Source organism: Eretmochelys imbricata, chromosome 18, assembly GCF_965152235.1.
Source record: "Eretmochelys imbricata isolate rEreImb1 chromosome 18, rEreImb1.hap1, whole genome shotgun sequence".
NCBI lineage: Eukaryota > Metazoa > Chordata > Testudines > Cheloniidae > Eretmochelys > Eretmochelys imbricata.
Genome location: NC_135589.1, coordinates 6,868,455 through 6,981,100, shown reverse-complemented (window position 1 = coordinate 6,981,100; position 112,646 = coordinate 6,868,455). Strand labels below are relative to the sequence as shown.

Sequence of the window (112,646 nt, the reverse complement as noted above, 5' to 3'; positions counted from 1 at the left end):
ACACACAGAGCCAAATTTCAAAACTTCACATACAATGATAGCACATACAATCCAATGAGATATTACTGTCTAGCAGATCAAGACATGATACCTCACAAGACATACGTTGTGCAAAATATATCCTAATTACATGATAGTGGTGAATATTGTGGTGCCACGGTGTCACACTCGCTGCCAGGAAGATTTTCCCCTATTGTCAGCCTAAATTTTCCCTTTCTTAACTTCATCCCCTCATTTCCAGTTATGCCTCTTTGCACACCTTAAATATTTTCTCTTTCAGGTATTTACATACCTCAGTTAGCTGAGATCGTTACGTTCATGCATTACCCAGTCTCTGCACATCTTTCCTCGTAAATCAATCAATCCCTGAACCTTTCTTCATCGTTTTGCTCTTTTTTATACTATCCCCAGCACATCTGTATCTGTTGGACCTGAGGTACAGAAAGGGACACAATATTAGAGGTATGGTCTCTCCAGAACTGTAGAGAGGGGTCCATCCTCTTGGCTGGATGGCATTCTGCCCCAAGTGGAAGGAAACTGGTCCTTTTTAAAGGAGACACTCTGGACAGTAAAGAAATGGTCCCAAATATGATGAACCAGAGCCTAGTCTGTCCAGCCTTTGATTTCCACTGAATCTCTTTGTATTATTTGTACTTAGTAAGAGAAGGCGCAGATTGATTTTCAGCCAAATCCCTCTTCCCTGAGAATCCTACATAGTAACCAGGACCCAGATCCTCCAAGGGAGTTAGATACCTAAATACTAGGTGTCCAGAGACAGCAATTACCACTCTTCATGGCAGTTCTAATGTATCCCTGGCTGGTTCTGTGCTAGTCAATTACAGTTTACTGGGCTTTTTTTGCCCAGCTCTGAACCTAGCCTCATGTGACCATGCAATAGACCATCAAAAATTGGTTGCTTAGTAGAGATGGGCATATAAATGAAGGAGAAATAAAACTGCTCTGGAAACCTTGATGACACTTTACATTGTTGCTTAAAAGAGAGGAGTGCCTAATGGCGATGCTCCTGTGTGCAAGTTTCACTGTGTATTGGGCGGGGGAGTGGGAAATGCAGCCCTGGGATATTCTGAGCGTATCTTGTATTGTACGTTAAATAACGCCTTTTCGTGCTTGAAATGTTACTTTTCTATGAGATTAGATTTCACTATGAAAACTCTTCATTTTCTCTCCCCGCTCCGTCCATCTCTTCAACCAGCATTTCTGTAGGTTTGAGTCCATTCTAACGTGTCTAAAATGCAGATTTATTTTCCACTGCCTTGCATCTCGGGCAGTCATCCACGTTGATCCAAAGTGGGTAGAAAACTCTACCTTTCTGATCTGGCAGCACTTCTCACTGGAGTAAATGATGCGTCGTGAAGAATCTGGACTCTATAAGAGAGGATGCATAACACATGCAAATTGACTTATCGACTGATTTCTCTGGCACAGTGCCCAAAATCAGACCTATGTCCTCTGAGGATCCCAGTGTCCAAAGGCAAACATTATCACTTCTAATATTTTATTGTGAATTCAGCAACCTGCAGCACAAAAAATAAAGCTGGAGATGAGCGCACGCCCTCCTCCAGTCTATGGGCAGGCTTCAGTTACATGCCAGTCAAGGCAGCAGAGTGGCCAGTGGAAGAGCGAGACAAGCAATGACCACACACAATACTATAGAAAGCAACACAGACTATTAGATGACACAGGGTTCCTTCAACGGGGGCAAAGGCCCAGAAAAGACCTCTTTTTTTAACAAGAGGCTGCTCACCCCGTTCCAGGCTAGTGCTCCGGAAAGCCAGAACAAGAGGACAGCAAAGGATGAAAGGGTAGAAGCGCCATGAAAAGAGTCAGACAGCTACTCCCTGCTCCCCTCCCCGCTGAAATCCCAGTCATTGGGAAATTGTTTGGGGATTAGAATGTAGACAGGAGACAGCGTTATAGGTCTGCCTGTGGGGATATTGTGAAAGCCAACCACACAGAACCAAATCCTTCCCATCTATTATATGGAGTGTAAATTAGCTGCTGTAGCCACAATGTCTTTGGCATGCATTTGATCGTCCAGTGTAGGTAGGGCCCCCTCCCATCAGCAACATGCAAGCTGATGCCTCAGTCAGACCCAAGCAGCTAGTTGTATACCATTTCTTACACACCATGAGACCCCAGACAAGTGCCTTCCCTGCTCTGTGCCTCAGTTTCCCCATTTGGAAATAAGGCACACCTAGGGGGTGTAGTGAGGCTTGCCTCGCCAGTGGTTGTGATGTGCTTTGAGATCCATGGATAGAAGGCAGAATGGACCCAATCCTGTGAAGGGCTGAGTGCCCCCAACTCCCCATGTTTTTAGTGGCTTGACATATTTCAGGAACAAGCCCCAATATTGCCAATTACATACTAACACTGAGCAGGAGGTTCTCCTACTAGCCACGGAAACCAGGAACCAGTCCTCTTTTTAGCACAATTGCTGGAGGCAACACAAGGGGGCAGTTACAATGGCACATGGCTTACCCGCCAGAGACAGCAACTGGAATTGGACTAGGCCTCCAACCAATCAAGCTGGTGATCCTTGAGTTGCTTGCTTGATAGGAGGAAGTTAAATTGATGGCTTTTAGCTGTGTTCCTATGGAAGATTTTTACAGCATTAATTTGTTGGGGGCAGATTGTTCCCTATGCAGAAATAATCTGAGTTGGGGCTGGAGACGCTGTGAGGTTCCCTGGCATCATAGAAAGAAGCTGCCCCCCTGTGGAACTAGAAGGGAATTTGATCTCCGGTAGACCAACAGCTTCACTAAAGTCCTTTGCTTTCACGTTGGCATCCAGCTCCTTCTGACGCCAGAATCCCCAGGCAAGGGGCCCAAATCATGAAAGCAGAGGGTGCCTAAGTTACTGCTGGCCCAGTTCTATGCCCTATTCTGCCATTGATTCCCTCTGTAACTTTGAGCAAAGCAAGCTGGGCCTCAGTTTCCCCAGCCAGGAGGCTAGCACTCACCAACGTGGAGAAGTGCCTTGAGAGGCTCAAGTGAAGGGCACTATTTGCATGTGCAAAGCATTCTCAGCCGTCTGGACTGAGCCCAAACCCTCCAGCAAGGAGATCAGGTTAGAAAAAGAGCCGGAACAAGGTGCTGTGTGACAGGAGACGGCTGCAGCCCCCATAAAGCCGGAGCATTCACTAAGACAGTGTCACCGCTGATGCTAATACCACCGCCACCCTGGCCCAAGATTAAATTTAGTCTCAAGTGGCTCAAAAGATACTAAATGGCTTGTAGGGGGTGAGACTCCCAGTAAGGACAGGCCAGTCAGCCGGCTGCCAGGGAGGGCCAACGGATGACATCGCTGTCTGTTCTGGGAATCTGCCCGCTGGAGGAATGGAGAGTGGAGGCTAGAGAAAGATAGACCACATAACTGGTGAGCTCCAAACCTGCCTGTCTTTGTTGTGATGCCAGATAGGGTTACCATCCTGCTAAAGTGTTCAGAACTTGCAGCAGCTGAAGTGCCTCCAACTATGTGAAATGCAACCCAAGCAAGGGGGTGCATGCCCTCTTGCTCCAAATGGGGCTGTGCCGTCACCCCGCTAGCGGGAGGTCCGGGTCGGGCATGCCTGTTGACCCTCGTCCACCTGTCCTGGAAGATGGAGTCCACAGCTGAAGGAAGCTTTAGTCAGACATTCTTTCTCTCCCAAATGAAGGGTCTAATTATGCTCCTCAATTTGTGTGGAATGTTTTCGGAGGTCTTCGGCCAAAGCAAACAGGAGAAATAGCTGACTTGTGAGGCAGTGGCCATGCTGATTAGATGAGGACATCCACTTAATGAGCCCAGATCAAATTTCCACTGTGTTTAGTAACAAGCGGCAGTAACATATACATCGACATTTTTAACACCCCGATTATTAGATTTTCCACCAGCAATGAATGCAGAGGAAGATCAGCTGCTAAGACTTCTCTCAGCCAAATAAACTCCTGAGTCTTTTGACGCTCTTCAGTGTCATCTCTGAGCAGAGAAATCAAAAGGATTCTTTCTATAAGTTCAAGTCTTGGCATTGTTCTCCAACGCGGAGTTTGCGCTGAGCATGCCAAAGGACTTCTCCGTTCTGCTTGTAAGCTACAGTGGGCATATGACACCCCAGCCCTGATTCTCTCCTCCTTTCCTCAGTGGTGTAAAGCAGGAGTAACTCCATTTTCTTCTGCGGTGTTGCACCAGTGTGAGGAATGATTATTTATTTGTATCACAGCAGCACCTAGGGGCCCCCATCCAAAATTGGGGGGCCCCATTATGCTAGGCACTGTTTGTGCCCATAGTAAAAGACAGTCCCTGCCCTGAAAGACAGACAGAAGATGGAAGAAAGGACGTGTTACCTCTCTTTTACCCAAGAGGTTAGCCAAAATTCAAGGGCTAGCGTGGTGTTTTGCTTAGGAGGGAAAAATGGATGAGGGAGTCAGGTATTTCTTTGATGCGTTCCTCTTTATTTACAAAGAACATCCAAAGCCCTGTTTCCCTGAACACAGGAGGACTCAAACAGTAGGTGACAGTTTCTTTGCTCACAATACTAAGCCACTTTATAGCCAGCATTTAACCCAAAAGCTCTCTTTCTAGGCTGTCCTCAGTGGCATGTTCCCAGGGCTTGTTCTAGCTGTGTCTCCTGCTTCTCTCACACACACAAAGGCACAAAGCTCTCCCGAAACTCCTTCACCCACAAAGCCGAGGTTCCCAAGAGGCTTTCATTGTTTCCGTGTTTTGGGTGGAGGTTCCTATTGTTCTACAAGGCGCTTAATTGTCTCTTACGTTTATCCCAAATGAAGGGCGGCTGTTACTCCCACCAGTTGCAACAAGATTTAACTCACCCCTAACCAAGGGCTTATTCTCCTCATTTTACAGATGGGAAGTGAATCTCGGAGATTAAATGACTTGCCCAAGGAAGAGTGGTGGAGTCAGGAACCGAAGTCAGCTCTACGGCATCCCCGTCTCAGGCCGTGGCCACAAAGCCACCCTTACTCAGAACCAGCGCCTGTATGCACCCCAGCACCTCCAGCTTCATCCACGTCATTGTTACCCCAGGTGCCTAGAGATGAATGAATCAGAAAAGACAATGGACTGTATGACACTCAATCAGGTTACTGATCCAATGGGAATGAATTAGATAAGACTGCCCAGGATTATAGCAGACGGACAGTGATTTAATGTGTCCCCACCAGAGCTTTATAGGGTCTGATGAGCCCATGGGAATTCCGATGTAGCCAGTCATGAGGGGAGCAGAGCTAGGGCCATGTGAACTGTGCCATCCCACATGGTGCCCTGCCCCAGAGGCTCCCTTGGCAGCAAAAGTCTGAGGGTAGGGAGCAGTGGCAAGAAAGAAAATGGTGGAAGAAGTGCTAAGCCACCTGCCCGTCCCCCTGAAGTCAATGGGCATTGTGAATCACCTGCCTGTCTCAGCGTCAGGCCCTAAGTCAGGAGATGGGAGGGGTGAGAATGGAGGTGAGCCACAGCTGATGAGCAACCAGAGCAACAGAAGATCATGGTGGGAGGGAAAACCAGGAGTTTCGTTGGCATGAACAAAATCAGTGACTCCCCTCAAACGATCCTCACACTGGTGACCCTCCGTAAGCCAGCGCTGGAGTGAAGGCAGCATTGCAGGGGACCAGCTCACATCTGTCATAACGAAAGGTCCATTGAATATCCAACAGTGGATCTGCAGTCTCTACTCTGGCCTTGTGAGACCTATCCTGCCCCATCTGTTCTCCTGCCGGACGAGGCGTGTTCCGTAGCATGATAACTAGTGACAATACTGGCCTAATTCGCAGCTAATGAGCAACCCCAGCTCCTAGGTAAGTCAATGTGACTGCAAATGCTCTGCATCTTTGAACACCAGGCCATAAGTGCCTGTACTGCTTTGAGATCAATTTAGTTAGACCTTCCGATTGCTTCCTAGTGCTCATTCTGCATCTGAGCTGCATGGTCTCTGCAGTTTAGATTGTAGGCTCCTCAGGGCAGGGACTGCCTCCTCTTCTCTGTTTCCTGTGACTCACATGGGATCAATAACTGATCATTTCAACAAGGTCTAGATGAAGAAGGCAAGAGATGAGGCAGCCCTGATGCCTATCATGACCTAGATCAATTAGCCTAGCAGACTTTTAGCAACCCCGGGGCGGGGTGATGTATTAAGGACAAATACTGTGGAAGAGGTTCTAAAAGTAACGGCTGCCAACACACAGGACAGAGCCCCATGGCCCCTTGGCATTGCTTTCTCTGCCCTGAAGGAAACAGGGCATGCCAACTCCTGGTCACTTCTCTGTTATGCAAAGGGCACCTTGGGTTACCAGCGACCCTGGCTTGGGAGTGGGTATGTTAGCAGGGGGAATGGAGTTCTGTAATCTGCAGGCAGGTCAAAGGGTTTGAAGTCGAGGGCTGGAGTTGGGGCACAGCTGTGGAATGGGATGCATCTTTGGGACGAGGGAAACATGATCCTGCTTGAAAAGGGAAAAGTGCCTGAAATGCCAGAGCTATGCACAGCACAGAGCAGCAGGTCTCCCTCATCTGCTGTCTTGTGACCTCTCCCACCATATCCTTTTACCAGTGGGACAGGTTCTAACACACCTGTCCACTGGGCCTGCAATAATGCCTTGAATTCTATCTGCCACTTAAAAGGGAGAACGCTCAAATTCAGCACCTCTAAGGATGGGGAAATTCTGTCACCCCCAGAAGATGCACTGTTTAAGTGTTAATGTAGCCACAGCTTCTCCAAGTTGGAAAGTGAAATATTAAGAAGCTAGGCAAAGTCATGGGGCCAGGTCTTTGCTTGGTGTAAATCAACATAGGGCTAGATCCTCAGCTGGTGTCAGTCAGCATAGCTTAAAAAGACAGGAGTTTGCTGATGCTTTAATAAACAGATCTAAAATTCTAATATAGAAATGGTCTTAAGGAAAACCTGATGTGCAAGAGAGTGGGTCAGAAGTAACCAAGAATTATAACCTGGCTAACATAGTTGAAGATACTGAATGCCTTAAACAGTGTTTCTTTCCTGTAACTAAAGTAAGAAACCTCTTGCAGGAATTTCCATACTAACCAATTCAGGCATGTAAAATTTAACAGAATATTTAATTTGCTGTTTTCTCGCCCGTAATCTTTACAATGAACATTGCTTTGATGTTACAGATATTAACTCAACTGTCAGCATTCCAGCCATTTGGGTTTATTATTTTTAAAGAGCATCAGTTTTCATTAAGATCACTGTGAAAAGCAGACCAGAAAATTTTGTGCCCGAGCAATTCTCCCTGATGCCTTTGCAAAGCTGTAATGGCAATTGCCACCCGGGTCACAGTTGGGAATATAGGACCTGAGCCAGTGCCCACTGAAACCCATTGAATGTTCCCCCCACCTTGATTTCATGGGCTTTGGATTGGGCCCATAGGGCCAAACGCTGCTTTCAGTTACGCTGATGCAATTGCACCCAGGTAACAGAGCAGAAAATGGTACCAGGTGATCCGGGCCTGCCATTACTAGTCTTCAATTCTGCAAATGGTCAATAGAAAAGAAAAAGGTATTTCTTGCATAGTTGCTGATCTGACAGTGAAGGGATCAGGGAGGAACGATGCTATAAAAACTGGCCTTGCCCAGCCTAGGGGAGTCCAGGCACCGAAAGGGACCCAGACCAAAAGCAAGCTAATGGCCCAATTCTTCTCCCACTGAAATCAATGACATAACTCCCATTGCCTTTAATAATGCAGGATAAGATCTTTAATACTTGACAAAGCTATTCTAATCTCTAGAGAAAAGGTGACTTTTACCTAATGTAACAACTGGTTTTAAAGATAACTGCAGAACAGAGAATGTTCTTTTCAACATCTAAGAGCCCTTTGTCTGGTCATTAGGTTGCTCAATGTTTAAAGCAGAGGCATTCAGCTCCAGTGACTTCAGTTCTGTTTTAGATCAGCTCATAAGTGAAAATGAGTCACGTGGTTTCATCTGAGTCTGCAGTGGACATCTGCCCAGCTCCTAACACAACCACACATTTTGGCACAATTGAGCATGATTTGGCAATGATTGAGCATGATGAGAGGCCCAGGCCTGAAATAGCAAGGGGTGCTCAGGTCGGGAGTGAGCTGCAGCTGCAGCACTGTGAAGGGCCCAGGACAAGAATAGCAAGGGTTGCTACAGGTCAGGATAGAAATTAATTGCTTGAAGATGTCATAAGGGTTTAAAAGGCCATTCCCCTCCCCGCTACACCTCCCAACACGGAGGGCAGGAATCTGCTCCTGTAGGTATGTGTTTGAAGTGAGGGAAGGACAATCGCTGACAAAGATTGACTTGCAAGCTGCAGGAGAGGGTCAGCTTGCTCAGCAGCCAAACAACAAAGTAATTCACCCATTGAGGTTTTAATCTGGTAGTCTTAAATACCATCTATCCTACCAAAAATACCCTGTGCTACCAACAGGTGTCAGCAAAGAGTGCAGCTGATCAGACTGCTCAGTGTAGGCAGATATTCAGCATTGTTAAAACTATGTACAGTAGAACCTCAGAGTTACAAACACCTCGGGAATGGAGGTTGTGCAAAACACTGAAATGTTCGTAACTCTGTTCAAAACGTTATGGGTGTTCTTTCTAAAGTTTACAACTGAACATTGACTTAATACAGTTTTGAAACTTTACTATGCAGAAGAAGAATGCTGCTTTTAATCAGCTTAATTCAAATGAAACAAGCACAGAAACAGTTTCCTTACCTTGTCAAATCTTTTTTAAAATGTTCCCTGTTATTATTTTAGTAGTTTATATTTAATGCAGTACCTTACTGTATTTGCCTTTTGTTTTGTTTTTTTTTTTGGTCTCTGCTGCTGCCTGATTGCATACTTCCGGTTCCAAATGAGGTGTGTGTTTGACTGGTCAGTTCGTAATCCTGGTCTCATACCTCTGAGGTTCTACTGTCATGCACAGGTTCAGCAGCGTCCTCTGTGCTGACACCTGTTGTTAGCAATGATTCTTTCTACAGTGCAGGCAAGCCTGCAGTGTGCCGAGTTATAAGCAAAGAAACACATGAGAAAAACCCACTTTGGGGTCTACGCCAGCTTTTTAGCAACTATGGGCTGAGTGAGTTCTACCTCTCTTTTGACTATTAGATGGTAGCTGTTGTAGTAGGGCTCATTTTATAGATGCTAAGCACCCTGACACAGCAGGTGTGTATCAATGGCAACTTTCTCCATCTCATCCCAGCGTCTCCCTCTGCTTGATCATGCAGCAGAGTCAGAATCCATCAGTATTTAGCACATCTCAGCTTGATGGCTGCAGAAATGACTGATGGGCAGGAAAGGTGTCCCTAGTCTCTGTTTGCCAGAAACTGGGAATGGATGACAGGGGATGGGTCACTTGATGATTCCCTGTTCTGTTCATTCCCTCGGGGGCACCTGGCATTGGCCACTGTCTGAAGACAGGATACTGGGCTAGATGGACCTTTGGTCTGACCCAGTAGGGCCATTCTTATGTTCTTACGTTCTTAAACTCAGTACTATGACGTTGCTGCTCCACTATGTGGACTAGATGCAATGGGGGGGAGAACATGCCCTTATGAGCATGTGAACAGAATTTAGCCTCAGCAACAAGTGCCAAGCAAAATTATAGAAAACATCCAAAACACAAAACACATCCAAGTTTAAATCTGACGTTGCTGAAAGTTTTTTCCAGTGCAAATCTCCTTTAAAGTATTAAAACAACCCCATAGTGTCCTAATCTTATCTTTTCTGTTCTATTCTATATAGGTTCTTATACCACACTCAACACCATGGCATTTGAGCACCTTCCAGCAGGGCATTAAGTAATCTGTCTGACATCTGTCACATTTGTTCTCTCTTTCTCTCCCCAGGGGGAGATGTGTGTACAGAGGAGTGTCTTGTTTTGGATTATTTTTTAATGTTGCTAAATATTTAAGTTAGAGAAGGCAGGTCAAAGACATGCCTCTGGCACATGGAGTGGGGAAGGTGATGGTTTTTAGTTCCTGGGGGGATTTTATTCTAATCTTGGACTAGCCCCGAAGAAAGTTCTGTCTCCCACACAGATGGGCTTTACCCTTATTGTAGATAGTTCCATTGTGCCAGAGAAGTGAAGTTCTCACCCACAGTCTTCATCCTGGAGCCCTTTCCCAGTCTTCTGGAATATCTCCCATCTTCCATGACTTTTCAAAGATAATTGCTAATGGCTCAGGTATCTCCTCAATCAGCTCCTTGAGTAGTCTAGGATGCATTTCATCAGGCCCTGGTGATTTGAAGACATCTAACTTGTCTAAGTAATATTTGACTTGTTCTTTCCCTGTTTTAGACTCTGATCCTACCTCATTTTCACTGGCATTCACTATGTTAGATGTCCAATCGCCACCACATGTCACCGCTGACCTCCAAGGGACGGAATGTCAGACTTTCTCATGTACTTGTGACCTTTTACGCTCTAGCGGTGGGAGGCCTAGAAGCCCTAATGCTACTGTAGTAAAAGGAGGTTCTGCTGTACCTCCTGGTAGAAGGACTGCACTTTGGGAAGAGTAGGGCCTGAGATAGGGTTGCTACCTGTCCACGCTTTCCCTAGATCATCCCCTTTTTGAAGTATCTGTCCCCAGAAATCTGTACGGGTGCTCAGTGCACACTGTCAGACCAGCTATCTGATTTTATGGGCTCAGGATTGTCCTGGATGTCGTGGTTATTTGTATCTCAAAGGTGACATCCCGAAACTGAGATCTGTCCCTGGTGATAACTGCACAGTCCCTGCTGCCATCACTGATTAAAGATGCCATCATTTTTCCAGTGTGTTAACAAAGTCTGAAGATGAGACTCAAAGGATCCTGTCACAGCCCCATGCCCTTGGTGCCATACCACTGTACTAAAGGCAGGTGGAATCTCCTTAATTTTACGCCAAGTAGGAGCAGTTGGTAGGCTCCTAGCAAGTCACCAATGTGTCCTTATATTGTGAGGCATGGATGCTCCAGGGTCTGCCTCCAGCACTCTCCAGAGCCACTCCCAAGTTGGCTTCTCAATGGCTCCATCTCTCCTCAGCCACTCCCAGTCTTCTTCTTGTTATGTGGCATCTCCATTACTGGTGGTTTGCAACCACGACAGACCATTCTGAATGATCCTCTGCTAATCTTTGTGGATGAACAATCCTTTTTAATCCACCCAGGATAGCACATTGCTCCTCCAAGATCTTTTTCTGCCTTGTGTTCTTCTGCCATCAACTTTCCCTTCTTGTGCCCGTAGATATGTATTATGCACTGAACCTCTTCAAATGTTCCCTGCAAATCGAATTTTTCTTTTCATCAAATCTCTGACTAGCATTTGCAGTTTTCCAGTCATGTCCAATACTTTTTAGTTGATTACTTGGTCTACCCAGGGTATTTTCAGAATTCTTCTATAGCACGACCGCTTGTGCCGTCTGTATTATCGACTGTTTGAAAGTCCTTGTTTCACAGCTGTAATTTAACACAGACCAAATGTACGTTTTTAAGAGTCTGATTCAGATTTATGTACCATCTCATCAGACGTTTATGCTTCCGGAATGTCTCTTTCGCTCTTGCTAGTCCAGTGCTGGCTTCAGGATCCCGATCTTCCATCGTCCACCGTGATGTGCCCTAAGCAGCAATAATTTCTCATTGCTGAACCGCCATGTTGATCACTGTGATCTTTCGTGGTTTCCCAGGATCCTTGCAAACCACCAGAGTTTTTGCCTGGGCCACATTCAGTTCTAGACCCTATTCTGCCATTCATAGTCTTCTCCACCAACTTCATCAGACCTTCTTCTGAATCAGCCAACCGCATAGTCATCAACCAATCACCCGCCACTCCCAATATGGCCGCCTGTTGGCGCTATCTCCTGAGCCTCTCCCAATCTGGCCTCCCAGTGGCTCTATCTGCACGGGGCCACTCCCAATCTGGCCTCCCATTGGCTCCATCTGCCGGCGGCCTCTCCCAATGTGGCCTCCCATTGGCTCTCTCTGCCCTCTTGCGCTCCCAATGTGGCTTCCCATTGGCTCCATCGCTCCTCAGCGGCTCAGCCCCTCCCCATAGGCCCTTCCATTGTCTCCCTACTTAGCCACTCCCAGTATGGCCGCCTAGTCGCGGCTCTGTGGTCTTTAGGGAAAGCAGCGTCCTTTCCTGTTCCGTCGCGGTGGCCTGTGGGATTGTGGCGGCCCGTTTCGCGGTTGGTGTCCGCGCCCAAGATGGCGGCGGCCGTAGTTGGCGTCTCCTTGAAGCGCCGCGTGCCCGCGGTGACCCTGTGGGCGGCCGCGCGGCAGGTGAGGGGGGCCCGGCGGGCGGATACGTCAGGGAGCGGGTCGGGGGTTGGGCCCAGAGGGGAGGAGGTGGGGAGCTGCCAGGGGGCTGTGAGGGGAAAGGGGGCGGAGGGAATCCAGGAGTGAAGAGTCTCCTGGTAGTGCCCTGCCTGGGTCTCCGGCCCCCAGTGCCTCAGTTTCTCTCTGTGTGAAATAGGGGCGGGCGCTGCGAGGCTGGATAGATTTGGGGCCACCAGGGACACGTCGGTGACTTTGGTGACAGCTGTTCTGTTTGGCTAAAAATGAGGTTTTTGAGAGGCACGTGAATCATTTTTAAAATCCTCTAGGTTGGTCATGGTGCTCTCTACCGATTTATGCCAAAAATATATGAGTAAGTAATAGACATCTAGATAGGCTACGCCCTGTAGACGTTATATGTGGTGGTTACGCTACCCAAAATTGGATCTGTAATTCTCCTCTGATGTTAGCAGTGTTGGAAACTGTAGCAGGTATGTGGGTAAGGGGTAAGTATTATCTCTGTCTGTTTAATTAGAAAATGAAAATGCTGAGGTGGACGCTTGTTGAAGGCAACACAGTAAGTCAGTGGTCGATCCTGGGCTCCTGACTACAGATATCTTTAATCGCTAGGCAGCAAAATAAATCTCTTCCCAACCCAGCATGTGTTGTCTAGAAAAATACACGAAGGAAATCTAAGGGGCTGTGTTGTCATTGTTTGAGCATAGGCCTGCCGTGGAGCACAGACAGCAGCTGCAGCAGCACCCGCTGTTCAGGCCGTAGCCCCACGTATCAAGACGTTTGCTATCTACAGATGGGATCCAGACAAGCCTGGGGACAAGCCGCACATGCAGACCTATGAAATTGATCTGAATAAGTGAGTATGCATGTCAAATTATATGGATGCTGACCCCAGAGTGCTGCTCCACAGAGATGCCTTTTCCTCTGTCAGCTTTGGAGTGGTGTAAATCCTTTGAGACTCTAGACGTGGGTTTAATTTAGTCACTCTGTAGCAGTTAATTAAAGGTCATAGCAGCTGTATTAGTTTTACATGATCATTCAAGCTATGTTAGGATGATCAGTTACCGCACAGACGTGTCTCAATCATGTTATAACAAGCTTGATTTTGCCAGTGTAGATGGGACCAGATAATGTTGTCACCAGGTAAAGGAAGTAAAGGTACAACCATGTAGTACAATTCCTTTAGCCTGATGGTAACACAGGGCCAGAACATGATAAGTAGAACTGTGTCCAGAGGAGTCCAACACAGGTGTCTCTCAAGATGATTAAAAGGATAGTTCAATTTCAGAATGTACATGAGACCCTCAAATGTCCCCAAGCCATACTAGAAACGCAAACACATCCAAGGTTTTAACATGTTTTGGAATACATGATAAAGTTTCCATGTATATTCCAAAGTGGAACCATGCTGCATGTACAGCTCATGCTGGTATATCAAGAGAAGGATCCAGCAGAAATTATGGAGGTTACATCAGCTCCTCTCAAAGTGAGCATGTGTGCCTGCCATTCATCACTTGGGTTTGCAGCTTGGGGTTGTATTAGAGATGCTCAAGTGGTAGCTGTGGCCAAGAACACTTTTTCCCTCTGCAGTTAGCAAGAAGTGTGCAGCCTTTTCTTTGGGATGTAGGAAGGAACCTTGGTACGAACACCTGTGCCTCTGTTTCCTCAGGATCCATTGCACACTACTTGGGGTCCATTTAAGTCTATTCTGAAATTCTAAACTAATGCAGAACGTAGCCACATGCTTATTAAAAAAAAATCTCGCGGAGAGAGCTGACTCTGTTGCTACTCTGTAGTCAGCATTGGCTTCTGACTAGTTTCTGGGTGGAATTTTGTTTCTTACCTATTACATAAACCTATTTATTACATACTTGAATGATTTTGAGACCTGGCTTTCCTTATGTATTATCGCCTCATTTATGCTTAATGAGGACACTGAAACTCATAATAATAAACTCATAATTGATTTAAAGGGGAGGAGCCTGTAGCAAGGTCATTTACAATGAAAGCCTCCCCACTGTCCAACCCAGCCAGAGTTATTGATCTTTGGGGCACAGTGCGAAGCTCATCTGGTTTTTTGGTGGCTTCGTACCCCCCCAGGAATTTTGGTGAGGGTGTGCATTAAAGCACATGGGGTAGTATCTGTGTTTTATTTGATTGGGTGATATATATTTTGTCACTTGGGATTGGTTTAAATGGGCAAGCTATTGTATTTAGAATTTTTATCCTTAGTATATTTGATAGGCACTTCCTAATAGAAATGCGAAGAATAAAAAATCCAGTTTTTGTAGGATCTGTGTTCTGTAACAACAGACATATAGGCCGATAGCTGGGGGGTGCAGATACTGCTCCTCAAATAAGGAAATGAATCTCTTCAGAATTTCATCAGGAGCAAAGAGGGAGTTGTTGCAAACAAGGTCAGACAAGTAACTTTGTTTCCAGAATCTAATGTGTGAAAAGAGTGGAAAGGAAATAGCTGGGCTGTGGGGAATATGCAAGTTTATTAAAGTGACTGGTTTCCATTATAGGTGTGGGCCTATGGTACTTGATGCGCTGATCAAGATAAAAAATGAGATGGACTCCACTCTGACCTTCCGCAGATCATGTAGGGAAGGTGAGGTGCTCTTTTTATAATTAATTATAAAATCAGTTATGTTGTGGATCATTTGACACACTGGGTTCTGAGAAGATACTCATCTAAACAAAAGTGGATGATGAGAGTGGATATCCTATGTCCAGAAGAACAACTCAGGATAGACCTTAGTATAGGGTGACCAGACAGCAAGTGTGAAAAATCGGGACGAGGGTGGGGGTAATAAGAGCCTATATAAGAAAAATACCCAAAAATCGGGACATCTGGTCACCCTACCTTCATATACTATACTGCCTGTGATGCTATTAAGTACAGGCACTTGACATCTGTCAGGTTCAAGTGCTAGGCTCATTCATAGAGGAAAGTTATCAAATAACTTTGTTTCAATCTCAGTACATCAGTTAAAATTATTGGTCCTGAGTTTTGTTTTGTTTGCTGGGAATGATTGAAGGATTTTTCACTCTTGCCTCTTGACCAGGTTAAATAATTAGCGTCGGGGGGAAAATCAACCTTGATGATTTTAAAAGCCACTTCTGTTGTGTACCTTTGTGTGTGCTAGAATGCAGGAGGGTAATTGGCCAAGAATTGTTTCTGGTTTTGCAAATATTTCATATACTATAAGTCCAGAAGGGACCACTGTGTTCATCTAGCCTGACCTCTTATAGAACACACGCTTCCCTGAATTAATTCCTGTTAGAATTAGAGCAGATCTTTTAGAAAAACATCCAATCCTGATTTTAAAATGTCCAGTGATGGAAAATCCACCATAATCCTTGGTAAATGGTTCCAGTGGCTAGTTGCCCTCGCTGTTCCATATTTGCAGATTATTTCTAGTCCGAATTGTCTAGCTTCAGCTTCCATCCATTACCTTTGTCTGCTAGATTGAAGAGCTATCCCTCTAATATCAAATTTCTGTTCCCCATGTAGGTAATTATACACTTTAATCAAGTCATCCCTTAGTCTATTCTCTTTGATAAATTAAGTATGTAGAAGTCTTTGAATCTCACTGTAAGGCTTTTTTCCCAATCTTTCAGTCATTTTTTCAGCTCTTCTCCAAACCCTCTCCAATTTTTCCAATGTTCTTCTTGAAATGTGGACACCAGCACTGGACAGAGTATTCCGGTAGCAGTCACCTGAGTGTAAAATACAGGGGTAATATAACCTCTCTACTTGTAGTTAATATTCTCCTGTTTATACATCCAAGGATTACATTAGCCCTTTTAGTCACAGTGTCGCACTAGGAGATGAGGTCCCTTCTAACCCTATGATTCTATGTAAGTATCATGTGCAGCTGATTATACATCATGACCCCTAGTCTTTTTCAAAGTCCCTGCTTCCCAGAGTAGCCCTTTATCCTTTAAATGTGGCCTAGGCTCTTCGTTCTTAGGTCTTTGATTTGACTGTCTTGAAACACACACATGCTGTTCTCTTGCGCCGAGCTTACTAAGTGATGCAGATTGCTCGGTATCATTTACCTATCTCGTCATTATTTACCATTCCACCAATCTTTGTGTAGTCTACAAACTTTATCAGTTATCTCTTTTTCTTCCTGGTCTTTGATAAAAATATTGAATAGTGTTGGGCCAAGAGCCAGTCTCCTGTGGGACCCTCTAGAAACACTCCCAGTTGATGGCAATTTCCCATTCACAATTACTTTTTGAGATCTATCAGCTAGCCAATTTTTTATCCATTTAATGAGTACCATGTTGATTTTGTAGCTTCTCTGTTATCCAGCCTAGCTTCTCTTGCTCAGTCCCAGGGTGAGACCATAATTCTGTTGGTAACGTCAGTGTGCTGACTTGGGAACAGTTGTGCTGTGATGGCATGGGACAGAAAGATGGGTTGAAAGGGGCAGAGTCCTCATTTTTAACTAATTATACAAGGTTGCAAATAAAAACCAGAAACAAATGGAAGGGGAATAGATTTCTGTTTAGTCTCAAGTACTACAGTCTTTTCCCCAGAACTGTCTAAAAGGCATCTGGTTTTAAATGTTGTTGCCCAGTGTTGACTCTGGATATCACAACGAGGAATTTCACACTGTGCAGTTGCTTTCAGAATCTAGTGTTGAGGAAACAAATACCTAAGAGGTGGTGCTTACTCTCAGTTCAGTTCCCTATGCATTTGGAAGTAGTTGCTTTGAATATTGTTCTTTAAAAGTTTAACAGTCCCATATCGTGTTGGGCTGACCTAATATATGTCCTCTTCTGCCACAGGCATTGTTTTGCTCTCTAGTCCCTATTGATAGCTTGCTGGGCTGTCAGAGGGTGCAGGAATTCCACACCAGATCCAACTAGTGGTCCAGCTAGTCCAGTACCCGTCTAAAAGTGGCCAGTATCACATGCTTCTGAGAACAGTTCAAGAATCCGCATAACAGAATAAACAAAGGAAGCTCCTTAACCTGTTAGTTACTGTTTGGCTTATCCGCTAAACCTGGGCTTTATGCCCCTTAAAATTTTTGTGTCCGTATAAAAAGTGAATCCCTCTTTGGAACACTAAATCTCTTCGTCTCGGTGATATTTGGGACAGGTTCCACAGAATCTATTACCAGTGCAAAAAAGTGTTTCCTTTTGTTAGGCTTAAAATGGTTGCTTTTCAGTTTCATTGGCTTTCCCGTTGTTCTTCAATTGTGGAAAGATAAATAGCAGCGTCCAATATACCTTCTGTATACCATTCATTATTTTATAATCTTCTGCCAATCTTCTGTTTTCTAAGCTACGCCATCCCAATTTGTTTCAGTCTTCCCCTGTATCGAAGTTCACTGTGCCTTCAGTCTTCTTTGGTTTTTGGGTCACCTGTGTTAGGCCCCCTTCTGTTTTTGCTACATCCCTTTAGGGATGGAGTGACCAGATCTGAACACAGTATTCCAGCTGCGGGGGTGTGATGGATTTTATATAAAGATACTATAATCTTAATAGTTTCCATTCCATTCTTTGTAGAGCCTCAAATATATTTTGCTTGCGTGTGTTTTTTGAACACTGCTCCACATTGCACAGAAACTTCCAGGGAGCTGTCCACAGTTACACCCAAATCTATTTCCTGCATGGCTATAGCTTGGTAATGTGTATGTGTAGTTCATATTACTCGTTCCAATGTGCATTACCTTACCTTTGTCAACCCTGAATTTGCCAGCTTCTGCTACAGACCCAACGTAGTCAACTCTTGATGGAAGTCTGATGGAGCCTGTTTCATTGTTAAACAGTGACACTTCTGGCTGGCACAAGAGTGGCTTTGAATGAGATCCCAAGAGAATTTTGATCTTTCTTCTGGTAGAAGAGTGACAACTACACTAGCTTTTAAGATGGCATAATGGCTGGGGGAAAGGGTAGTTTGGGGCAGGAAGGCCCCCCCAAGAGGGTGAAAGGATACAAGTCCGATGCTCCATTGTCTCTTCTCTCCCTCTCAGGCATTTGTGGCTCCTGCGCTATGAACATCAATGGTGGGAACACCCTGGCCTGTACCAAAAGAATTGACACCAACCTTAGCAAGGTCTCCAAAATCTACCCTCTCCCCCATATGTATGTGGTAAAGGATCTCGTTCCGGTGAGTTTCTGCCTCTGTTGTGATTTGTGGGACCACGGATGACAGTGTTTCAGGCTATACCATGGTTTTCAGGAATAGAGCGGCACGCTGCTGAGAGATCATTCCAAAATTCGTACCTTTATATAATGTCTTTCTAAAAAATTTTGTGACAGAACAATGAGAGCTGGGGCAGAGAGAGGTGAGTAACTGATTCCTTATTCCTGTAGCTTCATAGCCAGTGGTTACACCTGTTACTGTTAAATAGGAAGTGGGAAGTTAAAGGGGCAAATGCAACACTTATTTTGCTTGAATGTGCGTACAGAATGTCTGATCTCTTGCTAGTACAAATCATAGTAAATAGTCAGTAAAATAATTTTTGTCTTTTTGTTTAAACTCAGGACATGAGTAACTTCTATGCTCAGTACAAAACCATTGAGCCTTACCTGAAGAAGAGGGATGAATCGAATCAGGGCAAAGAACAGTATCTGCAGTCTATAGAAGATCGTCAGAAACTGGTTAATACTCATGTTTTATTCCCCCCCACCCCGGTGCTTTAATTTCTTCCATATAAGAATTAGGTTAGATATTTTAACAAGTCTATCGTCGTACATAAGTCAGGGCTGTTCCTTAGAGGTAGGTGCAGAGTGGAAGGTGCAATCATTTCACATCCCTGCTAGAATCCTTTCAGAGATTCCCTTATGTGGTGGGAATTGATTGGCTGGAATGTGGATTCTGTGGGTTTGTCTGCATGGAGAAACTAACTACATAGTGTTAGTTACCACAACTCCTATGGGTTGTAGTCTAACGTGATGGGAAAACAAGCAGTGTAGACACAGACTTAAACATCAGATCAGCTGTCTGCACTGAGGTTTTGTCTTTGCTGCCAAAGAAAAATGTTTTTGTGGTTTTTTGTTTCTGCTTTTTTTATATCAAGATAACATGCATTAGATCTCTGTGATTTTTACAGCGAGGTGAGACTAGGCTTTGTAGGTATTACCTTGACGTAGCTTGGTGTGGTCAACTCTATACCCCCTATCCAAGTTAGACCTCAGCTGACTACATCATGGTAAAAACGACAGTGCCTTGTTTCCACTAGGATTTTACAGGGAAACAGCTAATGCATGTTAGCTAGCTCAGTGTGAAAACACATGTTTTTGGCATTGTGAACATAGCCATGGTGTTAAGCCACAGTTAATATTGTATAAGGTACCATGAGTCTTTGTTGGTCATGTTTTAATACACTGTTGGTTTCCCAGGTAAGTAAGCCCTTTGGGGGCTTTACACTGTTGACAGCTAGGATTGAAGATGGGAGGGCCTTTAAAGAGATTTGCCCACTGGAAAAGTCTTGAAGGAAAAAAGAAAACATTTCGAGAGAAAACATTTTACATTGCCAGTAACTTTCTGTAGGTTTCCCCTTTTGCTACAGTTGGTGGAAAAATACAGGTTTTTTCTCTTCACACCCCAGCCTGTCTGGAAAGATCCTGCGATCAAGTTATAATTCTGTGCTAGGGACATTGGTTTGTTGCTATGGCCAATACCATGGTGTTGCATTTGCAATATCACTGCAGTATCAAGGAGGAGCAGATGGGCTAGGTTGTCCAAAGAAGTGAAAGAGGGCTTAGTTTGAACTGCAAATATTCCTTTTTTAAAAAACAAACAAACAAAACAACCCTAAGAAATTGTTTAAAAACATGTGAGAAATAACAGGATATCATTTCTAAAGGAATATCTGAAAATTTCCAGTGTTTCTAACATATTAAGCCATCATATGACTGCTAAAAATGTCAGTGGTACCATAAAATACCAGCACAGAAAAAGGTGTGTTTATCCAGCCTTGTACCAAATGGAAAGCTCTCTAAACCGGTGTTTCTAATCTTCATAAAAAGTCCAGTTTATAGTCCAGTTGGCGCGGGGCTGGCAGGCTCCCTACCTTGAGCTCCCCAGAAGCAGTGACATGTTCCTGCTGCTCCTAGGCGAAGGAACAGCCACGAGGGGTTTGGTGTGTGGGAGGGGATGCAGTTCCCGGTCAATGGGATCTGCAGAGCCAGCGTTCAGCACGGGGCAGCATGCAGAGCCGCCTGCCGCGCCTCCACCTAAGAGCAGCAGGGACAGTTCGCCACTTGTGGGGAGCCACCCAAGGTAAGCGCCCCCAGATCCAGCACCCCAAAGACCCTACTGTGCACTTGTCCCGAGCTGCCTCCCAAACTCCCTCCCGGAGCCCGTGTCCTGCATCCCCTCCCACGCCCCAACCCCATCCCACACCCAAACTCCCTCCCTCTTAGTTAACTGGAATTTTTCACTTACCGGCACCCCCCATTCCCCCAGCATGTCAGATAAAAAAGCTTTTACTGTACATTGTTTAACAAAACCCCAGAATTTCCTATCCAAAGGTCTGAAAGTCTGGATTAGGGTATGGAAAAGATGCCATGGTGCCATCTGTATATGGGATGATTAAATTAAAAGTCCTGTCAGCTTTCCTTTTATAAAGTGGCATCCATTTGAAATCTCATCAGTTTAAAAAAAATGAATTAAAAGTCTTTTCAGTTGCTATACAGTGCTGGAGTCTGATACTACCAATGTTTCGGGTTTTGCTGTTTTTTCTAAAAGAAATTCTTATCTTGCTTTGTGAAAACCTACACAAAGCAAAACTGACCAGGCACGATGTGGTGTCAAATGCACAAAGTAAACTGAAAAAACAAAACATTTTTCTCAAATCTTTTATTTCTTGTAATCTCGGGTATTACTACTAACTGGTAAAAGTTTTGAGAAAGAAGCTAATTTCAGTTTGACTTTGTCCTTTTAAGTCTTCCAAAAATACATTGAATCCTTTTCTCCAGTCATACAGCACTTTTGCCACAAACTCTGATTAGCTTCTTGAAACTTAAGCTTCAATTTTTTAGGAAAATATAGTTGAAGTATTGAAAATGAGTTTGATACTTCCTACATTTGGAAGGATTTCACTGCAGTACAACCCATCTCTTCTCCTGTAGACTTATTTTATTGTTCCTCTTCGCTGATAAATTTATTCTTGTATTTTTAATTCAAAACCTTCAGAATTTCAGTCCTGTGCAAATAGGGTTCATTCTTTAAAAGGGGAGCCCAGTTAGAGTGTATCCCCAAGAAGCAATACTCAGAAATGAAGTTTAAATCAGATCAAGCAACACCCTTTAATTTGAGGTGGGGGGAAGGACATAGAGGACCCTCTTACAAAAATGACCCTATTACTTTTATTTTTTCTTACTTATCAGAGGACGCTTCCTGACTTGTGTTCATCCATAGTCTATGCTTGGGAGTTCTACTATGAAATAATGGACTATTGTGTTCCTAGCTACAGGCGTTGTCTACACTGGCCTAGAGGTCCAGTGCCGTACTGTATAGTACATCTCCTTTTTTTCTTTTTTTTTTCCTCTCAGTGTCCCTAATAAATGGAACTCTGAACAGTCAGGATACGATAATTATCTGTTTTCATATAATGTGCCGGATCCTGTGATGCTCCAGCAAATAATTAAAGGAAAAACACAACTCCAGTGTTTTGTATATAGAAGTGGCTTCATGTTGTGGCTGGGAGAGCAGGGATGGTATGACTGCCCTAAGTTGTATTTGTGGATCTGTTCAAAACACATGGTAAAATGCCACTTCTGTTCTTTAGTGGTTTTGCCCTCCTTTTTTGGTAGCCTTCACTATTTCCTTCTCCTCCTGGGAATGTTGACTTGAGCTATGATCAGCTCTTGATGCTTCCATGCTTTTCCTTACAAGCCCAGTGGGGCCTGCTTGAAACAAGCTGTTGGAATGTAAGCATTGTTTTCTCTTCCACTTCTCCTACTCCCCCACTATTTTCATTGCCCCCTCCCTCCACAAAGAATCTTATTACAATACAGCCAGAAGTAAAGGATCCCTGGTTTCCTGTTTCGAAGCACCAACTGACAGGAATCTCTCTGCAAGTGCAGAAACTGGTCCTTTACCACACTTAGCATGTGAACATATGGAAGTAGGAAGTCACAAGGGGGAAGAGGGTGGCCAGGGAAGCACATGTCTGTGAAGATCACCTTTCAGAAGAATTGTTTCATAGATAATGTCTTGCATTGCTGGCTGTCCTTTCTCCCATTTGTATTCAGGACGGACTCTATGAGTGCATTCTATGTGCCTGCTGCAGTACGAGCTGCCCCAGTTACTGGTGGAATGGAGACAAATACCTGGGCCCTGCAGTGCTTATGCAGGTAAGAAGAAGGTAACTGCTGTGTCGTGGGGGAGGGGCGGGGGCAGGGCGGCATGATGGTGTTTGATAAAACAGGGTTGTTGAGTTACTTTCTGGCACTTCCCCTCTTTCTGAAGCCAGTGGAAATGTGCAATGTGGCACTGTAAATCCTTTTAAGGGGGTCTTGTTTACTCAGAGCTCAAGAGCAAGGGGATTTAGTAAATAACCTCAAATATATTAAAACACTATAAAATATATTTGACACTAAACTGGGAGGAGTGGTAGATACGCTGGAGGGTAGGGATAGGATACAGAGGGACCTAGACAAATTGGAGGATTGGGCCAAAAGAAATCTGATGAGGTCAACAAGGACAAGTACAGAGTCCTGCACTTAGGACGGAAGAATCCAATGCACCGCTACAGACTAGGGACCGAATGGCTCGGCAGCAGTTCTGCAGAAAAGGACCTAGGGGTTACAGTGGACGAGAAGCTGGATATGAGTCAACAGTGTGCCCTTGTTGCCAAGAAGGCCAATGGCATTTTGGGCTGTATAAGTAGGGGCATTGCCAGCAGATCGAGGGACGTGATCGTTCCCCTCTGTTTGACACTGGTGAGGCCTCATCTGGAGTACTGTGCCCAGTTTTGGGCCCCGCGCTACAAGAAGGATGTGGAAACATTGGAAAGAGTCCAGCAGAGGGCAACAAAAATGATTAGGGGACTGGAACACATGACTTATGAGGAGAGGCTGAGGCAACTGGGGATGTTTAGTCTACGGAAGAGAAGAATGAGGGGGGATTTGATAGCTGCTTTCAACTACCTGAAAGGGGGTTCCAAAGAGGATGGCTCCAGACTGTTCTCAGTGGTAGCAAATGACAGAACAAGGAGTAATGGTCTCAAGTTACAGTGGGGGAGATTTAGGTCGGATATTAGGAAAAACTTTTTCACTAGGAGGGTGGTGAAACACTGGAATGCGTTACCTAGGGAGGTGGTGGAATCTCCTTCCCTAGAAGTTTTTAAGGTCAGGCTTGACAAAGCCCTGGCTGGGATGATTTAGTCGGGGATCAGTCCTGCTTTGAGCAGGGGGTTGGACTAGATGACCTCCTGAGGTCCCTTCCAACCTTGATATTCTATGAAAATAAATTTTGAAAAGTCAGTAGCCCCACACGGGGATGCACCTCTCTCTAATCCTGTGTAATTCATCCCCAGTTAGTGTTGGTTATTCACTCTAAGCCCTGCTTGTTGTGAACAGTGTGGATGGGGCATGATACAGATGTTATGAAAGGCCTTGTGATATTACTTAAGGGTTAGGTAATAAGCGTTTTTCATTATCTAACAGCCTGAAGAGCAGTAAGGCACAAATAGAAGGTATCTTGTTTTTCCACTGCTTACCAGAGGCTGGCTTGCTCTTCTGGATGATACACATAGACTAACTGGGTCATGTTCTTTACTGTCCTTTAGAGATCCCCTTTTTTTTTTCCTCATTCCAAAGAAGGGTATTAAACCCACTTCCTGGCTTGTTCCAAAAGATCAGTGGGTCAGTACTGAATATAATACATTGTAGAGAGAGAGAGACTGAGCGCAAGATAGAAAGCCAGGAATTCCTGAGTTCAAATTCCAGCTCTGAGACTCTCTCTCTGTGACTATGATATTTTCTCTAATTTTTCTCCCTCCGTTTCCTTGCCTGTGGTGTTAAAATGATAGTAATACTTGCTTACCTCACATGGGTGTTCTGAGCAAATAACACTTTCTAAAGTGCCTTAAAGATGAAAACTACTTAGTAGTTTTCATCTTCATCTTACCTGTCATGCTAATGCACTGAGCATATTGCACTGGCAGAGGAAGCAAATTAATCACTGTTCCATTGATGAAAGATCACATTAGCTATTGCAACAATTTCCAGATATTTTAACTAATTACTTCCAATAACAATTGCACCCAAGATTTTAAAGAAGTAGTTGGATTTTTGCAGCATATTAAAGGAAATGATTTAGACTCCGCACTGAAAGCCTTAAGTTAAATCATGCTTTTGATATGTATCTTTAATCAAATGCTTTTTTCCAAGTATGGAAGGATACAGCATGCCCAGTAACGCTCTGCTTTTCAGGCATATCGCTGGATGATTGACTCCAGAGATGACTACACAGAAGAACGTCTGGCACAGCTTGAGGACCCATTTTCCCTCTACCGCTGTCATACCATCATGAACTGCACACAGACGTGCCCCAAGGTACGTATCCCTCTGACAGCATGTACCCCTATGTTCACCCCTTTTTCAACACTATGATAAATTTCGTACAAAGTATGCCTTGTGAGGTATCATTTGAAAACTCATAATTTACTGATCATTATTGTTCTGGTAAAATATGTGGTGGTGATGTATATAAAGTTATAGGATTCTGCTGTATGATATTAACACAGCAATGTTCCAAGTCTGGGGAAGAGTCAAACCAGTTCCCCAGAGACACAAGTTTAGCCGACACCTCAGCCAGATGTCAGCAAGATCAAATGGACTATCACCTGATTAAGTGGTCACCCTTTGGCAGGAAAGAGGATGTGGGCAAAAATCTACATCTTGACAAAAAGAAACAGCTGGGGGTTCTGTCCACACAGACTTTGTCTCCTGAACCTCAGCTGGAGATGATCCTCAAAGAGGAGAAAGAGTTCTAAAAAGAGATAGGAGATGCCCCAAATTATCTGTTCCTCCTTTCTACCCACGGTTTCCATAACACCTGAAGAACAAATTAAACAGCTCCGGACTGGGGGAGGGATCTTGGCTGAAAGATTCAGGCTTTGTCTACACAGGCAAGTGAAAGACACCACTTTTGTCGTTCAGAGATGTTTAAAAAAAAAAAAAAACCACTCCCGCCCCCGAAAGACAGAAGTTTTGTTGACAAGAAGTGCCGGTGTGAACAGCGCTTTGTAAAACGCTAATGCCACTCGTTTAAGATGGAAGTTTCTCTCAGCAGGAGAGCTGCCGACAAGCAGTGGCTAGGCTGCACGTCTTTTAACAGCACAGCTGTGTCGCTAAACACTGCATAGTGTAGATATAGCCTCAGTCATTACCTTCTTTCTACTGTTAATAAACTTGTCTTATTGTTTTATCTAGACCGGTGGTTCTCAACCTTTCCAAACTACTGTTCCTCCTTTCAGGAGTCTCAAGCTCGAGCCCTCTCCTTGGGGCTCAAGCGTGTATCTTAGCTTTGTGGAGCCCCAGGCAGTAGCCCTGCTTGGCACCCCTAATGTAGGCCCTGCACTTGCGACACCTCCCCCCTCCCCCCAAAAAACCTGTCCTGTGACCTCCAGGGTGAGAAACACTGATCTAAATTAATTGACATACGTTAGGGGGCTTATTCCTTCACCCACTTACTTCCCTGGTCCTTCTCACATGAACAGAGAGGAACAATACCCGAAGTCCAAAGGTGCAAACAATTCGATGTTTATTGGGTTGAACTTCCAGCAAGCATGATTTCTGTTTCCTTCCTTAGTATCCTCCTTCCCAGTTCTGACACCACAGAGCCTTACACCTGTGTCTCTGTTCCCATTCCTGCCCTTAGCAAAACATGATTCCAATTTCCCCCCTCCCACCCACCCAACCACCCACTTCCTGATTGACTGCAGACTATATAGTAAAACTTGAGTTCTGCTTAGCTATACCTTAACCAATCATTTTCCTGAAATTTAACTAGCCAATCCTAACATATTGTAACATGATTATGTAACCAATTATATCCCACCACCTTAATTAGTTTACACCCAGCAAAATTAATTATACAGCAGACAGAAACAATCACAGAACCAGACAGAGATTATACAGACAAACAATAGCAAAGTGGGAACTATAATGACAAAACAATACAGAAGTGAGGATTTCACATCCCAGCTATTGATAAGTGAGTTCTTGCCAGACAGGATGCTATCAAACTCTAAGTTTCCTTTTACATTTTCTAGGCACTTCCCTTTCTCTGGAGGTGATACGCACTATCAGGACAGGATTGTATTCCTAACAGCCCAATAACACCTTATTTCAATGTGACTAGTTTGGAATGTGAGAACGTGACCGTTCACTTCCCAGCTTATGGCTGCCTCTGTTGCTTAGCCAAAGGCCTTAGCCTAAGAACAGGGCCTCAGACTGTCACAGTAAGAGAAGGCCCTTACACTGGCAGACAGTGATTTTGATTCTTTCTTTTATACCTCTATAACTAGCCAAGTGATAAGAATACACCTAAATTCTTAGAGTGTAGGCCTTTACAGACAGACCTGAATATCTATATCCTAACAACATACCCCCTGGAAGACATCTGTATGCACCCAGGAGTACACATACTCCTGGTTGAGAACCACTGTGACTGGAGTCCCAGGGGAGCCAGCTGAGGTCGCTCGATTAGGGTGAACAGTAAAGAATGGGGCAGACAATCCCTGAAGCTGGTGGATATTCCAATACTTAGATTTACCAAGCCAGCACACAACAGCTTCTACAATACCTCACTGGTTACCCAGAAGCCAACAACACTGTTCCCTTAAAGCAACCCAGCCTCAGGCCTCCACCCAGACACCCAAGTCAAATATGATGAGGATTACTGAAAATCTTATTCATCATATAAAAAATTCTACCAATCCCAAAGGATCAGACACATTACCTCCCAGGTTAATGAATATTCCAGATCTTACCCAAATAGATGCTTTCAGCCAGTTCTTATTAACTAAACTTATGAGGTTCAATAAGGATAAGTGCAGGGTCCTGCACTTAGGACGGAAGAATCCAATGCGCCGCTACAGACTAGGGACCGAATGGCTAGGCAGCAGTTCTGCGGAAAAGGACCTAGGGGTGACAGTGGACGAGAAGCTGGATATGAGTCAGCAGTGTGCCCTTGTTGCCAAGAAGGCCAATGGCATTTTGGGATGTATAAGTAGGGGCATAGCGAGCAGATCGAGGGACGTGATCGTCCCCCTCTATTCGACATTGGTGAGGCCTCATCTGGAGTACTGTGTCCAGTTTTGGGCCCCACACCACAAGAAGGATGTGGATAAATTGGAGAGAGTCCAGCGAAGGGCAACAAAAATGATTAGGGGTCTAGAACACATGACTTATGAGGAGAGGCTGAGGGAGCTGGGATTGTTTAGCCTGCAGAAGAGAAGAATGAGGGGGGATTTGATAGCTGCTTTCAACTACCTGAAAGGGGGTTCCAAAGAGGATGGCTCTAGACTGTTCTCAATGGTAGCAGATGACAGAACGAGGAGTAATGGTCTCAAGTTGCAGTGGGGGAGGTTTAGATTGGATATTAGGAAAAACTTTTTCACTAAGAGGGTGGTGAAACACTGGAATGCGTTGCCTAGGGAGGTGGTGGAATCTCCTTCCTTGGAAGTTTTTAAGGTCAGGCTTGACAAAGCCCTGGCTGGGATGATTTAACTGGGAATTGGTCCTGCTTCGAGCAGGGGGTTGGACTAGATGACCTTCAGGGGTCCCTTCCAACCCTGATATTCTATGATTCTATGATTCTAAACTAAAATTTATTAAAAAATAAGAGTATATTGGTTAAAAGATCAGTATACATACAGACATGAGTACAATTCTTGAGATTCAGATTCATAGCAGAGATGGGAGCTTTGTAGTTGCAAAGAGCTCTTTCAGAATTAGTTCATAGCTTATATTCCGATATATATTCAGGGTGGTCCAGTCAGGAATCTCAGCCTTGTGGCTTAAGCTTCTCTTGCATGAAGTCTCAAGCAGAATCTGAGATATAATAAAAGGATTGGGACCCATAACATCTTTATATAGTTTCAGGCCTTCTTGTAACAGCTCGGAGTCCTTCAGTGAACAACAGGCAATTAAGGAGACTTTTGAAGTAGATCCATTTCCTAAGCATCACTGGTAATTATCTACACAGATTAACATAAGGCAATTGCCTGTTTTTCCACCATTCACAGATGATTTGCTATACATTCCAAGGAGAGATGAATATAGGCTATCCTATGTTTACAGTTCATTTAAATGTTAAGATGTCCTTTTGATCTCTGAATTAACAATACAGCATAGCCAGGGACTGTTTGATTACATTGTTAACCTCTACCAATATATATGTAAACACACACAAACACAAATGTTATCTACTAATGTGTCTTTAAGAGTTGGATTTGTATCATTTATCCTGCGGGATGTTTAACCCTTTCTGGTCATGCGTCACAAACCACTGATCTAGACCGGGGTGTTTGGATTGAAGTGTTTGGGAAGCTCCATTTAGGATAACAAGATCTGTGCATATCATTTTCTATTAATAACATGACAGACTTTATATGAGCTTGTGTTGCCCAGTAGAGGGCTGGGCAGTACAAGGTGTTCATTTCTTGGGGGAAAGTCCGGGACTGGGAATTTGCTGGTGTTGCTCTGCTGTGTAATTCAAAGGTGGCTGGCCATAGCACCCTTCACAGTATAACAGGGAGTAACTTACATGCCGGAGGCTGTGTGTGATCAAATCAGGAGTGGTAGCTCTCACAACAAAGCAGTGTAAAAAGCATCCCAGGTTGGAGAACTGAGGGGATACAGCTGATCACCGGGTCAGATTGTGCCCTGGGTAAGGTCACACCCTCCCTGATCTCACTGCTAGGATGTTTGCAAAGATGATGTGCGGTGGGAGCAGGTGAGTAGAGTCCCATGTAGGTTGTTAGACGATCAGGTTGAGGAATGAGAGCGCATCAGGCTGAACAAAACTTTAAACTTGCCCTCTGAAATGTGCTGTATGTTCTTGTGTGTGAACAATCAGCTGCTGCACTTGTATAGCAATAAGTGAAACCTATCATGGAATGGAACGGTGACTGAAGCCCATTGTTTGTATTACAAGCAATTGTGACATCTCTTCTCCCTCACCAGTGGAGGTCATAGGTGCAAGGGTACTTGCACTCAGTCTGTGGGCCCAATGACTGGGGTGCGAGCAAGAAAGTCTCTTGACTAACATGTTTGTGAAATGCTGGGATTTTTTCCTAGGAACATATGCACCCCCTTAGCAAGGGGCCTCATTACCTCCCACCCGCCCTAAAGAAAAAAATCCAGGAAAGAGTCTTATGAGCTCCAAGAAAAGGAGTACTAGTGGCACCTAAGAGACTAACCAATTTATTTGAGCATAAGCTTTCGTGAGCTACAGCTCACTTCATCGGATGCAAGACTCCAGAAAGTCTTGAAAGCTGCCTTCTTAGGGGATATTTGCCATGCACTTCAACTCAATTAGGCACAATTAGTAATCTCTGCTTCAGAGATTAGGGCTATAATAGCAGTGGGAGGTGCAGGTAATGACTGCAGTGCATTCACTGAGTTGTGGTAGGCGAGGGAAGTCTATCATGGTTCTAAATATTGGTGTTAGACCATCAAGAGCAGTACGTTTATCCTCTAAATAAGTATCTGTTCATATTCCTGCCATTCAGGGTATCATTGAAGTGCTATATAGTGTGTGAGTGTGTGAAGACGCTAAAGTGGGCTTCAGCTATGTCTGGGAATTGTAATGCAGTGGGAGCCGGTTACCAGGGCCAGTTTAGGTAGCTCCCAGTTTGCTTGTTAATAATGTGCAGATCGCTACATTCAGAACCACGGGAATGAATTTTTCAAATCAAATCTGTGCAGAAAGTAAAATCTCCATCATGCAGTGACCTAGTGAGTTGTCATGGCAGATAATCAAGTTTGAAGGGGTCTAGCTCTCCTGCAAATAGTAGTATTCTTTAACTCTACGTGGGTTGCATCTGGAAAGGTGTGAAATTCTTCCCTATAGCTTTTTGAAAACAGCAAAGAAATTGCTTCTAATCAGATTTACAACTGAAAGCCCACTACCTAGTAGGCAGGAGGCAAATGCCTGCTCCAGGACTACATAACTCTTGGAAGTAAGATTCTCAGGGATCATCCATCTCTACAAGTGCTGATCACTAAAACTCAGTGCTTCTGTGCGTATTAAATTGTGATTCCAGGTTACATTTATTGCTGACTTCTACAGAATGTAGGTAACCAGTTACATTTAGAGCTAGATCGTCAGTTGATGTGAACTGATGTAGTTCCCTTGAAGTCACTGTTCATCTATACTAACAGAAGATCCTGTGTGCGCGTGCACAGGTGAGAGAGAGAGACAATTGTGTGAGCATTATAATGAAGCAGCTAATCATGGGTTTTGCGTTTCTTACCGGTATCTGACTTATTAGTTAATAATCACCATGTTTCAACCTAGACACTGTAACCCTGGGTCTTCCCTTGGTCATATCTGAATTCTCCATGATTAGCGGTCTGGCAGGGTGCTTGTGATTTTTCCCTTTTATGTTGAGATTAAGCATACTCATTTAGTTAGGCAGCACTACAGGATTATATAAAGTCCTTTCACAGCATGAATGGTGGCTCTACAATACAACAACAACATCCTTTGGAAAACTGAACAACCAGAAGCACGATGGTGTGCTAGAATCATTTTTGTGTTGTAGCCTGAAGTGCTTTTGCTTTCTATCCCTCAGGTTCCATTTAAGATGCGGTTCTTTCTTTTCTCCTAGTTTTAAATAAAACATTAGGTTTTGTATCTTGACTCCAGTGAAACTTACACAGAAGACCATCTTGATTAGGCAAGCTCCTGCCTTCGGAGCCCATGTGAAAATACCTCCAAATGTATTGAGTACAACGCTGCTCCAACTTAATCAAGAGATTTTATCTCTCTGAGCCATTAGGTTTGTTGTCAGTTCCTTGAGTGGGTGCTTGTTAGGTCTTGCTGTATTCAGACCAAAAGATAACAAATATTTTTGTTTCTTAAAATGACATGGGCTGGTGCTAGCAAATATATATTGTGGCCCAGGAAGGGGCTGCAAACATTTGAACGAGGGCCTTTTTTGGAGATTTTATCGGTCAGAATTGGGCACCGTTGCAGAGAGGCAGCTACCTGCTGGATATGTCCCCACTCACCCCACCTGGCTTGCCTCTTCCTCTCCTCTCCTCCCCCCACCCCCAGACATCGCTCCACTCCTTCCCTGAAAAGTTGGAATTGGGAGTGCAGTGACTTTGCATCTTCTCACGTTATGGTATGCAGAGACATCCAGGATATTGCCTGTCTTGTCTGGGGTAGATCATAACTGAGTGGCTCCCCTGTGCACCATATCATGCGAACAACCAAAAGGAGACACCATACTGGGGCTTGCCATGGGAGCAGGTGGACTCTACTTTTATTTTTCAAAATGAGAAGGCGTGGATTTTGCAGCCCACACTCTGCCAGCTTGCCTCAGTGGGGCTGGCGTGGCTGTGAGCTTACAACACCAACCCACGTTGATGTAAAGGAAACTCTATTAAGCGTAGTGTTAATTTCTCTGTCTGCTAACTGTTACACTTTGTCTTTGTAGGGACTGAACCCTGGAAAAGCAATTGCCGAAATCAAGAAAATGATGTCAGCTTACAAAGAGAAGGCAGTCAGCGCATAATGCTGTTTCTTAATCATAGACGTAAAACGCACATACTGTAGCTGAAGGTAATTTATATCTGATTTAGAAAGAGGGTTCCAGCAGGGACTCATGTTTTCCAGAGATATGCATGTACAATAAATACTGTAAAGAACAAATAAGAGCTCCTACTATATTAATATAATTGAACCAACTTCTCTCTCTCCCCTGTGCCTCCTGGATGAATTTATAAAGTCCAGCTGAAGTCTGAAATTGGTTGACCTCTGGTGTGTGCAGGTTATGGGAGTGCTACACCTCAGGCTTCACTCTAAGATTCTGGATATGGGGAAGTCATCTGTTTCCACATTGGCACCACAGCAAAGTAGTAACCCGAAGACGATAATTCATCTAATAACGTTCATTCAAATATAGCCATCGCTGAGGTTAAAGGTATGGGAGAAGCTTTCAAGGAAGGTGTGTGGGTAGAAATTACATGTGATGTGGGAGTCATCAGCCTGAAAATTTGGGAGGTTTTATGGGAAGAACCTTGCCTGTCAATGAAACTGTAACTACCTAGGCAAGTGCTATGCTGCCTCAGACCAGTGGTCTCCCAGCCCGAGAACTTAATGATCCAACCAGCACAACAAATTCAGGGATGAATCCTGGTCAGGCACTGCATACATTGCGTACATGCTAAGAAGTTGTCCGCATCAGATGCTTCCGAGTGCAAGAAACCCTGTAATGCAAAACTGTGGAATAAGCTACCCATAGTGGAATGTTATTTATTCCCCTGTTAGTTACTGGTCTGCTCTGAAGCACGAGGAGTTACATCCCTCCTGAAGCATACTTCTATTTAATGGAACCCTGCGTGTTCTTATTCATATAACTATCTGCTCCTTTTTTGAGTACTTAGAACTCTGGGGTGCTCTCAGAACTTGTGGCAATGAGTTCCATAGGTTGGCTATGGATTGTGGTTAAATCAGTTTCCATTTGCTTCCTTTTCAGTCTCATTGAGTGCCCCGTGTGCTACATATTTCACTCAGTTGCAGCTGACCTGTGGCTGCACCAGTTAACATCCTAATTGGATACAGATCCACAAGATTCCATGTGCAAATATTTTAATGGCTTTCAGCTAACTGCAGGCACATGTCCCCTTTAACTTATTGATATGTCTGTATTCTATTACATCTTCCCTTCTGCAAAATCTGACAATCTCTTCCATCTATGGGAAGAATTTAGTTTCCATATGAATAATTTGTTACCTTATAAAAAATGTACTCTCCATGCTCCCTATTGCTAAGAGGCAAAGGAGCGTCTGAGTCGATGTTCATATCTTCATCACATATTGTTCCTGAGTCAAATGAATAATCTCTTGAATTCTGGTGAATTTTATCTGCTGACAGCTTAAATCAATTTGCTACTTATCTTTATGATGCCAGAGGCAAAATCATATATTGAGTGAAAGAAACCCTGTAGAAGACAAGGAAAGAATGAGAATAAAGTTTGTGGTGCACCATCAGCATTATCCGTGTAGAAGGTTTCCTCTGTGAAACAAAGTTTTGATGATTTCTTAAGACTGTCTCTTCACCTAAGAATAAATAAATCCCGGCCATGCAGAATTTTGTTTTAATGGGAAGGAAAGGGAATGTACCGGTTGGCATATTTTAGGGGAATGTCTGTTTTAATCAGTTTCTACTAGTTGAGGATTGAAGTCCATGGCCTATACAAAATTAAAGATTTACATTTTTTGAGCTCTTCATGTCAAAAGCATCCCAAATACAGTACAAGGGCTGGCCGCTGTGTCCATCACTAGGGTGGCTTTACCTGTTGCTGAAATGCAGCCACCTCTGCAGTAAAGAAGGTAGCAACAATTTACTCTCCATCCTCAACTCTTGTGGAGAACACTGTATGTAGCTGAAAGTGCAGGGAACCTCGGGTCTTTACCATGTAATTACCAGAGCTGGAATTTGCCTGGAGTGTAGGTTAACATCCTTCTTCTTCAGCTGCTATGGCTTCTTTTCAGATCAGGGAGGGTGCTGCTTACTGGTTAGCTCCAGTTCCGAATGGCTACAGCAATCCAGCATTTATGATAAGCGCACTCATCTCATCCTCTTTATTTATGGGTCGGGCTCTAAAATTCATAGGCCATTTTGGTCAATTTCACAGTTGTAGGATTTAAAAAATTGTAAATTTCATCATTACAGCTATTTAAATATGAAATTTCACAGTGTTGTAATTGTAGGGATCCTGATCCCAAAAAGGGGTTGGGGGGTTTGCAAGGTAATTGTACGGGGGGGTGGTTACGGTGCTGCTGCCCTTACTTCTGCGCTGCTGCTGGTGGCAGTGCTGCCTTCAGAGCTGGGCAGCTGGAGAGCGGCGGCTGCTGGCCGGGATTCCAGCTCTGAAGGCCGAGCTGCCGCCAGCAGCAGCGCAGAGGAAGGGTGGCCTGGTGTGATGTCGCCACCCTTATTTCTACGCTGCTGCCTGCACAGCTGGGCCTTCGGCCAGCAGCTGCCACCGTCCGGCCACCCAGTTCCGCAGGCTGCGGCAGCACAGAAGCAAGGGTGGCAATACCGCAACCCCCCTAAAATAACCTTGCAACACCCCCACACACACGCACACGCCCCCCGCAAGTCCCTTTTGGGTCCGGATCTCCAATTTGAGAAATGTTGGTCTCCCCTGTCAACTCTGTTTAGGGCGAAAGCACACAAAAGACCAGATTTCAAAGTCTGTGATGCATTTTTTATGGCCGTGAATTTGGTAGGGCCCTATTTATGGAGGCATGGGAAAGAGACAAGTGAATGCTGAGCCTTTGTTTCAGCTTACCTGGCCGAGCGGATGCTCAGTTGGAAAGCTTAAAAGTCAACGAGGCATAGCTTGGTTTAAACAACAAAGGGAAACTGTAGAGTCATAAAGTTTAAGGCCCAAAGGGAACACTAGATCATCTGTGCTGACCTCCTGTGTATCACGGTCCACCCACCCCACCCCACACTGAAACTAGACTGTTTTGTGCCACAGGCTGAAAATAGCGGGGACCAAGGTGCACCAAGTCCCCTGTAATGACGGGGAAAGAATTATGTAAGATACACCCAGGTAATCCTAGCAAGTGACCTGGATCCACAGGCTGCAGAGGAAGGTGAAAAATCGCCAAGGTCACTGGGGGAAATTCCTTCCTGACCCCACCTATGATGACTGATGAGATCCTGAACGCCTGAGCAAGAACCAGCCAAGCACCGGAGGAAGAAAATGCTGGGTGCCACCTCATAGCCCTGCCCCATGCCATCCAATGTCCCATTTAAAGTCATGGCCATCACTGATGCTTCAGAGGAAGGAGATTTTAAAAAATAACAGAATACTTGGGGGGAGTGCCCTTTCTGACCCCCGGAGGTGGCCAGTTTCAACCCTGAAGCATGAGCTTTGAGGATAATAAGGTAAACACTAGCAATGAGCCACCCCCTACTAGCAGATATAACTAGCAGATGAGAAATAAAATCCCAGGGAGGGAGAGGAATTGTTTATAGTGCCTATGAGGGTATAATTAGGATTAATTGCCCCACTGAGAAGGTCAGCTCACATGAGGAATAGTCTCCAAGGGGAGATGGTGGAAGCCTCAGTAAGTCATTTAAAACCAGGCTTCATGGCACACTGGGCAAACAGTGAACAGAACCATCCTGCACTGGCTGAGTAGAATGGACTAGATAATAACCTGCCTGGCCCCCAAGAGTGGCATGGTCAGCGTCAAGGGGACTAATTGGGCGGATCACAGAAGAGAGAGAGAGAGTGTTCCATAACTGTACATATGAAGTATAGATGGATGGACACACAGAGTTCTAGATAGTGTGTGTCAGTAGTTGGGCAGCTAAAGCAAAGGAGGGGAAGTCAGGAGTGGACTTTGTCTCTGCCACAGAAGTGGGTTACCCCCTGCGTAACCGTGGGCAAGCCCAGTCCTCTGCTTGTGCCTCAGTTTCTCATCTGTAAACCGGGGGCGCTGGAGTGTGTCTAATACCCTGGGGCGTCCTCCCAGCTCAGTCCTGCCGCAGGCGGGCTCTTACCAGGGCTCAGAATCGGTGCCGGGACCGGGAGACCCTCTGCGGGTCATGATCTGGGGGCGTCGTGGCAGCTGACCTGGCGTCCTGGGTAAAGACAGGACCCTGACCCGAGACGACGCCCGGGCAGAGAGAAACTACAACTCCCAGCCGCCCCTGCGCGGCCGAGCCCCGCCCCGCTGACCCGCCAGCTGCGGCTCCTTTGTGTCTCCGAAGCAGAGGGGCCGGGGCGGCGCGCGCGGGTTCGGCTCCCGGGGGGCGCCGGGTGCTGCTGATGCGCGCAGCCGAGGCCGCCATGAGCGAAGGTGAGTGGGGGCTCGGGTGTGGCTGCAAGCTCCGGGCCGTGCACAGGAGCCCCCGAGGCCAGGCGGGGCGGCTGCGGGCAGGGCGCTCTCCCGGGCGGGCTGGAGCCCTGCTCTTGCTGCGAGGGGGGAGCTGAGCCGCAGGGGAAGGAAGTTGCGTTGGCCCCAGCTAGGGTAAGAGCCGGCGCCCCGGGGGGGGCTGTTCTGTGCATCCCTCTCGCGCTGCTATTCCGGAGCAGGGCGCTACGGGCATCGCACGCCCCCAAAGCCTGGGCTCTGCAAAGCTGGGGACGCTGCTGCTGGGATTGACAAGGATGCTGGAGCCAGACGGATCTTGGGGCGCAGCTGGTGGGATGCTTCTGGGGAGCGGTGGGAGGCAGTGTGGAGAAAGTGGGGTAACCGCCTACTGTGAGCGTGGGGGCGGGGAGATGAATAACCTCCAAGCTATGTGAGTCCGTTCTGATTCTCTCCTCCCAGCCCATCCTGCCCCACTTACTGGGGCCTTGGCTGGCTTGGTTTGGGGTTGTTTGATGTGCAAACAGTTGTGAGCCGTTGGGAACAAGCTGTATCTGTCCCTGCCAAAGAGGAGAATCGGTTTCATTCACACACACCTGCCTCCACCCCTGGGGCTCTGGCAGTCTGCTCTTTGAATGATCTATTTGTCTCTTCCCACCCCCAAAGCTTTCTTAAGATGGGCAGTTTGGACCTGCCCCATGACACGGTCCCTCTCAGGGGAGCAGGCTGCTTTGGGGGGTAGCCGTTTGTGGGGGCAGGAGGACTCACGCCACAGCGTTACCCAGGTCACGGAGATGGCACGCACCTGTTTGGTGGTTTGTGTTTCTGGGGCTGCTCCACTCAACAGCCCTCCCTTGCCAAACTGGGGAGCAGGGAACATTCAGGTCCCTTGGGCTGCGCTGAGTCTCCAACACACCTCTGATCAGCAAACTTATTTCCCAGGTACTGTCTTGTCCCATCCCTTGCGTGTCTTAGACCAGGGGTTGTCCAGCTTATGGCTTAGAGGCTCCCTATCCCCTTTACAATCACCCATTGTCCTTGGGGCTGCTGTCGAAGTCGCTTAGGCACCAGACTGACATTAGGGAAGTCTTGATGTATCTTTAGCTGTGTTTGACTGTGCGTTCGCAGCCCCTGGAGGGAAAGGAGCCCGCCAGGGATCTAGAGAGCGTTCTGCAGCTAGTCTTCAGTTGATAACCTAGGATCTACCACCCTGGAGTCTCTCTTCTCGAGTTGTAAATTGCTCCTGAGAGCAAAAGGGGAGGTGGCAGCTGAGTCCTGGAGTTGAGAAGTGTGACCCTCGCTGGGCGGCTTAGCACTTACTCTTTAAAAAAGGGGGTCTAATAGCATGGAGGTGACCCCCAGCGCACTGTTTGTGATCAGGCGCAGCACTGCCGGTGAGCCACTACCTCAGTTTCCCCTCACCCAGGGTATAAACAAGTCCAAGCAGGCCTTTCAAGTAGTAAAGAGCACCCTCTTTGGAAGGTGTTGTTTATTTAACCAAAAAGGGCAACAGGAAAACAAACAGAAGCTTCCATCAGCTACCCCATCAGGAGTTCTCTGCCAGTGGTTTGATCAGTCTGATCTCCCCTCACTAGCCCTGGAGCCCTCTCACGCCGAATTCCCTGCCTGGAGCTTGGGCCTCTGTGCATTCGGCCGGATGCCAGTCTTGCCCAGACAGTGCGCCACTCTTTGCTGAGCCAGGACATCCCACACCCAGTTCATTCTCCTGGGCTCTCTAGTGCCTTGCCTGGCTGCAGTGTGTTCTGGGCCTGTTCCTCTGCCTGTGAGACTCGCTCTCCAGGGAGATGCCACTGGGAGCAGCATCCGCCTTCCAGCCTGAGCCCTGCTAAGCCTTTATTAGGCCCAGACGCTCGTTACCTAATTAACTGTCACCCAGCTATGTAGGCAAGTAGTCACAGGGGGATCTGGGTTGGCTCATTCTCCTTAGTGGAGACTGTCATTGGTAGGCTGACCCCCCCCCCCCCCGCCCCCATGACAGCGGGCAGTCTAGCTAGAAATGATCCAGGAAGGTGGCTTCTAACGCATGTACAGCTTAGTCTACAGTTAAGTGTGCCAGGTGCACTGAACACACTTTTGCTGGCGATACAGTATAGCTGTCCTGGCAAAGCCTTCCCAGTATAGCCCTGGTTTTATGCCAGTCTCCCAAACTGGCATAAGCTGTACCAGTATAAGCGCTCAGAACTATATAACCGCATCCTTGCTCGGAGGGGTTTGATGGTTCAACTATCAACTGTCCTGATCGAATCATACTGGGCAGAACCTACCTAGTGTGGACAGGGCTTACCCAGGTGAATACACTGCAGCTGCGGGCTTTAGGAATGCTGAAGAAAACCAGATTTGTTTGCTGCTTTCTGTTTTAAAGGGCCACTGCCAACTTTCTTTTTTTTCCCCCCACTGGGTTTTTTAAAAATTCCAGTATCTGACAGAGCCCTCCTATAAATAGCGAGTCCTGGAACTTTTTAAACATGCTCTCCAAAGAGAGAGCTAAGGCCCTGATCCCGCAAAGACTTGAACACCGGACCTCTCACTGCCCGAAGTGAAGCACCTGCATAAGGCTCTTGGGATGGTGGCCTGAGTAGACAGGAAGCAGCGAAACTGATGGTAAAGTTCTGTCAAATGCACTGAGGTAACAGCCTGGAAACAAATCATGTCAGTTTCATAGATTTCCCCCGCCTCCCCCAGGCCTGAGCGGTTCATTATGATCTTCTAGTCTGACTTCCTGCATAACATAGGCCAGAGAATTTACCCTGTGAAATTAAGGGTGCCCCCTTTAAATCTGAATTTTCTTATGCTGATCACGGAGGCATTGATAATATATGGTAAATGACCTCTGGATCAGCGAGCCCTTTCGCTTCTGTTGCACTGGAAGCATTCACTCCGTTTTACATAAAAGTACATAAAACAGGGTTCCTGCCCAAAGCGGAGCCGCTCCCCAGGGTCAGACTGAATGCACCATTCTGCAAAAACTCCTACCTGGCGGTCATGAACCTCAGTCAGAATTTCCTCTTTGCAAGAGGAATCAAAACCAATAATGAACGTAAAGTTCCCCTTAGAGAAGTTCCGTGTGCGGCAGAGTAAACAGCTGGTCAGGGTTATTCTGGGGTTCCGCCTGCCGCCCCACTCCCTATACCAACTGACTTTGGCAGAACTGAAATCTTGTAACGTACTACTTCTCGACTTCATAATGGGTTTCAGTTCTTAGTTTCCGCAGGGCACATCAGAACAGTGATGTGAGAAGGTAAATGATTTGCATAGATGCCTGTATGGTAATAGACTATGTGCATTAATATTGTTATAAGAAAGGGACACGGTGAGCGTGGATTTGTCTTTCTGTTGTTCTAAATGAGCCAGTCAAATGCACTGTGAGTGAATAAACTGCTACGTACTGGCGAGATCCTGAAAGTTCCCCACAATGACATTAATCCAGTCGAGACTCTGGTGAGTAAATGAATGTGCCTTGCAAGTGATTGGGATGAATTTGCTGCTCCTGGGAATGAGAGGAGCTGATAGCACTGGTAGGGACCAGCTGGTTACTCTGCCGCACACGGAACTTCTCTAAGGGGAACTTTACGTTCATTATTGGTTTTGATTCCTCTTGCAAAGAGGAAATTCTGACTGAGGTTCATGACCGCCAGGTAGGAGTTTTTGCAGAATGGTGCATTCAGTCTGACCCTGGGGAGCAGCTCCGCTTTGGGCAGGAACCCTGTTCTATGTACTTTTATGTAAAACGGAGTGAATGTTTCCAGTGCAACAGAAGCGAAAGGGCTCGCTGATCCAGAGGTCATTTACCATATATTATCAATGCCTCCGTGATCAGCATAAGAAAATTCAGATTTAAAGGGGCCACCCTTAATTTCACAGGGTGTTACTAATGACAGGTCCTGTATAAACTTCCCAGGTGGTGCTTGACCAGTGCATCTCAGTGCTCAGCTGCCGGGCCCATCCTGTGGGCGCTAGTGCTGCCAAACGGTGTGATGGCTTTTATGACGTGGGTAAAATCCGTGACACATTAGATAAATCTAAATTTGTGCCATTTCTAACTCAAGAGGGGCCAATAGCTAACAGCCAGCGTTCACTTCATGTTCTGTAAGCGGTACAGCTCTGACTCCTCCATGCTGAATCCAACTGCCTGACAGCACTTATCACAGACATATTGTCTTTACCAGCCTTAGCCGGTGACCCCAGCCCCCCGCCTTAGTTCAGCGGGCTAAGAACATCCATTTATTCCTTTAAGGAGACAAAACTTTAAGGAGATTGTCACACCAGCTGGAGCTGACATTCACTTGTTAACATGACATTATTAACAAAAGAAGATCGGACTTTGAGTTCACGGATAAGAGAGCAAGTTAGAAATGGTTACCGGCAAATAAAAGTGAAATCACACATCTAAAACTTCAGTCTAACAAGCTTTGGTTCAATGCTTTGTCCAAGATGACTTGTCTCACCCACGGTCTTCCTGCAAGACGGTGTGAATCCCTCCTTGGTCGGGATCTCTTCCAAAGGCCCAAAGATGCTGGTTCCTTTGGCTTCTTAGGTAAAAGAGAGAACTTGGCGTTCTCTGCCTCTTTCTTTTATAGGCCGTTGACTCTTTGAAATGGGTTTTTCTGAAAGATGCCCCCATGGTCAAATTCCTACCAGACTCCGTGTCGCCCCTCTCACGGCTTGAATGAAAGAAGGCTCCCTGCTCTCTTCCCCCACCTGTGTTTGCTGAAATGCAAATTCTTTGAAAGAAGGCTCCCTGCCATCTCCCCCGCACACACCCCCCCCCCCCCCCGCCCTCCTGCTGCCGTGATGGTAATGGCCCTGTTCTCTACATAGGTATAAACTGACGTAAACACTCATTCCTTTGTTCAGGCTGGGCATGTTTAACAACTTTGCCTAGACAGGGCTGCCTGGGTTTAGACAAGTAACATCCTACAGGGGGAATTTATAACTTCACATATAATGTTGCTACCTATGCATTTCACCGTGATCTCATTGACCAGGGTGGTGGTAGTTTTCAAATGAGACCTCACAAGGTATATTTTGTATGAAGACTATCACAATGGTGTGTAGGGTGTGGATACAGGGTGCTTTGGGGTGCAAGCAGGGATCAGCATGTTCTGAAAATCCAGGCCTCCTTCACAGTGTCTAAACTTGCGATCCAGAATTCTTAGTCTTGGAAATCTTGGCTGTAGCCTGGAGTTGAGCTGGTCCTCTTCTTGTGTGCCTGCCTGCATGTTACTCAGAACATCTGCAGTAGGGATCACGTGTTTCTACAGCACAATCTCTAGCCCCTGGTCCAGCGGTTAGGGTAGAATTTGGGAGACCTCGATTTGAGTCCCTGATCTGCCACAAACTCTCTCGGTGACCTTGGGCAAGTCACTTAGTCTCTTTGTGGCTCAGTTCCCCATCTGTGCAGTGGGAATAACTGTGCCTTGCCTCACCGGGTTGGTGTGAGAACAAATGTATTAAAGACCAAGGCACCCATATCCTATGGTGATGGGTGCCTTCTCCCTTACATAGCTAGAACATACTGTATCATTCTAATGGAAATAGGAAAGATCTTGTTTTAGCTGGTGAAACCGAGGGGGAGCCTAGGTTTCAGCTCAACCAGCCAAACTGAGGAATAACTCCAACTTGCCCTGTTTACACTAAGATTCTACAGCATGAGACCAATCATGGTGCAAACCCCCTCACTTTCCCTAGTGTAGACAAGGCCATTGAGTCGTCTGTTTTAGAGGGAGGAAGTGACCGGTTCCTGCATGGCTCAGATGCAGGATCACAGTCCTGGTCTTGACGTCCTTCTGTTTGAGCAGATGGCTGTGTGAAGTACGACAAGACCGGCAGGTGTCTTCTTTCAGCAGCAGATGCATGGGTGTAGCTGCGCCACGGGGATGAAAGGAAACTGCTCACATATCGTCGTTGTCCTTGTGTTCTTTCCAAAATAAACAGTGTGGTTAATTTTGACCTCCGGCTCAAGTGCTGTAGCTTTCTGTATCTAAGAGTGAAGCCTAATGGCCTGGGAAAAGCTTGAATTGCTACAAAGCTCAGCAGATCATCTGGTTAACGGTGCTGTGAATTCATTTTCCCCCACCCCCACCCCAAGTCAGGGTCTTTGTCCTAATAGCCAAAGCCCTCGCTTGGGTTTGGCCAATGCTTTCACTCTGGAACCAAGACGGCCACGTTCCACTGGAACAATGAAGCCGATTGTGGAGACGCACGGGGCAGGACATGCCTCTTGCCGCTGTTGTTTCAGGCTCTCTGCAAACTCTTGCGTCAGATCTGCTTGGTTCGTGTTCTCCAGGTTTTCTTCTCGCCATAAGGGTGAGAGGTGAGATTCTGGAGCACAGAGGAATGAAATACACATGGGTCCTGGCCTTGAGCCTGTGCAGTAGCCCCCAGATCTGTTGCAGAGGGGGAGGGTAACGTTCAGGCCTGCCCTGCAGGTAACGGTCGTGTTGATTCAGAAGGGGGCGCTCTTACCTCTGAATCAGTACAGAGCCAGTGGCTCAGCGCAGGGCTGGTGCGCTCTGCCGTAGGACCCATCTGTGGGATAATGCACAGACAAGGTCCCAACCACTTGTGTTTGTCTGAGATCCCACAGCCCTCTCCTCTCAAGAACTGGCTGAATTGCATCTCTGGTTACTGCATTCTGGGTGGTACCTAAACTTCCCCTTTACTTTTAGCTGGTTAAGATATTCCTCCCTTTCTCCCACAGTGTATGTTGCTGGTTAAAACCAGGCCATGTTCCAGCTGTGAGCTGACATGACAGAGCAGCATCTCGGGGTTTGGATCTTGCAAATAGACGACATTACCCGACTTGCCCAGCAGGAGAGAAATGTTCTTGAAGGCCGTGCCACCAGCCCCCTGTCTTGCTGTGCCACCTAACCCAGTACTTCTGTTTTGAACAACCCTTCCTGCATCTGAGGATCTCCAAGCACTTTGCAAACGTGCAAGAATTAAAGCCTCCCACCCCCAAGGCAATTATTACCCTCCCCCCTTCTGTGAAATAGGGATCTCTCTCTGTGCCTCGGTGTCATGAAAGATCAGGCAGCAAGCTTGTGTTTAGAGCTGGGAACAGAGCCCAGATCTCTTGATTTGCAGCCCTGGGGCTTTAAGCACGCAGGCGTTCTCCGTCCCCGCTCTGCCTATGAGAAGAGGCAGCCCTTTCTCGAGGCGGGTGCTCCATTGCCCTTGGAGAGCCCCTGGGCCGAGCCCAGCCCTAGGAGTGTGAGATGCCCTGGGCATGCTCTGTTGGGACTTCCCTTCCCCAGTGACACTGCAGGTCCCACCCTAAACATGACCCGAACTGCCTCTTGTGTGCCAGCCCTGCCTATTGCCCCTCCTCTAATGGGCAATCGTGCCCCCTCCCACTTCCCGCTAAACACCTCCCCTGTGCCTGACCCATCCAGCTGCCGCTTGACCCATCCGGCTGCCCTGCGCCCAGGTGCTGTACGTGGGCTGCGCACGACCGGAGCCCCTGCCCTCAGGCGGGACTCGGCCTGCCTTAGCCCCAGCCCGCCTTTGGGCACGTCGTGGAAGCACAAGAAAGAAGCCCGAGAACTAAGCTGCCCAGAAGTGGGTTCTCCGGACCCAGCACCCTGTGCGGCCCTGCAGTCACGCTCCCCTCTGTGGCAGCTGTTTTGCAGGCCGTGCTACGTGGAAACTGTGAGATCAGCAAACAAAGTGACCCCAGTTTATTTTTAAGGAAGGCTTTTTAAAAAAAAAAAAAAAAAAAAAAAGCCCAGCTTTGCAGCGTCCCGAGTTTCCAGCATTGACCAAGGCAGAACGGTTTCTCGGCCGCGCTCCATATGTTCTCCTGCTCAGTCCTTAATGCGAGAGCAAAAGGGAAGTAAGTTACAGGCAGAAGGTCACACGCGTACATAGCTGCCTAGGGTTTCCCGCAATACTGTGGGATGTTTGTGAAACATCCCTAAGTAACAGCAGCTGCTTCTGTTAAAGTGCCGGCTCCGTCCGCAGTTATTCTTGGGGCTGGCAGATGTGCGTTTCCTTGGGTCCGGGTCCAAGTGACGCCTAACCAGTTATTCCTTCCAAAGGATCTAATTATCCTCGGTGATCCTTGTCTGAGGCTCATTTGCTTGTGAAACATCTGTCGGGGAGCTTCCCGCAAAGTGCCTCTGGAGCCTTCGGAATCCTTGGCGAAGTGGAATCGGACCCTGGCCACGCCGCTGCTTCCCATCGTTACCTATGAGCCTTTGCTGTGATCAACTGACGCGAGTCTCCTTGTCTGGCCTGTACCTAACTGAGGCCCACAGCCAGAGGTTTGGGCGTGTTGATCTAGGTGGAGGGCTCTAGGTTCTGGTGGTGTTAATTCAACACTTCCCTTTGCCTAGCATTGGGCCGTCTGCTTTGAAGTGCCCCCTGCCCAGGAATCCGGAGTCCAGAACTTGCAGAGTTAAACCTTTCACACTTGTCTCATGCACTAATTAACTTGAGGGGAGTTTTTCTCTCACGCCAGGCCTGACCCTGGTTGGTGACGAGGTTATCTAAAGAGCCATCCAAGTGCAAGCAGTAATAAAGCCAAAAGTGCTCCAGCGGGTGTGAGTCTGGATGAGCCTGGCTCAGTAGAGTTAAGCTCCTGCAGTTATAACGAGTAGCAGCGTAGCGGGTGATGCTCTGATCCTTTCTAATCCAGTGGCATGAGGCTGGCAGTGCAACTACACCAAGTCTGGAGGCATCACGGGGCCTAGTCTCAAGACCGACATGCTGTCCTTTATTGTAAGGATCTGCACGACGATTGGGTGAGACAGTGTGGTCGTTTTATTGGTAGAGTTGGGGGCTGAACCAGGGCCGGGACAGCTGGGATTTCCAAAGGGATGTAGGGGAATTAGGCACCCAAGTCCCTTTGCTTTCTTATTCTGCCCAAGGCTTTGGCGCCGTTCAGGGACAGGGTTTAAAGTCGTGTCTGCGCAGTAAGGTGGAACTAACCAGCGTGGCTAAGGTGGTGTTTTAAGCCTTGTCTGCACTAGGGGATTCTTACAGAAATTCCCCACCGTCATTATCTCAGGAGCGGCCGCAACATAGGGAGCTCATTGAGTAATACACGGTGTGGGCTTTCTTCATAGACCAAGCTGCCCAGTAGAGGGCACCCTTCTGCTGAAACAGACAGGGAATTTTGGCTTCTCTGGCCCTTTAACTTCCACTTGTGGGAAGGGAGAGACCTTGGTTTTAAGTCTCTGCTGAACCTCAACAACTAGGTTGGAAGGACTTGTTTGTAATCAGAGGGCTTGTGCTATGTGACCCACGAAAAGGAATGGGAGGGGGGCGAAAGAACCTCTTTGCTCTCCATGCAGGCTGCCCACGCTGGGGGTTACGAAGTGGATAGGGAAAGTGGGCTACCCCCTGCACTGGAGCAATGAGTGGGTAAAGCCTTCGCTCCGCCTACTCCACATTGCAGTCCCTGCAGCAGAGCTGTTGTGGAGTGGGACGTGAGCAGTGCGGGGGGAAAGGAGGGACATGGCTTAGTATCCCCCACTCCAGAGCAAGTGGAAAGCAGACACCAAATGATTATTTGTATTGCAGTGGGGCCTAGGAGCACTAGCCATAGGGCAGGCCCCCATTGTGCTAGGCACTGTACGAGCACAGAACAAAACGCTGCCTGCCCCAAAGAGCTGAGAGTCACAATTTGGGCCTTGCTCCTGGGTCCGTCCAGCTGCATGCTGCCCCTTGCGCTGGGCAGATTGCACCATTACTATCCCCAAACGATTGTCAGTGGCGGACAGTTTATCCCTCCACCCACGGAGGACAGGAACACTAAATTCCATGTTAAGTCAGACAAACAGAGAAAGGGAGAGTTAAACATTTGCTGGGTGGCCTGTATCAGCCCCAGTTGTTCTCTTTGGACTGTTGCTTACCTGATAAGGAGAAGGGAATGTGCTGAAATAACTGAATTGCTTTTTATCTCTGCTCCTGCCTTGGTTAGGCTTTAAAACGAGTGAGTGTTTGGGTTTTATGAACTTCCTGCTAGCGCAAAGATCTGTTCACTAGCCCCACCTGGGAAGTAAACAGCCGTGTCTGTCAGATGTTCCCATACTATGATTTCAGACAAGGCGTACAAATGTAGCTAGGAAGAGCTAGGAACAAAGCTGAAATTGACACTCCTGTTGGTAGAGGAATAACTCTTCCCCCACCACCCCCCGAAGTACTGCTGGAAATTACAGGCCCCACATGAGTGTCTGAGCGCCTCGCCAGCTATGAAGTTTATTCTTTCACCGCCCCCTGCGTGAGATGGGAGTTTTATTATCCCATTTTAGAGGTGAAGCCAACTCACGGGGAGCGTAGGGGCCAGATTTTTAAAGGTATTTAGGTGCTTAATTCCCATTGATTTCCATGGGCATTAGGTGCCTCCGTATCTTCAAAAATTTGGCCCTCAGTGTCTTGCCGGAGATCACACGGGAACTCAGTGGCAGAGACAGGACCTGAAACCAGATCTTGCATCCCTCCCCACTCCAGGTCTGGTGCTGTAATCCCACAGCCCCCTTTCCTCCTTGTTCCTTTGACTCAGAAACAGAGGCCTTCCAGCTATGCTAAGGAAGAGTTTCTGGTAAGTTTCATTGCGTGTGAATGTGCCCCTGGAGGAGAGCCTGATCTCTCTCATGCATTCATGGATCTCTCCCCTTCTCCCCCCATTCCCACTGCACCCTGATTTTCCACCTCTCTCTCTGCACACAGGGCATGGGGCTACCGAACTGGGGACACCCGAGAATGCTTGCTTCACAAACAACCTGACCAGGCCTAACTTCTAGAACAACGAGCGTTTCTAACCTCCGGGGGTGGCTGCATACCCTCCAGCTGAAATTTGCGCTTGATTCATCCCGGTCGCTCTCGTACCCTGTGTTCCCTTTGTGCTGGGGTGCCGCTGGTCCTTCCGTCATCCCGACAATGCTGCGTTTTGTGTGGCCTCCCACAAACGAGGGCTGCTGATAGCAAGCCCAGCCCTTTACATTCTCTCTCAAAAAGCAAGCGCTGGGTGCATCTCGCGTCTCCTGCCTACCCCTGGCTCTCGCCATCTTCTCCAGCAACAAATGGAAACAGAGTCGTTCCCCTTGGGATACTTAAAATTCTAGGTGGTCACATGGCAGCAGGTGCAATCTCAGGTACTGGTGCTGCCCGAAGGACTTCCCGCTGAGCGAAGATCATCTGGCATGGATTGGGAGAGGAGAGGGAACTTGAGAGTTAATGTCTTAAAAAAAAAAAAAAAGGGGGGGGTGACTCTTATTTTAAATTAGGGTGCTTTAAAACCCATTTATCTGGAACGCCCACATATGGAGGAAGGGGATGCCAGAGCCTAAAGGCTAATCTTTTGTTTAGAGCCTGGCACTGGGAGTGGGGAGATCTGGATTCTGTTCCCAGCTGTGACCGTCCCTTCCCTCTCTGTGTCTTAATGTCCCTCTCTGTAAAATCTATTTTAGGTCCCATGCAGCCTCCATTGCCATAGAATCTGAGCATCTCATGATCTTGAATGGATTTATTCTCTCCAGCAGAGTCTTTGTAAAAGCGATGCTGTCATTTGACCGCTTGGGATACTTGCATTTCACTGTACTAAGCGACCAGAGTGCACCCAGATTTGTTCCCAGCTACAGCAGCAGCCGCCTCTCCTAGGGAAGTGCAAAATCAAGAGTCAGTGGATACAAACCCTGGGGCCAGCCCCTGCAAATGCTTCCTGGGTTTGGTGCCATCCACTGGGAATTTGCCCTACTGACTCATCCCTAGAAGTGTGCACAAAGCAGGGCCCACAGATTGGACACTGGCGACCTTGCACATGTAACAATTTGCATGGCGTGTGATCCATCTCTCCCTAGCAGTGGGCCCACATAGCGGATAACAGCCTACTTCTGCTACCAGCTCAGGTCTGTGCATTGGTTCTACAGGTGACAAAACCAGCTCTACTCAGGAAATCTGTTTTGCAGAAAGAATATCCTTATAACTGCAGAAAAGCAAGCCCACACAGAGGTCACAAGGCGTGGTCACTCCTGCACGCTATCAGGAAGAACTAGTTCAAGAGGGAATCTGATGCTTAGGGCAGTTAGTCACTTAATAAAGGCAGGGTTTTTAATGCATTTTCCCTGTATTCATAGAATCGTAGGACTGGAAGGGTCTTTGAGAGGTCTTCTAGTCCAGTCCCCTGCACTCATGACAGGACTAAGTATTCTACCATCCCTGGCAGGTGGTTGTCTGACCTGCTCTTAAAAATCTCCAATGATGGAGATTCCACAACCTCCCTAGGCAATTTATTCCAGTGCTTCACCACCCTGACAGGTAGGAAGTTTTTCCTAACGTCCAACCTAAACCGCCCTTGCTGCAATTTAAGCCTGTTGCATCTTGTCCTAGCCTCAGAGGTTAAGGAGAACAATTTTTCTCCCTCCTCCTTGTAACAACCTTTTATGTACTTGAAAACTGTTCTCCTGTCCCCTTTTTCTTCTCTTCTCCAGACTAAACAAACCCAATTTTTTCAATCGTTCCTCATAGCTCATGTTTTCTAGACTTTTAATCATTTTTGTTGCTCTTCTCTGGACTTTTTCCAGTTTGTCCACCTCTTTCCTGAAATGTGGCCCCCAGAACTGGACACAACACTCCAGCTGAGGCCTAATCAGTGCGGAGTAGAGCAGAAAATTTACTTCTCGTGTCTTGCTTACAACGCTCCTGCTCATAGGTGCCGACTCTGTGGGTGGTAGAGCACCCATGGAGAAAAATTAGGGGGTGCTTAGCACCCACCAGCAGCCAAGCTCCCCCCTTCTGCACCCCCACTAGTGCCTCTCCTCCCCCTGTGGCCCTACTGATCACTCCTCCCCCTCCCTCCCAGCGCCTCCAGTCTTCTGCAAACAGCTGTTTCACAGCCTGCGAGGGAGGAGCGGGAGGGGGTGGAAAGAGGCGGGGAGGGAGTGGAGCAGGGACCAGGGACGGGAAGAGGTGGGGGCTTGAAAGGGGTGAAGTGGGGGTGGGGCCTGGGACAGGGGTGGAGTCGAGCACCCCCGGGTAATGGGGAAGTCAGTGTCTATGCTCCTGCTAATACATCCCAAATGTTTCCTTTTTTGCAACAGTGTTTCGCTGTTTACTCATACGTAGCTGGCGATCCACTCTGACTTTCTGCCACGCTCCTTCCTAGGCAGTCACATTGTAGTGAACGATCCCACTTTGGCAGCGAGATGCGCTCGGTCTCTGATTCCGAGAGTGAAAACCCAACAAGCGTCTCTCCTGGAAGGTCAGATTTCTATGCTGAAATCCGTGCCTAGGTAGGGTATTGGTGCTGCTCATCCACAGCTGACAGCGCAATGGAGGGGGCACTTCGCAGCTTCCCTGCGGGCATCACACCTTTGAAATCAAAGAGCCCTGGGCCTCCCTGCCCCCTCTCCTTGCCAAGGCTGTCATTAGGCAGGCTGTCAATCACTCGCCATTGTTCTGTGCTCCCCTGGCTGTGGCTAACAAAGAAGTTCTTGTTATTAGATTATTATCCACAGCCACTGTTACATGGCTCTGTGAACACACAAAGGACTTGCAAGGATGGGGGAAAAAATTGATGACGTGGAAGGGGGTGAGAATTCCCTCCCCCCTTGAGCTGTGTTTGGGCAGTAGGTGTGGTTGCTTTGTTTCATACTGGTAGTGCAGGCCTCTGAGGCGGAGCATTGTTACTGCCCGCCCCCATTCCTCCTCCCCACCCCGCCCCGAATGTTACCTGCCCTACAGCAGTGTCCATGTAAGGCAAGGCTGTGATTTCTCTGCAAGAGGACAGGAAATACCTTGGGAAAGGGGGAATCACCACCTGCTTTGAAACAGGTAAGCAGCCAGGAAGTCCTCTCTAGAATGCGCTTATTGGAAGGCAGCTGGTGTGAGGGGGAGATAAAAATGCAGGTGTGCAGGGTTAGCAGATAGCCGTGGCTTGAAGCGCTGTTACTCTAGAGATGCAGCCACATAAAAAGCATCTCGCTGTGGGCTTTTGAGGCCTGGATTTCTCAGGTCTGTTGAAACGGAAGGCCGAAAGGGACCCGGTCGGATACTGAAACAAAGCTCCTTATCTTGCCAACACCGTCTTTTTAAAAGGAAAAGACGTTTTAAAATGCTAATGTTCTCCTTCCTGTTTATGTGGAGAGGTACAGAAGCAAATTTATCACTTCCACATTCCTTTGGGTGGTCAGTTTCTAGTTAATTTCATTTGCAATTTCACATGCTTTAGCTGCAATATTTGGGTTGCAAAGGCAGCTAGGGAAGGCTTGTGTTTAAAACAATCCCTTTCTCTTTTCTCCCCCCTCCTTTTTAAATTTTAAATAGATTCAGAATACAATCATAGAACCAAAGGGTTAGAAGGGACCGCAAGGGTCATCCAGTCTAACCCCCTGACAAGATGCAGGATTTGTTGTCTAAACCATCCAAGACAGATGGTTTCAACCTTGTGTTCACGCAACTTATATGCATAGCTGACCTGCCCAAAATGTACGTATCGCAGACCCGCTCGTTCCATGGCGTTTGGTTGATAACTAATAGATCTGGAGCATGCAGTTAACCCAGCTCTCTCCCGTGCTTTTCACAAACTTTCTGGAGTCCTGCCTGTGAGGTTTGACTTTTTGATGAAACGGTTGCTCAGACTTGTTCCCTGTGAATTGGTGACATAGCCAGTAGGAAATGTTTGTAGTCAAACAACAGGAATGCGGAACAAACCGAACCAGGTTGGGTGAGTGGAGAAAGCGACCAGCTAGCTTCCCCTTGGGAGGCCAGATCTTATCAAAGAGCTCAGGGCCGGATTTCCAAGTGCTCAGCACCCACAACTGGGGGGCTGGATCTTCAAGCATGCCCAGCACCTAATGTGCACCCAGCTCCCTGGGCTCTTCAGAAAATCTAGCCATTTGTTGTGGTGCGTAAATGGGAGCTGAGTTCTGTTGTCAGATTCATAGCAACTGCCCCTCTGAATTTTAACCAGACTACGTCTACACTCGAATCTTCAAAGCGCTCCCACGGCAGCGCTTTGAAGTGCGAGTGTCGTCGCGCACAAGCGCTGGGAGAGGGCAATCCTGGTAATCCACCTCCACGAGGGGAATAGCGCCGAGTGCTCAGAGCCTGTCCTCAATAGCGCTTTAAAGCGCTCAGACTTGCTGGGCTCAGGGGGGTGATTTTTGTCACACCCCATAGCCAGCAAATTGGAGCGCTGTAAAATGTAAGTGTAGACAAGCCTTCAGTTGTAAGCTCCCTTAGAACAGACTTTCTCGCAATGGGATCTGTGAGGCCTGGTGGCAATTGGCTGCGACACCCCTTTGCTGTTCATGCAGAGAGAAGGGCGCAGGGACGTACACACAGTATAAATGTGGGACCTATTGGTGAGATGGTTCCACTTCAACTATTCAACAGAACACCCTCTCCCTGGGAAGATCTGTGTCTGTTTCCAAAGCTCACCAGTGGATTTAGCTGCATGGCCGCCACTGATAAGGATGTTGGCTGCATGACTCAGATCCCCTTGTCATCTTCGAGATGCTGAACTGTCCTTATCTTGGTGCTGCCATGTTAAGCCCTAAACTTGAGCCAGTGTGAGTCTGTCTACCTGGGCTGGGAGGCTGGCGTCCAGCTGCAGGGTAGACATGTCCTTAGGGCCATTTTCTGATCTCCTTTCTCATGCTGAATAGCCCCATCCTCCCCGAATAGTTCACCTGAAATCAAGGGGGCTGCTTTCGGAGCAAGGTACGATTCTGTCTATCAGAGTCTGGCCCTTTAGTTCCCTTTCAGTTTTATCAGCCTTCCCCTCAAACTGGGTCTCAATCTTTTAATGCACCAAAGACCCAAGTGCAATACAACAAATGAGATTTTGCACCTGTGTAGGCTCAAGGATGCTTTCGTCTTTCCCTTCTGCCTCTTTCTGAGCCTGCTCCAGAATCCGCAACCTCACACTGAAGAGTGAAATTGACCAGGTCGCCATCACCCAACTTTCATTCTATCTTCAAGGTGTATTCGTCTGTCCTGGGTACAAAAGGGGAAAGTGCCACTCTGAGGGCCATGCTGTGTAGCTAAACAAGGAAGCTAGAGTTCAAGGCTGCTGCCTCGCGGCCTCCCCCACCTGCTTCATTAAAAGATGGGTCTTAAAGCCAGGCGAGGTGGGAAATCTCCCCCCAAACTGCTCAGCTTGCTAAACACCAAATGAACAGTGCAAGAGCTGCATTGCACTGTTCATGCAAAGAGAAGGGAGAGGGGCACACGGACATGCACACTGTATAAATATGGGACCTATTTGGGAGATGGTTTCCACTTCAAAAATACAACGGGACATCCTCTCCCTTGAAACACCCTTTTCCCCTCACAGCTGCCGATGCTGTCTGGGTTTGTGTGAACACAATGAGCAAACAGCCGGCAGCAGGTGTATCTTCAGGGAGCACGCTGATGGCTCGCTTTTTGCAAATGTCCACTGGTATGGGTGGGATGGGTTTGAAAGCCATCAGCGTGTTCAGTGGAGAGCAGGTCACGGCTGCCCCTTCCCTGACGGAGCCACTGGACCAGCATCGCTCCGTGGCTCGCAGCTGGATTGGGTTACTGCACTTGACATTTCAGGAGTCTGAGGACACCAAATCCAGCCTCCGTCTGAGATTGATCCGTGGCTGCCGCCATTCCAGCTATCTGGTGCTGTCTGTCCATCACCTGGGCTCCTTGTCCCTTTGTACATAGCCCTCTCGATCAAACCCCGTCTTGTTTTACTTAGCCTCCTCCCTGGGAGCTGTCCTACATTCCCACACTTAAAGGGACAAACCAGCATGCCCTAGTTACCCTGGGGATTTGCCTAGGTTATGGCCAGCAGCAGCCAGCCTCCACTATAGCTGCACCAATGCAAACCCCTGCTCTAGTCAGAGTAGAGCCCTAGTTTAGTCCCATTTCAAGCAGGGGAAATCTGCGCTGGTATATGTAGCAGCTTTGCTTGCCTGCACCAGCTCTGACACAGCTGCTGCCTAAAGCCTGGTCTAAGCAGCAAAAACCACACACACACACTCTTCTAGCTAATACAGCTCTGCCATCAAAACCCCAGTGTAGACACAGCTCTGCTGACAGAAGAGTGCTTCGGTCGGTTCAGCTAATGTCATCTGGGACGGTAATGTGCCTACACGGACAGAAAAACTCCTCCTGTTGGCACACACTGCGTCTAAACTAGGGGCTCTGCCAGCACGGGCTCTGTAGTGTAGACGTGGCTTTAGCCTGGCGTCCCTGCATACTGGCCGTTACACAGCACTGTCCTCGCGCTAGCTCCGTGTGTTGAAATTCATGATCTTGGGTGGTAGCTCTATCCACAGCTTTCCAGGCCCAAAGGGCCTTGTAAAAGCCCCACAGCCGTGCTGGAAAAGGGTAGCTGGACGGTTCTACGTTCTTTCTCATGCTAGTTACCCACTGAAAGCTGTTGCTCTAGGACAGAGGTGGGCAAACTATGGCCCACAGGCCACATCCAGCCTGCGGGACCGTCGTGCCCAGCCCCTGAGCTCCCGGCCGGGGAGGCTTGCCCCCGGCCCCTCCCCTGCTGTCTCCCCTCCCCCGCGGCCTCTACTTGCTGCACTGCCGGGCAGCGCAGTGGCGTGGCTGGCTCCGGCATGGTAAGGGGGTGGGAGTGTTGGACAGGCGGTCCCAGGGGGCAGTCAGGGGACAGGGAATGGGGGAGGTTGAATGGGGTTTAGGATCCGGGGGGGGGGGGGGGGTTTAAGGGCAGGGGATCCTGGGAGGGAGCGGTCAGAGAACAAGGAGCAGGGGGGGTTGGATGAGTCGGGGCTTTGGGGGGGGGCAAAGGAGTGTGGATGGGGTTGGGACAGGGAGCAGGGTGGGGTCCTGGAGGCAGTTAGGAGTGGGGGTCTCAGGAGGGGGCAATCGGGGGACAAGGAGCTGGGGGGTTGGATGGGTCAGGGATTCTGAGGGGGGCAGTCGGGGGCAGGGGCCAGGCTGTTTGGGGAGGCACAGCCTTCCCTACCCAGCCCTCCATACAGTTTTGCAACCCCGATGTGGCCCTTGGGCCAAAAAGTTTGCCCACCTCTGCTCTAGGAGCTGTAAAGATAGCATGCTGGATTTCCTCGTTTTTAAGTGAAAGAGGCAGTGGGAAGGAGTGGGAGGAATAGGATGATTGCATCAGGAGGACACCAGTCTATTAACGGCTGCTGTGTCTTCATGCCTTTGGGTCCGGAATGCATGTCGACCTCGTTCAGAAAGTCTGGGCTGAGCTGTGAAGATCTGGTGCAGCTGTAAACAAGGAGAGAACAAGTGCAGAGATTTCATGCCACTCTGAGGACGTCGAATCCATTACTGTGCCGTCTTGAGGCCGGATACGGCTGTTGAATCCTTGTGGTCTGACAGTGTTGGCTTGTATGCCATGCTCGTCTGTCACTGAGTCACAGGAGCTGGAAAGCACGACAGCGTTGTAGACGCTGCTTTACAGTGTTACGTAGTTAGGCGGAAATGCTCTTAGCGAGGCATCTTGTTCTCGTCAGAGCTGGGATCCAGCTCCTGAGTTCCCAATCCCGCTGTGCCACTGACTTCCTGGGGGACCTTGGGCAAGTCTCTTAGGCCTTCCGTGATGGGAGGAAAGGGGAGAGGAAAAGGAAAAGGGGAAACACACATATATTCACACGTGCTCACGCAAGTCTGGTTTTGTTGAGAAACCGAAAAACTTCCATGAAAAATTTCCAAGGAGATTCGTGCATGTACAATACAGAGCATTTTCCAAACAGCTCTAGTTAGCTGAAACCACCAGCTTCTAAGCCAGGGTTTCTCTTCTGCTGCACGCTTTCTCTGTATGCTTTGCAGCTATTCTGCTTGCCCAGGGCTGTCTCTAACCACAGGGGGAGGCAATATTCTCACTCAAGCTTGGTCTACACCAGGGGATCTCAACCCTTTTTCTTTCCAAGGACCCCTCCAACATACTATTAAAAACTCCAGGGCTTGGTGGGGGGGGTTGGGGCTCCTGGTTTCAGCCACCGAGTGTGTGGGGTGGGGGGGCCCACGGGGCTTTAGCCCTGCAGGGCTCAGGGCTTCAGCCACCAGGCAAGAGGCTGGGGCTTCAGCCATGAGGTGACGGGGGCTCAGGGCAGTTGGAGAGCTCGGAGCTTCAGCCCCACAGAGGCATCAGGGCTCAGGACTTTAGACCCAGGGGGAGCCCCACAGCTCCCTGCAGTTCCGCTCCCGGCTTCAGCCCCCCAGGGGCCACTGGGGCTCAGGACTTTAGACTAGGGGGGAGTGCCAGGGCTTGGGACTTCAGCCCCTCGGGAGGCGCCGGGGCTCGGGGTTCCCCATGGCTCTGCTCCTGGCTTCAGCTCCTGGAGACACCAGGGCTCGGGGCTCCACACTTCAGGCACAGGGCCCTGCTGCCCCCTGAAACCAGCCTGCGAAGCCCTGGTTGAGAACTGCTGGTCTCCACTATGTCACTGCGGGGCGTGAAAAATCCACACACCTGAGCAATGTCGTTAGACCGACCTAACCTCTGGTGCAGACAGCGCTACGTCAACAGGAGAGCGTTTCTCGGGGACACACTCACCACCTCTCGCCGAGGTGGAGTTATTAAGCAGACAGGAGAGCTCTCTCCCGTCGGCTTAGAGCGTCTTCACCGGATGCCCTACCACTGTGAATTTGTAGTGCAGACCTGCCGTCGCTCGCTCGCTATGTCCACACCTCCGCTCTTCTGCGCTGGGGTTGGCTCATCAACTCCATGCAAACAGCACTGGCTTCCCATTCGTTTCTGGGTTCAAGTCAAGATGGCCTTTAAAAAAAAAAAAAAAGAAAGTCCTCTATGAACCATCCTCCACCTCTTTACCCTCACGTTCTCAGCGCTTTCATCGCAAGAGCTTTCTCCACTGCATCTCCTGCCATCTCTGCCTCCAGCGAGGCTCCAAATCGTTTCATTCCCCTGCTACGCTCCACATCTTTTGACACCCTCTCTCTCCTCTTTGTGACTGTAACTGTATAAAGTGTTTAGTGATACAGTTTGCACGGAAGATACTATATAAAATGCAGCTTCATATTGTGTTTGAATGTTCCGTCTCACACACACACACAACACTATTAACCTCTAGTGCCCATACACAGTCATTCCCCAGATGCACCCTGAAGCAGGAAAGTTTCTACAGATGGAGAAACTGAGGCATTTCAGAAAAGCGGGAGGGGGCAGGGAATGAAGTTTTCATTTTTGTTTGAAAAGCAAACTGAAAATTTCAACCAAAATGTAAATTTTTTCCACCCCTTTTTGGTCAAAAAATGTTTTGGATGAAAAACTTTCTCAGGTAGCTGGGTTTGTGGCCGGAGACTGGAGTCTCGCTTCTGCTGAATGAATCCCACTGCCGGCCCCCATAATCATTACCATCCCTGCCCCACAAGGGCCAAGTTTAATTCCCTGGTATCTGAGAAGCTCTTTGAAGATCCTTGGCTGGCAGGTGCCAGGGAAACATTAATGATTACTTGGCTGTTGCACTAGGTTTTAATGCCGTTGTCCGCCTCGTGCTAATGGCTGGTTTTATATGTCGTTTCTAAAGCCAGACGAGATCTCTGTGATCATAGCCTTACCTCCTGTTGAACTCGGGCCAGAGAGCTTAATTCCTGTTTGAACTAGGAAAACATCCATCCTTGATTTAAAATGTTTTAAAAGCTTTGTCGTCATTGTGTTTGCTTTCAGTGCCGTTGCGTGTATTTGTCTCTGTGAAAAGTCCTTGTTTAATACCACCTGCTGCTGTGAACAACCGAAACAAGGGAGGGGCTGGGAATGGGACGCTTTGCAATGAAGGAAACTTGCTGATGGCAAAGCTGAGGCAGCCGTGGGAGTGGAGACTCGAGAGCTGGCTTTGAAGTGAAACACCCCTTTGGGCAGGTTTCGGCAAGGCCAGGAGCCTGGCCAGCATCTCTTGCTACCTTTTCCACATAGACAATAGATCGCCTTCCTGCCCGACGCAGGGGTACGTGGCCTTGCAGCCTTGGTGAACAAAGCCCCAGTGCCCCGATGCTGGGTTGCTAGTCAGGGTCGGGTGTTGGTATCGCTCATGAGGAGAGCTGACCCAAAGGCACGACGAAGGATTCCTGGATGTTCTCTTACATCCCAGGGCTTGATTTCTCTCTGGTTCGTCGGGGGTTCGATTTTCATGTCTCTGTCTTGGGGGTTTGTAGTGCTGCCCAGCACCGCAGTATCTGAGCACCTCTTATGTAAATTCAACAGTAATGGTGGACTGGGTAATCTCTGGCACTTCTCCCTTTTCAGGGTGAAAACTGCTTGGAGTAGGGTGGTGGTTTTGGTTTTTTTTGTTTTTTGGTGGGTTTGGGGTTGGTTTTTAAAAGATTTTATTAATTTCCTTTTTTTTTTTTTTTTTAAGAAGTCAGTGATTTATCTGAAGTTTCTTGCTTGTTCCACTTTTGTTAATATATGCACTGGTGGTGGAGCTGTGGTGCTCCAATCAGATTGCAGAAACAGTACCGGGTGTGTCTACAGTAAGTCAGTTGGGATTGCAGCATGTAGGGTCATACCCAGCTAGCTTTAATCTTCCTGGATCTATTAACAAGAGCATTAGCACTGACTTCAGCGTACGTACCCAGGGTCCCAGCTGAGCTTGTTCAGCCCGTGCTGTCATGGCTTCGCTGCTGTTGGTACTCATGCTAGCTAGATTGACGTGTGCTACAATCCCCTTTCCAGTTGCGGTGTAGACATACCCTAAGACGACCGATTGGATAGTGAAAACAGTCTTCAAAGCGAACAGTTCTACCCATTTGTGGGCTGTAAACTATTTGGCACAGCTGTTCCCTGGTTGCCGTGACTGCTGTCTGCCTCGCATGTTACCAGCCTCCATTGGGAGCCCCCTTTGGTCACCGTTCCCCTCTGTCAGACCTGTGTGCTTCCCAAGCCCACTCACGTGGCTGGCTCTGGAAGCGCAGGCTGAGAATCGCTGCTCTGAGCCATTAGCAGGATCCCAAATGCAGCTGTCGGGACCCACCGTGCATCTCCGTGTGCTGGAGCTTTTTCCGATTCTGGGAAAATGGGGAAGTACCACCAACCCATCAAGTAACATGGTGTTCCTCTGTTTGCATTCACAGATAGCAGCAAGTTGCTGGGAAACCAGCCCCCTGTCTACGGGACGCTCCTGCAGGGCCCTGGTAAATCCTGCATGGTACGTAGGAGGATTTTGGGTGGGGAAATGCAAGGAAATTTTCAGAACGGATCATGAAAATATCTGTCAATGGTTATTTGCAAGGTCAAAAATGAGAGGGGGTATTTGCAAGCGGATGGCCAGCCATGGGTTCTCTGTAGGGCTAGGGGTACAGCTCTTCGAGGGAGCTGGTTTCAGGCATGGAGGCGTTAATATTTTCCGCTGCGTTATGCCACGCAGGGTGTTCAGTAAAGGACTGCGTGTGACGTTGTGAAAGGAGACACCTGATTGCTGGTGGGCGGTTCTGCTGGTGCCTCTATCTCGGGCCACTCTGCCGGCGCTGCATCATCAACGCGATCGACTTGATGTATCCAACCTCTTCCCGCCGTGCCCTCTGGAACCGTGCCGTCGGGGCACGTGGTCAGCCACGCTCCACCGTTGTCTTGGGTCCTCACCAGCGACACTTGAACAGCCTATTAGCTGAGCGGACGTGAGGCCTGATCTCATGCCCATTGACGTCCATGGCAAGCCTCTGCTTCTCTTCAGTGGATACTGGATCTGGCCAATGGTTTCCAAAACTTGGTTCTGGGATATCTTTGTTTCCCACTAAAGCAGCTTTGCTCTGGTTAACCCTGTTTTCAATCCACCAGTGCCAGGAAGTTTAGTGACTTAAGGCTTTTATCAGGAGGGGCTGTATGCTTTGCATTCCTTTTTTTTTTTTTTTTTTTTTGATGGTGATGATGACGGTTTTTTAAGAGAAACAATATCCCACCAATGATGGCGTGAGCACACCTCTGAGCCGCACACAGCGCCAGCCTCCATCGCCCACTGGTTGACTTTTCAGACCGTTACCTACGTGGTTTGTCCTAGGCTGCCCCTCATAAACTGAAGCTGCTCCCCATAAACATGGGCAAAGTGACCTCCTCCTCCCAGGCCACCGGTAAATCTCTCCTTTGCTGTGATGCCTGTGCAAAAGCCATCAGTTAGGCGGCTGGTGGGCAGAGCCCACGGTCTGTCATGCTGACCAATATTGTCGCGTTCTTTCCTTTTACTCCCCTGTTGGTTGAGCTGTATTTAGCTATTGTCTCTTCTACTTAAACTGTCAGCCCTTTGGAGTAGGGGCAGTCTGTTTGCTCTGTGTTGGTGCAGTGCCTAGCACAGTGGGGTTCTGGTCCATGACTGGGGTTTCTACATGCTATGGGGGAAGACAATCAGATAATAATTAATATATTTCTATTTTAAAGTCCACTGGCCTAGTGTCTCTCGTCTCTACCCTGCGATTGCTAGAGCAATTGACCTCTCTCCTATAGATATATAATTGGAGCAAAAGGTAGGAAGGAAGATTTGATGGTGGATCTCCATCACTTCGAATCTTTAAATGAAAAGTGGACTCTTGCTAAAAGATCTGCTCTAGATCAGCTGGTTATGGGGCTGATGCAGGAATCACCGGCTGAAGTTCTCTGGCCTGGGTTGCACTGGAGGTCAGGCTAGAGCAGTGGTTCGCAACCTATTTACCATTGTGGGCCACATCCAAGACGACCTGTATGGCCCTGAGGACGTCACATGGGCCACAGCCATGTGCTGATTGGGCCACGGTTTGAGAGCCACTGGGTTAGAGGTTCAGAATGGTCCTCCTGGCCTTGGAACCTGTGCAAATCCCCCATCGCAGGGTAAATGGGTAGAATTGAGAGTACATTGGATGTGAGTTTTTTCCCATAAACTCTAAGCAGCAAGACCCGGGGATCAACGTTACCCATGTCAAATGAGGCCGTTGTGTGGACTTGGCCTGGGTGGCGGGGCCCATTAGCAACTCCTTTAGGTGGCTCTTGGAACCCAGTGAGATCTTCGAGTCAGACACGCCTGGACTGGCAGGTTCTAAGGTCGGCCGCTGCCCGTTGCTGCTGCTACCGCCTCTTGCTCTCTACCCTGGAGAGCAGTGACTTGGTCTGGACTGAGCTCTGACCTCTCCTGCCTGTGCTCTCTTCCCAGGAGGTTAGCGGCTACCAAAGCAGAACATGGCGGATAATCCTTTGCTACGTGTTCTCCGTGCTGACGGCAGGAATCCTGTTGATCGTCTTCCGCTGGAAACCAAGCCTGGAGGTCCGAGCAAAGTGCAGGCCGTGTCGTCTGCGGCAAGCCGATTGGCTCATAGTCACCGTGAGTAACTGTGGAGAGGGAGGGAGGATCTGGTGGTGAAGACACTGGATTGGGAGTCGAGACACCTGGGTTCAATTCCTGGCTCTACCACAGTTTCCCTGTGTGACCATCTGTAATTTGGCGCCTTTCCTCCCACCCTCTGCCTTGCCTAATTCAGTTTCTAAATTCTTCAGGGCAGAAGCTCTCATCCAGGGCCTAGTGTGGTAGGGTCCTGATCTCCGTGGGAGCTGCAGGTGCCACTGTGAGACATGTTATCAGCCAGTAACCAGAGACTGTGCAAAGCGTAGAAGCAGAGCTCCCACAGCATGAAAAGGTAGGGGGGAAACTGAGGCACAGAGCGACTGAGTGACTTGCCCAAGGTCACACAGAGATTACGTGGCAGAGCAATGACTTGAGCCCTGGACTTATTGTTCCCCTGCAAGCACCCTAAACCCGGGGCCAGCCTTCCTCAAGCACTTGTTTTGAAATTGTATGTTCCAGGACCGGTTTGGGCAGTGCTTCGTTACCCAGGTGCAAACTGAACAGCTCGGCGAGGGCAGGTAAGTGGGACTTGTGGATTCACTCCTTCCTGAGTGTTTGGGTCAGTGCTCAAATGATCCCATTGTGATTTTGCCAAGAGAGTGAATGATCCCTCAGGGGCTTGCTGTGTGTTCCACTGTGGTCTGAAACACAATGAAATGGACGTGAATGGAGGTGTGCAAAACTGAACCCCTTGCAGCTATGCAGCTTTTGTTCCATTTCATGCACCCAGAGCGCTGATTTGCATTTGGGGTATGAACAAACCCACCATGCCACTGAAACGCAGTTAAATCCACTGAATATACGATTGATTATTACTCCGATACCTGTGGAGTCCAAAAGTCACCATCTCTTTGAAAGCCAACCAGCTCTGAAAAATTGGATTGTTTTATTTTATTGTCATAGCAAGCACCCAGTCACGGACCAGAACTCCATTGTGAAAGGTGCTGTACAAAAATAGCTTCAGATATTATAGCAGCCCCTGAATCCATCTGACAAGTGGTGTTTTACAATCACATTTTCCTGCTTTTTTTCTTCTCTCTCCCTTGTTGCTGTGTGAAAGACCCAAACAAACAAAAGAAATGGGTAACACTGTGCAAACAAACTCGTAAAATAGTGTTTTCTCCCCTCTGATCTTTCAGTTCTAGTGATCTTGGGTGTAATAAATAACAATGGTAGGTTTTAAAAAACAAAACAAAACCCTTTCAGACAGAAGTGTGATTAAGTTGATGGTTCCACTTTAATCGCTAGCTTACCTGGGTGACATAATGTTGGATCCTGCAGGGCTAACAGGAGTGAAAAGCACCAGAATATGTTTCTAGTTACTAAAGCAGGCAGATGTGATCCTGAATATGCACAGGGCGCAGATTGGCTGCATGAGACGCTGCCATTTCTTCATAGTCATTTTTCAGAGAAGAACCACGCTTTACACCTGCAGAGGGTTCTGCATCCCCAGAGCACTTTATAACAGCTAGCAAGGTCTCACCTGTGCAGGAATTGCTCTGGGAAACCCTATAGACCAGGGGTCGGCACCCTTTCAGCAGTGGTGTGCCAGTCTTCATTTATTCACTCTAATTTAAGGTTTTGCGTACCAGTGACACATTTTAACGTTTTTAGAAGGTCTCTTTCTAGAAGTCTATAATATATAACTAAACTATTGTTGTATGTAAAGTAAATAGGGTTTTTAAAATGTTTCAGAAGCTTCATTTAAAATTAGATGAAAATGCAGAGCCCGCCGGACCGGTGGCCGGGACCCGGGCAGCGTGAGTGCCACTGAAAATCAGCTCGCATGCCGCCTTCGGCACGTGGGCCATAGGTTGCCTACCCTGGCTACAGATCATGGATAACCGGAAAAGACCTTGGTTTTATTTTAGATTACAACTGTTGTTCGACTGTTTATTTCTTAGTGGAGTCAGAACCAGATTAACTCCCCATCTCATGGATTGCCTGCATGCATCGCTGGTATAAGAGGCACTGCAAGATGGGCTTGCGTGTAGTTGCAATTCAGGCTCCTGGAGTTCCCCAGGGTTCCCAAAGCCCTTGCATATTGAAGCTCTGTGCTCAGAGTAGCACCTAGAGATGGGGCCTTTATTCGGGAGCAGGGCTTTTTGACATTGCACTCTTCTTCCCGAGAAGCCTCGAGCATCATCCTGGGGCCAGAGCAGACGATGGGAGAACCAGTGTTGCCATTGGAGTGTTGGACGAAGACGACAGCAGAGACACCGTCCGGCTTCAAAGGAAGGAGGAGGTAACGTCCTTCCTTCTGCTTCCTGTTGGGTCTTGCCCTTGGGGCCATCAGAACCTCGTCCTAGAGGGGGCTGAGCCGTGCTGGGAGCTGGGGACTCTCCGTCACGTGTTTCTCTCTGTGTTTAGAAAAACGTCGTGCGCTACTATCTCTTTGAAGGGTCGCGCTACATCTGGATTGAAAGACGGCAGGCGTACTGCAAGGTCAGGTATGGCAGCCATCCTCTCAGCTGGAAGAACTTTCCCCCTCCGTGCTCTACTGAATGTTCTTCTGCACTCTTCTTGCCTGTGACCCTCAGTAACTTTATTTGCACAATAGTAGTATCCGGAGACCCCAGCAGAGATCGGGGCCCATTGTGCTGGTGCTGTAGAGACACCCCAGGTCTGTCTTCACTGCGGAGTTAACTCAGGTGAGCACCCCGGGTTGGCCTCGCTTGGGTGTGAGCAGCCAGATGGCAAAGCCCTGCCCGTCCTCAGAGGTGTTACGCTCATGCTTGTTTTACTGGGGGCACATTGTAGCCATGGTGCTTTTAGCTGTAGTGAGCTGAGCTTCTCTACAATCCTTTCCCAATGAATTGTGAGAGAACTTGTCTGTCCTTGTGGGCACCCGGGGAATGGTGGGAAGGTACTGGAGGACTGTCAGCGATCGAGGGATGCAGCCGACATTGTCACTGCAAAGTGAGCAGGCTACCTGCCCACATGGAAATGGCTTTTGATTTCTAACTCACACCCCAAGCCAGGCCAGCTAGCCTGGAATGAAAGCACCACCAAACTCAGGTGAGAGGGTTTTGTGTGTGGACGGGAGAGAGGTTGGGGGCAACAACTGAAAAAAGCCCAAGTTAGCTCTGCAATGAAGACCGACCTGCCCCACCCGCAAGGAACTTATAGGCTGAAGCCCTGATTCTGGAAAACATCCCCAGTCAGGACAGCATCTAAGCTAGTGGTGGGCAACCTGCGGGCCGCGTGCGGCCCATCAGATTAATCTGATTGCAGGCCACGAGACATTTTGCTGATGTTTACCATTGGAGGCTTGGCCACGGTTCGCCGTTCCCGACTAATGGGAGCCGCAGGAAGCGGCTGGCTGCAGAGACGTACAGGCCGCAGCTCCATTGGCCAGGAACAGAGAACCGCGGCCACTGGGAGCTGCGGGTGGCTGAGCCTCCGATGGTCAACATCAGCAAAATGTCTTGCGGCCCGCAATCAGATTACCCTGATGGGCCGCATGCGGGCCGCAGGTTGCCCTCCACTGATCTAAGCGCATGCCTAAAGTTCAACACATGCCTCAAGTGTTGTCCTGAATCGGAGCCCAAATAGACAGGCAGATACAGGAGGGTAGAGTGGGATGCACAAACGGGAGCTGGGGAGCTGAGCACAGTGACTAAGTGACTTGCCTGAGGCCAGAGCCAGGAACTGAACCTGGATCTTCTGATAGGCACATGTCTTCACCACAAGCCTGTCCTCCTTGTCTCTTGGCTGGGCGAATCAGAGAGCTGCCTGCTCTAGAAACTGTCCTCCATTGTGACGTTTTGGTGATCGCCCGGACCAGTCAGGGGTTCTGTCACCGCCTGCCCTGTAACTTCAGGGGCTTTTATGCTGTGCAACTTTGGTTCAAAGCCCTGATGCCAGTAGCTGGCCTATAAGCACAAGGTCTCACCCTGGCATCCACCAGCCTTTGCAGGGTGACACCAGCAGTCCTTCCCGTCCAGAGTCTCCCCAAATCTGTCCTCCCCGAGGTCTTAACCACCAGACGCTGACTTTCCCCTCCGGTGCGTCACCCTCAGAGGTGTGAAACCAGTCCCCCAGACACCAGTTGACTTTGGGCCCCACATCCGTGTGGTTTGCCCACTAGAGACCTGCGTGGGGTGAAAATAAACAAAAGGTTTATTGAATAGAAAAGCCACCGATTCAGAGATGAAATTGTGCGAGAGACCCAACCCATACGAGTGACACAGTTAATAAACACAGAGACACCCTCAGGCTTTACGCTTTTGCGTGAGATAAAATCCCTTTTCTCAGGGCTTGTCTACGCTTAAAACTCTGTAGTGGCCCAGCTGCACTGCTGTAGTGTGTCAGTGTGGACACTAATCCATCCCATCGCTGTGGTTAATCCACCTCCCTGAGAAGCAGTTGCTAGGTCAATGGAAGAATTCTTCCTTCGACCCAGTAGTGTCCACACGGCGACTTTAGGTCAGTTTAACAACACCACTCGGGGGGTGGATTTTTCACACCTCTGACGGCCATAGTTAAACTGACCTTATTTTAGTGTAGACCAGGCGTAATACAAGTTACCTGTTGCTTTTGAATGGTTTCCCAGTGTACCCCCTAGCTTTAGGGGGTTTCCAGTGTTTCATAGACAGCTTCAGGATACCAAAGCTCAGACACAAACCTGCTTTAAAAGGGTTCTTCTCCTCTCCCCCCCGCCCATGGTGACTCATGGTTTTTCAGTTGTGGGGGAAATTCTCAGGTGTCTCAATGTATGCAGTGTTGTTGTGGTCCCGGGATGTTAGAGAGACAAGGTGGGTGAGTTAATATCTTTGATTGGACCAGCTTCTGTTGGTGAAAGAGAGGAAAGCTTGTGTCTCTTACCAGCGAAAGTTGATCCAACCAAGGTATTAACCCACCCACCTTGTCTCTGTTGTCTCAATGGTTTTCCATTAACTTTAATGGTCCACCATTGTCTTTACCTGGGCTGAGCGACAGATGGTTATTTGAAGCTGGTTTCGTGTAAACACCTGACTTGGGTGGTGCCTCTTGTTGTCTGATCCACTCACCTCTGCTGTGAGATGGAGTTGAAGTTTCTGAGCACAGTTCTCTTATTCAACACATTTGTAGGGTACAATAACCCTGTTGATTTAATTGCTTATTTGGCGGGGCTGGGGGGTCCTGTTCTCTCTTGGGGGTGCCTGGACCCTCCTTGTCGCAGCCACATATTCACAATTTACAAAGATGAGCCAGTTGGAGGTGCCTCTCTTTCCCCCATCTACCCTGGGCTGAGAACCCGGTTGGCCGGACTGGATTCAAACTCTGTTTTGACCCAGCTTGAGGAAACCTGGTTCAGATGTTGTTGTGTCTCCATCCGGCTAAGCCAGCTACTGGGAGCAGATTCAGTGTCATGTGTGAGGTGAGATCACATCAGTTTGTGTGCTTTTGGATGAGGCTAAAATGACTTGCGTTCATATCCCCATATTGAGCATCTGCGCCATCTCCTCACCTGGTTTGGTGATGCCTTAAGCGTGGCCTGCACTGGGCAAATAACCTGGTGTTGACAGTGGGCGTTAAGAGCAGGTCTCATGGACCAAGGTGGAAAACGGTTTAGCAGCAAGTACCATTAGGATCAAGTTTTCTTCACTGTCCATTGCAGAAAGTGTCCCAGAGACCTAGAAGTGGCTAGTGCACCCCACCCCGCATGTCTGCCCTGGCAGCCAGATGGTACCAAGTCCAGTTGTAAGACGAAGGAGGCTGGTGACTCTTAATAACAGAAGACACTTTTCCTAGTGTAGATTCCCCCTTAGCAAATGGCTTGTGGGTGCCACTGCCCTTACCTAGGTCCATCTATTTAGTGGCAGAGGGTTCGGAGGAGAGGGATGATTTGGTTTTGTCTAATGGTGATTGCATGAAATCACCTTGACTCTAGATTGTAATCTCCCTGGAGAAGAAAGGATGGTATTTTCCCTCCTATCTGTTTCCATGGGGTCCTGATCCTGGATTGAGGTCTAAAGTGGTTATGCTACTGCATAGGTGAAGCCAAGCCTAAGAATAAGCCAACCCTACCAGAACCATGCCTAGGCAGAAAGAAAGTGATTTAATAGGCCAGCACAATGAAGTGGCTTCTTGCGTGCAGCTCTGCAATGCTGTGTGCTTATGAAACAGGAAACCCTGATCTGGAGGATGGGGATTCATCCTGGGCCAGCCCCCAGAACTAGCCTGCAAATCTGTAGAGCGTTCAGGCTGCCATCTGAAATGTTGAGGCTCCGAGCTGGAGTGTGGAGAGGAAATACACGTGAAAGGATAATTCTTGTTGACTCAAAGCTTTTTTTTCCCCCTTTGTGTCATGTATATTGAACTCAAAGTGGAGTTCTGATCCGGACAGTGACACCAAAAACTCGGCAGGCCTGTGCTGTGCAGGAGGTCAGACTAGCTGATCGAATAGTTCCTTACGGCCTTAAAAATCTTTAAACTGTACTTTGGTTTGTTTGAAGTCCAAACCGTGACAGTTTGAAGCCATCGGACTATGAAATAAGTCTCTGGTGTTACTCCTGAGGCCAGGGGGTGAGAGCTCTGGATCTGGGCACAGAAAAGCACATTGCTCCACCTCTCCTGGGAGGCTTTCTGACTGATCCCCTATCGGAACTTTTCATGGTGTGAACTTTCAGAATACATTTTTCCTAAGCTCACATAGGTAGGGCTTGTATAGAGGCTGTTGTACCCACAAATCAGTTGTGACGACACACCGATCACCCCTTTGGCCTTGTGATTTGAGGTTTCTCGTGATACCTCCTGACGATGAGATGAAAATCCGGAGCCAAGGGGTGCTTTTAAAAAAATTAATTTCTTAATCTGGCTAAAATGATCAGAGAAAAATTAAACCATTTAGTTTTGCTAGACAGATTTTTGTGAGCAGCCAAGCAGGTCTGTTAGCAGTGTTTCTGTGTGAATGCTGGGTTCTGGTTTATTTTCTTACCATAATAGAGTCTCGGTGTAATCGATTGTGATTGTACTTAGGTTTTATTGTTATAGGTTCTTGATTGCACCTTCTGTAGTTAAGAATGGAAAATAGTCCAGAGAAAGGTAGCGTAGCCCAGCAAAGAGATCACTAGACTGAGACCAAGGAGTCCTGGGTTCTATTCCTTCCTCTGCCACTGGTCTGCTGGGCGACCTTGGGCAAATCACTTATTTGTGCCTCAGTTTCCCCATATGTAAAATGGGGTAGTGATTCTGACCTCCTTTGTGCAAAGCATATAAATATCTTCAAGCAGAATCTGAGCATGAAAAGTATCAGCCCCAAAGGTGAATGTTTCAGAAAAAAATTCTTAAATTTGATCAAAAGTCAAACTTTAGTGATCAAAACTTCAAAAATATTTGGAACATCGCATAGCCATAGTTCTTTTTGGGTTAGTGTCCTTGCTTGGTTTGGGGGCAGGGACAGCGGACTGTCTGTAATTTAGCACAGTTGCAGCCATTTGAAAATGTCCGTGGCGCATGCAAGGTAGACCAGTCCTTTTAATTAGTAGGTGCGCACTAAGAAATATGCATTCTTGTGCATCTAGCTGAGCATATGCCTCTTGATTCAACAGCTTGGAAATTCTGGTAGCAATCCTCCGATATCTGTTTAAAAAACAAAAAGCCACACACCCACCACTTTGCAGATTAAATGCATAAAGCTTCCGTTAATGCAACACAAAGATTGAGTTGGGGGTTCACAACTTCTTCAGGGTAATGATTCTTCAGAAGACCTTTTCATCTGGTTACACGGTACATCTGTAGTGTTGGTTTGGGTGGCCTCTTTTAAAACTCCTTTTTCCCGTGTTGAATGAATGTTTTCCGCTCTGCAAATATGTACAATAAAATATGCAGCAAGTGCCCAGTGCCAGCATTAATGTTGCCAGAGCTGCCTTAGGCCAGAGTGTGAGCTGTCTACTCCCACCGGTGAACAATGTCCTGGTTTCTTATGGCTTGACCTTGTAACCTTAATCATAGAATCTCAGGGTTGGAAGGGACCTCAGGAGGTCATCTAGTCCCACCCCCTGCTCAAAGCAGGACCAAGCCCCTGATGCACTTGTGTTAGCGTTTAGCATTTATAGCTTTAATTCAGCTTTATTTACCTGTCCGTCTGCTCTGTCAGACCAATTGATCTGAAAATGTTTTATTTCAGTTATTGTGCTGTTGAGATCTGCAGGTACTGACGAATGTTGAAACCCAGTCGGAATCCTGGCACGTGCGTGTGCTGCATAGGTCTATAACGTAGAAATGTAGGGCTGAAAAGGACCCCGAGCGGCTGTCTAGTCCTGCCCCACCCCCCAAGCCAGGACCAAGTATATTTAGACCATCCCTGACAAGTGTTTGTCTAACCTGTTCTTTAAAACCTCCCTTGATGGGAAACCTCCCTTGATGGGGATTCTGCAGCCTCCCTTGAAAGCCTCTTCAAGAGCTTAACTACCCTTAGAGTTGACAAGTTTTCCCCACTTTCTAACCTAAGTCTCTCTGGCTGCCGATGAAGCCCTTTGCTTCTTGTCCTACCTTCAGTGGACACGGAGAACAATTGGTCGCCATCTTCTTTGTAACAGCCCTGGACGTATTTGAAGACTGTTCTCAGGTCTCCCCTCAGTCATCTTTTCCCAAAGCTAAACCTGCCCAGGTTTTTAGACTTCCCTCAGAGGATGGGTTTTCTGAACCTTCCGATCAGTTTTGTTGCTCTCCTCTGGACTCTCCCCAGTTTGTGTAATACTGTAGATTTAATTGTAGGAGGCTAACCGTGACAGCCATCTCTGCATAACTGATTGGTATGTGATGGCATCAGCGTAGTATTGTTTGAATGGTTAATAAAACTAAGAGACAGGTTTACGTGGTTTACTTCCCCTCATAATGCAGGATATTTGAGATAATATCCATGTGTCCCTGAGTTCTGGTCGCCTTCACTTCTATCCACATACCCTCACCTGGATTTGGCTATTATTGGACGTGTGTAAATCCAGGTTTCTTCTTTTTGGTGCATGTATTTTTCAGCGTCTTAGATGACGGCTGGACCTGTGCAGACATCCATCTCTCCCGGTCAGGCCTCAACCACCAAGACCACAGCACCAGGTAAGTAGACTATGGCTTTGTTAACGATTGGGGACGGGTCTGGCTGCAGATCGGGCTGTTTCAGGGAGTGGCAAAGCTGGTTTGGGCAAGGAAGCGTAAAAAGCTTGGTGTGTAGTTAACCTGTGGGAGGGGGAGCAGAGCTGTCTCAGATCAGTGCAGGATTTTAATCCCTCCATGCCAACAGTCTGTGCCTTGTGCGTTCTGGCTTGCTTTGGCCTTCCTATAGTCAAATGCAAAGCTCGTGAATTTGGAACCTGGCTGATCAGCTCAGAAAGCCCACTCAGGTGTCAGTGTAGTGCAAGAGAAATCGGAATATGGTCACACAAGGGCCCAGGTTTATGCAAAGTCCCTTGGACAAGTGTTCACGGCCCCTCTCAGGTCTTCTCCGAAAGATTTCACCTCCAGCAGGACAATGTCCCCAAATGCCCTGCTGGGGCCTGACTCTATCCTCTGTCCACCACCTTCTGAATCACCAGCGCTAGCTTCAGAGGCTTCCCCTCCAGTAGCAAACCAGGCACGACCCTATGAGCTTGTGTGACTGAAGAGATCACTGCCTGGCGCAGCTACTTGCCCCGCAGATCAGCTTTCGGGTGACTGATGGCACCTGCGAGAACTAGCAGGTGGGCTCTGGGCAGTGGTTTTCTGGCGAGGCGGCGCCGTTCTGAGCTGCAGCTCCTGCTATCCCAGCTTTGTGGACACTGTCTCAGGTAGACCCTGATCCTGCACCGTTAACGGTAACGGGGGCTTTCTCGTTGACTTAAATGAGCGCAGGATCCAGCTCTGATTAGCAGCTTTATTGTTCCCTGTACGGCCCCCCCCAGAATGTGCCCAGGCACTTCCGCTGTCAATAGAAAAGCCTCGCTTCTTGCCCCAAAGAGCTCGCTACCTGCCACCTCGGTACCTGTTGTTAACGAGCAGCAACAAAGCTTGGGTGGGGAGCATGGCGGTCATAATGAATTAGGGGATGTGGCTGTTTGACTGCAGAGTACAGGCCCTGATGACCGGCTGTAGATACAGACGTGTGTCCGGAGCAGGGCGGGTAGATGTCTAAAATGTTCATTCAGCTTTAACATCAGGGTTGGGTTTTTTTTAAATTATGCAATAACTTGGGTGATGTAAATAAGGATTCCCTAGCTATTATGTGGAGATCACAGTGTTAATTTCATTTGTATCCTAACCTACCTTGAGAGTGGCGCCCCCCCCCCCCGAGGTCAAAGGGCTAATGACCACTCTGAGTGCCCCTTTGCCCAGCCACCACTTGGCATCCATCTTTACAGCTGCCTGACTTATTTCCTGGCGCTATATATTATGATGGCTCAGGGCCCCATTGTGCTGGGTGCTCCCCAGAGAGGTCAGATTCTCTTCTCACGCCCAAAGAACTTATGACTACTTAACCAACTAGATGCGCTCATGCGTTTAACAGTGGGGGGGGGTTATAGTTAACCTCAGGCGGGATCTGTGTGCGCTGCTAGCTGGCGTAGAGACTTCCCTAACGGCGGTAGGCTGGCTACCCTGTGCTCCGCTTTAAATTGGCACTGCGAGCCGGGGGTGAGATCTGGGCAATGTGTAGCTTGCTTAACAGGAAAGTTTGAAATTCCGAGTCTTCACCTAAAACCTCTGGCTTCTGTTCTGTTCTGTACAGGAGAAAGGTCTATGGGCCAAACCTGATTGATGTGCCGGTCAAATCCTACCTCCAGCTGTTGGTGGATGAGGTACAAAGCTACAACGTGTAATGTGGCTGTTGCCTTTCGCAGAAGGGAAAGAGCAGCTTTCCCCTCCTCAGACCTGGCAGAAATAGACTCCTTGTTAGCCAGGCCTGGCGGGACAAGATGGGGCCCTCTGTGAAGCCCCTTGTTAGGGAAAAACCCTGCTAAATATGTACTAGTGCAGGGGCCTAGTGGCTAGGGCTCTGGACTAGATGTTGCAAGTCCTGGGTTCTATTCCCAGCTGTGCCACTGATCTATGGGTTGACATTGGGTTAGTTGCTTCCTGTGTCTGTCTTGTCTAGTTAGTCCCTGCCCCAAAGCGCTTACAAACTTCCTTGCTGTGCGTTTGTCCAGCACCTACACGATGGAGTCCTGATCTCAGTTGGAGCCTCTAGGTGCTACTGTAATGCATTCTTCTTCCTATGTCCTTCCGTGTTGGGCATATGGACATGACCCAGTCGGGAGCCCTGGCAAGATCTCCCTTGGTCCATGGTTCCTCCAGGAGCAGGCCGACTAACAGATGTTCCGTGGTTTGCGTTTCACTGTCTGCGAACCCAGCTCAGCACCTGCCCCATCTCTAATACAGTGACCCATAATGTGGATTTTCAGAAGAGACCTTTGAAAAACACCCACTGCTCTTCCCATATCTCCACTCAGTGGCTGGGCTGGTGTGGATGGGGTGAACTGCGTGGTGGTTTCTCTCTCCTCGCACCCCCCTCTTGGTTTGTAATGCATTGCCAGGTCAGGTCTTTGCTGTTTTCTTGGAGGACTGGGGAAGTCCCTTTCCTAACTCTGAAGGGGTGGGGATATTGACTCACCAACAGCAGGACGACGACCGTTTTAGCAGATGCCAGTCAGCCAGACTTGATGGGTGTGGGTGAGACGTGAGAGGCGGGGCAGCCAGGCCACAGCAGGTTACGGTTAATGGCGGGCAGGCTGCGGTACCTGCCGCGGACAAGCGCTGTAGCATCTCCTAGCTCAGACGGGGCACGCCCATCAGTAGCTTGCGGGAGTTTGCTTGCGCTCCTCAGGATGTGGAGCCCTGTGCTCTGCACCAGCGGGTGAAGAACCCAGGGCCGTGATGTGCTCTGTCCACCAGCTTTCCCAGCACGGCCAATAGCACCCTAATCTCCCTGTCTTTCAACCAGCTGCCACGTACTGAGTCTGAGAGTTTCTTTGTATGCTGATTGCCCTAAAGGCCCCCTGCTTCTTCTCTTTTCCCAGGTGTTGAATCCCTTCTACGTCTTCCAGGTTTTCAGCATCATTTTGTGGCTCTGTGACAATTACTACTACTACGCTGCCTGCATATTCATCATCTCTGCAGTATCCATAGGGCTGTCTCTCTACGAGACTAGAAAGGTGGGTGTCCGGCCTCTTGGGAGGGGAGGGACAAATGGCTGCGTTCTCCTGTCCCCTCCGCATTGCAGGGTTACTCCGGGGATGCTGAGGAACTCCCGCTCTGCACCCATGGAACAGAAGAGCAGCCAGACTGGGTCAGACCAGTGGTCCATCTAGCCCAGTATCCTGTCTTCTAACCGTGAAACAATGCCAGGTGCTTCAGAGGGAATGAACAGGACAGACAATCGAGTGATCCATCCCATGTCATCCATTCCCAGCTTCTGGCAATTAGAGGCCAGGGACGCCCAGAGCATAGGGTTGTATCCCTGACCACCGTGGCTACAAAAATTACTGGCTTGGGGCCAATTTTATTTTATGTGGGGCTAAGAGCTCTTGAGAAGTATTCCTTCCATTTTGTCCCCATTCTTCCTGCAGGCCGGCATTCTGCCGCATGTGCGCTGCTTGCAAGGGGGTGGCTTGTTTGCATTCCTTGTACAGTTGCAAGCCTTTTTCCAATAGTCTTTTCCTATCCAGGAAGACTGGCGAAGGGGGGATGGAGCAGCAATTATCAGCACACAGCCAAATCAAGCTCTCACTTTTTCAGTCATAGCACAAGTGCATTTAAAGCGTGTGACGGCCTATTGCATCCCCTGGCTCTTGTCCCTGCGGCACTGCCTGGAAACAACCAGCCCTAGCAACCCAAGGGCGCTTCTGGGGTTTGTATCCTCCTGGGCGCAGTGCATCGCTGCTCTATACTGGAGATGCCTTTATTGCATAAAAGGGAAAGGGGATGGGGGAGGGGGATGAAGAAGGAAGAGGAGAGATGAAGGAATGAGACGAAGATGGTATAGGACAGAGCCAGATCTGGTGGATTCTGCAGCAGTGAAGTCTGGAAATCAGCACTGAAAGATTCGCTCTAGTACAACCAGAAGTTATGGGCTTGGTGCAGGCATCACGGGGCCAGTGGAGGACTAGATTGTCCCTCCTGGCCTTAACGTCTATGAATCCAGGGGGGGGGGGCGGGGAGGGGAGGGTTTCCTGCCGCCGTCACGTGGTGCCATTTCCGTTCTGGACTAGCCCCCGCGAAGTGCGGGTGTAAAGCCCTCCCTGCCCTGCTAGTGGATAGTTCTCTTTGATGTCTTGCAGCAAAGCATAACGCTGCGGAACATGGTGAAGATGGCCATCAGCGTGAGAGTCCACCGAGCCGCTGGAGGTGAGCAGCAGCAGTAGGTTGTAATTCTCCACTGCCGCATGAAAGGCAGGCAGATGCCACGAGCTTCTGCACCATCAGCGCTGAGGTAAATGGGCCTTTGTTGGCAGAGCTACAAGGGGGAAGATCACACCGTGTCTGTGGTGCCATCCTCCTCGCTCTGAGCAGCTGGGTCGGCTGAGATGGTGAGGGTAGCCTGGACTGGATGCTTCGCCTGTTGCAAAACGAAACGGCTACGCTCTTAGGCCCTGATCCTGCAAATGCTATCGGGCATGTATGCTTGCTCCTATGAGCACTTGCAGTAACTTCAGTGGGGATGGTTGAAGTATTAAGATCCTTGCTCATAAGATGAAATTCACCCATGCACAAGGTCCATGTGCCACTCCAGTCTCCCTGAAGCCTTTCAAATAGGATTCAAGTGGTGCACCAGCCTTGTGCTGGCTGCACGGCTGTGAACTCCCTCCCTTCCCCCACCCCCACCCCCGTCAGGCCTTGCACTTCCCCTGAGCTGCTGACGTAGTGAAATCTCACGTGTAAACTGCCAGGCTTGGTGAGGGTTAAGGCATTGTGAAAGAGTGCCGTGTGTAAGGACGCTGTTAGATTTAAATCAGATAGAACACACAATTTGCTCCCCTGTGATTATGAAGGCAGTGTGGTCTGGTGGCTAGAGTACAGGACTGGGACTCAGGAGACCTGGGCTCTATTCCCTGCTCTGCCACTCACCTGCTGGTTTTGTGCCTCAGTTTCCCCATCTGTAAAATGGGGACGGTGGTATTTTGTAAAGCACTTTGATTAGAGAGCTTCAGCATTCCAATGAAAACAGCATTTGGGATTTTAACTTTTCCTTCCAATGGCCCCAAGATTGTGAACGTGTAAGTTGGCTCCACCCACCCGAGCAGCTCCATTCATGTGAGGAAAGCCATGCGCAGGTCTGCAAGATAAGGGCTTGTATGTCTGTAGTGCGCATGGAAACGCCCTTGGCAAGGAGAAGGGGAACATATGCGTTTATCTTCATTGTCCAAAAGGAAGCGAATGGCAGAAAGTAACACCATATAACGAGTGAAAGGAAAATCCAGCTTTTGAAATGCTTTTCATTCTAGCAAGCTAGGTGCTGTTGTGAGGCACTCGGGATGGTGGTTATTATGTAGTATCGAGTGCTTTTCCATCAGTAGATCTCAAATGCTCTACAAAGGAGGCCAGGATCATGATTCCTGTTTTACAGATGGGGAAACTGAGGATGGGGCAGTGCAGTGAGTTGCCCAAGGTCACCCAGCAAGCTAGAGACAAAGCCAGGAATGGAAGCCAGGTCCCCTGAGTCCCAGTACAGCGCTCTAGCCACTAAGGCAGGCTGCACTCGGCTTTGTAAAACCTCTAACACAACATCTAAACTTGGAACCTAGGCAGGTCGTTGCTCTGTCCCTTTCTAACGTGAAAAACGTACCTGCTGTTTAAGAAATGTTGCGTACGAGTTTTCTTGTAAACCAGCCCAGCTGAGCAGCTTAATCATGCTCCATTAGGCAGAATTTCTTACAACTGCCTCTCCACTGAACTCCAGTAAGCCGCCTTATTAGTTCAAATTAAATTTTCTCGGCAGATAAAAGGCTGGCTTCTTTTTTTAACTTTTGCTAAGCAGCTGTTTGCCTGGGGTCTCGCGCCCTGTGATCACAAGATTGAAGTTAAAAGGTTAAAAATTACATGAGACTTAAAGAACTGATTCCCGCCAGCCCCTGCTGACTTGTCTTTTTGTATCTAATCTTTGGAAGGTTCTCTCTCTTACGGTGGCTGGCGGGGATTTAGTTTCGCTATCTACCCGCCGCGGGATGGCATCTCCTGCTGTGTGTGCCTATCAGTGCAAGGCTAACATGATATAAAATAATTGAGCAGCCACTCAGAGCACAGATATTAAATGCACCATGGCACATCCTTTTAAGCCTTTAAAGTGGTGATTATGAACCAGTTAGCTCCAATTTCAGCCTTAATCCGAGGCAGAGCGATCTGCATAAGTTCTTTAGTGGGGATATGGACTTTAATGCCTTAATGATTAAATGGAGGCTGATCCATTGCTTTAAGGCAGTGGCTTTCAACCTGGGGGTACGCAGAGGTATTCCAGGGGTACGTGAACTCATCTAGATATTTGCCTAGTTTTACAACAGGCTACATGAAAAGCATTAGCAAAGTCAGTATAGATTAAAATTTCCTACAGACAGTGACTTTATGTATACAGTATTTATATTCCAGCTGATTTAATTTATAATTATATGGTAAAAATGAGAGAGTCCGCAATTGTTCAGTATTAGGTCTGATTTTGTCAGCAAGTTGTTTTTAAGTGAGGTGAAACTTGGGGGTACGCAAGACAAATCAGCCTCCTGCAAGGGGTACAGTACGCTGGAAAGGTTGAGAGTCACTGCTTTAAAGCACCGCAGGGAAGAGTTGGAGGACCGAATCTAGGAGGGCTTGTGCCGGGAGTGGTATTGCCAGACTGTCCCGCAATGAGCAGAGGAGGAAGGTACAAGACACACCCATCCACATGCACCCAAAGTGTACTGTTGCTGCGGCGATATTTGCTCATGATACGTGGCCTGTGTTGCATTTCCTTGGTCCCAGTCTAAGGCCCTGGGTTCTGTTCCCTGCTCTGCTGCTGACTTGCTGCGTGATCTTGGGGGAGCCCCTTCCCTGGGCTTCTGGGTCCCCGCTCTGTAAACCGGGGGCAGTGCTATTTAACACCTTTTGGAAGCCGCTGCGAGATCTGCCGGTACCAAGCACCACGTGCCTGCTTGTTACAGTGGGAGGAGTCTGAGTGCGCTGTGGCTTGCCTGCCTTTGCAGAGGAGGCGGTGGTGAGCTCTCTGGACCTGGTGCCGGGCGACTGCATCAGTCTCCCCTCCGACGGGTTCGTCATCCCTTGCGACGCTGCGCTGCTAACCGGCGAGTGCATGGTCAACGAGAGCATGCTGACAGGTGAGCAGGGGCGGGAGCGCGAGAGAGGTACGTTGTGGGATGCAGAGATCTCTGCTTACCCAGACCTGACTGTCCCCCTCCTGCCATTAGCAGTGCACACGAGGAATCGGAGCTCAGCTGTCTGCCCGAGCCTGTGTTCCCTGACGCCAGCAGGATGGGCTGTGAGCGTCACCGCTCAACTAATAGCAGTGAAGCCGCAGAAGGGCAGGCTAGTGACTCGAGTGTATACCCGGGGCCTGGGCAGGCTTGTCCAGCCCATGCTGCCATGGCTTCGCTGCTATTCTTATTGGAGCCAGCTAGAGCAAAGCTAGTTCAGGCAAGTCTACATGGGCTACGCTCACACCTCTGAGTGCCGTGTAGACGTACCCTAAGCCTCTTTTGGGATGAGAGGGGGAAGCTCTTCAGTGACCCCTTCTGGCCATCCATTGGAACACAAGGAGACTTGGTCCCGGGGTTAGGGCAATAGTCTGGGACTGGGGAGATCTGTGGTCAATTCCTTGCTCTGCTACTGACTTCCTGCATGACCTTGAGCAAGTCACTTAAGGCCAGAATTTTACAGGTATTTAGGCACACAAAGATGCAGATAGGCGCCTAGTTTGTGCCCAGCTCCCATTGATTTCAGTGCTTGATTTCAATGGGCGTTGACACCCAGGTGTTCTTGAAGATCCCACTATGCACCTGTCAGCATCTTTCGGCACCTAAACATCAGTGTCTCAGTTTCTGGTCTGTGCAATGAGGATGACAGCCCTGCCCTGCCGCACAGGGGCACTGGGAGGATAAATCTACTTGTAAAAGATTGTGAGCTGCTCAGATATTACAGGAATGGAGCCCAGATCAGAACACGCAGCCCTCTGTGGCTGAAGGGTGGATCTGTCCAGCAAGGGGGCTTTTGAAGAGTGTGTTGGGGAAACTAAGAGCATGGATGGTGGATCCTGAAGGATTCCCAACCTGCCCTTGTTCTCCCCCAGCCCCACTCCTGCGCAGCGAGAACTCAAACACTGGCTGAATATGAAGGCATGTTTGTACGAATCTGTCTATCCATAACCTCACTCTCCAGCTGATTTTCTCCTGTAGGGGAGAGTGTCCCAGTGATGAAGACACCTTTACCCAGCGGACCCCAAGCTGCCAACATGATCTATTCCCCCGAGGAGCACAAACGGCACACGCTGTTCTGCGGGACTCAGGTTCTCCAAGCCAAATCCTATGTGGGCAAGGAGGTCCTGGCTGTGGTGACACGCACAGGTAGCTGCATCGGGGAGCAAACCCAGATCCCCCCGGTCCTTAGTTCCCATCTGTACCGTGCCCAAGGCCAAGACTACAACAGGGTTCAAAAAAGAACTAGATAAGTTCTTGGAGGTTAGGTCCATTAATGGCAATTAGCCAAGATGGGCAGGGATGGTGTCTCTAGCCTCTGTTTGCCAGAAGTTAGGAGTGGATGACGGGGGATGGATCCCTTGATGATTCCCTGTTCTGTTCATTCCCTCTGGGGCACCTGGCATTGGCCACTGTCGGAAGACAGGGTATAGGGGTAGATGGACCATTGGTCTAACCCAGTTTGACCATTCTTATGTTCAAGTATCATTGCTCCCTGGATTTGACACATGGGGCTGGTTCTGTTTTATTCTGGCCAGATAACAATTCTCCTTCTGTCCAGATACACTTGTACTAGCGACTTCGCTGTTGGTTTAGCTCTGGTCCATTGAACAGAATGTTCTTAGAAGCCAAATTAAAGTGTATTGTCTCCTTGGCTAGCCTGGCACCATGGCAGAGCCGTTCTCCTGCTGAAACCTGTAACATTCCTAGGCTGCTGGCTACTCCTCGTTCTCTGTAGTTAGCCTGTTACCCCCTAACGTTCTCTGCCCTGCCCTCCTTGGGACCCTCCCGCTCTGCAGGGAGAGCATGTGGAGTGTAACGTGGACACTGACCCTGCTCTCTCGTGACTCAGAGCACCAACCAGGCAGCATTTTCACAACGTGTTTCACTGGCCCGCGCCAACAGCCTTGGAGACTTGGATTCCCACCTGTGCTTTTGGGGATTCCCTGCCCCCCAGGGCGAGTGCAGCTGGAGAACACTGAGCTCTGCAGAAAGGGGAAGGAAAGTCTTCTCTCCTTTCTTTCAGGGCAGGTGAAAAACCAACTAACCTGGACAGACGGACAGGCATGCATGCACCCCATGCGCACAGGCGCTTAGGGGATCCCCTTCGCACAGCAGAAGAATCGTGGTTACGGCCTGTCAGTGTTGTTGCAGCCAGGCTCGTGAGCAAGGGTTGAGAGATGCTACATCCCCACAGTCAGGAGCTCTGAGCTGATCGTGTTGGATGTGGACAGAAACCCTGCTTTTGAATTCAGTGTTTCAGCTGTGTTGGAAGAGCCTCTCTGCTCTGAGATGAGCTGTTATGTCAAAGGGAATCACAGGGCGGCTTCTTCAGTTCTCCCAAAGATCTATGGCTTTTAATGGCCACAATTCACAATGTGAGTTTCCAAGTCCCATAAGCATCTCTTTTCCTTGCCTCCTCTCTCCCGCAGGGTTCTGTACAGCCAAAGGGGACCTGATCAGCTCTATCCTCTACCCCAAGCCTGTGAGCTTCAGGTTCTACAGGGATGCGGTGAAGTTTGTCCTCTTCCTTGCAGTTCTGGGTACGTCTGAAAGCAGGCGGCCTTGCAAGCAGCAGTCGTCTGGTGCTGAGTGTCTTATTAACTGATGAATCCACTTTACAGCCGTCCCTTCTCTCTCTTGCAGCTCTTATCGGCACCACATACAGCACTGTGATTTTGATTAAAAACCAGGTAAGTTGCCAGTGATGGGGAAATCTCTCTCCTCCCAGCCCTCTCCCTTCTGTGCCCCTCCTTTGATTTGGATCCAGGGCTTAGATCAGGAATGGTCCAGACAAGTTTGGCTCTGTTACAGATGCTGGCATGGGAGAAACCCTAGGCATTGCTCTGCCTCCAGTTTTCTCTAACAGCCAGCACTGCAGACTCCACCCGGGATCTGCTCTGGGTTCCTTCTGGCTCTCTCATCCCTCCTAGTAACAAACAGCCTGCAGATGAGTTGGCTGACACAGAATAAACCCCCCAGTTCAACTTTCCTGGTCCCTGCAGGGCTAATGGCAGACACAGCTTGTCTTTGTTGAGGAAGGAAGCAGAGGCAAGATGTTAAATTTAGAGACTGCAGGTGGGGGACCTGCAGAAATGCCTAGGTGCAAATCATCAGGCACTGTGGGCTAGTGTGTCCTGCAGAACCCCCACTCCCGAAGATCCTACACCCTATTTAAGCTGAGCTCTCGTGTTCTCTCTCCTCTCCCACCCCCCGTTCCTGGCTGTCGCTCCTGGACAGGTTCCTCTCCGGCAAATAATTATCCGTGCGCTGGATCTCATCACAGTCATCGTGCCCCCGGCTCTCCCTGCTGCGATGACCGTGGGCACAATCTACGCCCAGAACAGGCTGAAGAAACATGGCATCTTCTGCATCAGCCCTCCCCGGATCAACCTCTGCGGGAAAATCCGCCTGCTCTGCTTTGATAAGGTGAGTCCCTGGGCTCGTGCACCGGGGCTGCAGCTGGCTTGACAGCCTGCCAGCTTGTGGGCTGATCAAATTGTCTTCTCCCCCTTGCTGCAGACAGGGACCCTCACAGAGGAAGGCCTGGATGTCTGGGGCGTCGTTCCCGTGGAGAATAACTGCTTCCTGCCCATCACCCACGAGCCCCGCTGCTTGGCCGATGGCCCCTTGCTGTACTCGCTGGCCACCTGCCACGGTGTGTCTCTGCTGATGGAGCAGCCCATAGGAGACCCCATGGACCTCAAGATGGTGGAATCCACCGGCTGGGTAAGAGGGAGAGGAATCAGGGTGTGAGCCAAAAGGCTTTGGACTGATTTTGGGAGTGCAGGGGGAAGTTTGGAAGCTTTCAGGGGAGTGTGTATTGGCTTGCGTCTTTGGGTGGTTTGCAGAAGTGGTGAGATAGCGGCTGGCCTTCTGTATCCCGCCGAGCCTTGGGGCCCTCCCTCCCCCCCCCCCCATTTGCTTCCTCTTTCCACCTCACCCAACTTCACAGGCTCTGCATCGCAGCCTTCATCCCTCTAGCCAAGAGAGACCAGAAGACACACCTTGGGAAGCCCATTTCTGCTGCAGAGAGGCTGCTGTTGAGGTATTGACTGAAAGAGATAGCCACTAGTTGACTCTACTGGGGAATGTTCAAGAGACCAAATAACCAAGCTCAGCCAGATCTATTGTCTAAAGACAAAGCAATGCGGTACAGGAAAGAGAGAGAATTCTCACAGTGTGGTCAGTTCAGCTTACACAGAAGGTGTGCTCCCCTTAAACTTGCCACCATAGCATGGCTGTTTACAAGTTACACAGTGCTGGTCAAGTTACTTAAAGTTTAACTAACCAGCTGGTGCCAGCTTTGTCTTTGATGCCTCCCTGTGCCTTCTCATCTCTTGCTTTGAATATTGAATTCCAAGCGTTAGGGGGCTTGAAGATACTCCTTACAGCGTTCCTACATCTTACATGATTCCTTGTGCCGCGTTGTTCCTTTGTTCCGGATATTACTTTTTGGTACATGATGTGTAACTCTTGACCGTTTCTGTATTTGCCTATACCAAGTGCTTAGGTATATGTGTCCCAGGCCATCTTGGGATGTATGTCTTAGCATAAGTGAGCAAGAATAAGCATAATCCAACTTAACATGATTGTCCGACACTTATATATCTCATGTTAATACCTTGCAAATAATACCTCGTAATGTGATGTGTGTATAACCCATATGCGTTGGCTAACCGTCCCCCACTTGACAGCGTAATAATTTATATCAGGGTTACACCGTAGCCAAATTAATATATGAGGCAACGGTTAGAGGTTTCATGGCAGATTGACACTGTTTTAGCAAACTGCATAAGCAGCAGTATTAGTACAATTAAAACGAATACACCTTGTCGTAGACGCAAAACCTTCAACACAACTTCTGCCCAAGTGCGGGAAAGTAGTCCCGCCGGGTCACCTGCATGGATAAGGTTATCCAAGGTTTGGGCTGCTTTAAGAATGCCAGTGCTCATCTGAACCAAGTGGAGTATCTTTGTGTTCCGATAAGGTTTTAAAATGCAAAGTTAGGGGATCCCTATATACACTTAAAAACTGGCGCACACATATTTTTTACTTCATCCTGGTGCTGGGACTTACTTCGAACTGTGTATTTATTTTGTAAACCTGGGATGGGCATTAGTATTGTATGACACCGTACCGACCTACGTGGGGAGTAAAACAGAAGTTTTGAGTACAATTATAATTAGTAACTATGCAGTGCTGCCTATTCATATTCTAGGTCGGAGGTGAGCAAACTACGGCCTGTGGGCCACATCCGGCCGGCGGGATCGTCCTGCCCGGCCCCTGAGCTCCCGGCCCCTCCCCTGCAGCCACGCCGGCAGCGCTCTGGCCCGCCGCTCCTGTCGGGCAGCATGGCGGCGTGGCTGGCTCCGGCATGGTAAGGGAGCAGGGCGGTTGGACAAGGGACAGGGGGTCCCGAGGGGCAGTCAGGGGACAGGGAGCAGTTGGATGGGGCAGAGGTTCTGAGGTGGGGGGGGGGCAGTCAGGGAGCAGGGGGAGTTGGATGAGGGTGAGGTCCGGGGGGCGGTTAGGGGGAGGGGTGTGGATAGGGGTTGGGGCACTCAGGGGACAGGGAGTACGGGGGGTTGGATAGAGGGTGGGGTCCTGGGGGGCAGTTAGGGGCGGGGAATCCTGGGAGGGAGTGGTCAGGGGACAAGGAGCAGCAGGGTTAGATGGGTCAGGGGTTCTGAGGGGGGCAGTCAGGGGGCGGGAAGTGGGAGGGGGCGGATAGGGGGCGGGGGCCAGGCTGTTTGGGGAGGCACAGCCTTCCCTACCCGGCCCTCCATACAGTTGCGCAACCCCAGTGTGGCCCTTGGGCCAAAAAGTTTGCCCACCCCTGTTCTAGGTTACTCTTATTGCGGGTGATTGCCTCTTAGCCACTACTGTCTCATGCCATGGGAAGCTTGCTAGCTTTGCTTTCTCATTATACTGGTCCAGGCCTGCATGGGCACACACTGAAGATGCAAAGTGAAAAAGAATTACGTATGTATTGATATTCCTTAACAGAAAAACAGTGATTTTTTCCCCCCTCCAGATTTGCATTGAAACGGGTAGCTTAGGTAGATCCATTTGTTCCTTGTAGATTCCTCTTTTTTTTTTTTTTTTTGGTAACCTACTGAGTGCACAGTAGCCAAGTTATCGAATGTTTCAGTGTCAGTATCTAGTATTTGTAACAATACCGTAAAAGAAATATACACAGAACCAGACACTGAGCAATATGGTTTTAGGATGCAGCGTCACTGACCCCAAAGTACAAATTGTGCAAAAGAGAATTTGTCCGCACAATTTAGTGCATTGCCAATTTATAATTGTTTTTTGTTCTACACAGAGCAATACCACCTTGCTAATTGCTTATCATTAATAAGTAGGGCCCTACCAAATTCACGGCCATGAAAAACGCATCACAGACCATGAAATCTGTCCTTTTGTGTGCTTTTACCCTATAGTATATCGATTTCAGGAGGGGAGACCAGCTTTTCTTAAACTGGGGGTCCTGACCCAAAAGGGAGTTGCAGGGGGTCGCAGCATTGCCACTCTGACTTCTGCACTGCCGCCTTCAGAGCTGGGCGGCTGGAGAGTGGCCGCTGTTGGCCAGGTGCCCAGCTCTGAAGGTAGCGCCCTGCCAGCAGCGCCGAAGTAAGGGTGGCAATACCAGACCGTGCCACCCTTACTTCGGCGCTGCTGCCTTCAGAGCTGGGTGGCCGGACGGCGGCGGCCGCTGACTGAGGGCCCAGCTCTGCTGCTGACGGCGGCTCGGCCCGACGGCGCCTTGGCCTGACGGCTCCTCGGCCCGACGGCGCCTCGGCCCGCCCGGCTCTGAAGGCAGCGCCGTCGCCAGCAGCAGCGCAGGAGTAAGAGGAGAAGTACCACAACTCCCCCTCCTCCCCCCACAACTCCTTTCTGCGCCAGGACCCCTACAATCACAACACCGTGACTTTTCAGCTTTAAAGAGTTGAAATCATGACATTTATGATTTATTTTTTTTTAAATCCTATGGCCACGAAATTGATCAAAATGGACTGAATTTTAGGCAGATTAAGCAGGTTTTCCTTTTGAATCTTATGGTAGTTAATGCATAACTCCCACAAGCAGCTCATTTAATTTTGGGGTTTTTTTACCTACACAGTTTTTCCTGATTATCTTACTATCCTTTGTGACTAATTCATAGATTTTTTTCTTGTTTGGTTAACCAGTTTAGCAGTGTTATGCCTCTTATATAGCACATCCCATGTTTATAATAGCTCGGTCCTCCGTGTCACAAACGATTGGTTTAGAGACCGTTTCAGCTGCCCGATGTTCAAAATAGTTCATGACTTTTTTTTATTTTCTATAGCAGCCCTGTTCCAGATAGACATTTTAGATCCAAATAGTCCTGAAATACAATCAATAATTCCATCTCGTTTTTGGAGTCTCCTATTTGAAAGATGCCAGACTGTAGAACAGTCTTTTGCCCAGCTATTGAGTTTTATGCACAATCTTGATAAGACGCTATTATACTAATTAACAAAGACTGCCCACAATGATACGTTTGCTTTTAAACAAAAAACAAATTTAGCTATATTCTAATGAGAGAGAGTCAAAACCACAGGTGTATGCATAAACCCACTGTATTTAATAATATACGGTTTAAATAAGTTAGCCCTGCCCTGACTAGTGGTCTCTTTAATGGTTCTATAGTTCATTGCTTACACAGTCGTCCATAGATGGTAGGTTGAAGTGGTTTAAGAACTTAACATTATTAAGGCAATTCTAACCATCAGAGGAGTGAAGTTTTGGAATAGCCTTCCAAGGGAAGCAGTGAGGGCAAAAGACCTATCTGGCTTTAAGATTATCCTCAATAAGTTTATGGAGGAGATGGTATGATGGGATAACATGATTTGGGCAATTAATTGATTTTTAAATATTCATGGTAAATAGGCCCAATGGCCTGTCATAGGATGTTAGATGGGGTAGGATCTGAGTTACTACAGAAAATTCTTTCCTGGGTATCTGGCTGGTGAATCTTGCCCATATGTTCAGGGTTTAGCTGATCGCCATATATGGGGTCGGGAAGGAATTTTCCTCCAGGGCAGATTGGAAGAGGCACTGGAGGTTTTTTGCCTTCCTCTGTAGCATGGGGCACGGGTCACTTGCTGGAGGATTCTCTGCTCCTTGAAGTCTTTAAACCACGATTTGAGGACTTCAATAGCTCAGACATAGGTAAGAGGTTTTTCATAGGAGTGGGTGGGTGAGATTCTGTGGCCTGCGTTGTGCAGGAGGTCGGACTAGATGATCATAATGGTCCCTTCTGACCTTAATATCTATGAATCTATAAGTGTAGTTGGCCAATCTGTAATTTATAAAGCACTTTATCTTTTCTGTTTCTTCGGACGCCTGGGAGTTTCTTCCCTGTTCACTGATATATTCTTGTCTCTGGTTTGTGGGATTCACCTTTCAACTGCTTAAGTTGGCTAACTTGATAAATTTCTCCACATTTCTTTTGTTTCCAGTAACCCAAATTTATATACAGATGAGCTCAGTTTATTTACCATGTAATAGGGACCAAGTCATTTATAACACGAGTTATGCTTTGGTACAGCATATGACAGAAGCATGACCTGGTTCTTTTTTTTTTTTTATTCCTTTGTTATATATAATTTATTTGTACTTCCTTAACATGGGCGTTACTAGTTTTCCGTAATAAATATAGTACTTGACAGCTCAGTCTGATGCTCGCTATCTTCTGTGAGAAGATGTATTGCTCTTCCTCCTGCCCCAAGCACTCTGTTTTAAGAAGAGAGTTAGCAATAGACTTTTTACCCAAGCTTTGGAGAGTTAATTTGCTTGTTGTAGCAATTAAACTTTCGGCCAATATTTGAAAGCACAAACTTTAATAATCAACACTTTTGTCAACAGAGCACAAAAGAAAACAGTGTAAAAACTAAAGCAAAATGAGGTTTAAATGCAGATTTATTCGAACACATTGAGGGTAATGAACTTTTATGACATTTGCTGATGCTTGAGAGAGACCGACGGAACCCTGTTGCAGTTTATTTGATTAGCTATCATGTTTTGCAGTATAACCAGACATACTGTGTATATTTTTTAATAAAAAATTAGCTATGGCCTAGCTATAACTATATTTTAATAGTGATAAAGGCACAAACAGGTTTATAAAGCCTTTAAAAAGTTATGGTTTTATTAATATTTTTGCCTCAATATTGAGGTTCTCCCCTTCAGTTTTTTTATTTTTTTGCTTTGAGCAAAAAAGCTTTGATTAATAATAAAAAAGAAACCTTTGTCTGCAATTGAATTGTTTAGTGGGGCAGAAATATATGTACATATATTAATCACTGTCGCCTTTTAGAGCTTTGCAAAAAATTGAATTGGTATTGTGAGGAAATGGTTATAACCCAACCACTGGGTTAAAATACTGTGGGACCACTAATATATATTTGATAACGAGTGCAAATTTGATTTTTGTTGTAACAAAGTAAAATCAAAAAGTCATATGGCACACGCACTGTGCATAAAAGATAGGACAAGCTTACGATTAAAGACGAGTGGTGTCAAAATTGTATTTATACTTCTACAAGCTAAGTCGTTAAGATCTTAATGTTAAGGCAATGTATTTTAGAAAACAAACATTAAAAGAATTAAATACGTAATATGGCAGGTTCTTTGTTTTGTTACCTTTTTATTTAAAACTACTTATAAGAATTGATAAAAATCCCTATGAAGTTATTTGCTTACGTCTTTGTATTAGTTTAATTAACTTAAGGCATTTTACGTTACTTTTACCTTAAGAATACTACTGTATAGGAATAAAAAAAACCACCATGTTTCATATATTAGTGGCTAGTTTTTAGAATTAGCATTTTTGTTTCTTGGCAACCATATCTTCGGGAAAGTTTGGAGTTCCTTTAGTTGTTGCATTCCTGAAGGGTTAAACCTATTAGTCTTGCTGGACTTATTTAAAGTAAAGTTTTTATTTGAAGTACTTTGATTATTTCTTTGTTGATTTTTTTTTTTCCGTTTCCCCCATCTCTTTGTGCAGTGGGTGTTTCTGTAATAACTATAACCCTTAAAACAAAGGGGGAGGACAGAGATGGAGGAAGCAGCATAGGAAGGGAGGGAAGCATAAGCCAGTGGAGATTAATTAACTTTGTGAGGGCATTTGAAAGTACAGCACCAGCAAGCGTAGCAAACTGAGCTGAGTGAATAGTACAAGAGAAGAAAAGAAAGGGTGCGAGGGGCGGGACAGAGAAAGGACATAAAGGAAAAACCTGACCCAAATGTAAAAATGTTAGTGAAAGAAGGTTATGCCGTTAGCTCTGTAGCCAGTGACTTCACTTTATCATTCATTTATTGTGCGATGTTAGGATTAACTAACACGTCGTGTCCTATATAATCACTGTATGTGAAATAGATTTAAATTGTTGGATTAGAGCACTATAGGATTGATTAGTAGTTAGAAGGGAGAAGTATGCATTAGGTATCTAAGTAAGGAGGGCTGAAATTTAAGGCCTACAGGCGGAAACCTGTAAAATGCCAGCTTCGCCGTGCTAAGCCATAGGTTTAAGAAATGCTTGACATAAGTAAGTGACCAAAGAATGACCCTGATGCCACAAGATTACGGGAAACGAGGTGCCAATGGGTGGAACTGCAAAAAATTATCAGTAATTTTTTTTGCTTACAAGATACCCAGTAGTTATATTTTTCTAACACACGCCCTGGATTGGGTTCTCGGACTGGGGGTCGGGACCCCTCAGGGGGTCGCGAGGTTATTACCTGGGGAGTCGCGAGCCGTCAGCCTCCACCCCAAACCCCGCCTTGCCTCCCGCATTTATAATGGTGTTAAATATATAAAAATGTGTTTTTCATTAATAAGGGGGGTTGCACTCAGAGGCTTTCTGTGTGAAAGGGGTCACCAGGACAAAAGTCTGAGAACCCCTGCCCTCACCGCAGGGTGCACTGTGTGTGTAAATGCTAATGAGGTGTAGTTAGAATCACGTTATAAAAAGAGGGTGCCCAGATTGGGTAAAATGAGTTCCCTACGGGAAAACTCCAGCAGGAACCATCCCTCTACTGAGGCTCAATGGGCAAGGCAGCCATCAGAGTTTAAGAGTATCATTAAGGATGTGAGTCCTGTATAATTATATTTGTAGCTCGTGCATTGGTCTTTATAGGATTTCTATACGCTTGGATAATTATAAGCGTAATTGTAACGTTAATAACGTTGATAAAACAGACTAGACCTTGTACTTGTGAATGTCTGTGTGGTGGTCACTCTCCTTGATCTTTGTGATCCTAGAGACTATAATCTGAAGCAAGTCGCAGAGGTGACTTCGTTCTTTTGAGCTTGAAACTGTAGTGACCAGAGACGAACCTGCAGTGGTGTCTTACCACTTTACTACATTCACTTTAAATCAAATAAAAAGTTACAGCTCTGAGAAGGGAGTGGGATCTGGTGGGTTAGAGCGTGGGGGGGGGGGGGGGCTGGGAGCCAGGACACCTGCGTTTTATCCCCACTCTGGGAGGAGAGTGAGCACTGCTACTGTCCCTGCACAACCTGAATTTGTTCCCCAAGTCTCTGTTGCTTGTGCCTGCACTCCTAATGCTCTTTCTTGCTGCAGTTAACTGTTTCTGGGCCACTTAGTCCAAGTTTTAAGGCTTTTTAACCTGTCTTTGCCAGCCTAACTTCTATCCCTCTTGTTGGCTGTACCTTACCTGACAATCTCCTGGTCTTCCCTTCACTTCTTGTAAACTGTAAGCAAGGTACAACTGCATTACAGTTGCTGATATTGTCGGTTTGCTGTTTTAATTTCCTCCTTTGATCTCATTCTAGCTTTAACCTCCTTTTAGTCCTTTGACTTGTTTCCTTCTTTGTTTAACTTTCATTTCACAAAAAGGTTTCAGAGTAACAGCCGTGTTAGTCTGTATTCGCAAAAAGTTAGTCTGTATTCCCAAACCGGTTTGTGGGGGTGGGGGAGAAAACCTGGATTTGTGCTGGAAATGGCCCAACTTGATTATCATACACATTGTAAGGAGAGCGATCACTTTAGATAAGCTATTAGCAGCAGGAGAGTGGGGTGGGAGGAGGTATTTTTTCATGCTTTGTGTGTACATAAAAAGATCTTCTACACTTTCCATAGTATGCATCTGATGAAGTGAGCTGTAGCTCACGAAAGCTTATGCTCAAATAAATTGGTTAGTCTCTAAGGTGCCACAGGTACTCCTTTTCATTTCACAGAAAGAATCCCAGGGTTGTGACCCGCGTGGGTGAACCAGCCCCATAATTAGTTACATGTTTTCATACAAAAGATTCTAGAGCTCTTTTATGATGGTTTTTGGCCATCATTACTGCTAATTCTCGGGTTTTGGCATTTTGCTGTTTTAACGTTTGTCGTATCTGGGCATTCAGCCCAGAAAAAGATTGCCTTGTAATTAGTCTTTCTGTATTCTTAAAGTATGACTTTATGCCCAGAAAAATAGTTTGCTTTTATTAGTTTAACTGGTTATTTAAGGTGTTGTGCCAATTTAACACTTATTATAAACCCTCCTTACCCCCCCCCCAAACGGGCTAGCCTGCTGCACGTGTAGTTAGGACCGCTAGCCCCCAAAATCCAACCACTATGAGATTGCTATCCTGAATTCAAATGGCCCATTGCCCCATGCCAAATTGGTTTAGCAAACGGCTCCTGCCTGGCTCGCCAACTATTCACTGAAAGGTGTAACCAACTAATTGGCTACATTTGTGGTTCAATATTAATAATGTTCAAGAGACCCAATAAATCTGGCTGAGCTTGGTTATTGTCCAAAGACAAAGTAATATGGTACAGGAAAGAAAGAGTTAATGCATCACCAGTTCTTCCCAGGAAGTGAATTCTGGCTTCATGTTCAGTTCACCTTATGCAGAAGAGGTGCTTCCCAAATGCCCACTTAAACTAGCCATCGTTTATAGCATGGGTGTTTACAAGTTACACAGCACTGTTCATATCACTTAAACTTCATGTTGAACTAGCCAGCTGGTACCAGCTTTGTTTGGTGCTTCCCTGTATCTTCCCATCTCTTATTTTGAATAATAAATGCCAGGCATTACAGGGTTTAAAGATACTCCCTAAAGCAGGGGCGGGCAAACTTTTTGGCCTGAGGGCCGCATCGGGTTTCTGAAATTGTATGGAGGGCCAGTTAGGGGAGGCTGTGCCTTCCCAAACAGCCAGGCATGGCTTGGTCCCTGCCCCCTATCCAACGCGCCCCCCCCCCCCCCGCTTCTCACCCCCTGACCGCCCCCGGACCCCCCGCCCCTAACTGCCCCCCGCCGCCCCAGCCAACTCCCCTCTCCTTCCTGACTGCCCCCCCAGGACCCCTGCCCCATCCAACCGCCCCTTCTCCTTGACTAACCCCACCACCCCATCCAACCGCCCCCTCTTTCCTGATTGTCCCCCCGGGATCCCTGCCCCCATTCAACCACCCTGCTCCCCGCCCTCTGACCGCCCCAACCCCTATCCACATCCCCGCCCCCGGACCACCACCCCCGAACTCCCCTGCCCTCTCTCCAACCCCCCCGCTCCTTGCCTCCTTACTGCGCTGCCTGGAGCACCAGTGGCTGGCGGCGCTACAGCTGAACCGCCCGGCTGGAGCCAGCCGTACAGCGCGGAGCGCTGGGTCAGGCCGGGCTCTGCAGCTACGCTGCTCCGGGAGCTCGCGGCCCCTCCCCACCCCCGCCCGGAGGGTTGCGATGGCAGTGCAGTGAGCTGAGGCTGCGGTGGGAGGGGGAACAGCAGGGGAGGGGCTGGGGGCAAGCAACCTGGGCCAGGAGCTCAGGGGCCGGACAGGACGGTCCCACGGGCCGTAGTTTGCCCACCTCTGCCCTAAAGCGTTCCGACATCTTACACTATTTCCTTGCACCGCATTGTACTTTTGTTCCAGATATTGCATGTTAGTACATGATGCTTGTCCCTAACTCTTAACGGTTTCTGTATTTGCCTATGCCAAGTGCTAAGCTGTACTTGTCCCAGGGCATTGTGGGGTATACGCCTTAGCACAAGTGAGCAGGAATAAGCATAATTCATAAGGAAGTGTTGTTTGCTACTTCTCATAGCACAAGAACTAGGGGTCACCAAATAAAATTAATAGGCAGCAGGTTTAAAACAATCAAAAGGAAGTATTTCTTCACACAACGCAGTCAACCTGTGGAACTCCTTGCCAGAGGATGTTGTGAAGGCCAAGACCATAACAGGGTTAAAAAAAGAACTAGATAAATTCATGGAGGATAGGTCCATCAATGGCTATTAGGCAGGATGGGCAGGGATGGGGTCCCTCGTCTCTGTTGCCAGAAGCTGGGAATGGGTTGCGGGGATGGATCCCTTGGTGATGACCTGTTCTGTTCATTCCCTCTGGGGCACCTGGCATTGGTCACTGTCAGAGGACAGGACACTGGGCTAGGTGGTCTGACCCAGTTGGGCCATTCTTATGTTCTTATAATTCATACCCAACACAGACACACTATTAATACCATGAGCATAATACCTATTAATGTGATGTGTGTTTGTGTGTAATCTGTATGAACTGGCTCCAGGGCATTTTCCCTCACCCCCACTTTTGCTCTCAAAGTGCAGGACTCTGGCACTGAATCTCAGGCCTCCTGTGTAGCAAAGCGAGAGGTCCTTGGATGGCCTCGCTCTCCATGTTTGTTTGCTGCCCACCTCACCTGGGAACTGTTCAGGGCATCCACTGGCCTGAAGGGAGAGATGGAGACATTGGGGCAAAGAAGTGTTTGCCACCAGCTTGGTTTGTAGCTGAAAGCACTTTGCCTCACATGAATTGTCTGTGCATTGAAAGGTCTGGAGTGTGTCCAGCCCATGTGACTTAGTTCAGAGGGACGTGATCGTTCCCCTCTATTCGACATTGGTGAGGCCTCATCTGGAGTACTGTGTCCAGTTTGGGCCCCACACTACAAGAAGGATGTGGAAAAATTGGAAAGAGTCCAGCGGAGGGCAACAAAAATGATTAAGGGACTGGAACACATGAGTTATGAGGAGAGGCTGAAGGAACTGGGGATGTTTAGTCTTCAGAAGAGAAGAATGAGGGGGGATTTGATAGCTGCTTTCAACTACCTGAAAGGGGGTTCCAAAGAGGATGACTCTAGACTGTTCTCAGTGGTAGCAGATGGCAGAACAAGGAGTAATGGTCTCAAATTGCAGTGGGGGAGGTTTAGGTTGGATATTAGGAAAAACTTTTTCTCTAGGAGGGTGGTGAAACACTGGAATGTGTTACCTAGGGAGGTGGTGGAATCTCCTTCTTTTGAGGTTTTTAAGGTCAGGCTTGACAAAGCCCTGGCTGGGATGATTTAGTCGGGGATCAGTCCTGCTTTGAGCAGGGGGTTGGACTAGATGACCTCCTGAGGTCCCTTCCAACCCTGATATTCTATGATTCTATGAACATTGATCGTGGGAGTTGTGTCTAGAATAGCTACAGAACCAATAACACCGATGAAAGTCTTGTGTCTCACCCAACAATGTTACCAGGCTCTGTCATTGTTGAGCAAGGTGGTGCCCTCAGTTGGGAAAGTCGAGAAAAAGCCACTTAAATTGCAGCACTTTGTTTTTCCAACAACACATTTAGTCTACTCAAAGCCTCTCCAGCAGTGTATAAATAACAGTGCTGTGTAAGTACTTCAGGGAGGCCATAGCAAAGCCCTGAAGAGGATTGTTTGTCTGCACTGGGTCCAGTAACAACACACAGACTGGTAGGTTAAAAAATGTAGTTATTTAGGCTACAGTTTAGGGAAAGATTCCAAAGATTCACGGGGCCCCATTCGTGAAAAAAGTCGGGGCCCCAAGTCCAACCCCTGGAGAGGTGGTCAGAGCACAATTCCTGGAAATGTTCAAAGAGAGGTTAGATGAGACACAGTCTGTCCCCACTTGCCTGCCTCATGGATCAGGTGTGACTGAATGAATGAAACAGGCATTCCGCTGCAGGCAGGAGCTGTGGAGAGGCGACTCCTGCAGCTGGGGAGAGCTGGATTTTTTTTCTTTTTTAAACATCATATCAGTAGATCTAAAAGGTCAACATGTTTTCGAGTTACTCTCTTCCATCCAGCACTGTCCTGGCTCCTGTGTCTGTGCGTTAAAGCCATGGAAGCACCAGCTCCATCAGCAAAGCTAAGGGTATGTCTACACAGCATTCTGGAGCAAGCCTCCCAGACAGGGTCGACGGATTAAAGGGGCTTGTGCTAGTGTTTGAAAAACAGCCGTAGAGACACTGCTTTGAAGTCGCAACTTGGACTCTGAAGCCCACCCCCTAACCAAGGCTTCAAGTGCTAGCACGAGCCCCTCGACCCTGGCTGGGAGGCTCACTCCAAAATGCTGTGTAGACATATCCTAAGAGGCCACATCTGAAATGCAAATCGCTGCCTTTGTTTAGCGAGCCCATTGGTTTTGTGTGGCTCGGTGCTGTGAGCTCAGCTGTTGGGTGGGGAATAGATGCTGGGCTTGCAGAGAAGGGGCATCTTCTAAAGTGCCTGACTTTGTTGGTTTCAGACCCTGGAGGAGTCCACGTGGGAGGAGGCCAAACTGCGTGCAGTCCAGCACTTCGGGACAAAGGTCCTAGCGGTGATGAGGCCGCCCCCTCTGGAAGAACAGCCCCACGGCATGGTAAGCCCCTGCTTAGCTGGTGTCCTGATTGCACAGGGATGGAAGTGCCATGGCTGGAGTGGGAGGGAGGGGATGTTTTGTACTGTACTTCAGAGGGGAGCAGCTTAGTTTCTCTTAACTACTAGGCTGGCACCTGCTGCTGGGGTGACATAGATTCCATGGCCACAGAGGACCATTGTGATCATCTGGTCTGAGCCCTGGCTAACACAGGCCGGAGAACTGCCCCAAAGCAATTCCCAGCACGTACCTCCTAGAAAACACGTCCACTTCTGATTCCAAAATAGCCAGTGATGGAGAATCCATCATGACCCTGGGTAAATTGTTTCAAGGGTTAACCCCCTCGCTGCTAAAAATCGATGCTCCACTTGCAGTCTGAAATTGTCTAGGCTCACGTCCAGGCCTTTCTCTGCCACACCAAGGAGCTCACGTAGAAGAGGCACCAGAGCTGAGCGTATTGTTTTGGTTCGGGGACCTCAGCAAAAAATCCCGGGGGGATCAGCTCACTTCGAACCATACTGAATTCTTTCAACATTTCATCAAATTGAAAACTCCAAAACCCTTTTGTTTCAGATCAACCAAAACCTCTCAGGTCGATTCAGAATGAAATTTTTCCCTTTTTGTTTCAAGTGGACCAAAAGGTTATGGGGCAGGGACGGATAGCTCAGTGGTTTGAGCACTGGCCTGCTAAACCCAGGGTTGTGATTCAATCCTTGAGGGGGTCATTTAGAGATCTAGCGTAAAAATTGGGGATTGGTCCCGCTTTGAACAGGGGGTTGGACTAGATGACCTCCTGAGGTCCCTTCCAACCCTGATATTCTGTGAAAATAAATTTTTTTTTCAGGTTTTCCATTTTGATTTGGTCATTTTCGGGAGGGTTTTTTTTTTTGCTTTTTTAAATTGGCCAAATATGAGTTTGAAACACTGGTCCCAAATGAAAAGTTGAAATGAAACATTTTAACACTAAAAAATAATCATTTTTCAGTCGAAATTGTTTAGCCAAATTCGACCTGAATTCGTGAATAGTTTCAGAGCTCACCAACATGCATTTTTGACACCCCCAAAAAACAAAATCTCCCACGGCTCCCATTCAGATGTGCCATTCCTACCATCCCGGGAGCAAGCAGTGCTTCTGGCGGGTGGGTATGCACCACCTTGTGACTGGAACCCTGCCACCCACGGCTGATGTGCCATGTAATCTTAGTGTCGCTCGGCACTGTCAGGGCATGTCACTGGATTCCATTCCCTCCCCAGAAACACAAGGTATCCGCTGGGATTCTCCGTCGGTTCCCGTTCTCCTCTTCCCTGCAGAGGATGAGCGTCCTGGTGAAGCTGCCTGGCGACGCCCCTTCGGAGGCATACATGAAGGGGGCTCCAGAGATGGTGGCCAGTCTCTGTAAGGAAGAAACAGGTAAAGGGCAGGGACCCACATCTCACAGCTAGGGATGTCTGACCTGCCTGCTGGGCTTGGCAGTCGGCAGTGGAAACCACCCGTTAGCATTTCCCTTTGCTCTCCAAAGACAACCTAGAGAGGAGGCAAATGGTTCAAATTTCATGAGCAGCAACAATAGTGACACCTCTGTTTATGGCAGCCTGATGTTGGAGGCCATTGTCTATAGCAGACCAAGCAAGGAGATCAGCTGTTAGGACTTGGAGGGCGGGAGGAGCAGGTACTCACTGAGCAAGGCTAAGAATCTCTGCCATCCAAATCTCTCTAGATCATGTACCTTGATTGCCAGCTATTTCAACTTCCTGGCCCCTTATCTTGGGAGGAAAAGGGAGGAGATCAAGCCACCCTGTGGGCAGTAGGTGAAATGAGTTGCCTCTTGAATTTCCAGTAGCCCTGAAAGTGCTGATATACACTAGATCAGCCATTGTTCCCAGACTCACTCTGCATGAGGTCCCAGGGACCTTGGACGTAGTCTGCATTTCTGAACTGATACAGCCCTTTTTTGCAGTCCCTCTGGATTTCTCCCAGTTGTTACGACACTACACTACAGATGGTTTCCGGGTCCTGGGGCTAGCCTACAAAACGCTAACTACCGTCAAAACCTTTGAAGAAGCTCAGCAGCTGACTAGGTGTGTGAGCCTGCATGAAGTTTTCCTTCCTTCTCACTTTCCTCTCCTCCTTTTGTTCCTTGTATGAGCCTTGGGGCACTTCAAGTTCCCTGAGTCAGCTAGAGCTGGGCAAAAGTTTTTGACCAAAATTCTTTTCTGAGAAGAAAAAAGTTGCTTAGTTACTACACTGTACCGCTCCACAAATTTGTGTCTGTTTCACTGAGTTGTTTCAGCTGGGTTGGGGAGGAAAACCCATAAATAATAATCAAACAATGGATGTGTTTGGGGTTTTTTTTGTTTTGTTTTTTTTTATCCAAGGCTTCATTTAGAAATGTTCTTTAATTTTATTAAACTGTTCAAAACTGTTGAAAAATGGTCAAATGTTTCATTCAACCCAAAATGATTTTTTTGTCTGTTTGGAATTGTCAGCAAACATAAAAATCACTTCTTGGGATCACTCCAGGGTCAGCATTGAAACAAAACTCAGTTCCTGGAAGGTCTCTGTCCTGTGTAATAGGAGATCAGGCTAGATGATCGCAATGGTCCCTTCTGATCTGAATCTATGAATATTAGGAGATCTAAACGGCTTTTAAAGGATCAGATACTAAAGTAATGGCCAGTCTAATTCACTCCCCTAATCTTGTTTTGGCATCCGACACTTATGCCAAGTGCCATCTTGTGTCCTGACAGGGATGCCATAGAGAGTGGAATGACTCTCCTTGGCTTCCTCGTGATGAGAAACGTTCTCAAGGCGGAGACGGCCCCCGTGATCCACCTGCTGAGAAATGCAAACATCCGCACCATCATGGTGACAGGTAACCAGCAGAGCTGCTTCTGGGGTTGGGACAGGAGAGGCCGGATCTGTGGAAGAGATCACGGGTTTAAAGCTTATTGCAACTGCAAAGGAGTAAACAGCCTTTCTTATAAGTGTGGGGTCTAATGGTTAGAGCAGAGGACTGGGAGCCAGGAGTCCTTGGTTCTATTTTTGGCTCTGCCACTGACTCCCTGTCCTTGGGCAAGTTGCTCTGTTCCTTAGTTTAGTCATCTGTAAAATGGAGCTAGCAAAACAGACCCCTTCACAGTGGGAGGGGGACTTGGAGGCTCATGTGTCCACAGTCCCTTATTTATTAACAACCTTGGCAAGATCAGCAGTGTTAAGTCTGGTTCTGGTTGTGAAACCATGAGCTAATGCAGCACTGTTCTGAGAGGTGTGAACTCCCCCATTCCTCTCTCCTTGCCAGGGGACAACATGCTGACCGCAGTGAACGTGGCCAAGAGCTGCCGGATGGTGGAGCTGAAGGAGCGGGTGGTTTTCGTGAATGCCTCGCCACCCAGCCACGACAAACCCGCCACCCTCAAATTCATCCTCTCCGATGACCCCCAGGGGCAAGAGCAGCCACAGGTGAGTCTCGGCTGGGACTGTGGGAAAACCCAACAGCCTTGTGTGTGAATCCCTGCCCCCCATGCAATACTATGGGTTATGGAACAAACAGGGCCATGCAAGAGCCCTCTTCCGTCCCCTTCTCCCCCAGCTGGGCTTGTGAGGCATCCAGCTGGTTCAGTGGTGAGCAGAGAGCTGGATGCCACATGCCCCATAGCTCCAGGACTCCAGGGCCCTGCAGTGGGGTTCAGTAACTTGCCCTCGTCTGTTCCTCTTCTTTATTATCTGCAGTGTCATGTTGCCCCGAGGCCCCTGTCTGGAGCTGGGCCCCATTGTGCTGGGAGCTGTACACGTGTCCTATATCTTGCTCCTGCAGGCAGGCTGGTTCCCCACCCCCAAGAACATACTCATCCCCTAGCTGTAGCTGACCCCCTTACGCCGGAACAGGCAGGCCCAGGCCGGAGCACGGCAGGCGCAGCTGCTCCAAACTTCCGGCTGCTTTAGGCAGTGGGATCCGATCTACCCTGCACTTCCTCAGCCAGGGCAGGGCACGTCAAAGGAGCCACTGCTCGGGCTCAGCGAGCTGGGGACTGGGTCGTGGATCGGGGTGTGACCCTGATTTGGGGCCGACGGGGGTGGCTCAGCTCAATCAAAATCCAGCTCTTGTTTGGGTGTGGAGAGGGGTGATCTCCCTCGGCCATCTCTCCCCGGCTGCTGATCACAGACGCTGGGGCTAGGTTAGACTGTGGAAAGAAGTGAAGTCCACGAAGAGCTGAGCGGCTGGTGGTGTGGTTTGCTCTGCAGGGCCTGTACCAGCAGGATGGCTGTTTCCTCGAGCAGCAGCCCTGCCACTTAGCACTGAATGGGAAATCCTTCGCTGTGGTTTGTGAACACTTCCCCCACCTGCTACCCAGGGTGAGTCCTTCCCTCTCCCGCCGTCTCATGGAAACAGCCTGCTGGTGGTGAAGCCTGCATTGCAGCTGCAGGGCAGTGGGGATGGCGAAGGTCTCCTGCCCACCACCAGTCTGTGCTTGACACTTCTCCTTGTTTTCTGCCCGTGCCTGGCAGTAGCGGAACAGAGGCGCACAAGCTGCAGCGTTCCCGGACTGCCATAAGTGTATCTCCCTACAGATCGTGTAAGGAGGCAGCCCCTGCCCTGTGGGATTTCAGCGCCCTGTTTCATTGCAGCTAGGAGCATGGGTGATGCATGAACTGCCGGCTGAGGGAGGCTAGCCTGTGGCCCCACCCCTTCCGCCCAAGACCCTGCACCCGCCAGAGCCCCCACAACCGCGGCCACCAGCCCTTGCACCCAGCTAGCGCCCCCGAGCACCAGGAGGGCAGGGAGCAGAGCTGCAGCCCAAGTCAGGAGCATGGGTGGGGCCACACCTGGCTGTTTTGGAAGGCACAGCCTTCCCCAGCCTAGGATACCACCACCCATGGCTAGGAACCTCTCCTACGGGTAGCTCCTTGGGTTCCTGTCATAACTGGTCATTTATGAGGCGTCTCCTGGACCAAACACTCCCGAGTCCCCATGGGAACCAGCAGTGGATACTGCATGGCCACATTGCTTGCCCCGACCTAACCACTGTGGAAACAATCCAGGGACCAGAGTCACAACAGCGAGGAGAATGGCCCTTCTCTCGGGCAGCAGCCACGCCCATCGTCCCACAGCCACTCCCATCGTCCCATTGCCTTAAAGCAATGGTCCATTAGTCTCTACTGAGTAGCCACACTGGTTGTAGCTCTGCTTACATGCTTCTGATGTCATGACTTACCTGACCATGAAGCCCTTTCCCTTTCAGATCCTGATTCAGGCCACGATTTTCGCTCGCATGTTGCCTGACCAGAAAACACAGCTGGTTTACAGTTTACAAGACCTCAAGTAAGTTGGGGGGAAGAGGAGGGTGACAGGACGGTTTAAGACCTAACACTTCCTTCCAAAGCGACGTCTTGTCAATGCAAAGTGGTACACTTCCTTTCTCATGGGCTATTGGCAACTGTGAAATCACCTTCTGACCGACCACACCATCGGATCCATTTCCATCTTTTCCCTCCCCCACCCAAAAACTGGGGGTTACCCTACTTTCATGCTGCAAAACCTGGATCCATCTTTTTCCCCAAATTCACAGGGGAATTTATAGAGGAGGGGGTCTGAGCTGTGATGTTCAAATCGGAGTTTTCCCCAAGATCTGAGCTTGTTGAGGGCCTGGCTTTTGATCCATATCCATCTCTGGTTTCTCTAGGCAGGTGGAAACAATGATTTTTCTAACTACAGATTGCGGGGGAGAGATAAGAAGTTCATGATTCAAGAAACCCTTAGGAAAGCCGTAGAGGACTCGGAACCAAAATGCTATGGTGCTTTGGCCGTTTTGGAAGTGGAGATCTTGGGGTTTTTTTAGCTAGAGGGACATACATTTAGTTAATCTAAGTAATTGAGAAATTAGCGCATTTGTCCTTAAAGCTGAATTGACTTCTCTTATTGATTTGAGTCTAAACAGTTTTAAGTAGAGTTATTGTGGGGGGATGGAAGATTTTTTTAAAATAAAATAAGCATTTCAACTTCTTTTTCAGGTTTGTTTTTAGTACCTACATAGGTCCAAAGAAATTTAAGAAGTGACTTGATCACAGTCCGCTAGTATGTATGTGGTGGTCGGCATTTCTGTTGCTTTTTCATCTAGCAAAAAACGGTACATAGCAAGAAATTCTCTGGCCTGGGTTATGTAGGAGGTCAGCCTATATGATTCTTAAAGTATTTTCTGGCCTTAATCTGTGGATTCTGTGAAATGCTGAGTGCCCTCCTCTTTTTCCAGAGTCAGTGCAGGCTGAAGTTGCTGCATGGAACAGGTGGAAGCGTGTGTTGCCCTTATTAATAGAGGCACTAGGTCCCTGCCCCGAGGAGGTTACAATCTAAACGTTATACCAGGTTGCAAATGTCTCCCCTCCTGTAAGGGGATTTGAGTTAATCTTTATGGAATGATTGTTATGGGGAGCAATGTTTCGTAATTAAATGGGGGCAGGGCAGAGAGTCGGACTCCTGGGTTCTACTCCTGACTCTGCCACTGATTCTGGGGCAACTTGGTCCCCCCCAGCTCTGTGACTCCATTTTCCTGTCTCTAAAATGGGACCGATGATCATTCTAGCCCATCTCCCAGTGGGTTTGTGAAGCTCGGTGCTATGAAGAGCTTTGCACGGGCTTGGCGCCTTTATCGGAAGATCTCAATGTACCATCAGTGCTTTTAACGCTATGTGCCCCATGCTTTCCGACCTGGATCCAGGACGCTCCGTTTCCTGGCAGGGAAGAGGTGGGAATCCTTCGGCTTATCCTGTTCGTGTGTGCGTGTCTCTTGCCGCAGCTATTGCGTGGGGATGTGCGGGGACGGCGCCAATGACTGCGGAGCGCTGAAGGCGGCCGACGTGGGGATCTCTCTCTCGGAGGCAGAGGCCTCCGTGGCTTCGCCGTTCACCTCCAGAATCGCCAACATCGAGTGTGTGCCCATGGTCATAAGGTGGGCTGCGTCCGCCTGGAACCGCATGGCGGGGAGCGGGGGGGGAATGGAATATGGGGGCAGGGTGGAGATGTGAACACGGCAAGGGGCTGGCAAATTGGCTGGAAGGGCGTGTAGTGGCTGCCAGTGTGCGGCCTGGAACGCGGAGATTAATTAATGTTAATTAACAATATTCTGAGAATCTCAGTGCTTGTATTTTAGTGACCTGACCATGGCCTCTGACTCCCCATTCCCAGATCATAGAATCATAGAATACCAGGGTTGGAAGAGACCTCAGGAGGTATCTAGTCCAACCCCCTGCTCAAGGTAGGATCAGCCCCAACTAAATCATCCCAGCCGGGGCTTTGTCAAGCCAGGCCTTAAAAGCCTCTAAGGATGGAGATTCCACCACCTCCCTAGGGAACCCACTCCAGTGCTTCACCACCCTCCTAGTGAAACAGTGTTTCCTGATATCTTCACCCCTTGCCCTCTCTCCTCTTCACCCTGCCGGGAGTTCCGTGACCTGTGCGAGGTCCTAACCACGAGGCTGGCTGCCGAGCTGTGTTCATGAGCAAAGGGAGTCTCCCCTACCCCTCACTCTGTCCCCTCCTCCTAGCCCCTGAGCTAGGGGCAATGTCACTTATAGGGCTTTTGAACTAGCCATGGAGGCGGCTGCTTGGCCCACAAACCTGGTCTTCCTCCCTGCTCCAAAATGAAGTCCTGTCGATTCATACCTCTCCTCCTGCACAGAACTGCCTGGCGCCCTTGTCTACGAATGGCGGGTCCGTCAAGTCTTTCTGATCTCTCTTTCAGGGAAGGCCGATGTTCTCTGGTCACCTCCTTTGGGGTTTTTAAGTACATGGCCCTGTACAGCCTGGTGCAATTCGTCTCCGTGCTTCTACTCTACACAGTGAGTGTTTCAGGGACCATCATTTGTGGGTTGGAGGAGAAAGGGGGACTGGATGGTTCTGGGAAGCTGTAAGGAGACCCTGGAGCCTCCCACCTCTAAACCCCCTGGTTTGAATCCTGCAAGGGCCTCTTGCTTGCTGCTGTCTCACAGCTGGCTGGCCAGGGCAAGTGAGGTGATGGAGCTGGCTGCTTTGGGAGTGTGGGCAGAGAGGCCAAGAGTCAAACGGGCCCTGGAGACTGAACTCTCCTGGTGCCCTGAGAGATGTGGCGTGTCCAGACAGGGCCAGAGCGAGGCGCGCTGGTTGACTGGAGGGGAGGTAGCATTGCTGTTCCGGGTATAACCAGAGGCCCCGGATCACTGAGGCTGTTAGTCAAGCTCCTTTCACCAGCATACTGCCAGAGCTGGGAGTCCCAAGGGAGGCAAAACACAGAGCTCCCGTGCTCGCCAGTGTCTCCAAGAGCCCCCCTCCAGCGAGAGGGGGTGGGCTTCAGAGGCGATCTCCTCCAGGCCTCGGCTGCAGCGTCGGGGCTCAGCAAAAGTAGGGGGTGGTTGAGATGAATGGGCAGAGGGAAGCATGTGCATCTGGGGGGGGGCAGGGCTCAGAAGCTGGGGAGCATCCTGTGACGTGGGATAGTTTGTGGCTCTGTGGGGGTCCTCTTTGTAAACTGGTGTTTGTAACTTTGAAGGACAGAATGATAGAGACCATAATGCTCCACTGCCCGCTGGAATTGGAACCGCCCAACCATGTGTCATAGCCCCCTTTACTGCCAAGAGCAAACTGGGATTCTCCTTTAGCTCATCTAGTCAGGGCCTGTGCTTTTCATAACTGAGCTCTCTTTCTCCAGCACACAGGCCAGTCTGAGCAGCTGGGCTCTGCAGCATAGCAGCCACCGTAACGTCCTAGTCAGCCACTGATTTGTTGCAGTATTTTGAATTCGGGTCTTTCCTCACAAGATTCTGCTTTAGTGACTTTCTGTCACTGTTGGATTTGAACCAGTGACCTTGAGATGAGGCTCTGTATCCCACTGCCCAGTCCCCTGAGCCATCCCAGTCTGCTCCTGAGGGAATATTCCATTTTTCCTTCTTTCCTGCCCACGCCCAGATTAACACCAACCTGAGTGACTTCCAGTTCCTCTTCTTTGACCTGGTCATCACTATGACCGTGGCTGTGCTGATGGGCAAGACCGGACCTGCCAAGGAGCTGGGCGCAAAGCGCCCCCAAGGAGCACTGATCAGCATTGTTGTCCTCGGCAGCCTCCTCCTCCAAACGGCTCTGCTGATCACGGTTCAAGTCATGAGTTACTTCATCACAGTCTCGCAGAGCTGGTAAGTGTCTGCCTGGGGCACAGCTAGTTCCTTGCCTGCAACTGGCTACAGCAGCTAAAAGGGGAGGCCCAAAAGCTCATTTTGGCCTCGTGAAAGGCACCGTGTTGGGAATCCCCCAGACTGAATCAGAGCTGGGGGCATCCTGTCTCCTCCCTGGCCAGCACCGTCTGCATCAGGCACCAGAACAGCAACCTGCCCCCAGAGGAAGTTCCTTCCTAACCCCCGTCAGACGGCTCATGTCCTTTCTTGTCCACTAATCCTCAACTGGGAACCAAATGCGGCTTTCGGCAGTGACTCACTCCAGGCCAAGCCAGCTGCACGTTGCAGGCAGGTCCCGCCGGATCGCGCCGCTCCCTGCGTTCAGAGGCTCGTGCCTGATCCCTGCCCCTCCCCTCCTCACCCAGGTACGTCCCGCTGAACAGCACGGTGAGTGCCCCCCAGAACCTGCCCAACTACGAGAACACCGTGGTGTTCTGCATCTCGGCCTTCCAGTACCTGATCCTCGCCGTCACCATGTCCAAGGGGTACCCCTTCCGGCAGCCGCTGTACACTAACGGTAAGAGCCAAGCCGGCCTCCTCTCTGCAGGGGGTGGTTCCCGTGGTCACTTGGCTCCTGTAACCAGCCCTTTGGGGGCGGGAGCTGCGTGTCCTGGGTCCGTGATGTCTCCTCTTGCCCCCCCAGTGCCGTTCCTGCTCGTCCTCGTCGCTCTCTTCGGCCTGACAATCGGGATAACTCTTTACCCGCTGGGTTTCGTGAAAGCCATGCTGAAGCTGAAAGACGTAGGCGACATGAACTTCAAGCTGCTGCTGCTAGGCATGGCCACGCTCAACTTCTTCACAGCCTTCATGCTGGAGGTAGGAGGGTCGGGGGGAGCTGAATTCAGAGGGAGCACCCAGCTACGGGGGCAGGGTTCCTGTGGGATCCCCCTCTTATTAGTACCCCTCACTAAGCCCCCCATGGGCTGATGTTCCCGATGGGCTGGGGAGTGCTGGGCACTGCTCCTTCTAGAGCAGAGGTCCCCAAAGTGTGGGGCACACCCCCCTGCGGGGGCTTGGAGGACCGTCTGGGGGGGCACGGCGGGGTCCAGGCTAGCCCCCACAGAGGTGGGGGGGAGCACCACCCAGCCTCTTCCCACCCCTAGGTCTGCTCCGGTTAGGCTCCCGACCGCGGCCACAGCCACACACAGCCCAGGTCCCAGCCTCAGCCAGAGCCCAAGGCCAGGAGTGGAGCCACACCTGGCCAGGGGCCTGACTGCCGGCCCCCACCACAGCCTGGCTGCAGCTCTGCTCCTGCCCCCAAACCCACTCCCAGCCTCACTCTCCTTACTCCTATCCGCATCTCTCCCTTCCCGTCCCCACCAGCCACGGCCCCGCTCCCAGCCCTGGCTTTGGGGGGCGGCGCGGTCAAGGGTAAGGGTGGTGTGACCCTCAAAGGTTTGGGGACCACTGTTCTAGAGCCAGTCAGTGCTACAGAGCGCATCAGCCAGAGGGTACCACTCTGGATTGGCATGAGTATGGGCTCCCTGCCTGGGCCCTTCTGACGTGTGTCCCTGCACAATCCTGATCCAGGCCTATCCTCCCAGCCCAGATTCACCCCTTCTGCCAGAGACAGGTGGCCAATGAGCCATTCCCTTCCACTGCAGTGCTGTGGGTGTGATGGGAAGGGAGCTCGACACTGGTATGAGCTCCCCTCATTCCCTGCTGAGGCTGCCTTGACCCACGTCCCTCTCGTCCTCCCCCCTCCAGACCGCCCTGGATCACGGCATGCTCACCTGCCTGCGGCAGCTGCGCCAGAAGAGGGCCTCCAAGAAGCTGTTCAAGAGGCTGGAGCAGGAGCTCAGTCAGCAGCAGCCATCCTGGCCACCATTGAACGAGCCGCTCTTTGCCACCCCCAAAATGTCCATCTCCGGGAGCTAGCCCCAGCTCCTGGAGAGCCCTCGCTCCATGGACAGCGTCCGTGAGTCCAGCAACAGCCTGGAAGAGCTTTCCGGCCTTCCCCAATACAGCTCCGTTTATTTACGTTCGTCTGTCCGTCGCTGCCTTCCCCATGGGCTCTGGCTACAGCAGGGTTCTCAGCGCCCCGCCCCAATGAGAAACCTCCCGCTGATCGCCCCAAGGTGCTCGTCTCAGGGGAAGGATGTGGGAGGCAGAAGAAGGCCGGGGAGCCCATCGCCCCTGGGGTGCAAGTACTCCCTCGCTCTGGAAAGCAGGACAGGTGCGGTTACCTCAGGGAAGCCCTCAGCAGTACTAGCAGCTGTCCTCCGCCCAGGAAACTTCCAGATCTCTGGCGTGCGTGGGTCAAGCGCCAGTCAGGATTAGACACGGGCAAGTGACTGGTCCAGTTGCGCCTGTGACTCGGGAAGAGGAGCCGTCAGGGACTGGTGCTATGTCTTAGTCACAGTGCCCCGTCGAATGGTTAGCTTCCCCGTATGGGGCCCCAGCTGATTCCTTCATCCCCCTTGGGACCCCACTCTTCCACTCGCTGTGGGTGGCTGGCTCAGATCCACAGCTGGGTGATTTGCCCTGGACTGGGCAGGGAGCAGTCCTCACAGATACGTTACACCTTGTCAGGAAGGGCTGCGGGGGGCAATGTTTGAAAAGGGAGAACCCCTCCCACCCCACACCGTTGTCCTTGGTGTTAAAAGCCACTAATAAAAGATGGCCGCTGTTGCCACAGTGCTGCCCTCGTCTTGCGGCTCTTCTCGCTGTGAACAAGCCGCCGGCATCCCTCTGCAGTCGAGGCAGTGACCTCCAAACGGCCACGCGGCGCAGACTCTGTTAGCTTGCCGGACCTGTTTGCAACCCAGCTGCTGTAGCAAAGGAGAGTGTTACCTGGCACGTGTGATGCTCAGCGCTCATTGAGAGACCAGGCATGACTAGCTGCTGGAACGTGACCAAGGATGGGATTAGAGATATTTAATTAAGAGCTGTATTTATTCTGCCCCCCCACCCCCCTCGCCTGTTCATCAGAGCAGGTAGAATTGTAGCAGTCAGCCGTAGTGTCCATCCAAACCGATCCTTGCCTCCGCTCTTGGGGAGCGCATGGATTGCTTCCACTGTTCCAAAAAGCTGGGTCGTTTGCAACCACTGTAGCCGAGAAGCTGCGTGCCAGATTCCAGTTTGAAAGCCAGGTTTGTGCACTTCCACTGCTGATGGGTCCTCTGCTAGAACGTTACTGGTGATGCTTCGGCAAAGCGATGGAATTGAAACGGAAGATGTGTAAGATGTAAGCTTTATTTTTATTCGTCAAAGAGTATAGAGAGTGGGGAGGAGGTGGTGTGTAAATCATGTACAATCTCCAACTTTGCTGTGTTGCTTTTTTGAGTGTATCTAATAAATCAACATTATTTTCTTGAAAACTAGCTTGTGCCATTTAATTCTGAGGGGCTGCATTCCCCAGTGCATCACAACTAGGTAATGGAGAACAGGTACGGAGATCAAACTGGGCTACCCGGAGACTAACACGTGTCTACCAAGAAATAAGAAAATGTATTTGTGATTGCATGGAAAAATTCCTTTCTTCAAATAACAAGTTAACAGTAATATTCAGTATTGTTCATGTTTTTTGACTGAGTGTTGTTGGTTGTGGTATTTTTGTTTTTATATCTGCTTCTTCTGTCACTTGCCTAGTCTGATGGCTTTACTGATACAAACCCATTTTAAAGCTGCCAAATGTAAGGTCACACATCTATGAACAAAGAATAATAGGTCACTGTGACATACCCAGGGTACAATCTGGACTGATGAACAGCTGTGTTCCCTCAGTTCTCCAAGCTAGGGTTCCTTTTACACTGCTTCACCATGAGAGCTACCACTCCGGATGTGCTCTCGCACAGCCTCCAGCATGTAAATCACTCCCAGTTATACTGCAGGGGTGCTACAGCCAGCCACCCTTGAATTACACTGCAGAGTAACACCTGTAAATTTCCAGTCCCGGACTTTCCCCCAGAAATGTGTCTTGTACTGCCCAGCCCTCTCCTGGACAACACAAGCTCATATAAAGTCCGTCATTTTATTACTAGAAAATGATGTGCACAAATCCTGTTATCTCAAATGGAGCTTCCCAAACACTTCAGTCCAAGCACACTGGTCTAGATAAAGCAATAAAACTAGTTTAACAACTACAGAAAGATGGATTTTAAGTGATTACAAGTAATGAGGCATAAAAGTCAGAACTGGTTAACAGAAAATAAAAGTAAATCGCAACTAAGGCCTAACTGAACAAGTTAGAGTGAATTCAAAGCCAAGGTGTCTCTCACCACACGTTTCATCAGTCTTACTGGCTGAATGTTTCCATCAGGGTCCCTCCCCCAGTCCAAAGCTGTTCCCTTTGTTCTTCAGGTGTCGTGGATGCTGTGGGAAGAGAGAAAGGAGGAACCATTAGGAGCATCTCCTCTCTCCGTTTTTAGCTCTTTCTGTTCTTGGAGAATAATCTCCAGCTGAGGTTCAGGAGACAGAATGTCTATGTGGATGGGAACCCCCAGTTGTTTCTTTGTCAAGATGTAAATCTTCACCCACATCCTCTTTCCTGCCAAAGAGAGGCCACTTAACCGGGCGATGGTCCATTTGATTTTGTTGACACCTGGCTGAGGCGTTGGCTACATTTTTGTCTCTGGTGAGCTGGTTTGTGGCTTCTCCCCTCCAGACTTGGAACATGTCTAGTAATATCATACAGAGGAATCCTATAACTTGAAATCTGTGTGGCAACATTGCATGTAACCAGGATAATAATGATCACCAAATTATGAGCTTGCAAATGATATCGCACAAGTCATACTTTGTACAAAATTTATGTTCACCCCTTTTACAGGACTATGATGGGGTACAGACTGTCATAGTCACCCTTATGATTAAGGCCAGAATTCATAGAGTTAGATCATCTCATCTGACCTGTATTTCACAGTCAGTATTTCACCCAGTTATCCCTGTATTGAGCCCAATGACTTGTGTTTGAGTAAAGCATCTCTTCCATAAAGTCTTGATCTGAAGACATCAATTGATGGAGACTCAACCACTCCCCCAATGGTTAATCACCCTCATTGTTAAAACATTAATGTCTAATTTGAATTTTATCTGGCTTTGGCTTCTGGCCATTGGTTCTTGTTTATGCTTTTCTCCAAATGACTGCATCCTGGAGAGAAATGTCTCTGAGAAGGATTTTGGGGTCTCGGTGGATAACCAATGTTACATGAGCGCCCAGTGCAATGCTGTAGCTAAGAGGGCAAATACGACCCTTGGATGTAGAAGCAGGGGAGTAACTGAGCAGGAGTAGGGAGGTGGCATTACTTCTGTATGGAGCATCAGTTAACCTATCACTGGACAACCGTCCAGTTCTAGCATCCACTCTTCAGAAAGCATGTTGACAAATTGGAAAAAGTTCAGAAACCTGCTGCAAGCACAATTTCAGGTCTGGAAAGCTGGGAAGAGACTAACCAAGATCAGTCTGTTTAGTTTATCCCAGAGAAGGTGACTTGAGCATGGTCTACACGTGCCTACTTGGGGAAGAGATTTCTGATAATAGACCCATTCTTGAAAGCGGCAGAGGTCCAAAGGCAGGCAACTGAGGCTAGACAAATTCACACAAGAAATGAGGAATCCATTTCTTAACTGAGGGTAATTCACCGTGAGAACAACTTAGCAATGGGCATGGTTGATTCTCCATCACGTGAAGCCTTCAAATCAAGACTTTCTAAAAGATGTGCTCTAGCTCCAACAGATGTTATGGGCTTGATGCAGAAGTCACTGGCTGAGCTTCCCAGACTGGTCTATGAAGCTTGCTCCTGAGCTGAGCCAGCAGAGGTATTGGGGGGAGAGTCGATTTTCCTTTGGCATTGTGCATAGCAAGGAAATCATTCAGTTGCATTCGGACTGCTGAGACTTTCATCAGCCCCAGCAAGAAGCCCAGAGAGCACAACCTGGATAGAAATCTATTGCTTCTCTTTTTCTTTCCGACTTTGGATTCTGCTCACCTGCTTAATAACTTGTGACTTCAGAACTGAATATCTGACACAGACGTCACCAAGGAGGAGTATACAAAGACCCATCCAACTGTAATATTCAGAGGCCTTCTCAGATTATAAGAGCTTAATCTAAAGCCTACTGTAGTCAGTGAGAGTCTGTCAATTGACTTAACTGGTCTTTTGGATCGGCTTTGATCTGCATTTGCATGCACTGATTCAGTATTTCCACCCATCTGCAAATTAGAGAGACAGGGTGGGCGAAGTGATATCTTTTATTGGACCAGCTTCAGTTGGAGACCGAGACAAGCTTTTGAGTTTACACAGAGCTCATCTTCAGGCCTGGGAAAGGTACTGCAAATATCCCCTAGAGGGCGACGTGAGACTTGAGCTTGAGGCTATGGAGGAGAAGCCGTAGCCTCTGAGTCAATTTCCTTATGGATCTACTTTCAGTAACACAAGATGCCTCTTCTGCAGATCTGAGCAAGATTAGAAGAGAGAAGACAAAGCTTTGAGGCCTGTACTGTTTGTAAATTCTTTTGGGGCAGGAAATTGGTTTTTAGCTGTAAAGAAGCTTCAGTGATTTCTGGAGCCTGTCTCCAAACACAGCTGCTTTTCAGGTCCAGAGTTTGTTTGCACTTTTTATTGGCCATATGACCTCGTCCACACTAGGGCTTGTAAAACTTGTTTGGAAACCATCTCCAAACACTGTGACAACCCAACTCAGCCTGCGTCCAAATGCAAACCATTACAGCGGCGTTAAGAGGCTGTGTTAAGAGCCTGATCCACTCAATGGCAATCAGTGTTGTTAAACACATTCGATCTAAATACTTCTATGTCGTTCTAATACAAATATTAAATATAAGCACTCACAACAGCCAAAGTGAATCGAAGCAATGTTGTGCTTTGGTTATTGGAATGAATTAGAGAATCATTCGGACTTTGTCTCCACCAAATTTTGTCAAAATCGACACTTTCCTGGGAAACATTTTGATTTCGACAGTTGCATTTTTCAATGGACAACTGGTCCATCTAAAACTTTTCAACCCGGCTCCGCCCAGGAATTATGATCCCCGTCCTTGAGTGCCATCTACTGGCCTGTTATCCATAAACTCTTTACATATAGACAGACATAAGCACTCTTGTCACAAAGGCCTCCTGACCTATGGTGTTTCCTCTTATGATTTTTCTCTTCCTTCTTCTTCCCCACAACCAAATTATCTTCGTAGCAGAGCAGCCAGGCTCCTGCGAGGTGGAAAACTTTCAAGACAGTAATGTTCCCAGCTTCCACTGACCTAAGAAGTGTTAACAGCCGTAGCGAGGTGCAGTGCTCCTGCGCCGATTTGCCCCTCAGCCAGCCCAGGTGAGTCTCATTAGCTCCCATGGAGCAGAGTATGCCTCTCTGAAGAGGGCAGCAGTAAGAGAGGGACAGGGCAGCTTGCAAGCAGGGCAGCTCCGGGGCTGGTCGGCTCAGGAGCATAGCCTTGTTTCTAGGGGGCTGGTTGGAAGCATGGCTCCTGCTTAAGTCCCTCAGGAAGGTGGATAAATTCAATGATCACGAAAGGGGGTGAGCTTTCATAGAGATTTCATAGAATATCAGGGTTGGAAGGGACCTCAGGAGGTCATCTAGTCCAACCCCCTGCTCAAAGCAGGACCAATCCCCAACTAAATCATCCCAACCAGGCCTTTGTCAAGCCTGACCTTAAAAACCTCAAAGGAAGGAGATTCCACCACCTCCCTAGGTAACCCATTCCAGTGCTTCACCAGCCTCCTAGTGAAAAAGTTTTTCCTAATATCCAACCTAAACCTCCCCCATTGCAGTTTGAGACCATTACTCCTCGTTCTGTCATCAACTACCACTGAGAACAGTCTAGATCCATCTTCTTTGGAACCCCCTTTCAGGTAGTTGAAAGCAGCTATCAAATCCCCCCTCATTCTTCTCCTCTGGAGACTAAACAATCCCGGTTCCCTCAGTCTCTCCTCATAAGTCATGTGTTTCAGTCCCCTAATCATTTTTTGTTGCCCTCTGCTGGATGTTTTCCAATTTTTTCACATCCTTCTTGTAGTGTGGGGCCCAAAACTGGACACAGTACTCCAAATGAGGCCTTACCCATGTTGAATAGAGGGGAACAATCACGTCCCTCGATCTGCTGGCAATGCTCCTACTTATATAGCCCCAAATGCCGTTAGCCTTCTTGGCAATAAGGGCACACTGACTCATATCCAGCTTCTCGTTCACTGTAACCCTAGGTCCTTTTCTGCAGAACTGCTGCCTAGCCATTTAGTCCCTGGTCTGTAGCGGTGCATGGGATTCTTCTGTCCTAAGTGCAGGATTCTGCACTTGTCCTTGTTGAACCTCATCAGATTTCTTTTGGCCCATTCCTCGAATTTTGTCTAGGTCCCTCTGTATCCTATCCCTAACCTCCAGCGTATTTACCTCTCCTCCCAGTTTAGCGTCATCTGCAAACTTGCTGAGGGTGCAATCCACACCATCCTCCAGATCATTAATGAAGATATTGAACAAAATGGGTCTGAGAACCAACCCTCGGGGCACTCCACCTGATACTGGCTGCCAACGAGACATGGAGCCATTGATCACTACCCGTTGAGCCCGACAATCTAGCCAGCTTTCTATCCACCTTATCGTCCATTCCTCCAGCCCATACTTCTTTAACTTCCTGGCAAGAATAATGGCAGCCACTGCACAACTGTTGATGGGCGGGAGTCGAGAGTGTGTCTCCGCTGTGGCTTGCCTTGCTGCCGTCCCTTGGGGTGGGGGAGGTGGCCCTTTCCAGCACAAGACCACCACCAGCTGGAGGCCAGCGGGGCAGAGCCAGGAACATGATGGGACTTTGGGGGGGTGGGGGGGGCGAAGTGACCTGTGGGTGGAGCCAGTGCTGACAGGCAGGAGGGAATAGGGGAGGGGGGTATGGGTTGCTGGGGTGGTGGGTGCGGACAAGGGTGTTACTTTGGGTGATGGTTTTGAGGCAGATTGTGGTTGTGGCCGGGGGAAGCCCAGGAAGGGGAGTCTTCCCATTCACTCACTTATTGCCCATGGGTAGGATTTTCAAAGGGTCCAAGGGACTTAACCCCTCAACTCACCCTGAAACTCAGCGGCCGATCTATGCTCCTTTTGTGAGGAAATGTCTCGTTTTGCTCGTTTGATCTGTCAGGTTTGGAGCAAGCTGCCAGTACCCTTTGGGCAGTGCAAGATCCTGGGCAGAGGGCAAACAAAAGTCTTCCATGCTAGAGTTTCAGCCAGCATCTTGTCTCTTTGGAGCGCTGGGTTCAAAGCCTCATTCGGGTTCCAATTGAAAAGACCCACGTTTATAAAGTCTGGCTCTGGAGTTGGAACCACCCCAATGGTTCAGATCCACGTTAGATCAGGATGGGACGCTCATTTCTGCTTCCCTCATCTCCAGCCTCGGTGCGGGCAGCTCGCGTGAGGTTTAGGTCTGGCGGGTTAGTGGCCGCTTGCCGTATCCTGCTGCCGAGTTCAAAGTCGGGCTTGTGGGTCTGGGAGCAGCCAGCCGGCCAGGCTCCGACTCTGGATGTGCACCCAGCAATTTAATGTGCTTGCTCGCATCTTTTGTCAGACGATCACACAGGGAACGTCTAGACAAAGGCGGCAGCAGCCACCATCGCTAACATCAACACCAAGGCCAGACAAAATAAACAGCGAATGTTCCCAGTCCGGTGGGCTTGTCTGTCTCTCCCACAGAGATCTGTGGGGCTCTTTGTTTTTAATTCATGTCTGAGTGCTCAGCTGAGATTCAGTATCTGGATATACTAGGTGCAGGGAAGGGGAGGGTCCTGTGGTTTAAAACCCAAAAGACGGGACTCCTGTATTCTACTCCCAGCTCTGCCATTGACTTGCTTGGTGACCTTTGGCAAATTGTTTAGTCTTTCTCAGTCTGTTACCCCATTTTTTTTTACAGATGAGGTTAGTCCTTAGCTTCCTACTAAGGGT

General features: G+C 48.5%; 2 protein-coding genes across 4 annotated transcripts; both read left to right on the top strand.

The window, feature by feature from the left end:
- The first annotated feature begins 12,097 nt into the window (after positions 1-12,097).
- On the top strand, positions 12,098-33,469 carry SDHB (succinate dehydrogenase complex iron sulfur subunit B). Of its 2 annotated transcripts, none has more exons than XM_077837093.1 (9): positions 12,098-12,247; positions 12,967-13,115; positions 14,788-14,873; positions 18,256-18,392; positions 18,770-18,886; positions 22,487-22,588; positions 24,671-24,793; positions 31,915-32,039; positions 32,211-33,469. In XM_077837093.1, the coding sequence occupies exons 1-8, from the start codon at positions 12,173-12,175 to the stop codon at positions 31,990-31,992; spliced, it is 867 nt and encodes a 288-aa protein (XP_077693219.1). In that variant the 5' UTR covers positions 12,098-12,172; the 3' UTR covers positions 31,993-32,039; positions 32,211-33,469. The 2 variants fall into 2 exon arrangements, with proteins under 2 accessions (XP_077693219.1, XP_077693218.1); XM_077837092.1 differs by having other exon boundaries at positions 32,206-33,469.
- A 2,701-nt stretch (positions 33,470-36,170) lies between these two features.
- ATP13A2 (ATPase cation transporting 13A2) lies at positions 36,171-106,078 on the top strand. 2 transcript variants are annotated; one of them, XM_077837047.1, is made up of 30 exons: positions 36,186-36,301; positions 46,790-46,880; positions 58,346-58,419; positions 60,388-60,555; positions 61,036-61,094; positions 62,710-62,821; positions 62,947-63,026; positions 69,541-69,618; positions 71,261-71,330; positions 72,549-72,683; positions 73,809-73,875; positions 76,698-76,829; positions 77,904-78,071; positions 79,355-79,465; positions 79,569-79,615; positions 80,163-80,351; positions 80,445-80,651; positions 93,449-93,562; positions 94,814-94,970; positions 95,518-95,638; positions 96,308-96,432; positions 96,859-97,019; positions 97,803-97,913; positions 98,801-98,880; positions 100,352-100,504; positions 101,297-101,393; positions 102,496-102,719; positions 103,124-103,275; positions 103,402-103,574; positions 104,466-106,078. In XM_077837047.1, the coding sequence occupies exons 3-30, from the start codon at positions 58,417-58,419 to the stop codon at positions 104,634-104,636; spliced, it is 3,465 nt and encodes a 1,154-aa protein (XP_077693173.1). In that variant the 5' UTR covers positions 36,186-36,301; positions 46,790-46,880; positions 58,346-58,416; the 3' UTR covers positions 104,637-106,078. The 2 variants fall into 2 exon arrangements, with proteins under 2 accessions (XP_077693172.1, XP_077693173.1); XM_077837046.1 differs by lacking the exon at positions 46,790-46,880 and having other exon boundaries at positions 36,171-36,301.
- The last annotated feature ends 6,568 nt before the right edge of the window (positions 106,079-112,646 follow it).

What these genes read in the sequence shown, in the direction of transcription:
- SDHB (XM_077837093.1), top strand. Translation starts at nt 12,173, where the DNA reads ATGGCGGCGGCCGTAGTTGGCGTCTCCTTGAAGCGCCGCGTGCCCGCG. An exon ending in CCGCAGATCATGTAGGGAAG is followed by an intron (nt 14,874 to 18,255) that starts GTGAGGTGCTCT and finishes TCTCCCTCTCAG; the next exon opens with GCATTTGTGGCTCCTGCGCT. An exon ending in TAGAAGATCGTCAGAAACTG is followed by an intron (nt 18,887 to 22,486) that starts GTTAATACTCAT and finishes ATTTGTATTCAG; the next exon opens with GACGGACTCTATGAGTGCAT.
- ATP13A2 (XM_077837046.1), top strand. Translation starts at nt 36,271, where the DNA reads ATGCGCGCAGCCGAGGCCGCCATGAGCGAAG. An exon ending in CGAGGCCGCCATGAGCGAAG is followed by an intron (nt 36,302 to 58,345) that starts GTGAGTGGGGGC and finishes TTGCATTCACAG; the next exon opens with ATAGCAGCAAGTTGCTGGGA. An exon ending in CTCTCTACGAGACTAGAAAG is followed by an intron (nt 72,684 to 73,808) that starts GTGGGTGTCCGG and finishes GATGTCTTGCAG; the next exon opens with CAAAGCATAACGCTGCGGAA.